The sequence below is a fragment of the Epinephelus lanceolatus genome, chromosome 5, assembly GCF_041903045.1.
Source record: "Epinephelus lanceolatus isolate andai-2023 chromosome 5, ASM4190304v1, whole genome shotgun sequence".
Lineage (NCBI taxonomy): Eukaryota > Metazoa > Chordata > Actinopteri > Perciformes > Serranidae > Epinephelus > Epinephelus lanceolatus.
The window spans coordinates 35901779-36027305 of NC_135738.1; the positions used below are offsets into that span (position 1 = coordinate 35901779).

General features: G+C 40.9%; 4 protein-coding genes across 5 annotated transcripts; 1 reads left to right on the top strand and 3 right to left on the bottom strand.

Moving 5' to 3' along the window:
- Positions 1-2998: 2998 nt before the first annotated feature.
- Positions 2999-12434, bottom strand: tmem231 (transmembrane protein 231). Its single transcript, XM_033634680.2, has 7 exons — positions 12000-12434; positions 11659-11825; positions 11434-11562; positions 9749-9892; positions 6991-7072; positions 6699-6804; positions 2999-3600 (listed from the first exon to the last, which is right to left on the bottom strand). The coding sequence occupies exons 1-7, from the start codon at positions 12136-12138 to the stop codon at positions 3438-3440; spliced, it is 930 nt and encodes a 309-aa protein (XP_033490571.1). The 5' UTR covers positions 12139-12434; the 3' UTR covers positions 2999-3437.
- A 4676-nt stretch (positions 12435-17110) lies between these two features.
- Positions 17111-30559, top strand: gabarapl2 (GABA(A) receptor-associated protein like 2). The gene is made up of 4 exons (XM_033635614.2): positions 17111-17326; positions 18605-18660; positions 22284-22456; positions 27260-30559. The coding sequence occupies exons 1-4, from the start codon at positions 17293-17295 to the stop codon at positions 27372-27374; spliced, it is 378 nt and encodes a 125-aa protein (XP_033491505.1). The 5' UTR covers positions 17111-17292; the 3' UTR covers positions 27375-30559.
- Positions 30560-31099: 540 nt separating this feature from the next.
- Positions 31100-41537, bottom strand: adat1 (adenosine deaminase tRNA specific 1). The gene is made up of 9 exons (XM_033634454.2): positions 41240-41537; positions 40589-40657; positions 40112-40166; positions 39823-39953; positions 38805-39450; positions 37468-37613; positions 36577-36676; positions 36361-36447; positions 31100-32596 (listed from the first exon to the last, which is right to left on the bottom strand). The coding sequence occupies exons 1-9, from the start codon at positions 41421-41423 to the stop codon at positions 32464-32466; spliced, it is 1551 nt and encodes a 516-aa protein (XP_033490345.1). The 5' UTR covers positions 41424-41537; the 3' UTR covers positions 31100-32463.
- Positions 41538-49699: 8162 nt separating this feature from the next.
- Positions 49700-121126, bottom strand: wwp2 (WW domain containing E3 ubiquitin protein ligase 2). Of its 2 annotated transcripts, XM_078168169.1 has the most exons (24): positions 121040-121126; positions 119720-119801; positions 110692-110848; positions 110213-110334; positions 107358-107495; positions 95209-95287; positions 93086-93249; positions 91841-92081; positions 90675-90764; positions 80767-80941; positions 72196-72250; positions 70331-70412; positions 68759-68887; positions 67157-67235; positions 66648-66719; positions 65439-65527; positions 61257-61416; positions 56886-57019; positions 55638-55778; positions 55382-55502; positions 53685-53789; positions 53442-53538; positions 52712-52784; positions 49700-50535 (listed from the first exon to the last, which is right to left on the bottom strand). In XM_078168169.1, the coding sequence occupies exons 2-24, from the start codon at positions 119787-119789 to the stop codon at positions 50436-50438; spliced, it is 2673 nt and encodes an 890-aa protein (XP_078024295.1). In that variant the 5' UTR covers positions 119790-119801; positions 121040-121126; the 3' UTR covers positions 49700-50435. The 2 variants fall into 2 exon arrangements, with proteins under 2 accessions (XP_078024295.1, XP_078024296.1); XM_078168170.1 differs by lacking the exon at positions 68759-68887.
- Between the last annotated feature and the right edge of the window lie 4401 nt (positions 121127-125527).

Consider the following 125527-nt stretch of genomic DNA (forward strand, 5'->3'; position numbering starts at 1 on the left):
ACACACACGACTGTGTAGCCATGACACCAACACAATCAAGATTGCCGACGACACAGCTGTGGTGGGCCTGATCACAGATAACAATGAAAAAGCCTACCTAAAGAGGTAGAGAACCTGACCCGCTGTTGTCAGGACAACAACCTACTCCTGAACGTCAAAGCCTAAGGATAGTGGATTTTGGTAAGAAGCAGCAAAGAAACTATTCACCCCTCAATACCAACAGGTCTTCGTTGGAGGGGGTTCAACAGCTTCAAGTACCTTGGTGTCCATATCACAAAGGGCCTGACCTGGGTGCTACGTACTGACTGAGTGGCAAGAGAGAGACTGTATCATCTCAGACACATGAGGAAGTTCAGGATATCCCATCAATTACTAAGGAATTCCTACTCCTGCACGATCTAGAGTGTCTTGACAGGTAACATCACTGTCTGAACAGGACCACAAGGCCCTGCAAAGAGTGGGTCATTCAGCTGAACCGAGATAACTGTCCTTTTCTCCCAGTTGAGTTCTGGAAGAAGGTTCTAAAAAAGACTGTGTGATACTATAAGGTTGAAAGGTCAGGAAAAGGGATGGCAAGTAGTGTTCTTTTTTTTTTTTAAATCAAAACACTGATGTGATTTGGGGTCATTTAAAACATATTCTTTAGCAGCATGTCTAGGCTGTAGGTGAAACACATTATATGGCCTAATATGCAGTTATAAGACTTGCATGGAATGGACCTGAGTTTAGCTCACCTGGGTTTTGGTGAGTAAAGTGGAAGGGAGAGATACTGATCACAAGTTTCATCTAAACAGAAAGTAACACAACACTGAAAGAAGGATGCAGCTGGTTCCTGTATAAACCAGACTCATATCCTGTCTTTCTGCTCTCTGCAGCCGAGGCCAAAGCTCTCTGGTCACCAGTAAATGCCTGCTGGATGAGGAGTGGAGAGGGTAGAGAGGTGACTGTGCCTCGAGGCGCTGGTGTGAAATCAGTTTGAAACAGCCACAGCAAAGTGTAAAAAACTGAATACAGTACTCTGTCACTCACAGCCTCTGTAATAGTGTTTGATGGCGCTATCATTGATTCTAAGAAACTGATCAAAATGCTATTTATTTTGTTGTGGCACAAACACAGATACCTTAATGATATAAAAAAAATTATTTGTCCAATATTAAGTTGATGACCACATACCTGTAAAACTAATGACATTGCCTGAGTTGTGGTTTGTGTTTAGTGCTAAAAAGAAAATGTTAACATGCTGATATGCCTAACAAAGATAGTGAGCATGACACGCATTATACCTGCTTAGAATCAGCATGTTAGCATTGTCATGGGGGTGTGGTAGTTTGCCAATGTTAGCATTTAGCTCAAAGCACTGCTGTGGCTTAGTTTAGCCTCACAGAACAGGAGCGTATCTATGTTTCCAGGGTTCTATGTTTCCCAGGTTCTATGTTCCCCACGTAACTCTGCAAAATAGGTTCTATGTTCCCCGCTTACACAAAAAAGGTTCTATGTTTTCCGGGTTCCATGTTGCCCGCTCAACCAAGTGGGAAACCCTTTTTGTGTAAGCGGGGAACATAGAACCTTTTTTGCAGGGTTAATTGGGGAACATATAGAACCCGGGAAACATAGGGATGAGCCCCACAGAACCATCAGCATGACTATAGTCTCTCAGTCTTGTTTGTATTCATCATTTGAAAGCACATCACACTTCTGCTTCACCTAAGATGTTTACACAGCACCACTGACATATACTGTATACAGTACTGTATATTAGCTGATTAAGTAGAAAACAAGGCAATTTATACAGCCTTTGTGAAAAATATGAATCACTGATATATTTAAAGTTTGTAATTAATACAAGACTACGATATCAGTACCAGATATTCCATGACTTCCTTCTGCTTTTTTCCTTCCTTGTTTTAAATACTCCTAACTAGTACAACCTCTCTCTATAGCTGCACTTTTGGCAGCATCAATCTACAGGAGGGTGACTGCTAAGTGGCTAGAAAGTAAATGTTTAAGGGCAGATGAAAAGTTTGGGTACTGTAGTTGTGCAAACAGGGTGTGACTCTTACTAAACTGTTTGGTCCACCCAGAACTGGCTGACTGAGTGGCTTAAATGACCTAATACAGTGGTGCAGGTCCAGAACTACACATTCACAGACACACAGACACAGACACAGACACACACACACGCACAGAGAGAGAAAGAGAGAGAGAGAGAGAGAGAGAGAGAGAGAGAGAGAGAGAGAGAGAGACAACAAACTGATTGTGGACATGCACAAATACTAACAAGCATCTTTTGAGACATTGAGCCAGAAAACAAATTAAAACCTTAACTCTTGCCTCTGAAGTACTGCAGATTATCCTCCCACAATGTAAAATCTTGTTATTTCATAGGCCATCATTTAACAGACATAAAGCAGACTGCAGGAGAGGCAGTTGTGTATCGTGTTGTTTTTCTGTTGCGATCAATGAAGTGCTTGCATGTTACGTCAGGTTGGTCTTGTGAGGTTGCGAGGACGCAATCCCCATACATACGTGGTACCAACCTTAATCCTTTATATATATATAAAAAAAACAACATAAAAACATCTTCTCAGTGTCCCAGTTACAGTCAGTCTCTAGTCAGGTGCAGGGCCACCCATAAAGGGGGAAAGAGGAAAAGGGTGAGGGTAGTAAAATGTGGCCTGTTTCATAATGAAAACCCCTCTTCAGGAAACAGTATGGGCCTGCTCAGGTGTATTCTACTGATGGTATGTGGTAAAGTGGAAACTTAATCAGTCACACATTAACATGCCTTTAGGATTAAGAAAGGACTGAAGACAGAAAAATTCCAATGTCTGTTCTCCCACCCTTGCTATTACTGTGCCATAATAACCATCATTTGCATAATTAAAAGCACTAATATTTTCATTGCTGTTGCTTACAAATTAATTTTTCCACTCCAAGGAATTATTCAAAAATAAATAGTAAATAAAAGCATTACAGTTGAGGAAGATACAAAATGTTATAAAGTACAAAATGTTTATTATCCATTACCTGAAGCTATGTACAATACAAAAATGAATGAGCTTATCAACAAATAATTTCTTTAATGACTGTCACAAACTGTCATAAACATACAAATAGGAAAAATATGAGAAATCTATTAATATTTTCTATAAATTTCCATTGTTTAAAACAGCAGTAAGACAAGAAATGCAATGGTGAAATGCAACAAGTAGTGTACTTCCTGTGGAGGAGGGCCTGCATAGAATCCTGTCTGGGAAAGTTTAATTACAAAAGTGACCTAATGGCTAATCCCTAAAACTCAAACAGTCTTTTATTTGGTATTACAATTCAGTCACAGATTATCAGTCTTGGCGAGTCATTGCAAGACATGTGACACTGTTTGAAAAAAGCAGCCTGGTGGTTTATGCACACCTGAAGGTCCAAGCACCACCACTGCATCATGACAGGTGAGGTTTTCCCACTGGTATGGGTACGGTGGTGAGGACCTGGTTCTGGAAAACAAATCTCTGGATGCGTTCAAAGACCCAGAGGAAGATGAGGAGGACACTGACATACTGAATCCAGGCAAATTTGATGGTTTCCCAGAAGCCAGGACGATAGGTGGAAGGAGACGGTTAAGGCAGAAACAGCAAGAAAAAGTTCACAGTACAGGCAAGTGGATGTAGTCCAACTTGTTTTGAACAAAAACTCAAATATGGACAGCTTGGAAAGTGTGTGGCGTACAGGGTCTGCTAACCCATCTGCCATGCAGATCATTTTAATATTATTTACAAAAGTCCAAGATATCCGCTGCTTCCATCCCAATACAATGGAGGTGAAAGGAATTTAATTTTGCACTCTGAGCTGTAGTGTTGTTGTCAAATTACTGCAATACTATTATCTAGCCACACTCAAAGCATCCTATATTTTCCCCCAACTGCTGTTTACTTGTTTATCTATTAATTTATCAAAGTTGGTCACTTTTCTTTGCTTGATTTAAGATAATGTTGTGTATCAACAGATGTGACGAGCTCAGACACATTTCAATAAAGCGAGGATTCTTGAGGCTTTCAGTGTTATTTTGCTTCAAAAATAACTGTAATGGAAAAATGCCCCAACTACAAGTTCAACTACTTTCAGTGTTTTAGTGCATACATACCCACTGACGATTCAACTGCTTACAGGGAATAAACTTGAAATTACATGTTTTATAAGCTTTCAGCAATTGCACGATTGATTCTAACTGCTTTTGACTCTTAATCTTCAGAAGGGGACACTTTCAGTGGTGAAACCTGCTGTGTCACTGCTGAGCCTGACCCACACTTGTTTCTTACCTAACGGTCAACAGAAATACAAAAAGGAACATACCTTTAAAATATCACCAGGTTAATTTAAATTTTGTACATAAATATATATATACATATATATATATATGTGTGTATATATATATACAGTACAGGCCAAAAGTTTGGACACACCTTCTCATTCAATGCGTTTTCTTTATTTTCATGACTATTTACATTGTAGATTCTCACTGAAGGCATCAAAACTATGAATGAACACATGTGGAGTTATGTACTTAACAAATAAAGGTGAAATAACTGAAAACATGTTTTATATTCTAGTTTCTTCAAAATAGCCACCCTTTGCTCTGATTACTGCTTTGCACACTCTTGGCATTCTCTCCATGAGCTTCAAGAGGTAGTCACCTGAAATGGCTTTCCAACAGTCTTGAAGGAGTTCCCAGAGGTGTTTAGCACTTGTTGGCCCCTTTGCCTTCACTCTGCGGTCCAGCTCACCCCAAACCATCTCGATTGGGTTCAGGTCCGGTGACTGTGGAGGCCAGGTCATCTGCCGCAGCACTCCATCACTCTCCTTCTTGGTCAAATAGCCCTTACACAGCCTGGAGGTGTGTTTGGGGTCATTGTCCTGTTGAAAAATAAATGATTGTCCAACTAAACGCAAACCGGATGGGATGGCATGTCGCTGCAGGATGCTGTGGTAGCCATGCTGGTTCAGTGTGCCTTCAATTTTGAATAAATCCCCAACAGTGTCACCAGCAAAACACCCCCACACCATCACACCTCCTCCTCCATGCTTCACAGTGGGAACCAGGCATGTGGAATCCATCCGTTCACCTTTTCTGCGTCTCACAAAGACACGGCGGTTGGAACCAAAGATCTCAAATTTGGACTCATCAGACCAAAGCACAGATTTCCACTGGTCTAATGTCCATTCCTTGTGTTTCTTGGCCCAAACAAATCTCTTCTGCTTGTTGCCTCTCCTTAGCAGTGGTTTCCTAGCAGCTATTTGACCATGAAGGCCTGATTGGCGCAGTCTCCTCTTAACAGTTGTTCTAGAGATGGGTCTGCTGCTAGAACTCTGTGTGGCATTCATCTGGTCTCTGATCTGAGCTGCTGTTAACTTGCGATTTCTGAGGCTGGTGACTCGGATGAACTTATCCTCAGAAGCAGAGGTGACTCTTGGTCTTCCTTTCCTGGGTCGGTCCTCATGTGTGCCAGTTTCGTTGTAGCGCTTGATGGTTTTTGCGACTCCACTTGGGGACACATTTAAAGTTTTTGCAATTTTCCGGACTGACTGACCTTCATTTCTTAAAGTAATGATGGCCACTGGTTTTTCTTTAGTTAGCTGATTGGTTCTTGCCATAATATGAATTTTAACAGTTGTCCAATAGGGCTGTCGGCTGTGTATTAACCTGACTTCTGCACAACACAACTGATGGTCCCAACCCCATTGATAAAGCAAGAAATTCCACTAATTAACCCTGATAAGGCACACCTGTGAAGTGGAAACCATTTCAGGTGACTACCTCTTGAAGCTCATGGAGAGAATGCCAAGAGTGTGCAAAGCAGTAATCAGAGCAAAGGGTGGCTATTTTGAAGAAACTAGAATATAAAACATGTTTTCAGTTATTTCACCTTTTTTTGTTAAGTACATAACTCCACATGTGTTCATTCATAGTTTTGATGCCTTCAGTGAGAATCTACAATGTAAATAGTCATGAAAATAAAGAAAACGCATTGAATGAGAAGGTGTGTCCAAACTTTTGGCCTGTACTGTATATATATATATATATATATATATATATATATACATAAAAGAATATAAAAGAAATATAGCTAAAATTATAGACTGCCCGACACTGTTACTTCCCTTATTTAAGCCTATATTTAGCTTTATAAGCAGTTTAAATAGAACAGTATAAATAGTATATAAACATTTAATAAATGGTTTATAACACACTACAATTGGAGACAGATCTAAGTCTTTAGTTATGTATTTATCAACACCTATAACTCCTCCTGTGGGCACCCAGAAGTGGAGGCTGGTGTATTAACAGGTGATTAATAATTGTTTTATTGGAAGTGCATTGCCAGGCAACATTTTGGGTCCATGTTTACTTTCTGTCAGCTGAAGTCATTCACATACACTGCAAAACATTCCAACAGGAAATACAAAGGGACCCTTTTAGAGGGATAAATGTGTTAAGTTTGAAACGATCTATGGTAAAACATGGAGACGTTGGACAAATATTGTACATTAATAAACACTTCAGATCTTAGTTAAAACATTTATAAGGACATTTTATATTTAGTGTTTACATTACTCATAGTAAGTGCTACATTGGGGGTTTAAAGTGAACTGTTTCCATAGAATGTGTATAAAAAGAACACCTTCCTGCATTTATTAAAGGATATCTAATGACCTCCATGGGGTATCGAATCTCAGCATTAAGCTGAAAGGGAGAGCCAGCAGCTCGTCCCACGGTCCAGACGGGCATGGGACAGGACAGCACTGTGGTCACTATGGTAGAAAAACAGGACAAAAAGACATTTTACAAAATGCATGTAATGCAGTGGATGCAATATGCAAGGTTTAAATCCTGCTCAAAGGTGGTGGTTCAGCTCGAGTCCATTCTGGGTTTAGTCACACGGTCTATTCAGCAGTAATAAAGCCAAGCAAACAAAATAAGAGCCTTTGTCAACTTACAGTTTCTATCCTGGTAGCTCTTAATTATGTTGTCAAGGTTGTATGCACTTGCAAAGGGGCTGGAGCCATCGATGACTGACACCTAGGCATCAATAGAGAGAAAACAAACAAACAGATGAAGAGCCACTGTTCCAGTCACGTCTCCCTCAGCATGTGGTAGCACATGTTGAGTATGTTGCAATGAAATGTTTATACTGTGAATATTATGAGGACTAGAATGTAGATGTCACAGAGTGCAGGGGTGCAGGGTGCAAGATTGTCAGCTCCTTTTAATACTGTACATTAATTCTATTCGGGATTATACAATATTTGTTTACATTTCTGCAACTTTGCAGATATAAAGTCTTCTGAATTAGGGGTGTATTTTTTCTATGATTTCTAAATGGATGAATATTTGGGATGGACATCAGTCACACTGAATCTACAAGTATGTGTATTGTGTGTTCTTTAGTGACCTCAACACATCTGCAGAATCACACACTGCAGCTTGTGTTCAGTAAAACTGTTCCCTGGCCACCCAAAACATCTGCTGCTTGGCTTGGCTTGACCTGTTGCTCTACCATTAGTGTTGCATTCAGTAACATTCTGTCTCTGTCAGTAAAACAAGAACCACTGACAATCCTCATGTTCACGCTGTGCACCCATACCTGTAATTTACTTTTGTAAAGTTTGCGGATGACACCGGCATCATCGGTCAGATTACAAACAACAGTAAGAATTCATGTCTGAAGGGAAATCAACAGTCTTGCATAATGGTGAACAACCTACTGCTCAGTGCCAGCAAAACCAATGTGCTGATTGTTGATTACAGAAAAAAAGAGGTGAGGACACACTACCCAATCAGTGGAGCTGAGGTAGAACAAGTGAACTGTTTAAGTTCCTAGAAATCAGCATTATAAACAACCTGACTTCACCATCAGACATTTCCATCCTGGTGAAAAAAGCTCAGAAATGACTGTATTTCTGAAGGAAACTTAAGAAGGCAAAATCCCCCTGCCAAGTTCTTGGTAACTTTTACAAGCAATAGATAATTTCCTGACTGGAAACATTAAAACTAGCATGGTTTGTGCACAGCCAAAGATCGGAGGGCTCTGCAGCGGGTGATTAAAACCGCCCAGAACATCCCTGGTACCCCTCTACTGAGCATCAGCGATATTGGTCAGGAGAGGTGCCTGCACAAAGCCCAAAGGATACTAAAAGACTATACCCACCCAGGCAACAGTCTGCTCACCCTGCTGCTGTCTGGCAAGTAATACACAAGTATCTGCTGCTGCACCACCAAACGGCTTCTTTCCTCAGGCTGTAAACTCCTCAACTCTTCTTCATCCTCCACAGTCCACCCACAGAAATTGTTTTGTTTTGTTTTTCTAATGTACCATAAAAGGGACTACAGTTGTATTTCACTGTGAAACCCTGTGTTGTACAATAACAATAAATTACCTCGAACCACTAACTTCAGATATCATTCTTATGTTCTTGAAAGATACAGATTCAAGGACTGAATTCATCCACATTCCAGGAAGAAATAGACAAGAAGCAGCAATAAAAAGGTTGGAACAAATAAGCAGGCAGCTTACTGACATTCATAAAAAGGTTAAGTGCATGTAACAGTATCAAGTGTTGCAGATGTCATGATAACATTATTTTTAGTCAGCCATCTTGCATGGTGCTATCAGAAGGAAAAAGTATGTTCCTGTCAACGATCAACCTCTATATGTTGGCTAAAGAATATAACTGCATTATCCAACATTTTAGCTTCTCCTCTCAAACTAAACCCAGAAATGAACAGTACTTCAGGGAAAAAGCTTTGAATGATTCACTGCTCTGCAGGGGAGAGCACATGTGACGATGGTAATGCTGGCTGAGCAGCAACAACAGAGAAGGCGGGCCTAATCAAACAGTCTGGAGTTTAGAAATTATAAAACAGGACTCACTGAGGAGAGTCAGTCTGTATTAGGCAGAGCAGAGTGAAATGGACACTGTCTGTGTGTGTGTGTGTGTGTGTGTGTGTGTGTGAACAAGTACGTAAATGGTGCCTTTTCCGCAAGAACAACACCTGTATCCACGGTAACTGTGCACCACAAAGATGGTGACAGCTGTAGCGTCAAAATGCTGAGGACATAAAAATTTAAAATGCATCACAAAAATGAGACTAAAAGGTCACAGACCACAACGAGACTGAAGAGTCTTTAGTTTTTGTTAACTAAAAGTAACACAAATCAAATGTCTAATATTTGACAAAAACTTGGATATTTTTGTCAAAAGACTAAGACAAAAAAAACAACTACAATATGTGCCTCTGACCTCTGCACCAACTGACATGTAGCAGAAAACACAGAGGAACAACAAGAAACCTTCACAGAGGACCTTCTGGTTGTGTGAACCCATTGTTTCACCCATTCACACATCCGCTGTACCTCTTTGTATGTGATACTGTCTCTTTTACATGTAGCTCCAGTTTCATCTCATCCATCCTATCACTGCCTTTGTTCCTGGTTCACTATCACACCATAAAATTGCCCTTTCACTAATTTTTTCTGCTGAATGTTTTCAGCTTCACCTTCCTGCAGAGCGCTCTGCCAGGCTCTGCTCAAACCTGTTACAATGTAACCCTTTAAAGTCTCACAGTGTGTCAAAATATATTTCCATGTCATTCATGGGTGGCAAAGTCTGCTCTACTTGAATTTGTCTTGGTGCATAAGGGAAAAGGAAAAAACTGGTGGACAGAGAGAAAGACAGTGTGCCAGTGTCCTCTCACATTGTAAATGTTGTACAGTCCCCTGTGAGGCAGCGGCGTCCTCTGCTGCAGCCTCAGGTCTCCGCTGATGAACAGCTTCGCTCCCGGGACAGAAGAAGAGTGCTGCACATAAGCCAGGCTCTGCATCACCACTGTGGACATCCGCTGGGAGGACACAGATAATTAATGTGCTTTACTTAAGTTGGGACATTGACTGAGGCTGGTCTGGATAGGTCCGACGTCATACTGCAGTTAGCAGGCTGTACTGCCAGGGTGGCATACACACACAGAAAGGGATCTGTGGCTTGCTGAGTGTAACAGCTAATTAATTAGTGTGCTATTTGTAAAGCCATCATTTACTTAATAGTAAATTGACTATTAATATGACCATAAACATGAAGTAATTCCCTTTGCAGCAGGCAGAATGAAAGAGATAATGGCTCTTACTCCATGCGTCTATGAATGAAGTTCACACTAATATACTGTGTATTGGCTAGTGGCCAAGGGTACCTCTGTTACAATGCATATGACGATAATATACATTCATCCCCAAACGTATTATTACACTAACTGTGTATGAAAATACACAAATGAGGGGAAATCAGGGGACAAAAATAAACAACTAAGACTAATCCTAAAATCTGTTTTTGGTAGCAAAAAATGTTACGTTAACATGAATAAATGTTAATGTAATGTAACTTGAAATTGTGATATTAGCTACATAAAGATCTGAATTGGTCTGAGATATGACTAACTCATTATTTCCGAGCATCACGTTGAGTACAGCTCCCTTTAAGGAGAACTACGCCCATTTTTAAAATTCAAACCTGTTTCTGCTATGGTCTAAGACAGTCTAAAAATATAAGTTAACCTGAACAGCTCTCTCCCATATCCAAAATACTGAGTGCTGAAACTCAAATTTGTGATGTCGTAGGGTATAAAGCCTCATTGTGCTGTGTATGAGGTATGATCATGGAAAGGGAGAACAGCGTTGTCTTGCCCTGAAGCTCGCAGCAGAGGTAGTAACGGTGTTCAAACGACGTCTGTATAAAAGGGACAGCCAGCAGGATGGGACCATGGGTGGCATGGGTGTGACGTTTTGACAACGTGTTATGCGTGCTACCCACTGTGGGAGATTTAAAAAGTAGGTGATACCAGTTAGCAGCTAACTCAACGAAGAAGAACAGTGGCCAAGCATGTCCACAAATTGGGAAAACAACACCATATAACATGGACAGTATATGATTGTTATTGTTATACCATTGTTGTTGTTTATAAAGTGCTGCTGTTGCGTATGTTACATATCACACAAGAGGCCAATGCTGTTTTGTTACATGACACGCCCATTTCAGATCTTTTGACTCAGCAAGGCACATTTTCTGTTTCCGAACTGAGAACATTACAACAGAATAAAGCTCATTCGGGTATTAAAAAAAACATTCTGTTGGTCCACAAAATCAGTCCCCCATTTATTGTCTACGGAGCGGCTCCAGGCTTTATACCCTATCGTCTCATAAGTTTGAAACTTCCTTCTTTGGTTTCTGGCTTTGTGAGAGAGTAGCTCATGTTCATTGATACTGAGCGAACTTTCTTAGCCCATATAAATAACATACTGGAATTCTTAAATTAGGTGGTGTTCCCCTTTAATATTCAGACAGCTGAATCATCTACAGTAAGTCTTATATGCACTGCAGAGGAATACGTACAAAGAGCTTGTAGCTGAAGGTGAGCAGCAGCTGGACACTGTACACCTGCTCCTCAGGTTTTAGAGGTAGCTGCAGTTGAAAAACCAGCAGGTCCAACTTCCCATCCTGGTTCTGGTCCTCCTCTCTCACCTGTAAAGTGTGTTCACCCACACAGTTAACAAAATAAACATACTGCTTAGAGGTTTGCTAGTGATTATGATGTGAACAGAGGAACTCTCTTCTTACAGACACAGCAGGGATGCGGAGGTTGGCCCCGAGCATGTTGTTTAGATGGGGGAAGGTGCTCCAGGCGACGTAGTCTCCCTGAGTACTGGTAGCTGCCACCAGCAGAGTCTCGTACTGGTACCTCACAACCGGCTGCTCCTCATACGTGCTTCTCTTTATCCAGAAACCTAAGACAACACCAAGCAAGCATTTCTACTTCTTAAACAAAAGCATTGAAATGTAGGCGTATCTACACTTAACGGGACATTCATAAAGTTTATCATTTAACTATGACGACAGACGCAATGGTTGTAATAGTTAAGCTAATGTAAGTGTTTGACATCACAGTATTGTAACGTTACCTTGGCTCCTGTAGGCAACGAGCAGAGGTGGGATGTAGGTAAGGCACAAAACAACAACCAGAAACAGAGTGGCTTTCGTGCAAACACTCGTTTTGTACCGAATCAAAGCCGGGTGAGAGTAGACTTCATAGAAAGCCATAGGTAACGATATAAAAGGAGTTCGCCAGTATCAAATCAGCCTGCTAGCTAGCTAACGTTTGTTAATGTTCAAGCTAGCATAGATGGTAAATGAGTGGATGCGCCCGTAGGACTGACGTGAGTAAACGCTCATAGACGGCAGACTTCCAAACAAACAAAGACTGACCCTCGCTAAGTAACACAGAGAGTGTTTTCGGTAAAAACGTAGCGTATAAACATGCTATTTACGTTAGCACCCTGGCTAATGAAGGACCATGTACCGCGCCATGTTAGCTTAGCGTCTCACGGTTACCATGGCTGCAGTGTTAGCACTCATGCTGCATTCACGCAATGCCAGTACAATAGGACAAAAGACAACACCTATTCCGATTTGGGATTGTTCATGCAGGGTTATCCCCACAGCCTGTCAGCCTGAAGATACTTTTGCGGTGTTCGGTATTTAAAGTCATTCATGAAACCAACGGATACAGAATTAACGTCGTATATCTCATTTTAAATGAGCTGGAGTGATTGTATTAGTGTGGGCTAATTATTGGATTTTATTTCAATCAAATTGTCAGCAATGTTGGCTCTGCAGCCATTTCACCAACAGTTTGTTGACACTTTTGTAGTTCTTATCATACAGTGGGAGCAGTGGCGTGGCACAGTTATCTGGGCCCTGTAGTCCCAGTGGGCCCCCTTCCCCTTTTAATACATCCATTATCACACCTGTAAAAACAGTAAAATGGAAATATCCTTTTAATGTAATCTGCTGCGAACGGCTGCTTTAGATGGCATTTAGTATCCACTTTATAATCTCACTGTTTCTGACATCCTCGGTAATTTGAGAAGATGGTGATGATGTATCTGCAACTGATCCACTCTGTGGCTGTCAAAATGAACACAATACAGCATCCTTTAACAGCAATCTGTAATATGTAAGGGATAATGTATAATGAGCCGGTGAATACTGGGAAAATAACTCCAGACAGGGGAATAGAACCCCGACGTGCAGCCGGTATTCACCGGCTCATTATACATCATTCCGCTTATTACACGGCTAATTATCAGTTAAATAAATAATTTGAGACAGAATATTGATTAATTATATGATTTTTATTGATTTATAAATCATCTTATAAATCGGGAGGAAAGAAAAAAAATTGGGAGGAGAGGAAAAAAAAAAACTGCCGGCAATGGCTGAATCTGCGCTACAATAGCTACAGGGAATCAAGAGAAAATGAAAATCATGAAATATCATGAAAATACTCCATCTTTGTATCTTGTAAATTATTATTTTGAAGCGGTAACGGCTACGTTAGCCCAATAAAAAAGTAACTGTTGTCAGGGCAGCGTCCCTAGCAACGCTGGACAACATAGCAATGGTCATTACACAGTAATATCAGACCTCTGAATGCCGCGACTGACCAATCAGAATACAGCATTTAATAGAGCCGTGTAATAATACAATATAAGCTAGCTTGCCACATTACATACCAATAATCATTCTGAGAAACTTCTTGCAAGTTTGCCAGTAGCTGCTTTCCCTCTGATTGTTTCCTTTCATGCTCTGTCTTTAGTCTTTATTTTGGTAGCCTGATTTGACATTTTATGGCATGATTGCTTCAAAGTTCACTAAAAAGAGATATCTGTATATGTATGCAGAATACATACACACACCATGAAACAAAGGAGAGAAAAGACCATGGGGCTGCAATGAAAAAGAAGTGAGAAGAAGCAGGGGCAAAATTACTCAATATTGTGTCACTGTGAAAGTAGGATTCCCATCCAAGCTGCCATAGGCAAGAGACCATGCTATTTTGATTTATCACTGAGGTCTTTCCCCAAGACCACTGGATATAACAAGAGGCCTTGCAGATGACATGTTTCAGAACCTTTGTTAGGACCCTTGATCCACGCTACAAGTAGGAAAAGTTAAATGGAAAAATCTATAGATGATACAATGTGGTGCTTACAACAGACAGGTGCACATCAAGAGTCTTTTAAGCCCAAAAGGGAGGGTGGGGAAGAAGAATCACAAAAGGGGAAATAACTGGCAGTTGATCAGGTGTAAGTTACAGATAACAGTCACAACATGGTAGCTATGGTGTAAAAAGCGGTTTTGGTTGCACTGTCTAGTATGTTGTGCACACACTTTAGTTTTGAATGACTACATAAAGGCTTTTCATTATCTACTTTGCATCCAGGGGAAATGCAGTGTTATAGTGGCTTTAAGAAAGTCTGCTGAAGATCCCAGAACACAACCTGACATAATCAGTTGAAACATGGTGGAAGGCAGTATTCTTCATGTTGGAAAGGTTATGTAAGCAGAAAGAAGCCCCTCCGTTGTCTCACTGTGCTGAGAATAAGGGACTGGTCCTTGATCAGCCTCTCGATTGACACCCAAGAGAAATGTCATGGAAGAAATCGTTACAAAAGTGATTCCTCTTGTGTCTCTACTTCTAAGAGCAGCTGCATGAGTGAAAGGTTGCGTGGTAGCACAATGAAATGATAAAACACTGACAGCATGCTTGTGATTTGAAGAAAAATCTCTAACTGGAGGAGAGAACAATGGTGGAGGACAGATGGTGCATCCGTGTGAGACAGGAGGACATATTTCAGACTTTTGGTAAATAAATCTAATTAAATCATATCCTTTAATGTTGCTAAGAGCCAGCAAAAAAAGTTTGTAGTACTCAGAGACAGGATTATACAACTCTGACAAGCAAGTTCAACTTTTTAGCTGGACGACCCTGTTGATCCCCAAGTGCTCCAACAGATTGGCTTGATTTTAAATGAATGAGAGCCATTTTTCACACTGTGCTGAAGTCAGACGGTCAAGTCGACAGCCAGACAACAGCCTGCTACACAACACAAGAGCCAACAACAACCTACTCTCGGTTCCATGCTACAATCTCCTTAATTAACTCTCAAAAATGAGCACGTCTTGTGATGCACCTTAGCTTGTTGAACTAGAAGAGACAATGAGAAAAGTACACTATAATGTCATTTCACAGGCTAGTTAACAGCTAACTAGTTGGTCAGCTGCTGAAATTCAACAGCATGTGAACCTGCAAATGTCACTTCAAAATGTTCTTAAATGCACCTGCTAAAAACACACTACCCGTCTGCCCACGGCTTGTAATACCCTTTATCCTCCAAAATGAGTGCACTTTTTAACCGCTGGAAAACCCGCTAAAATTGAGGGGTGTCCATTAGCTCACCTGGTAGAGCGGGCACCCCATTTACAAAGGTCAGGTCCTTGCTGCAGTGGCAAGATTCCAACCCCAGCTCTTTGATGCATGTCATGCCATCTCGCCCCCCCTTTCATGCTACAGCTTTCCTATCTAATAAAGACAAAATGACAAAAAATAATCCAAAAAAAAAGAGGCTACTATTTACTGCCAGTTAGTCTGACTCACAGGATGTAGACTGTGGGTATAAGCCTGTCGCTGGTCAGCTATTTCAGCCGGCATTTCCTCCACTTCCACCTCCACAGTATTTTTTTTTTCTCTATACCAGTATGATAATGGGTGCCTCCAGACTTTTCTCTAGCGCTGACACACACTGTGAAGATGGATCTGGCTACATGAGACTAGCTCCCAGTAGATGAGTATGCCTTACTGTTTTCATCTGGTGTGTCAAGTTCAACATCTCGAACATGCCCTAAAACAGAGTTGGTAAACAGACAGCAAAATGGTAGGCAGTGAAAATGCTACGAAGCGTTCCACAACCAGAAACCATGGATTACCACACATTCAGAAACATCAACAGTTATAAAGCAGTATGATGTTTGTCACATGATGTCTGTAAATCAGTGGATACATTTTTTTGAATGTCACAACCCCCACGAAATTTGTTGTGTCACTATCAGAATTTGATCCATTTGATCCTATAACGTCAGAGCCACAAGATTAATGTATTTTTATCTCCATTCATGTTAGGGAAGCGCTAAACCGCGGTTTAGCCACTCAGCTTGTAGAAATTAGCTGCTTGCCCGTGCTCAGCCTCCGTATGTCTCTAGTGTATTTGCTCTATGGGCTCCACAGTGCAAAAAATGTGGATAATTTCACATCGCAGAAATCGAGCTTTATTGGCTTCATGTGCCACTTAACAACTTTCATAGGAATGAACGGGGCCCCTCATCTGACACTGTATGCAGTTCTCTTTATACATCCATGGCAGGGTGGTCATGGAGCTGGAGGATGCCATGTTCAGCAACAGTCGACGCACGCAATGCGAGCAAGCAACGCAAGTGACACGAGCAACGCACTTCCTTTCATAGTCAACACATTGAACGCAAGCGCACTTACAATAATACAATACAATAATACATCGCTCGCGCAATAGGGGGTAGCAGAGTGACCTGTACATTCTGGCTAGCTAGTACTGCTATTTTATTAGAGTGCAGGGCACTAGAACTGTGATAAATGGGGGTGTGCCCGTACGAGTTCGCAAAGTTTTTCCTCCTTGCCCGCCACATTTCATACCTGCTTCATCTGTGAATAACAAAAAGTGGTTTAAGTACGTAGCTTGCATTATCACTCCTGCTGGCAACGCATGGTATTACACACGTTGCTGCGATGCATATCAAAAAAATGGACATTTTGAGAGGCAAGCACGCATCATGGCGGCCAATGCGTCTCGATGCGTTCCAATGCGTTTGCGTCTGCGTGCCTTTGCGTCGACTATGAAATGGCCATAACTGCTCATTAGAAAGGATGGTCTTATGCTGAAGACAAAAATGTTGAGAAACTATGAAAAACTGCATTTTTTTTGCATATGTTGCCTTTATGAAAAAATTTAAATGCAGAACTTTTACATGTAACAGGGTATTTCTGCACTGCGGCACTGCTACTTTTATTTAAGCAAAATATCAAAGTGCTTCTTCCACTACTGCCTGGAAATACCCTGCACATACCAGTCAGTATTGTGTGTGAGGGACTGATTCTTTCCGAGAGCACCTGAAGGCAGCATCATCATCACCACCCCTCTGTCAGACAGTGACGTAACCTCACAGCTAACGTTAGACGGACGGTGTGAAGCTCCGGACACAGAGACATTGTTGACGTTTTTGTTTTGATAGCTTTTGTCTGGATTTTTGGACATTACGCCGACATTTTGAAGCCCGCCTTTCGACTCTACCATCACGCCTCAGTGCGGGGATCCAGCAAAGATGAAATGGATGTTTAAAGAGGACCATTCCCTCGGTAAAGGGGTCTGGGTTGTTATGAAACAAGAGATGCTCTTGTCATGTCATGCGCCCTCCTTTCTGTGCTGCTCTCTTCGCGATTTTGCCGTATCATTCCACACAGGTGCAGAGATGCATGATGGTCACAGCACCCCGCGGATGACTGATCCATAATGGCTAACGGTGCATGACTAGCAACAAAAGCTAACATGTTGTTCCTGCACGGCAAATGACCGCTGTCATTCACCTTTAACTGCTGATACATCATAGGAGTCAGCTGTTTGTTTCCCTCAAACGTGTCTTTCCTTTGCATGAAGGCATTTCATCGCCAAATCCCATTTAGGCATCTGACAATTTAATGTCGCCTTGCATTTAAAAAACCTTTAGAAGAAACTGGCTAAATGTGGTAGTTAATGAGGCAGAAATACTCCACTAATGAGCATTGGTAACTTTTTGCATTGCTTCACACCGCCCTCCTAAAAAGAAAGCGAAAATTAAAAAAAAGGACGTTTGATTTGAAAATGAGGAGTAACTGTGTGCTTCATCAATGCCGAATTAAAGATCATGTTCTCAATATTTGTTCCACAGCTTGCAACTTGCGTCACTAACATGAACATTTAAGTGTCAGGTGGAATATTAATTTACCATAATTTTGAATTGAGTTTGGTGTAGAGTTCTCTCCATACTCTGATGGCTGGGGTTTGTGTTTTTGCAGCTCCACAAGTGACATTTCTCAGCTGCTCAGCTCCTTCAGGCTTCTGTCTCCATATTCTCTCCAGATAATCTCGACTCTTCTTTTTAAAGAAACGCCGCTGCCGCTTTTGTAGAGATGTTTCCAAAAGTAGGCCTCTTATCTGGGCTAATGAAAACGTGCAAAGTGTTAAACCTAAATGGATCACCCATCACCTCACCCTCCCCTCTCTGGCCTCTGCTCAGTGTCTGCATGCTGCATCTGCTCACAAAGCATCCTGGAAATAGATGCACTATCACTCTGATAATGATAAGTACTAACACGTTGTGTATCACTATCAGCATTACAGACTGTTGATTGGATTCATTACACAAACTAAACAGTCACGATTGTTGGATTAGGATCACTGCTAACATGACTAAAGATAATCACAGGCTGTTCACGTCGCCCTTTCAGCCCTTTATGCTGTGCTTGATCTTGCATATGGAGCACTTTATCAGACTGGTCTCAGCTGTATTTGGCAGTAAGGCATGAGAGGAGGCTCCCAAGAGGCCTCACTCATCCCTTTAATCCTGACTTCCTGTTTGTTTCCTGTCTCTCCCTCAGAGCACCGATGTGTGGAGTCAGCCAAAATACGCAACAAATATCCTGACAGAGTACCGGTGAGTAAGGGGGTGGCTGTGTTTTTGGTGGTGGGATGGGGGTTAAGGGTACAGATAGAGTAAGTGACAGACAGTCGAGAGATAAGGAGTGAGTGACTGGGTGAGTGAATGACAGTTACGGACGGGAAAGGAGAGAATGAGTGAGTGGATTAGGAGAGCAGCACAGAGAACCAAGGTTACAACTGTGACCCCAGTGAAAACTCGTGTACATGTTTTCAGTGCTCTTCCATTTTCCCATCAGGTAGCTTCAAGCTTTATGTACGGATACGGAAGATGACTACATCATCACACACACACACAGACACCACAAACTAATCAACCATGCCCACCAGTTTAATGTCAACCACTGAGTTCAGATCAGTTTAAAATGGATGAAGATCCCAGAGTGGGTCTATCCTAAAGAGGTGTTTCAGTTTCAGGGAGGCAGATGTGGGACAGACTACTATCCTCTGCAAAATATGCCACAAAATGATTGCTGCTGAAGGTAGCAGTGCCATGGTTCGGTTCCAACACTGTAGACAAGCCAGCCTGCACTTCGAAAAAGATGGTCAGACTTGCCCCTACATTGTTTTGTGCTGCAGAGCATTAGGGAAAGCCTCCAAGGCTGAAAAATGAAGCCAGTGCAGAAGTGTCAAAAACTGCAGTTAATCGAATGGCCACTTGAGGCTGGCTCCAGAGCAGAGTCAGTCTCCATAGACCTCCATGTTAAAATGCCCATGTTTACAGCCTGGTACAGTTTTGGTCTCTATGGTTAATTTCACGCTTCATGACAACTGCACAGATTTTTAATTATTTACATAACTCACCTGTTTACATTTTATTAAGGCCCAAAGTTACACATATTTAAGGGTGGGGCTGCTTGAGTCAGATCCACCCCTCGCTCCTCCACAGCTCCAGCCTCTCATCCAAATATGGTCACTTCTGGCTCCAGAAGAAAACCAAGATGGCAATGGCTGAAATGCAGAATTCGAGGCTTTAAAACGGGAGTCCACAATTCATGGTAAAATCTGACTTCAAAATAGAAAGAACATGAGAAGCTATTTCACACCCATTCAATAAATCAGTCAGTCAATAATGCATTAAGAAATAAACATAAATAAACAAAATGAATAAATGTTTTATACGTAGAAGGAAACTATTTCAGAGAAAAAATCTATTTCAATGTGAATAATTAGTCAAACTTAATAATAAAGAATACATTTCCAAAGCAAAATCTGACTTCAAAATGACAGTACACCACCTCAGAGTGTCTCTCAGAAAATATCAGGACATTCTGATTTCAAAATAAAAAAATAAAAGCCCTCTAAAATGGCATTAGAGCTGTGTTCCCTCTAAATTTAGATTAGTTACTAGAATAATCACTGGTTTGATCATATGCATTGAAGGGTTAAATCAAACACTTAGGGTATTTAAGAGAAAATAGCAAAAAAAAAAAAAAAAATATGGACATACAGTACACACACACACACACATATATATATGTGTATATATATATATGTATATATATATGTGTGTGTGTGTGTGTGTGTATACTATATTTTTATTTATTTTTGCTATTTTCTCTTAAGTACCCTAAGTGTTTGATTATATACACATATATACACATATTATATTATTATTCTATGGATATACATTGATAAGCCATACGGCCCAGTCTTACACACAAGTTTGAATTTAAGATGAGGCAACACATGCATAAACAGCAGAACAGATGTATGGTATATTGTACAGATCTGTAGCTTTTAAAAACTAGTATACTATATATATATATATATATATATATATAGTATTAGTAGTCACAAATAAACTAAAGGAACAAAAGATTCTGCAGCAAGAGGAAGTGTATTGTGTCCACAAAAACATACTGTATAAATGACAAATATATAAATACAGAATATACAGATTTATGGATAGCACTAATGCTCTCCATCAGCAACTACGGTTAGTCTCTAATAAAGAAAATATTGGCCATGTTCAAATCAAATGGAAACCCCACATCTGCTCATTTCATGCACATAATAAAATACTCGATATATCAAATATATTTACTAAATTGTGGCTCTAACCCTCCTCCAAATGCTGTTATGCAGTTTTTTTCATGCTATAAAAAAATACAGGTCTGTGGAGAAACAAACAATTTACATTTTGGGGAATAAAAGAACAAAGTGTAAATCAAATATCAGCTTTAGTATAAAATCCAAAAAATGGCGTTTGAGAACTCACAGTTCGTTGTTACTGTTGATGTGTAACTGATATGACACTATATGTAGACTTGAATTTATCTCACACTTGCTACCTAAATCACAACCACCTCTGAAAAACCCTTTAAGGCATTTTCCCCTTATATTGGGCTATATAAATAGAATTGACCTGACTTGAAAAGCCTGTGAGATAACCTGTGCCACGCTGGCAGGAAGGGAATATAGCAGCTCTGCAGAATGACACCTCAGATCAGAGAGCATACAGAGGGACGCTGGTGTAAGGTGTTTAACTGGCTGCTCTGAGGAAATACATACCAGGAGCCTATTGTGTGGATGATAATGCCTGTTAAACTCAATCCCTTTAACTAATTCTTGCATTCTGCATCTGTTGATTGGGAAGACTGCTGGGAGGAGCACGACACAGACTGAAAGCTCCTCCTATTGTGTAGGCTCAATGCATTGTTAGAGCTTATACAAGACGCTGGGTTCAACACTGTTTTCAGCACAAATGCTCTTACAAACCATACAAATGTGTGTGTGATGTTCAGCTTGTCACCACATGGCCAAACGTACTGTACAATTACGGTAGCTGTAGGCTCTGTCTACATGTACCAGATATTTTTGAAAATGAATATTTTTCCCCTTTGTTAAAGAAAAAAAAAAAAAATTCTGACCGCGTGACCTTAATTTGACCTTAAACACTTGACCTTAAAAACAACCTAAAACTCTCACCAGTGTTATCTGTTTTTGGCATTCTCCCCTAGTCACAAAGGTAGTAAAGTGTACAGGCTAACATTACCTTTTTCAAAACACCAACCAGAGATCACATCTGCATTAATTTTCTATAAGGATGAAGGAGCTCACTCAAATATATATATATATATATATATATATATATATATATATATATATATATATATATATATATAAGTGATGCTCTCAACATGCGTATGTTTTCATTCCATTCTTCATTGGCAGCAATAACAAACTGGAACTCGTCCCAACACCTGCTGTTTCAACCGGGTCTGATCCAAAACTATCATTTCTGGCAGACTTTAAACAGCAGACGCTGAGTTGGAGCGATAACACTGGGTGCAGCAGGAGCCTCCGTTCATCTTTGGAGTGGGGCAGCAATACAGAGTTTAAATGTGAAGTCATCATTAGACTGAAAAATATCTGTATTCATGTGGACAGGGCCTTACACATTCCTGACATTTTATAATGTCTGCACATAAACAAGGTCCCTGCTTGTCTCAGTACTAACGCTTACTGGTGAAATATGTAACTGAAATTTTATTGGCTACCAGAACAACTAATATGAGACATGTTTGATGAGGTCAGGACTCACTGCAGACACAGATTGCAGCCCATGCTGTATCACACAGTATTGAAGCCTTTCTCTTGTTAATGTGTGTGCTCCAGGTGATAGTGGAGAAGGTTTCTGGCTCTCAGATAGTGGACATTGATAAGAGGAAGTACCTGGTGCCGTCTGACATCACAGTGGCCCAGTTCATGTGGATCATCAGGAAACGCATCCAGCTGCCTTCAGAGAAAGCCATCTTCCTCTTTGTCGACAAAACTGTCCCTCAGTCCAGGTGAGAGCAACACGACAGTCTGAGGTTGTATGGTTGTGTGTAGTGGAAGTACGACAATGAAATCTTGTAGGCAGAACTGTTTCCTGTTGTGTATCATCAATCTACAGTGTGACATTTGTGGCATGAAGCACTGAAGCAACTTTCTCCCTCAAAGTATCCAGGTGGTACACAGTGTAAAATGCAGTGAAAAACAGGGCAGTGAAAAAGGTTTGCATAACTCTGTTAAGTAACTAAAGTAACTAATCATCTAAAGTAACTGTTTGCCAAGAAATCAGTACATACATCACTAATGCTTGTTTTGACACAAGTAGTTATTTGATTGAAATTGTAATTTAAACAAAAGAAGTCAGTTTTATTTGTTTTCCCCCTTCTGGCTATAACATGTCATGAACACAGCACTGATTGTGCGGGAGCTGCAGATGACTCAGCCAGTGTGTTGAATCAGTGCTAACATTAGGAAGCTAGGCTAACTAGCGTCCACTTTCTAAATGGAATACAAACTTATCAGCACAATGAGTCCTCCTTAATTAATGTTTTGAATCTTCAAAGGAGCAGATATCTATTGGCTCTATGTGTTTATGTTGTAGAAAAGGAAAAACCTCTTATGTCATTGTTTAGGGGCTATACAGGGTTATGACATGCTGACGTGTTAGTAGGGTGCCCTAAAGTTGATAGTGCGTCTCCTTATGGAAAGCCAAAGATGTCATTTTTAGTCTCCTTTGCCGTACCAAATATTGTTTGATATCACCAGTTGGCATTTATGAATCAATTGCAAACGGCAGTCAGTATTTGTAATTGCCACTCAATTAACCTGCACAACATGACTGCCAGTGCCTGTTCTCCAAACGGCACTTACAAATGCTGTTGCAAACACTGCATGTGAACACTGCTCTATGCACATGTGCCTGTAAGGCAACAGTTTTTTCCCACCTTATTGAATACAAAAGTTCAAACGGACATCTGTAGACCATGATGTTATTTCATTACAGTACAACTGAGGACATGACTGCCGAGACAGAGGTCTGAAGCCTAATTTCACAAATATATCCAAAAAATATCTTAAGTATTTAGTTTATATTTTCTCACAAAAAGTGAGCAAAAGTCAGTGTGACTTAAAAAAGTTGCCTTCTGAGGGCCAAGAGTGTTAATATATGACACACCGCTGCTGTGAATTTTTGTAGTCACATAACCACATCGTAGCTAGACTGACACATATATATCTGTACTGACATTCACTCAGTTGCAGGTTTATTAGGTATGCCTAGCTAAAACTAATGCAGCCTAGTACACCAGTTCTACAATTGATACTCTGTTCATGAAGGTTATATTGTTTAGGTTTTGTGTTGTTTTTAATATTTCGTCTATTACATTTATACCACTAAGGAATGAGAAACTATTAGGGACACCTCTCAGTATGACAGAATGCAGATCAACAGCACCACAAATTAAATCCTCCCCCTAAAAAAATCCAAAATTGGTCAGACGGTAAACCACAAATGTATTGATTTTATAAATCATGTATTGTGTTGACCTGGCCTGGATATGCAGCTGAAAGTTAGTCTGACTTTCCCATTCATGTGTTTACTATGTGCTGTGTGTTTATCTGTCCATCTGTGTTACTTAAGAGCAGAATGATATGAGCTCTTGGTGTGTGTGAAATCCATCTCCCTGTGAAAGCGGATGAGGCCACACCTGCTCTCTCAATTTACACCAAACTCCTCCATTTTACTGTTGACCCTCATTAGCTATTGACATGCTGATGTGATGCATATACATGCAGTATCTCTGAGGAATCTGACCTGCTTCCCAGACCTTTGTATTGTATTGATAATGCTCTTGTGGAAAATGGCTTACATTTAGTGTAATACAGTGAACCTACAGCTCCTAAAGAGTAACTACACCCACTCTAATAATCTGGCTTTCTTGTAGCATGACACTCTAGTATCATGCTAAGTGACAGCTGGGTGTGGTCACAAGCAGAACAGACCAAACGTAACCACATCCAGCTGTGAAGTTTTGTGTGTGGTGGTCCAAAACACTTTGACCTGAGGGTATTGATGTTGAAATAAGAAGAAATGTTTGCAAACCCATATTGCATTGATTCAGTGATCTGCACAGATCGTAATCAGTGATGGAGGTTAAGCATGTGATTTTGAGTTTTGAATTGTAATGTAATAAATGTAAAGGATCAATGCCACAGTCAGGAGCGGCCACAGTGAGCTTTCAGATGAAGACACACGCTGCCCACCTCCCACTCCTCAGCAAGGCTAACAAACAGTGACCTAGTTTTGACTGACTTCTTTTTTTAAAACAATGTGACTTTGTTTGACTGTGCTGTAAACACATATTGTAGTATTAAACTGTACTTGGTATAATCACATCATAACCATGTGTCAACAAATAAAATCCAAACGGGACTAAAATTGTAAGGGTTACAACTTAAAGGGACAGTTCACCCCAAATAAAAAATACACATCATATTGGAGAAGGCAGAAAGCTCTACGGTTGATATCTCCATCACTCAGCAACTCGCACCAAAACATCCTACACTGATAAACGGCACTACAGGTAAGATACAAAAAAAAAGAAAAAAGTATTTTATATTTTTGGGCAAACTGTTCCTTTAAAGTCATTTAATTATAACAATTTTTTTGAAAGTTACATTACATTTTTCTAATCTTACAGTCACCCCATAAGTTACACAAAATGACACATTTAGCAGCCTGATATGATGTGAATGCCACTCAGCTGACACTTACCCCCAGCACCAAACAGCTGTGACCATGAGTTTATATCTTTGCTTGAGATATAAGCATCTTGACACATTCTCCTAAAAGGCATCCTAACAGATGCCCTGTTTGACCATTGTGTTGAGGAAGGATACACCTGGACTTATCAGGGCACAGACACTCCCAGCAGATGAGTCAACAGAGGAGTCTGGATGAATAGGAGCTTAGAGGAAATATTACAGACACCACTTCCTTATTCTACTTACTTAAATCCGTTTGATGATAACACAAGAAGAGGTTATTATGTCTCACACATGTCTAAGTTATATCTGACTCTAGCCAGACAGCAACAAGGTTTGATTCCCAAAATGCTCTTTAAATGTCAGAATGGATCAGAAAGCACAAATATGAAGGCAGATGGACTCCAAATAGCTTAAAACCTGAAACATCCTCAAATCTGGAACATGGACTAATATAAAAGAAGACTTGGGAATATGTCTTTCCTGCGGCAGACATTTCATGAATTCTTTATTGTATGTATGTGTTATTCTTCAATAATGAGGACACTAAAAACTTTTCACAACGTCTTTTACACCTAAAGGGAGTGAGTGTTCGAAATTTGAAAGACTTTGGTAGACTAGGCCTTTTGTTTTTGTATCTACAGCTTTTCAATGCGTCCACACTGGCGACACCTGTGGCTCGAGGCATTATGTTTTCAAGTTGTCCATCCATTCAGACGTATGTTTATGCATCTGTCTGTCCCACTCTTGTGAACATGATAATCTCAAGAATGCCTGTGGACTTGACACAAACGTCCACTGGAACTCAAAGATGAAATGCTTAGAATTTGGTGGTCAAAGGTCAAGGTCACTTTGACCTCGCAAAAATTTTTTGGCCATATCTCAGGAATTCACACGCTAACTATAGCAAAATTTCACACAAATATCTAATATGATAAAATAATGAAGTGATGACATTTAATATCCAAAAGGTCAAAGGCTAACTTCACTGTAACATCACAGTCACTTTTCTGGCCATTACTGAACGTCCTATCTCAGGAACAAAAGAGAGACATTTGGTCTGATACTGAGTTGGTTACACTGATCTTGGGCAATGAAACTGTGCTGATTGTACAGATCGTCTCTACGGCCGAGTTGAAGATGTGTGTGACGCGCCCATGTTTTGCCAAAAAACACACTTCATAACTTTTATTAAAGGTCCCATATTATGCTCATATTCAGGTTCATACTTATATTTTGGGACTCTACTCGAACATGTTGACATGCTTTAATGTAAAACAAAAAACATTCTTTTTCTCATAGTGTGCCTGAATATACCTGTAATCACCCTCTGTCTGTAACGCTCAGTTTCTTAATCTTTATACTGTAGAAGGTTTTACTGGATTGCTTGACAACAGCTTGGGTCCATGTTTACATCTTGTCAGCTGATGTCATTCACAAACACTGGAAAACATTCCAACAAAAAATTCAAAAGGTCCCATTGAGAATGTAAATGTTTCAAATGGTCTATATAACGTACTTGTGACATCACAAATTCACAGAAATGCTGACAGCTCTTTTAAAGGCACTGTCTCTGAATATGAACTGTCTGCATTTCTCTGTGGATTGAGCATTTTGATAGTTTCACAGTGTTTATGTTGCACCTATACCTGCTTTATTTTTAAAAGACATGGAAATCTGACTTTTCACAATATGGGACCTTTAAATTCCTTCAACATCTTCACCACAGTTACTATGAGTCTGGACAGACATGCATATAAACTGAAATTTGACTGGTTGGCATAGGCATACGTCTGTTAGGTGGTAATTCTAGTTTGAATGAGAAAGCATTTTCCTAAATATTTGTGCATTTGCTTTCTCTCTGTGATTTGTTCAGAGGGACTGCTGTAGGGTTTAGCACAGTGGACGGATTTAAAATTCTGTGGATCAGCACAAAATAACCACTATAGGAGGCGTTTGTCTTCACAAACTCATACAGAAGATGTAAATATAATCAATGCTGCTCACTTGTGTGTGTGATCTAATAAGAGTCTGGTTTCTGCTGTGTGTTGCAGTCTGACTATGGGGCAGCTGTACGACAAAGAGAAGGACGAGGACGGTTTTCTGTACGTGGCCTACAGCGGAGAAAACACCTTTGGTTACAAGGCCTTTTATACAACACGGGGTTAACGCTTCAGCAACTACCAGTCTCTCTCTAACACATACACACACACACACACACATACAGTGACACAGTAGAGCCGACATAAACGGGTGCACAGTGTTTCAGATATTGGCCTTTTCATGTGTTAATGCACCTAAACACTTGGCACAGTTATTTATGGTCGATTTTTGATACTAGAAAGAACACATTTATGGTGAAAATTAACTACACCACCCAGTAAACTTGCTCTGATTTTTTCTGACAGGCTCGGATGATCATTATTGTCAAGAGATACTTGACTTTAATGGTGTGTCTTTTGTTGTGGTTACTGTTTAAAGGTCAGCTGTGGAAAGAATATCTTTAACACTGCCGAAAAATAAGAATAACAATGCACATTACAGGCATGTCAGATATCATTAATTTCCCAAGTATCGACATTAGTATTAAATTAAAAAAATATAATAATGTAGGCTCTGACAGACACACAAACACACACACACACATGCCAATCATCACTCATCATTTAATCACGCTACCCTTTCTTTCTTTGTTGTCACAGATATTTGTGTTCAGCTGAGGTGAGAAAGAAACCCTATAACCATGTGACTAGAATCATTAACCATGTTATGGATGTATTTGTATGGCTCATCATATCATGTATAAAACGTCAATATTTAATGCCACAGGTACACTCAGCACTATGATAGGCTATGAGAACAACTATAAGCATGTGACAGAAAGCAGCTCATGATGGTGGATAACTGTCAGCTGCCAGTAAGGAGTGTGTCCAGCTCAGGGACAGGGACCAGCACCAGTCCCCAGGATGTTGCTGAGTGCTTCCCAGTCTGGCTGTTACGTATTTACACATTATGTTGGCTGAATAGATGTCAGCACCACCCAGGTTTCAGACTCATGATACCAACAGCAAGCCATGAACCTCAGTGACCTGTTTCAGAAACCCAACACTTTACTTGAAGTTTATTGTGTTGAACTGTGATGTTTTTATGTTGTGATCACAGCTCAACTATCTGGAAATGATAAACACTTGACAGGGAAACTCACTCAGATGCTGAAACAGGGTGAGTGAATAGGTTAAGTTCAATTATTCTAAGAATATGTTCATGAATTGTCACATATACTCCATAGATAATATATTAAACATTTGCCAACAAAGCAAAATAGTGGAATTCAGGGTTGGGCTGGTGCAAAAATCTTCAAACCTGTTTGGACCAGACCGGTATCCCGAATTTTACCAGCTGTCCCACTTGATTTAGCAGCCGCTCCAAAGCTCCTGAGTCCTACATTTGTAACATTTTATGTTGTGATATTGACTGGAAGTACCATTCTACATAGCCAACTGCAAGTAGGTTGTTATTAGCGATGGTTATTTAGCCTAACGGAAACTTTCAGCTCCCTGACAATCTCCATCCAGCCAGCTGCCACCTTATTTAGGTTTTTGTAGTGAAATGAGCAGGTATCATGCGGCTAATTCTTTATTTCAACTACATGAATCAGCAGTTCCTCGTCGACTGCAGCACTTTCAAACTAAGTAACAGGTATAAATAAAAACACAGTGTCTGGTGCCAGTTTTCACACCTCTTCCATTGGCCTCAAATCCAAAATGTTGTCTTATTGGTGCGGTTTTCTTGAGAGACTAGGTTTGGTTTGCTATGTTTCCTCTCGTCACCCCAAAAAATATATTAAGATTTAAGTAAACAAACACAGCACTGGCTGCTCATCCCCTTTACTGAAATTTGATCTCTTTCATGTTGCCAACACTGACCTGGACAAGAGGCCAGACACTACTCAGTTTAAGAGCATAATATTATATTAATCACATTGTCATATTGCTTATTACTATTGCTATATATGCTGCGTTTACTGCTGTGACGCTGTTTGCACAGGTTACTGTTACTGATGGAGGCTATATGTTATTTGCCAGAACATGTATTGACAAATGTCGATTCAGCCACTTTGCAAAAAATCAAACTGGTTTAAGGTTGACGCTGGACCAGACTGGAAAAAAAAGGACATTGACCCAACTCTAGTGGACTTATTAAATCTCAACTAACTGGCTGTTATAATGTTACAAATACTTTTTAATCTGTCTGTAAGTGGACTACCCAAATAAAGTGTCACCACGCCTTCTGTAATGGTATTATCTTTAGAACATGTTATAAGCCATGTTGTGTTTTGTGTAAAAGGCTTGGGCCACACACTACTGATCATAAACTGGATGGCTAACAAGCTACAAGTAAGACGTTTTTTCTCTCTCTGGAGTTCCTTTTTTCAAGGCATTCAGGAAAATGTAAAAACTCACATCCTGCAGCAGAGACAGAGGAAGCAGGCCATACAATAACTCAGTATGTAGCAGTGGATCAACTGTTTACATCCCACTGTGAACACAAACAGGGGCTCCTGCACTGCCTTTACACATAGCTATTGTAATAATTTGTGCTGCTTGTAAAATTGATTCAAGTTTAATTTCAGTTTGTCTTTAGAAGGACAACTGCTAATACACTGTGAGCCATCAGCACACTAACAAGTACATGACATCAGGAAGATTTTTATTTTGTAATATTTGTCCTTCTGTTCCTGGTATGAGACACAGTGTTTGATCCTGTCCCTGCCCATTATATTTTAATGATTAATACACACAAAGCTCTCAGAGGAAATGTTGGTTAATAAAATCACTGAAAGCTCATTTTTAGTGTGCAGAGTGCTTCCACACTTGTTAATGATTAAATACCCATATTTAATGAACCTTGTGTCCATAAGGAGCACTGTAATTCAAGTTTCAAATACTTCAAGTGAAGTGTTGCTCAGGTCTTTGGCTGCACGGGCGACAGAGGTATAAAATCAGAACCACTCGTGATCTTTCTTCTCTTCAGTCAGATGACTCTGAAGCTGACATTTTGGCTGCATCTGTAGTTTTTGGTGCTGAATCAGAGTAAGACATCTGGCGTATTTCCACTCTTTACTCGACCCATCAAAGTATTCATATTTGTGCACCACAAAGCTGATTCAAGCTTTTAAACATGGTATGTAGATGTGTAATATATTGATGGAATGCTATCATATTCAGTATTGTTTTAATTCATCCGTGTTGTATGTTTGTTAAATATATCTTAAAGACATAAAGGAATTTTAGATATTTGAAAAAGGTAAGGTAGCTGGAAGACCTGACCAATAAAAATGAATGTAAAATGAATCACGAGGTGTTTCTGTCTTATTAAATAGGAATTCATATGTCACTACACTTTCACTTCATACTGTATGTGCTCAAAATGAAAGAACCCTTGTGCAGTGTTTACACTAGTGCATTGGCCCTTCCACAATTAAGCAGCTTAATTGGAGGCCAACATTGGGATCTAGAAATGCTGTGATGCACACATTTTTTAAGCTAGCACAACGGTAGTGGTATCTTGTGAAACTACACAACTTAAGGTATTCATTGGTACTAACCATGTCAGCATTGCATATCAGGAAGGGGGATAAATAATGCTCCAATGTTAGGCTAAATTTTGGTGAGGGTACAACTGGCATGGTCATTTTCAAAGAGGTCCCTTGAGCTCTCACCTCAAGATATCTGAATGAAAATTGGTTGAATGGGTACCCACAAGTCTCCCTTGGTTTGTTGGTTGGTTTGTTTCCAGTGAATGTTTTATTTTTTATAATCAATGTACTCCTTCAAATTAAAGCTGTATATTTGTCTTTTTAAAGAAAAGAACAACAAGCCTATTTAAAGATCAGTTAATTGCCTAACATGTATTAATAGATTTACAACACATTAAAACAGGATTATATCAGAATGTGATGCCTCAACTCTCCATATTGACATTGTTTTCAACCTGTGTATACCTGTGTAGCAATATTTTACAACTGGGTCCCTTTTTGTGTCATGCATGTGCACAAGGACATGCACCACTGAATAGAAACAGCACTGAATACAAAGTGAGAGCGTGTTGAGTGTCAGTAACATGAAATGGAATATGTAGTTGAGCTTTAGTCACTAGAGGAATTTGGATTAAATCCTTAAGATGTGATTGGATCACAGGCCAATACGATGCCTTGATACAGAGGGAGATAGAAGACAAAAACATGGAGCTTGGGAGCTGCAGAGGACTGCTGGCTTTCCTCACCTGTTCTGTTAGGCCAGGGAAGAGAAGGAGGAGGAGGAATAAGGGTTAAATGAACAAATTAGATCTTAAACAAAGGGTTAAAAACATTCAAATTAATAGAGACACTTGAGTGATTTTTCTGAGCATCACCATATATTTACAGTACATGTATGCTTCAGTGCAAAGAACATTTAAAAGATCAAGTTAACAAGAGCTCTGAATCTCTGCTGCAGAGGAATGAGAATGACATTGAATACACAGTGTACAGCTTCCTGGTCATAACTCGCAACATGCTGTTCAGTGTTAGCTGAGCTGAAGTGGGTTGTTACTTGTCAGTGGAATCTGCTGAGCAAAAGCAATAACACAACTGATCCTCAGTCCTGACATTGATTTGGTGTCTGCCTGGTCTGCATAAAGGACCTGACTGTTGTGCAGAAATATGCAAGTTTAACTTCTTCTTTGTCTTTATGAGTGAGTTAAGTGTCCTGGAGAACTGGAATCTATTCTAACATGCACTGGAAACACCCTGATCAGGTTTACAGGTCATCACAAGCTGAATAGACACATGTACTTTCATTACCATGCTCAGTTTGTCTTCAGTCCACCTGAGCAGAACACGTACACTGGGAGGAAACCACAGTGGGAGAGCATTTAAACGAGGACTGGGAGTCCACTTGCAGACAGGTACGTCCAGCTGTGTTTTCAGAACATGAACACTGGCCAGCTGGAGTCACAACACGTTACACACTGTGGAAAATAAAACCAGCATCTGAGGACACTGAGCAGCGGTCATCAACCTCTATGAACAGCATGACAGAGCTGGGTGTCCCGCTGGTGTGAGCGGTGACATCCTGGGCTACGCAGAGTCAAATATAGCCAAACAATATTTATCCAGACCTCTAACGTCGCTGACCAGCTGACCCAACAGGCAAGCTGGATCTTGATGAGGACTGTTCAGCTCAGCTGCAGAGTGGGGTTTAAGGAGAGTGGGCCTTCAGTGGAAGAGCAGGAGATTTCTGTCATTGCGTGGCCACAGAGGAAAGGCCTGGCAGTGAAGCTGCTGCCAGGCCTGCTGGTACAACTGGGATGCCTGCTTGTAGTCCCAGTAGGTCTGCAGCTCTGCTCCCCTGAACACATACACATAAAACAAGCATTAGGGGAGGAACCCAGTTACAATATTGCTTGTAGTTTAATTCTTATGTTTGCATGATCATTTAAATAAATCTCCCTGCTGTAGTTAATGTGTCCCCTATTCTCACATACAATTAATTGACAATAATAAGTATTGTCTGTGTATCAAAGCCTGGTATTTTATGTCTTGATACCACAGAGCTCCACTGTTGTGCAGAAACTATTGAAATCACATCAGTGAGCTGTTTTATGAAATTACAGAGCCTTTCTGAAAGCATTAAACTTTACTCCTGAGCTGTTATTAAAGATTTATGTCTCCAGTAAGAACAAAAGGGCTTGGAATTGAAAGCCACTGACAACGTAGAGAAATCACAAAGTACTGAGAGACGATTAACCCAATGCTGGTTTTGGTCTTTTCATGGGATTTGCTGATATTGAAATATAAGGGTAATATTGTGCCTTTTAAGGGAGGCAGTGTTGTAGATGGCAGTAGTCTTTGAAGCCATTAAATACATTGTGACGTGGGTGGAGAACTATGTTACACATTCATTCCATTCTGCTTAGGAAGTTTAAATGTCTCTGTCATGTCCCACGGTCATATCTCACTTAAAGAAGCAACAGACAGCATTTTTGCCTATATATATCGTTATGAAAATACTGTGGATTGCACAGGGTAGTATACACAGTAAAATCAGACTATCAGCGTTTACATAGGTTACTTAGTGACTTTGCAATAAGCTTCTGCCACCGGGGACGAATTTTCGCGGAAAAAAAAATCTGCTTTACGGCAGGAAATGCGTCATGTATTGCCAAACTGGTCGGTCAGCCAATCAGGGACTGGAGCTGGTCCTTATGAGGAACTGGCCGGGGCATGAAATAGTTGAGTCACGAGCACAATGGCAGACGGACAAAGTTTGGAGATAGTGAAAAACGGCCTCCCAAAAGAAAACGAGCTAATCTGTCTGAGGAGGCGAGGATGCACAAAAAGGAGAGTGATAAAAGAAGAGGAAAAACAAGAATAAACCTCAGTCGGGTGTTCAAGAGATGGGGGGAGCTCCGTGACCAAAGAGGCTTCAACACCGGTGTCCAGCTAGCTTTCTTTCTAATGGATCAGTAAGTAACACGGCTAAATGTTAGCTAGCTGAGAGAGGACTGCACTGTACTGGCTGCTAGTTCATTCCTAGCTGGCCAGCATCGCAAATTGCCGCAACCAGGGACCAGGTAGCGAGTGTTGGTCGGCTGACATCCTCGTTATTCTACGGCAGCCCTCGGACAGTGATTCAGACAGTCGGACAGTCACCGGCTCACTATACATTATCCCTTACGTGTCTACTGTTGTTTGAACTGATACTGTGCATATTGGTATCATTTACTGTGAGCTGTTTGTACTGGTGCTGTGCATTCTGGTATAATTATTTGCACTACTATTTGTTTTTTTCTTCAGATAAATCTGATAATTGTTGCTCGGTCTCTTGACTCATTTATTTAGTAGAATGTCCACACACCTTCTCATTCTACATAAACATAGAGGTATACTGGTGGCTTTACAGCCTACATTTTATTGATTATCTCTGATCCCCACGGTCAATTTGGTCTTTGCGACAGTGCGAGCAACACTGCTGACGCTAGGTGGTGCCAAGCTAAAAAAAACCCCGAATCCTATCTGTTGCCTCTTTAAAATACGCTACACTGCCCCCACAATCTCCGGTGGTACTGCTCCGTTTCGTCCATAAGCTTTAAAAAATGTGAACAAATACAGACAAAATTACTGCAGAGTACAGACAGGAGGCTCCAACAGCATCCGTATATGTCGATGTCGATATCGATGAACATAAATGAGCCCTTACTGGGACACTTAAATACAACGGAACCATCAATAATGTTAAAAGTAACACCTGTGAAGTCAAAGAGCCTGTTAACGCCTGGTGTTACCTTGCATCTTGGGTGATCCAATCACAAGTGGACAGCACTGAATACAAATGTACACGACCACGAAGATGTATTGTGATCTGATCACTCAAACCATTTGCCGAACACATTTGACCACATATCTTTTTTTTTTTTTTTTTTTTTAAAGATATTTTTTGGGCCATTTAATGGACAGGACAGGTAAGTGTGAAGGGGTGAGAGAGAGAGGGGATGACATGCAGCAAAGGGCCACAGGCTGGATTCGAACCCGGGCCGCTGCGGCAACAGCCTTGTACATGGGGCGCCTGCTCTACCACTAAGCCACCGACGCCCCAACCACATATCTTTTTAGCGTGAACGCTAAAGCATCCTGACATGGACTACGTCATCAATGCAGGACTTGGTGGCTGTTTTGGTGACAGCACACTAATGGTCTATAACGTGCCCATTCTACATCAAGTTGGACAGTGTTGCGTGACAGTCCCTTATTTCTCCCTAAGGAAGGAAGGAGACGTGTTGAATTCTGCAGACAAACGATTTTTCTGGCTGTACCGACACAACCACTAACATGGCTAGTGAGCATGCTAGTGAGAGAGGACGAGATAAATGTGCACAAGGCCCTTTGATCTTCTAGCGTAAGTGACTTAGGCAGTAATAAAATCTGAACACACATGGTCAGCTGGAGATGTATGATAGACACATGGCACATGTGAAAAGCAATGTGTCTCAGCTGTCCATTTGTTTCATATTACCAAAACACATTTTACAACCAAGTGTAAACAGGCTCAAAATGTCTGCTGTAAAAAGACCAACTGTTAAAAGTGTATTAGCACAATCAGGTTACTTGAGTCCCTGCATTCCGAACAAAATATTGTGCAGATAAAGTGGACAGTTTGGATCGCAAGTGTCCGACTGCTAAATTTAATAATTAATGTCCCGTCCAAAGCAAAACACTATAAATGCAGACAAATGGCCACTCCCTGACCTCAGCTGTCTCTCCCAAGACATACCATTGCTGTTGTAGAAAATGTTGTCATTGCTGGGGCTGGGTGAATGAGTGTGTATGAGTGTGTGTGCATCCATGTGTAGGCCCGGCTGGACTGGGCCAGGATCAGGTTATCTGCTAAAATGCTGATAAACAGAGAGACCACTGTTCTCCCTTTAGAGAGGATTCTCAGCTATCAGTGCACGCACACACATACACACGAAGCATGTGAACAAGCCCAGATGCACACGCTGGGACTAACAGATAAAATGTGAGTGCTTAATGTCACATACAAAGACACACACAGTGAGAGCCACACCACACACAAATATGCACACACACACACACACACACACACACAGACACAATTTGTTGTGTAATTTCAAGCAAGCTATGTGACACCATTTGGAAAGAAATACCAAGGACAATATGAGCCCAACTACAAAAAAATAAATACTAATAAATCATGAGCTGTAAACAAAAGCACAAGAAAGTCACACACAGTAACAGCAGCACTGACTCACTGGTCTCAGTGTTCATTATGAAATAAAGCATCACTCAGTGTTCACTTATCTGTTATCCAGATTGTACTGTGACTTGCTGTGATTGTACAACTCCTTCAAACCCTGCTGCTGTTACTTGTGATGACTGTGACACATAAACATTTTCTTATTGCTGTTGGTAGTTTGCCTCCCTATCGATTCGACATGCTTCAGCAGCAGATGAGATGAGAGTTTCCCAAACAGACAAACTGATGAAAGCCAGACCATCGTTTGGAGATCTTCATTAGTGATTCGTGTTGCTCAGATTTAGTTTAAGGCTGTTTAAAACCACAGTCAGATTATGAAAGAGCCTATTGTTTGTTACCTGAGGGAGTCGGGAAGTGCTGAGGGGTCAGTGGCTGCTACCAGAGACAGGAATGAATGAAAAAGCTCCACTTTACACAGAAGAGACCTGAAGACACAAACGTGAATTAATATAACTGACATTTGGTCTAAATAAAAAGTCTATAGTGATAAAAATCAGAGGCTTCTCATTTACGTCATAATAACATATGATAGTGTGAGAGAGTGTTGGATCTACCTGACTTTAGCTGTGCCGAAGGCCTTCTTGGTGACTCCGTGTTTGTAGCCGTTGGCAGTGACATCTAGTGGCTGTTCAGCCACATTACACCAACTGATGGCTGAAATATATGGAGATTGTTTTAAGTGAGACTCAACAAAACTTCAAACAGTGAGTGAACTCCTAAAAATCTCAATCTGAATATTTTTTCTCCCTTGATGGTCTTATGACTGATGTGGTAGGAATTTGCCCCTTGTTGACTCTACTGGGAGCGTTCTGGGACCAGTCATTGTTGACCAACTGAAGCTCTGTAATGATCATCTACATATACCATAGCTACATAGCTATATAGCTTTACCATGCATATCAAACAAATGTTTGGCCCTCAATCAAATTTGTCTGGAAGCCAAAGATCTTTTTTATGATTATTTATGTGCAGTTTTGCCTTTATTAATAGGACAGCTGCAGATTGACACAGTGGGAGATAGAGAGAGGGGATGACATGGAGCAAAGGGCCACAGGTCGAAATTAAACCATGGCTGCTGCAAAGGACTGAGCCGATATGGGGCAAACACTGTACCAGATGAAGTAGGGTTCACATAGAAGGCAAAAATCTTTAGTTGCACAGCTGAGAGCATCTGCTCTTTCTCTGGTCACTGAGGAAGGCTGATTCAAAAATATAATCCTAAATATTTTTGTACTGTATATATAATAATGATTTAATAATGTCAATTTTTACATGAAATGTGTCGACACAACCCTTAAAATGATGTGTTTATATGCCTGTCTGTAGAGGGATTTTGTTGACAAGTTGGAATCTAGAAATAACTGTAACTAACTGTAATGACATGAATGTGACATTAAGGCTTCCTTTTGATCATTTAGACCAAAATGTGTGAGTGACGCCCCCACCTGCTCCACAGGGGGAGATTCGTCCCTGTCCAGCCTGGTGTCGGAGCTCGGTCTGGGCCTGGCTGAAGGGGAACTCCAGGCCAGACTGGAGCAGGAGAGGTGGACACACAGAGAAACCAGCGGGGAGGTCCAATACACGGGAGCACCTGAGGAAGAACAGGGGACTGCTTATTACATGGTGAGGTTTTAAAGCTGGTAACAGCGTGAATATCCAGCATCTGTAAATCTGACTAATTTGATTTAAAAACATGATAAACCCTGAATGACAACAGGTACATTTTTATCCTCCTTTTAACTAAAGAAGAGGAGAAGAGCTCATTAACATTGATTTTTAACAAATTCGTGACCAGAGAGATGAGTCTTGTGTGTGCACAAAAATCCTTAAATCTTCAATGTAAACTCATGAAAATGAGAGAAAAAACAAAAGTGTTGCGTTTAAATTTTTGTTAAGTGTGTTATGAATAATGGGTCAGATGTGTAATGTGAAAGCCAACAGAGAACCATCTCCTGACGCTGAAGCTCCCCTCGGCTACAGGTCTTTTTTTTATCACCACCATTTAGCACATTGTTTTGTTTCTGCTCAGCAAATTCTTTTCTCATTTACTTTGTTTCCAGCCACAAAAAGTAGCTGTTTCGAACAAAAAACACTACACATCCATCCAGCACCAAACAGCAAAGTTAGCAACTAACTAATGAAGGAAGTGAACCATTTAGCAGTAGGGAGACAGATATTCTTCCCAGGAGTTGGTGGAGACTAAAACAGAGATTAAAAGGACAGTGGATGTTGGATTTATATTCAATAATTGAATAAATATTAATGTTGCTTCATGTCTGCTGGATTAGCAACTGTTTGCCCACAGATTCAATTTAATAAGGGATGTAAAATGCTGCAGCTTTTACTACTGCTCACCAGTGGTAAAAAAAAAAATAAAAATAATCCATGCAACTTCAAAAATGGGGTCATGAGAGAATATTCTTTTTCATGAGCTTAGAACTTGTCGCTCTGCTCCTCGTGATGATGTTGATCTCAACAAGACTTTTACCTGGTAAATTTAAAAAAAAAAAACAACAACTCTTGACTGTTGTTTCTGATATTTTAGATGTTATTTACAAAGCTAACAAGATGAGCTAAAAAAGGCTCTTTCTGTGAATTCTCACAAGTATCCAATTAAAAGTTAAACTTTGACAGTGATTAATCGTTTGTCTACGTCAGATAATAAAGACAAACAATCATGATAATTTCTCCAAGCCCGAAATGACTTGATTTATTTGATGTTTATTAATAACAAACTAATGATGTATATTGATTGGCTTATTGTGTCAGCATTGCTTCTTACCTTGTGACCAAAGCTCTCTGCATAACTTCTTGGTTGTATGGACACTTCCCCACCACCACCGTGCTGAAGTAGAGCGCCTCCTGAAGGTAGTGGGACAGCAGTGCACCCTGGAAGCCCAGCACTCCCCAGCGGGCCAGCTTGTCACTGCAGGAGAGGGACAGAGTCGGCTCTCCTCGTCCAGGCTTCACCCGGAGAACCCCTGTGCTATGGTATCCCACCCCAGGGTGCAGAGGGTCGGCTGGGGCACCCGAGACACACTTGGCTCCAGTTCTGTGAATGTCTGAGACCTGTGGATGCAGTCCAGCCCTGTCAGAGTCAGGGTCTCTGGTTTTTGTTGTCAGCTGGGCTGAATCTTGTGAGACAGTTTCCACAGGTGTGTCTGCAGAGTTACTCTGTGATGGATCTTCACTTTGAGATGAATTTGAAAGGAAGGGTTGTTTTGTGTCTCCTCTGTCCTCTAGCTTTGTCTCCACTGTCTCCTGTTCCTCCAGACGGGGCCGTTTAATGTTTTTCCCTTCACTTGGTTCCTCATCTTTCCTTTTCAGGTTTCCTCTTCCGTCGGTCCCTTCATGGTTTTTTACAGATGTGACAGGAGGGCAGGGCTGAGACTGGCTGTCAGCCATAGGGATGATGGCGGCATCACCACCTGAAAATACACAAGAAGTTTTGGACTGATTTGGGTTTCCTGGACAAATCACTGGCATGAGTTCAGTTATTGTTTTGTGAAGGTTGATATTTTGAAGTAAAGCTGTCTGACAAAGTTAAAGGCCCTGACACAGCATTTTTACCAACACGGGGAGACTCTTTTTTTAGCTCAATAAATCATGGAAAGAACGCACATTACTTCAGAGCCTTACAAAAATATATCTAAATTGCAACAGATTAAAAAATATATGACAAAATATATAGCTCGATTTGAATCCTGTGGATCATCTAACATAACTTTTTGGTGGCCATGTTACATGAATTCTGTTACACAGCCACCCAGTTAGATATTCTGGGAGCATACTGGACTCACAGGGAGTGTGACTGGTAAAGAAGAGAAAGGAAACTCCTGGCTGAAGCCTCCACTTCCCCCACTGATCTGCCTTACATAACACAGAGCTGTCCCCACCACTCACAGCCCTGTGCAGCTCCTGGATCAGGTACCTACAAATACACACACACACACACACACACACACACACACACACACACACACAACATGGTAACAGCTTATGTATATATTTCGTGTACACTCAAGTGTCAGCGTGGAGCACCAGAGCCAACAAGATATTAGGATCGGAAAATTTACAACAAATACACACCTGATGCATCCCCTTCTAGCAATGACTTCTGCATGGCTGTCATTAAGAACATCACCTGAATGGATGAGAGGATAAAAAAAAAGTTGATCTAAAGGCTGTTTTTTAAAAATGAAGACAAATATTTTAACGATTATTATGTATATTGCACTTTTACAAGCTAACATGAATGTCAGTGTGTTCCACAAGCTGAGAAGGATTTGTTTATTTGTAATCTTAAGTCCAAAAACAGGACTGCAAAACATCATTGTATTCAAAGACAAACATTGGTCTAGGGAGGATATTTTTTCAATATGACATAAATGCGCCATTTCTGTGGACGTTTAAATCAGTTTTTACTGTGAACTATACACAGACTAATGGAACGATAAGTATTTTGTGTGGTTGCAAATCTATTTGGATGGGCTGGCAATTAAAACCTGTGTGGAAGACAGAGACCCATTCAGAAGACCTAAAACACCAGTTATCAAAACCACAAACCATTGGGACTCATCGCTGTCCGTCCAATACATTTAGTCCCAGTTCCCAGAGAAACAACCTCCCTCTTAACTGTGAAAGAAAAAAAAAATGATTAGAGAATAATTTATCACATATCTTGTCTTAGTACTTTTACATTTTTCTTATTCTACACAATATCATGCCCTATTTTATGTTTCTTTAATTTGTTTTGCTGTTGAGCTACTACTTTGCATTGCCTACATATACTCATAAAATTCATTTTCTTCTTTAAAAAAAAATTGTGGCAAGGCAGCTTTAACTGTAGCACATTTCACACACCTGGGCATTTCACAGTGCTTTATTTAATAACTTTTAAAGTTTGCCCTGTGCAGAGTGATTTGGACTGTGTTCTCTTCACTCTTGAAGTTTAAACAGACACTGCTGCTGCTCCATTTACTGTAATCAAGTGTAACATTAGCTCACTGTCACCCATCTTACGTGCAGATTTTTACCAGTAACGTTAAACATTAACGTTAGCTAACAGTATGATAACGATACGGTGAACGAAAGACGATATCAAACAGCGTAACGTTTAGAAAACAGCTGGTCTCTGTGCAGTTACTGAGCATTGTTGACATAAAGAGAAGGTGAAATGTGTTGAAACACATGTTGTAGGTCATTCGGCTGTCCAACCTGTGTCAGAGTTAGCACACCGGGTGACTTTGACCACAGCGGCCAGCAGGGTCCACTCTCTGCCCGGCTCAGGCTTCCCTCTCCGGGGCAGCTGGTTGAAACGCTCGTAGCACAACTTGGCGATTTCATCCGCGTTCACCATGTTAAACCGGACAGGGACGTTTAAATGAAGGCAGTCGGGCATTACAGATGTGAACTTAGTAAATGGTAAAGGTAATTTATCATTCACAATATCATATGAACAGTATATGAACAGTATTTCGACCAGGTTCCGCCAAAAATGCTGCTGCTTGGAGGAACCTCGAGATAACGAACACGTTACTTCCGGGCCGAGCCAAGATGGCTGTCCTTTCACAATAAAAGTCTTTACTTTATGAAGAACCGAAAATCTTCTAGACAATCTAATCTCGAAATTAATAATTAATATTATAACTACCAGGAGCACATTAGTTGTGTCCTCGCAGTATAGGAACGTATAGCAGGTATTATATTAGTTCATTAAACCATTAAAAGGTACAAACATAAAGACACAAAGCACATAAAAACAATGACTGTATGAGTATTTTAAATAATAGAATACATTAAAATGTAAGAAAACACCTTAAAGAAAGAAAGAAAGAAGAAGAAGAAGAAGAATAGCAATACCACAGTACATGTGTATGATAATAGCCTAATACTGTAAACTGTATTCACACTTTTATACTTAACAGAGTTTGGACCAAGTCATTGTTTAGCAAGTCACAAGTAAGTCTCAAGTCTTTGTGATTCAAGTCCTAATTCAAGTCCCAAGTCAAGTCCTAAGTCAGCACTGACAAATCCCAAGACAAGTCCCAAGTCCTAAACTTTGTCCCTAAACAAGTCATTATGTGCTCTTCACCAAATTCTATGCCATTTTAAGAACACTGTAATAATGTATTAAATTCAGGTACTTATTTTTTAAAAAGAAAGTTTGTTGGAAGTTGTCGCAACTCCATCTGTAAGTTTCCCACACGTTTTGCATATTTTTTGTTGACCACTGTGTTGTTGTTTTTTGTTTGTTTGTTTGTTTCTAAATTATCTTTAGGATATTTTATTTTTCCCAACGGGTGCTCCATAACACAATGGTAGTTCTACCTGATTTGCTCTTGCAACTTGACTGGATGTTGTCAGACTGGTTCAAACAAAGTGAGTCTGGAAGGTATCAGGTATTTTCAAGTCAAAAGGCTCAAGTCTGAGTGAAGTCACGAGTCACTGGTGTTAAAGGTCAAGTCCACTTGCAAGTCTACTTTGATTTTGTCAAGTCAATTCTAAAGTCATCAAATTTGTGTCTGACTCGAGTACCGGTCAGGTGACTGGAGTTCACACCTCTGATAATTAAATTGGTCATTAGGCAGAAAAATACTGTCCTCAAAGGGATATTTATGTTGTATTAGTATTGTATTGATTTTATATTACATAGACCTAATTGTAACCACTTTATATACCGTTGGTTGCTGTAGTCCATGATAGTGCATCATGTTTTAAACACTTACCTCATGTTTTGTATCTAAAACCTTAATAAGCATAGTAGCTGCCTAAGAAATGGAGTGCAGCAGAAACTAAGACATTTTCACCTGAAATATTGCCGCAGAATAAAATGGGAACACAAGCAGTAGAGTCTCAACTCAAAATTGTTCTTAGGTACAGTATTTGAGTTAACTGAGATATTCTACACAATCAGTATAAGTAATACAATTGATGGTGGTAGCAGTTTGTTATTAATATTAAGAGGAGTAATAGTAGCTGTAGCAGCAGTGTTTACTTCTACATATACTCAGCCACAGACTCTGTCACCTGTGAAATGTTACCTGACTTGTGGATTTCTTCTGACATGTTATATTTAGCTCTACAGACACACACGCATCTGTTCATTTGTCCGAAATGTTTGTACTTTCTTCTACCCTGCGCGTCTTTTCATGAAAACAAATAGAAATACTTTTTATACTTTAGTTACTGTCCTGACAGATTCAGACTTCATTATGTAAGAGGTTTTTCATTCATTTTAACTACAATGTCCCACCAGAAATGAATGTGTATATTTGAATATTCCTTTAAGGTCCACACTAAGTAAAAATCAATAGAGAACATTTTTCTTTGCATTTTTTTATTTCCTTGGGCCAAAAATAACTAACAGACCCCATAGATTTTTTAAATATAGGCCTCTTTCAAACAGCTGAGGAGTCACTTCATGGTATTCTTACAGAAAGAAAAAAAAATCAAAATTGCAAACCATATATTGTTATAATGCTAGTAATTTGTTAATATACCATCATACATCAGTGTGTTACCATGGAATTAGTATTATTACTAGTACTAGCACTATTTCCACATATTTATTCTGGATATTTATCATTACAGTGCTTTGAAAACATCTCAGAAATGGTAAAAAAAAAATCCTATTGATTTTTTTCATCAAATATATAATGGAACCACATTAAATTTATGGCATTAACAACAGGGAATATTCATCTTTTTTATTTTATGAAATATGTATATTCATTATCTTAGCATCACTACATAAACGGCAAATTCAACCATTTTCTTAAGCATGGCTTTAGACATTAAAAAATCATACTTATGAAACTGTTTCAGCATATACATAATGGGTAACATTAAATATAGTACCATTTAGCAACAATGAATGATCAGAATAATTTTTTCATAGCAAATAGGCAGTTTTAATTACACTACCTTAGCTTCACTACCTTTGCCATAAAAGGACAAATGAACTGTTTTAGAACATGCTTTAAAAAAATTATTTGACCTTTATTAGACTTTTATTTTGTCTAAAGTTACATAAATGTGTTCAGTTAGACCTCTGAAATTATAACATGTTGAAAAAACACGCCCACCTTTGAAAATCCCACCACACAGAGCCCTCATGTCTGGAAGGATTTTATTTGTTATTAACTTCCTGCAGCAGATGAACTGAAAAGGCAGACTATTTAAAGACACAGTGACATCTAGTGGATCTTTTTTAGCGAAATACACCTAAACCGAATGGTAGAGATAGCTCAATCAGGTTGAGTCAAGTTCAGCACATTTTTCATTAAGATATAGTGACTGATGTGCTCTACCAAATGGGGGAGCAGAATGATTACTGAGTGTCTGTTTTTGTTGTGTTTGTTCAACAAATCAAATAGCAGCATTGTAGCAGATGAAGAAAAGCTAACAGATGTGTGGGTATCACTAAGGGTTCACCTCAGGTCATGTGATGCTTGCTCTAACCTGACCATCTCTCCTTGATATGCAGTCCCAAACATGCAGGTCAAACACTGACTGGCACACACTGATTCCCTTTGGTCAAATTTGTCACAGCGTTTTGCAAACACAGCAGTGCTGCTGTTTGGCTGCAGCCTCTGCTGTAACGGCCAGCACGAGAACACTGAGCCTCTTTGTGTTCATTCAATTCACTTGCATCTCTTACGCAAAAGGAAAACGTGGAAACAGATTTTGCTCCAGTCGTCATTTCTTCTACACTGAGCCAACGCTGGCCAAAGAGGCAGATCCCAACGCGGTCCCCATCTGTCAGAGGTTCATGTGGAGGGACCTCTTTGCTTCTCTGTATTCCCCACACTTCAGGATCCCCCTGTGCTCTGCTTACACTCTGTATGGCGATGGAGGAGACTGCCTTATTAGAGAGCTGCTGGTGAGGGAGAACACCATCTGGTTCATGGAGCCACAGGTATACACTTTCAGACGCTTATCTGCACCTCACTGTGTGTGCATTCTCACAGTTAGAAAATATTCACCTTGTGGCATTAAAGTAATAATAAAAATGTGATAGACACTAAATATTCCATAGGTTGTTCCATCTTTTTTTACGGCAGATTTAAAGAAGAGAGAATAATGATTCCACTTCACAGAGTTAGTGACTAGGCACATCTGTCGTCTTTGCTCAAAGTCACTGAACCTCCCAGATGCATTCAAGTTCAGAGACTGTAATCTGTGACTCCACCGTTATGCCTGAAGCTGTAAACTGGACAGCCAATGGGAGACTAACAGTGGAGATACACGAAAAGTTTGTTTGTATGGTCACATCCAAATCTACATTTTCAATTACTGCGATCCTGCCGGCCAAACCACAAAACCTGCCCAGATGTGTGGAAAAAGCTGCTGGTTTTGGCACAGCTTTATCCATGTTACGATCATTCCCCTTCTATCAGTGCTTACCAGTGTGACCGATTCGACTACGAACCCATTATTAGCTTGTCGTTCCAAAGGCAGCGGAAAAACACACGTCAACATTCCTCAGATCAGCTTTATAATTCTTTTAAGATCAAGATTTAAAACTCTATTGTCTGTAAACAATTGTCTATAAATGAGGCAGAAAGATGCAGATCATGTACAACTGCAACAGAAAGGCTGTGAAAGAAGTCAGTTATTTAAGTAATGTACAACAGTAGCACACGGAAGAACTTGTTTTTTTTTTTACTCCATGCAATTATGTAGTCATGAGTTGAGCAAATCTCCTCTATTTCACACTGTGTCATTGCTTCTCAACTTTTTTGATCTGACCCTCAAAATAAATCAGTGTGTACTTGAGACCCCTCATCACAGGTTATAGCCACAGTGTGGACATGAGTTGTGAGCAGCTCAAACAAAGATTGACTTTTCTTTCTTGGATTGTTTTAATTAAAGCATTTTTAGAAACCCAGATAATTTTGAATAGAAGATTTCTTGTGATCCCTCAGATTAATCCTGGGACCCCCTGCATGGGGCCAAACCCCCAGGCTGGGAGCCACCGCTATTTATACTCAGCATATGATAAGTTAAGTAGACATTATTTATTAAGGAATGTTTTAACATTTTCAACCATCCATCCTGCATTTCTGTTCAGTTCAACTGTATCTGACACACAAATGCTCAGCTAGATCTGGGTCTTTAGATTCAGATTATTCCAGTTAAAGGAACAGTTCACCCCAAAATAAAAAACATAAATTTTTCCTCTAACCTGTCGCGCTATTTATTAAGTTAGATTGTTTTGGTGTGAGTTGCCGAGTGTTGGAGATATCAGCCGTAGAGATGTCTGCCTTCTCTCAAATATAATGGAACGATAGCACTCAGCTTGTGGTGCTCAAAGGCAGGTTAAATGTGTGGCAACTATGAAAGTCTCTCCAAAATGATGCTCAAATACAATACATAGTTGCTTAAATTCTAAATAAATAAAACCTAATGTTTAATTCTCCAGACTTTATTTGATGCATGTTTAATAGTGAATATTCCATGTTAAGGGAAATGCTTGAGCTTTGAAACCAAATTTTCAGGGGCTAAAAAAAATCTATTTATGGATCAATAACAATGCAGCATGAATGCAAAGATAGCTTCACTGAAACCAAATCTATCCTATAATCTACTCTACAACTCTATGTCTCAATTCCACACTGAACCTATTCACTCTTAACAGATTTGGAATACAGTGTGCTGTTCACGTCATGTTTAAGATAAGATAAGATAAGATAAGATAAGATAGACCTTTATTGATCCCATAATTGAGAAATTCCAGTGTTACAGCAGTCAAGGGGAAAGAGTCAGATTAAAGATTTCAAAATTAAACTTAAAAAACTTAAATAACTAGGCATGCAAATAAGTACAGAAATACAAGAGATGGCAATAAATAACAATAACAATAATAATAATGATAATAATAATAATAATAATAATAATAATAATAATGAAAATAATAGGAAGTGGATAATAATGAGCAGCAGTGAATGAAAATTAGCAAAAAATGAGCAGTGGATAAAGGGAGCACATCTAGTGCAAGTGACTGTATGTGCAAAACAGCAGACAGCTGTGGTGTCCATAAAGTGTCCCTAAAGTGTCCATGGTGCAGCTGATTATCAGCAGTGCTGGTTAGTAGTCTGACAGCAGCAGGCAGGAAGGACCTGCGATAGCGTTCCTTCACACACTTTGGGTGAATCAGTCTATCGCTGAAGAAGCTCTCCAGAGTTTTTATCTCCTCCTGCAGAGGATGGGAGTTATTAGTCCTCAGAGATGACGGCTTGGCTGTCATCCTCCTTTCTCCCACTACCTGCACAGAGTCCAGAGAGCATCCCAGGACAGAGCTGGCCTTCTTGATCAGCTTGTCCAGTCTCTTCCTTTCTGTAGCCGAGATGCTGCTGCCCCAGCAGACCACTCCGTAAAAGATGGCTGATGCCACCACAGTGTCAAAGAAGGTCTTCAGGAGCGCCCCCTGCACTCCAAAAGACCTGAGCCGCCTCAGCAGGTAGAGTCTGCTTTGGCCTTTCCTGTACAGTGCTGTTATGTGATCTGTCCAGTCCAGTTTATTGTTAAGATGAACACCCAGGTACTTATAACATGTCACCATCTCAATGTCCTTTCCCTGGATGTTCACCGGTGTTGGGGGGAGGAGTCTGCGCCTGCGGAAATCCACCATCAGCTCTTTGGTTTTCCCAGCGTTGATCTGAAGGTGGTTCCTCAGGCACCAGTCAACAAAGTCCTGGTTCAGTTCTCTGTACTCCCTGTCATCCCCATCTGTGATGAGGCCGACGATGGCAGAGTCGTCAGAGAACTTCTGCAGATGACAGGTGGGGGTGTGGTATGAAAAGTCTGCAGTGTAGAGGGTGAAGAGGAACGGTGCCAGCACTGTCCCCTGCGGGGCCCCCGTCCTGCAGACAACCAAGTCCGATACACAATCCTGGGTCCTGCCATACTGCGGCCGGTCCGTGAAGTAGTCCAGGATCCAGGATGTGAGGTGATTAGCCACCCCTATGTGCTCCAGTTTGTCCCTCAGAAGCGCAGGCTGTATGGTGTTGAAAGCGCTGGAGAAATCAAAGAACGTGATTCTCACAGAGCTTCCAGGCTTCTCCAGGAGAGAAAGAGCTCTATGCAGGAGGAAGATGACGGCGTCGTCCACCCCAATGCCAGGCTGGTAGGCAAACTGTAGCGGGTCCATTGAAGGGCCTACTGCAGGGCGGAGATGAGACAGGACCAGGCGCTCCAGAGTCTTCATGAGGTGTGATGTTAATGCCACCAGTCTGAAGCTGCTGAAGTCCTTGGGATGCAGAGTCTTGGGCACAGGTACCACGCAGGATGTCTTCCACAGCTGTGCTACTCTCCCCAGCCTCAGGCTCAGGCTGAAGATGGTTTCAACTATCCCGCACAGTTGGTCTGCGCAGGACTTCAGGAGCCTGGAGCTGATGCCATCTGGACCCGCAGCCTTCCTCGTCTTTATCCTCCTCAGCTGATCTCTCACCTGACAGGTAGTGAAGGACAAGCAGCTCAATGTCCCTGCAGCAATGCTGTTCCTTGATAATGATGTGCCCAGAGTTACACCATCTGTCATTCACAAACACAGCCAGCCCCCCTCCTTTCCTCTTACCGCTGTCCTGTCGTTACATTGTCATTGTGAGAATTTTAGTATGCTTACATTAGCATTTAGCTCAAAGTTCAACTGTACCTTAGTCTCAGAGCTGCCTTTCAAAATGACACTGAGTTATGAGAACTTTGAGAACCCCTTAACTTCGATTAAGATGTTTTAAAATGCTCTTAAAAGGTCAGTTTAGTGAAGTTTCTAAAAATACACTTATTTATATTTATTGAAAAGTTACTGAAAATTTTCTGGTATAGGATATAAATCCTCCAAACCAGACTCTCAATCTATCATATTCAAATTCTACAAATTATCCTTTGTTGACCAGAATTCATCCAATGTAACTGTGTATGCTGAGGGGGGAGGGGGTTGGGGATTTCACTCAGATCCCCCTTCACAGTTGGGTTGCAGAGGGTGTAAATTGAAAATGTAATGGGAATGAATGGGGTTGTGATTACTGCTCATTGCACTCACACCAACTACATATTCATTCTGTTGAGCCTGGCTTAACTGTGCAATAACTGATGCAATAATTAAACTACAGCAATATTCTGTGCAATGATTCAACTGTGCAACATCCTTCCTTTTCTTACTACTCCTGAATGCATATTTTACATGTTGCACATTTTATTCTTATTCCGTGTGTATATACTGTGTTGTACATTGTCGCATTATACACATATTTTATATTTCTAACTTTACATACTAGTTTTATACATTGTATTGTGGCATAAGTTGCATATTTTTTTACACACTTTACATCCTCAGCACATTAAACATATTTTATATTTTACATACAAATGTTAACTTTGTAGAATATTGCACAATGTCCTATTTCTACTTCTATAATTCTCTGTACTTGTTATCAGAGCAACTGTAACGAACCACAATGTCCCCACAGGGATCAATAAAGTATTTCTGATTCTGATGATAGTATGACATTAACAATAAACATTTTGTGAGGTCATTCTTTTGCCTATGCTTTGTTTTTCGCTCTTTTGGTGGATGAACTCCATCAGAGTTCAGACGGCACACCTTATTCTGTTTTATACAAACCCTGTATATATCATATCAAACTGTCTCTTTAAAGAAAGCATCAGTACAGCTCAAGATTGAAATCTCATTTATTTTAGTTATGTACAGAAGAAAAATGCTGAATTTCACAAGTAACAGAAAAATAAAAAATAAGATCACATCTCATCTCTCTAGCCTCTGTAACAGAGGCGCACTAGGTCATGATAACAGCTCTCTGTCTCTCGTATATGGACACACACATGCACTCACACGCTGCCTCTATGTCTCTCACACTCTCCAGCTCTCTCTCTCTCTTTCATCACCTTAAAATGTTAAAAAATGTATTTCTCTCTGGTAGATATGTTATACTGCATTTTGCGGGTAGCTGTGCTGTTGTGAGTCGCTGCTGACATTAAAACTATCCTGTTGTCTGGGTTCGGTGCGTTTCTAAGCAGTGAGTAGGTGTATATGTGGGGGTGAGACTCTAGTCAAATATAATTCTCTGTATGTGCCATCCTGTCCAACCCACGTAGACATACACACCATTTATATGCATATACACAATGGCATTAATGTGAGCAACCACACACATACACACAAGAAAGCATTCACACTTTTCCTCTATGTTCTTGTGTCTCCATCTCCCAGCTCCGCCTTTATGCCATGATTCAGTTCACAAACATGATCCCCTCCAGGTGAGGGGCTAAAGATGACAGGTGATTTCTCAGCCCTGTGATTAACAAATGCAAAATTATATATATTAATAACAAAAAACTATCCCATTGAATTAAGTGTTCTCTTTTAGCTGTCTCGCATCCGTTTCCTGCATCACTCCTGTCCAAATCCCTCCGTCTCCTCAATGGCGAACAGGAGTTTCTCTCGGAGCTGCTCCAGGCTTCTGTAGGGCGGCAGGTCCAGACGGTTGAAGCTGTGAGGAAGAGACAAACAGGAGGAGACAGGCAGGTCACTATTAGTCATTCCTCTTTGTGGATTCACAGAGTGGAATAACCACAGGTCTGTCTGGCAACAGGCCTGACTCAGACACAGCACAGCAGTGTTGGGGATACTGGGTTGTTCAGGATATTGGTTTGACATTAGCAGGTATGTTCCTGTCAGGGTTCACTTTTCATGACTGATACCAAGCACTTTGATTCTGTCTGAACTCTGGACGTCTCTGCTGTCTCACAATCCTACACAAAAAGTGACCTGATACCAGAGATGGGGACTCGAGTCGCTGTTTTGATGACTTGTGACTTGACCTGACAAAAAATAAAAGACTTGAGACTTGACTCGGACTTGGAAGTCAAAGACTCGAGACTTGACTTGACTTGAGACACGATGACTTGAATGACTTGAGTGTTATTCACATCATGTTTTTGGTTAGAATATAAAATGAATAAATTAATTTAAAAAATAATGTCGATTACCCGATAGGAGCGCAGGCTGAGAATGGCGTTGTCATGATTGGATCACTACCCTGTCAATCAGTCATTCCCTCTCTACGTACCTTACGTGTTTATTGGAGAAACAGGCCCTCTTATATCAGATAGGCATCAACATGTCAGCGGGAGGGGTACCGAGAGTCATTGTCTTCGGCTTTCGGAATTACCATTATTACGGCAAAAGACGAACAGCACAGTGCAAGACATGCGGCATAAACATCTCGGACAGCCAGGCGACAACTTCAAACTTTGTTCGTCATTTGAAGAGCCATTCTGTCCAGTAAGTGCTTGTCAATTTGCTAATATTATCTGGATAGTCGGTAGTTAGCTAACGTTAGCTTGATACGATACGGGGGTGGGGTGGGGTGGGGGGGTCGGTTTGGTGGAACTTGTTTTTTAAACAACCCCAGAAAACGTGAGCGAACATTCCGACCGGTTCATCACAAGACCGGCTGTACGTTTTATGAACGAGCAACACAGGGTTAAATGAGCTAAATGGGTGATTTTGGCCGCTGCCTTGGTTAGTGTGTGTGTGTGTGTGTGTGTGTGTGTGTGTGTGTGCGCGCGTGCGCGCACGCATGGGGGTCGTCCCTGCAAAGTAAACACTGCAGCGATGAAGTCAATGTTTACTGACAGTTACTTATATCTTGTCTTTTCACTTTATTAAGATCAGATGCTGCAGGTAAAATTGCAATAATAAGGTGACTTGACTTGGACTTGACTTGACATGACCTGTGACTTGACTTGACTTGCCCAAGAAAAAATGACTTGGGACTTACTTGAGACTTGAAGGTTAAGACTTGAGACTTACTTGAGACTTGCACGTGTGACTTGGTCCCATCTCTGCCTGATACGAAGGGAGCTCCCAAACACTCCCTCACTGTGATCAGACTCCACACAAGTGTAGTGAATAAATGCATTTTAATCTTTACTTCTTTAATCACCATGGGTTTAAAGTTATAATCCTCAAGATTTAATTAAATTAAACCAGTTTTTCAAACATTGGCCTGTCACTGTATTTACAATAATTACCTCCCCATGTAGTAGCTTCATTTTTAGTGGCGGAGTCCGCCATTCCAGCTCTGGTTTGAAGGTCCAGTGTGTAGGATTTAGTGGCTTCTAGTGGTGAAGCTACAGATTGCAACCAAATGAAACTTCTCCCGTATTCCATGGGTGTAGAGGAAGTACTTTGGTTGGTGCAAAAATGCAAATGGCCCTATCTAGAGCCAGTGTTTGGTTTGTCTGTTCTGGGCTTCCGTAGAAACAACCTGGCAGACTCCATGGAGGAGGACCTGCTCTGTATGTCGATAAAAAAGGCTCATTCTAAGGTAATCAAAACACAATGATTCTTATTTTCAGGTGATTATACACTAGTAAAAACATAGTTATGAATTTTGTATTCTATTTCTGCCAATATGTCCTGCTAATACTGCACATTGGACCATTAAATGGCCTACCTATACAAGAGGGATTCACTAGAAACAATGCAGCTGCATGTAATCCAGTACAAAATGATCTAAGCTTAAAGATGCACTTGCTATCTTTTTGGAGCTTTTAATCGCATCATCTTCCCTTCCCACTGCAGTCTTCGGTCAGTAAACCTCTGAGCTTAGATTATCTTGCTACATGTTTCCCATGTTAACAGATAAGGCATCAGCTCACCATGTGTGGCTTCTTGGAAGCCAAGTCTCCTTCCCCACCTTGTCTATGCAGAACTTCTGGGGACCGTTACTTCCTGCATGGGAAGAAAGAATAACTTCATCAAATATTAGGGCTGCAACTACGATTATTTTCACGGTTAAATATTTTCTTGATTGATTGTTTGGCCAAGAAAAGTTACAAAACCGTGAAAAATGTATATCAGTGTTTCCCAAAGCCCAATATGACGTCCTCAAATGTCTTGTTTTGTCCACAACCCCAAGACATTCAGTTTAGTGTCATAGAGGAGGAAAGAAACCACAAAATATTCACAGTTAAGAAGCTGGAATCAGAAAGCTGCTGTTAATGAAATGTCCAGTAGGTTTTTCCACAATAAAAGCCTGTAGGAAAGGCTGGGATACCATTAATGTAAAAAAAATCTGCCGGAGGTGGTGAACTGCACTCACAGTAGCTCAACACTGATGATTTCTGTTAGAGAAGAGAAAGTGAGAGCAGCAGAGTGGTTTCACACTCACCAGTGTGCCATAAAGACCAATGCCATCCTGTGGAAAAACTACCTAAAATGATGTATACGATTTCTCCATAGAATCCCCGGAAAAATGGAATCTCAACAAATACACAGTGGATAGACATCATCACTTACACCAAATATCCTTATGTCACAACCCTTTCTAAAGGAAAATGACACTTAGCCATTCATGGTTGTGACACTGTGTGAATCAGTGTTGTGTACCTATGAGCTCAGCGAAGCCTCCGACAGGCAGCCGACAGGTTCCCGTTACAAACTGAAGCAGACGGATTCTCTTCTCGTTGTCCATCTCTTTCACCACCTGCAGGAACACAACTCCGTTACTCACTGGACACACTCACATCAGCGCCAAAATATGTTGTAATGCATATACTTTATCACAGGAGACGTGTATGTGTTTAGATCCAGGCTTCTGTAACGTCTAACTGAACCACAGTGTGTCCGCACCTGCCAGAACCAGTGGATCTGCTTGCTGTTCTTGGTGTAGTGTCTATAGATGGTGTTCTTCTGCCAGTCGGCCAAGTCGATCTCCTGCATCCCACACAGCATCAGCTGCAACAAAGAAAATGATGTTTAAAGTCCACTCCAACAGAATCAGAAATACTTAATTGATGCCTGAGGGGAAACTGTGTGCAGTGTTGTGTCCTTTATTCTTAGTGTTTGTCTGACTCAGTAGGAAGAGGACAACACAGGACATTCACAGTATGTCCTATCTCTGCTTCAGGCTAATTTAATTCCCTGTGTATATTAGACTGACTTTCTGCTGGGACAGAGCTCAATCGCAGCAGGAGTCAAACTGTTCATCAGTCAGGATCAGGAACTATTCATAAACTAAACCAGCATCACTAACAAAAAAACAAGAAAAGGATTCTCAGTACACGCAGTAGAAAATTAGTGTTAACATCCTTTATTCTTGCTCTCACTCTTTCTCACCTCCTCAGTGTTTTATAAATATACACCAGTCAGCCACAACATTAAAACGACTGACAGATGAAGTTATTAACTCTGATCATCTCATTCCAATACAATGTTCAATACTGTTACAGACCAAGTACAACCCCTCATGGCAGTGACCCCCCAGCAGGACAATGCACCATGCCACACTGCCCACAAATGGCCCGAGCAACTTGACAAAGAACTCAAGGCGTCAACTTGCCTTCCTAATTTCCCAGATCCTAATCTGATCCAGCATCTGTGGGAAGTGCCAGTACCCTACCTCACAACCCACAGGACTCAAAGGATGCACTGCCAAGGCCCTGGTGCCAGACACCACAGGCCCCACTGTGGGTCAGACTTCGCTGTGACCCATCGAGGCATGGACACAGGACGTCTGGGGTATTGGCACGTCCCATGGCTGCTCAATCAGATTGGGATGTGGGGAATTTGGAAGCCAGATTGATGCCTTGAGCTCTTTGTCACATTCCTGGGGTTCATTCCTGAGCAGTTTTTGTGGTGTGGTGTGGCATGGCGCACTGTCCTGCTGGGGGGGCACTGCCATTAGACAGTGCCTTTGCCATGAGGGGATTTAAATGGTCTGTAACAGTGTTTGGGTGGTTGGTGTGTGTCCAGTGACATCCACATGAATGCCAGGTTCTAAGGTTTCCCAGCACAACATAACATTGTAATGAGACGATCAGTGTTATTCACTTTGCCTGACAGTGGTTTAAATGTTGTGGCTGATCAGTGTATGATGCTGCACGTAGTTCAAGCACCCTCAACTAAGACTTTTTAAGAGTTAAAGCTCATCTTTCAAATCTTTTTTCCTAACATACATTGTACTGCGGCTTTTTGTATCATATAAAATATAAATATAAATTAAGGAATACTGCTATCATTTCTCCCATACACAAAGAGATGTTTGAAGTACCACCACACCACAATAGGTGCTTTATTTTTCATCTATGTTTAAGACCAATTTAACCTGTGAAATAAGGAAACAAAAATAACAAAATGGCTTCTTTCTCACTGAACACAGCAAGCATTTCTGACAATATACAGTCTATGACCTATCACTGCTTTGTATGAAATATGACGGAAACTTTGGTTCATTACAATTCTTCTGACTTTTAAAGGATGTTGTTTTATTACTTTTGAATACTGATGAACCTGCTACCTCTTCCTACAGCCCTCCTGCTCCTCCTCACCTCCAGCTCCTTCTCGTCAAAGTAGCGAAGCCACTCCAGAGGGACCACTTCGTTGAAGCCGTCCAGGAAGGCTTTGGTCTGCTCCTCCACTCCACGAGTGAATCTCCAGTCTGTCAGCAGGCTGAAGGAAGGAAGAGCGGTTGGTTGGTTTTTATGGTTGCATCTCCAGCGCGGACATCACTTGGACTTTTTATTGATGAAGTTTGGATTTTTGTCTCTGGAGCTGTGGTATCTATTACTGCTGATGTTAACATACCTGATGTACTCTTCCTTGTTTTCCTCTGTGACCAGCTCGTTCTCTCCGTCGTCTTTCAGCTGGTGAGTGGAAACCTTCCCGAGGATCTCCATGTCCTGTGCAAAATACAGCTCTACGCCACACTCCTCCAGGTTGTTCTCTCTGGACAAACACAAAAAACAACCTACATTTAAGGCCTTTGCTACAGATACACTTTTTGCAAGAAGGATGATTCTTTTAAACTGAAAACCACCTGCTACTCTGCCTTTAGGGATAGAGTATGTTAAATCCCCTGGGACTGAGAACAGGGTTCCTGTGGATCCTTAAGAAGTCTTAAAAAAAAAAAAAAAAAAGGCCTTAAGTAGTATCAAAATGTCTTAAAGTAGTCTTAAAGTAGTCTTAAAAATGATCAGACATGGGATGTAGGATTTTATGAATCAGTTTTTTTTTTGTGACGTTGCATTGGATAATCTCAAAACAATTTGTAACCCCTATTTTTCTTACGCAATTTACTGAATGCCTCTCACATTGCCGTCACAAAAGTTCAGGATAGTGGTCCCAAAAATGGTTGCATTTTGTTTCCGGTTGGGATGCTCAGATGAGCAGAGGATCCACTGTCTATTAGGTAGCTGTCACTTTGCCTTGGATGACATAGGGAGGTGCAAATTCAGCGTAAATTGGCTATTTAACCAAGATTTCATGGCAAGGCTGAAGCCGGTACATGGCAAAGCATACAAGGCTCAGTTTACTTAATGTAATACGTTTTTAAAACTCTGCACAATGAGATTCAAGGCTGTGGAATCCACCATGCAGAGTGAGAAACCCAAAACCGCCAGGAAAACTCGTCAGCCAATGCCAGGTATTTCACAGTTCTTAAATTTCATTTGCAGTGGCATTAATAATTAAGCTGCAGGAACCCTGGAGAAAATCAGGCTATCATTTAAAACTCAACCTATTATGTTTTCCATGGTTAGTAATCCTTAGAAATCATATTTTGGAGAGACCTAAATTTAAACAACGTTTCGATTTTATGTGGTGATTAATAAAAAGTTTTTTTCTTCTTCTGTTTTCAACATGACTGATTTCACACCTGGGTTGTTCTTGTTCAGTTCTTTCTTTCAATTACAAAACAAATAAAAAGTTATAAAAAAGAAGGAGAAGGAAAGGCCTGGAAAAATGCTATTACTAATAATTTCCCTCCACTTTCTACCCTTGTGAGCATAAAATAATAACAACACACAAACAGGTAACCCACCCTGCATTACTTACTTGACCCACATGATGGAGTTATAAAACTCAGGGTCTATGGACTCCAGGTCTTTCAGCGTGGGTTTCTTGTCGAGCATTCGCTTGTAGAATGGCAGCGTGAAGCCGGTGTCGATGAACTTTCCATGATACAAAGCCTGCGAGGAGGATTTGTTACATTAGAAACAACTCACTGCTCAAATCCAAAAAGATACACATAAAAACACAGCATCAGTTCACAAAACGTTATGATCTGGCAGCTTTAATCTTTGAAGTAGAGAAGTGGGGGGAGTATTTTTCCACTGCTGTAACTGCTGTGATATTATACCGTTATTGTATGGCTATTGGTGACATGTGGTTCAAATTTGTTCTTGACAAATTATAAATATTTTTATCTCAGTCGCTCAGTGTTTGCAGTCATGATTCACTGGGGATTGTTCCATGCCCATTCAGGTGTTAGAAATGTTTTAACAGCCAGTCACTTTTACAGGAAACATGAATGGGGCTTTTATTCTGGAATCACGACAGCCTGATTTAATCCTGCCCACTTCATCTGCTGAAATCATTTAGCATCGAACACTCCACACCTGCTTATATATATATATATATATATATATATATATATATATATACACACACATATATACACATATATATATACATACATATATATATATATATATATATATGACAAAACCACACAAAGGCTCAATTTGTGCATGTTTCTATAACCACAGCTGCAGAGAGTGACGCATATATGTGACGCATATATTTGTTTCTGATTGGTCCAGAGGGGACTGACATTGGAGCTGCTGCCATGTGAACATTTGACTGTAACATTATTCTGGTGACACATTCTGTACCCTTTATCCTTATTTTCATGGTGAGAGCTATGAGGAGTCACTTAAATTAAGATTCAGAAACAAAACACTAAGCTAACTGAAATCCTCGTGTGCACTTAACACAAATACATTCAAACTGCTTCAAACCGAGTCATAATCTTTGCTTTTGTTGTGTGTTCACAGAGAGTGAGCAGACTCTAGCCAGATGGAGCTGTTTAATGTTAAAAAACCACAGAGGGCTCAGGGCTATGATGAGCCAAGAACAACACAGACGCCCACTGACTGACTCAGTCAGTCTGCTCTGTCCTACTGTATCCTGACTGACCATGTGTCTGTCTCACAGCCAGCGACACACACACAGTTAGACAGGAAGATTTATAGACAGAGGAGAGTGTCAGTGGAAAGTGAAGAGTAAAGACGGAAAGTAAAAAAGGTAAAGAAGAGAGAAAGAAAATGAGGCAGTACAAGGGTTTGGTAGTTGAGACTTGGTACAGACAAGCATCTTTATAAGGGAAGTTAGAAAAGCGCATTTTAGGACTAAATATAGGCAGCTGCTGGCGGGTGTGGGCTGGGTGCGGCAGTGAGGTCATGGTGTGGGTGAGGGGTGGGGTGGCAGACGGAAGGAGGGGTGGGGGTGTCGGTTTTGGGACCTACAGCTTTTTGGAGTTGATCCCAGAGAGAGAAAGACATTATAGTACATACTGTAGATCATTTATATACAGTGAAGATACTGAATGTTAAAAAATATTCAACTGTGTGCATCCTCATAACAAAAAAATTAGTCAGTTGTAATTGTCACATGAAATCATATAGGGAATAATTTCAGCCAGGGACCTCTGTTACATGTTGCACCCCTTTCTGTATCTCTACTGTCACTGTCAAATAAAGGCAAAATGTCCAAAAAAAAGCACACGTGTGGACAAAATGTTTCTGTCTGTGATGATCGTTAAAAGGAAAAAAATCTCTGGATCCAGCTGTCCTACAACTTGTTTACATGCACATAAAATTAATAAAAACATGAATCTCTAATCACATTTCTGTTTCCACTAAATGGAGTGTGAATATGCCTCCTGCACATTATCAGAGTTTCTGTGCAGAATTCAACCTCAAACCTGAAATGACTGGTTTCATGGTTTTGTCAGTACAGATTTAACATAGCACTGCCATCACACTGTCGGACTCACAATAGGCAGTTTAGGAAAAAGGATCAAAATCAATGTATTAGAACCACAGACACCAACTATTTTATTCCATGCGTTGTTCTTGTCAAAGAAACCCACGATGCACAGTCCACAGTACAACTTAACTGCTGACAGATCAGTCAGCAAGTCGGTTGTGTTTGGCTATAAGAGGCTGGCGTAGCACTGCTGTTTGCCTGCAGCAGAGATGAGGAGCTACAGAGGTCTCACTTCTTCCTCCAATTCTTTTTTCATTTTCTACCTTGTATTCATCAGAACTAACTGACGCTGACTCAAGTGACATCACTTGAGGACATTTATCTGATTCCGTGCAGCTCCTTCAATTATCTAGCAACTATTTTGATATTCAATCAACTGATTTAGTCATTTTATGTCAAGTAATTTGTAGTTTCAGCTTTTCCTATGTGAGATTTGGTTGTTGCTCTGTTTTAATGACGCAAAGTTAATATCTTGCAGTTTTGGACTCTGACAGAACAAGAGCTGAACAGAGTTTAACAACAGTTAAATTTGTGATGGGACTCTTTCAGTACTTTCTGACATTTTAAAAATAAAACAACTGATTGAGAAAACAATTAGTCGACACGTCAACCATGGGAATAACTGTTAGTTGCAGCTGTAGCATCCTGTAAGCTGCAGTGTCTGAAGAGTCTCACCAGTTACACAGTCCAATATGAATGATGAAGCACTGCAGGTAGTGTGTCACAAAATGCAGACAAGTCTCTGATAGACAATGTTGGTTTAAACCAAGCGGAAACCTCTGGATCTAAAAAATGAAGCCAATGTAGAGGAGCCAAATACTGCACTTCACTGAATGGCCACTAGAGGCTGGCTCAAAAACAGAGTCAATCCCCACAGACTTCCATGTTAAAATGCCCAACTTCACAGCAGAAATAAACGTGTTACAGCTGTTACAGCCTGGAACAAAAAAAGAAAACAGTTTTGGTCTCTAAAGCCAACTTCAACATTCATGACAATTCATGACATTTGAGTGCCATCTATTAGAAAGTTGCTACCAAGGTTGGTCAATGTTGATCATGTAAAATAACCATGGCGTAACCCCCAACTAATGGTGTGGACATAGCTGTCGCTATTTCAGTGTGTTCAGTGTTTCAGTTCATGAAAATTATTTGTAACATTTTGGTCTACTAAAAAAGTCCCGTTCAGCATTTGTTTGAACTAAAAGACGCTACAAGGAATGGGATATTAGGTTTTTCTGGTAAGTAAATGTTTCTTTATAATGCTTCGAAGCCTGCTTTTGCTAGCAAAAATTAGCATTAGCATTAGTATTATAAAAGTTAACCATAGCTGTAAATGGACTATGCTAACCAAGCTAGCAGCTAGTGTTAGGGTCATCACCACCCTGTCATCCAAATATGGTCACTTGTGGCTCCAAAAAACCAAGATGGTGATGGCCAAAATGCCAAACTTGAGGCTTCAGAATGGGAGTCCACAAAACAATGGATGACATCACAGTGGTAACATTAACACTGATAATACATGAAAGAAAATTCTATAGTGTGACTAAAATATGTTACATGTTACAATATGTTGGACTGAGCAAAATCAGTTATATATGATGAGAATATGCTGTTTAAATGGGCTCCACATGACTTGGATTAGTGCTGTCATCACATTATGCTTCAAATTTTGCTGTGCATGTAAATGGCATCAAAATGAAAGGTCAGACACATTTAACTTTTGAGATCCAATAAATCTTGTCAAAATGTCAAACTGTACTGAATGAGCATTCAGATTAAAATGACTAAAAACGGTTCATATTACGTCCCCTTTAACAAAACCCTTTGACAGACACACAACAGCTCTGTGACTCAGGCAGCTCTCTCATATGTTAAATCCTCCTCCATCATAACTCAATATTTGGTTTTATTGTGTATTGTGTTATTTAAACTGCTATCATATTCTTAACACGGACGTTGGTGGAGAGTGGCTGAAAGGTGCACAGTAAACAGCTGCTCTGATAAAAAAGTGCTACAGTTGGCACCTCTGCAGGCAGTAACACTTCCCAAATTGATGTTTTTGGAGGAGTCCACTTGACTAAATGTTGAAATAAAGACATGGATTTTGAGTTGTGTAGGCTGCTCAGGTGTAATAACCACCAGCGAAAATGAAACATGTTGTTGAAAGCTAGATTTTACAATACATGTCAGCAGAAATGTGTTTGAAGCAGCATTTTCTGTTACAAAAGCACAAAAAAAAACTACACTGGCAAGCAAGCACAACAGCGTCAAAGTAAAAACAGCAAAACACAGGTGTTGCCAATTGTAGTTCAGTTTTAAAGAGCTTGCCAAATCCCGAGTATGATTTTACTAAAACTATTCTAAAGTGAAGCTCACCATGGCGATGAAGCGTCCAATGAAGCGGAAGTATGTGAGGTGGTCGGGGTTGATGGAGGAGGCTGGGTTGATCTGCAGACAGTAGTTGTTCTTGCCAGCGTATTCAAACAAACAGTACATGGGGTTCAGCACCTCGTGAGACAGCAGGAAGAACCACTCCCTGCAGAGTGAGAGGACATGAGACATTAATGCAGGAGAAGAAGACACGATACTTTGAGGCCTGAGAGATGACAGCAGGGATGCACTACTATAAATGCACACACTTGTTCTTTTTCCTTTTAAAAATGTAAATGTAAGGGCATAATGTTGGATGATTCTGTAATTTAACATGTCAGAACTACACTGAACAAAAATATAAACGCAACACTTTTGTTTTTGCTCCCATTTTTCATGAACTGAACTCAAAGATCTAAAACATTTTCTATACACACAAAAGACCATTTCTCACAAATACTGTTCACAAATCTGTCTAAATCTGTGTTAGTGAGCACTTCTCCTTTGCCGAGATAATCCATCCCACCTCACAGGTGTGGCATATCAAGATGCTGATTAGACAGCATGAATATTGCACAGGTGTGCCTTAGGCTGGCCACAATAAAAGGCCACTCTGAAATGTGCAGTTTTGCTTTACTGGGGGGGTCTGGGGGGGTCAGAAAACCAGTCAGTATCTGGTGGGACCACCATTTGCCTTATATATATATATACCATGTTAGTCCACTCCTCTTCAATGGCTGTGCGAAGTTGCTGAATATTGGCAGGAACTGGAACACGCTGTCGTATACGCCGATCCAGAGCATCCCAAACATGCTCAATGGGTGACATGTCCGGTGAGTATGCTGGCCATGCAAGAACTGGGATGTTTTCAGCTTCCAGGAATTGTGTACAGATCCTTGCAACATGGGGCCGTGCATTATCATGCTGCAACATGAGGTGATGGTCGTGGATGAATGGCACAACAATGGGCCTCAGGATCTCGCCACAGTATCTCTGTGCATTCAAAATGCCATCAATAAAATGCACCTGTGTTCATTGTCCATAACATACGCCTGCCCATACATAACCCCACCGCCACCATGGGCCACTTGATCCACAACGTTGACATCAGCAAACCGCTCACCCACATGACGCCACACACGCTGTCTGCCATCTGCCCTGAACAGTGAAAACCGGGATTCATCCGTGAAGAGAACACCTCTCCAACGTGCCAGACGCCATCGAATGTGAGCATTAGCCCACTCAAGTCGGTTAGGACGACGAACTGCAGTCAGGTCGAGACCCCGATGAGGACGACGAGCATGCAGATGAGCTTCCCTGAGACGGTTTCTGACAGTTTGTGCAGAAATTCTTTGGTTATGCAAACCGATTGTTGCAGCAGCTGTCCGAGTGGCTGGTCTCAGACGATCTTGGAGGTGAACATGCTGGATGTGGAGGTCCTGGGCTGGTGTGGTTACATGTGGTCTGCGGTTGTGAGGCCGGTTGGATGTACTGCCAAATTGTCTGAAACGCCTTTGGAGACGGCTTATGGTAGAGAAATGAACATTCAGTTCAGCTCTGGTGGACATTCCTGCAGTCAGCATGCCAATTGCACACTCCCTCAAAACTTGCGACATCTGTGGCATTGTGCTGTGTGATAAAACTGAACATTTTAGAGTGGCCTTTTATTGTGGCCAGCCTAAGGCACACCTGTGCAATATTCATGCTGTCTAATCAGCATCTTGATATGCCACACCTGTGAGGTGGGATGGATTATCTCGGCAAAGGAGAAGTACTCACTAACACAGATTTAGACAGATTTGTGAACAATATTTGTGAGAAATGGTCTTTTGTGTATACAGAAAATGTTTTAGATCTTTGAGTTCAGCTCATGAAAAATGGGAGCAAAAACAAAAGTGTTGCGTTTATATATTTTGTTCAGTGTATTAATTTTCATTAAAAAACTGATTCAGAGGAGGACGTGATAAAACACACTTTGAGCTCAGGAACAAGGACAGATAAAAGTAAGTGACAAGCACATGATGGAGGAAAGACAAAAACAGTTACAACAGTACATTTAATCCAAAAACAGAACATTATCAACAAGCACAGTTTATAGAAAATAATAAAAAAACACAGTAACAAAACTCACAATACAACACAACAACACAGTAATTTAAACTCTTCACAGGAATCACACATTGTATGTTTGAATTATAGCCTACGTGTAGCTGAGAATTGAAGTCGACTGACCAACAGGCCTCATTCTTCTCGATATTTCCAGGTTTTTTTTTTACCAGGATTTATAATCACTGTGGTGTCAGGTCTCACCCCAGCGCAGAGGTCTGAGCTGAAGAATTATCCAGTTATCCTTGAATTAGTCCCAGGTTGATTTGACATGTGATTTTAGGATGCATGAAAGGAGCATCATTTATAAGAAAGACTACAAGATTTGGGGGAGGAGTTGCTGCCTCTCTGTTTTATTACATCACAGTACTATAGTAAGTCTTTTAGTCTGAGGAAGGTCTAACTTTAAGTGAAACTCCAGTGAGCTTGGAGTTTATTTTCTGAATTCCCCTCATTGTTTAAACACCACTTACGATTTTTTCCCTAGTGCTGCCATCATAGACCGGATAAAATAATTAGTGTACCCACTGTGACGTCATCATGACGGTTTCAAGATTTTTTGGCTGTCACCATCTTGGATTTTTGGAGTCCGAAATGACCACATTTGGACAAGAGGGTGGAGCTGTGAAACAGCGAGGGGTGGATCTGACTCACAGACTGTGGTGACGCCTCACAGACAGCCTGTCACTGAAAATGACCACGCCCTTAATTATGTGCAACTTTAAGCCTTAAAAAAAGGTAAACGGGTGATTTCAGATTGATGCTGTGTCTAACTCTGTGTAACTCATACATTTTTGTTTTTACACTTAAATTTTTGTTCAGATTAAATGAACCAGATATTATGTGTTAATGAGTGAGCTTTAGGGATCCTGGTGGGCGGATTTTGCTACCTTTGGACAGAGACAGACATGAGAGAGGTAATGATCTTCATAACTGCTTCTTTGAAAAAGAAGCAAAATGTAGAATTTCAACTTAATGAGACTATCTTCTCTTCATCTAGTGTGCCATCTTGAGTGTAAACCAGCTGTCAAATATAGGAATTTTATCAGCCTACTCTGGATAGTTGTATAAATTAGAATAAATAATACATCACCAACTTTTCACTCATCCTACAATCCAAATTTAACACATAAAATTACATGGAGACAAAACATGTAACATGAAGGATAAATACAACAGGGCAGGATAAAATAGACACATACAGACTGTGGAAGGATGCATGTTAGAGAGAATGAGGGCCCCACTAGCAGCAGCACCACCACCAGCTGTAGCACCAGCACCTAGCGCTCCCAAGGCCCCTGCCCTCCCCCTTGGGGTTTATGGGAGGGGGGAGGATATGGACTGACGGACGGACGGACGGACGCAGACACCTCACAACATCCCGTCCGTGGTTCTACCCTGTGGTAGAACAGCATGATGTCACCTACCATAGGGTAAAACCACTGACGTGACACCGGAGACAGAGACAAAATGCAAAACCAAACAGAAAAAAATGAGAACACCGCCAACAGAAAAATAACAACATATACAGAGAGGAAGACCCGGAACAAAGCGGACGCAGGGGGCAGGATGGATACATGTGATGGGTGGATGGAGCGGTGGGGTAAGGGAAGGAGGACAGAAATGTTGCAAGAGGGTAGGAGGTGTTGTGCGATTGCTGGCAACCTGTGAGAACTTCATCGTCACACGCACGCAACTCTCTGACACACCAATCTACCCTCAGAGAACAAAATAAGTTGCATAAAAACAAGTTTTTACAGCGAAGAGAAAGGCAGCAACCTTGAGTCAAAACCCCCATAATGCCCTCTGCCTCCTTATGGTCTTTTAAAAATAGTTTCAATCCTGCCTGAAGCTGCTGTTAGCACCAACATAAAAGCTGATTCCAGTGGAGGAGGAAGCTGGTGCAAAGCTCAAGGAGAGGCACAAAAAGGAAAAACACACCATCACTGTCACCAACATTTAAAAACAAATTATCAAAAAAAATCAGAGGGATAAATAACAAAAAACCCTGTAGCACCACACACAAAATGACAGAACATCAGGAGAAGAAGAAGAGTGTGTTTGTTGTGTTGTTGCTCTCACCTGGCAATGCCTCCGTAGTCCAGCCCCTCCTCTCCTCTCATAATGATGTAGAGTCTGCGGCGTAGGTCGTATGGCTTCACATTCATGATCTGATCACAAAACACATTAATATACTATTAATAAATATATAAATTACTTTTTAACACGCAATATTTGAGATTTATAGAAAACCAGAGCCAAGTACAAAGTGGATCAGACATTTATTTTCACCTTTAATTTCCCAACAGCCAACATGAGCAATGATGTAGTCATTTTTTCATTGTCATGTCAGTGATACTGCACTTAGAACCCATGGGCCAAATCTGGCCCACAGTAGGGTGCCAGGTTGGCCAACCGACTATTCTGTAATTCATAATAAAAATAACTTATTTTCCTGTTTTACTTTGAATGTAAAGACGTTGCCAGAATGCATACAAAGTTTCTTGTTTTGTTATTTTTGTTTATTTATCTAAAAAAAAAAAAAAAAAAAAAAAAAAGTGCCAAGGGAGAATCCCCCAAAGCCCCCCCCCCCCACTGATGTCTGACCTAAACCCCGAAAGTCCTCAAATCCTAGCGACACCCCTGCATACACCGTACCTGTGCACGGCTGCTGTGACTGGATTTGCCTTGTTTATTCGTTTTATCTGCTAACTATTATTAATGTTTGTTTATTAACTGGCTCCTGGCCTCTGGTCATTTTCCAAAAGTGGCCCCTGGGCAAAGCAAGTTGAGTATCCTGACTCCATGTTGACCTTAAATGTGTCAGATGCTTACGAGATGTATCCATATTTATTTTTCTAATGTATGTGTGGACCCATCTGAGCCTGGTTTACATAGACTTCAGTCAAAACAGACTGGGAGAATTTAAAATTGCATTCAGGTAAAAAAGAAAAAAAAAGGTCACATATTATTTAATTTTAGTCAATTATACTTTTGTCTAACCACAGACTGTAACATATATATGTGTTATACAATATTGTATGTGTATGGTGATATCTTTTAATCTCATGTCATGATCATCAATAATCAGGACTTCATTCATCATTAACTAAATAAGCTTTTTTTCAGGCTTAAACCTTTATTTGTTTTGTCCTGTGACTGCCTGTACTCTTTTTTTCTGGTAACATTTTTTGGTCATCTGGTGAAATTTTAAGTTTTTGGCGAACTAAACCCAAAATGATGTCATTATCTTCAAGTGCAGAACAGATGTGCGTTTGGTTGGTCTCTGACCTGCTGAAATGAATCCTCAAACAGCGTCTGTCTGGACACCGAGATCTTTACGTGGCTGGGCAAGGCATTGGACTGGGCAGAGAGACAAAATGAAAAATAAATCAATCAACTGAAGAGCTAAAAAACAACTGCATTTTGAAAAATAAATTGTTTTAACAGGTTTGAGTCAGTATGACCTTCTGCAAAGCCTTTAAAGACACTGACAGCTGCTGATTACCACAAATCTCTGGACTCTCATCTCTATCTTTAACCCTTATCCAGTGTGATCCTTTAGTAGTACTTGTGTTACAGTGATATATTCAGTGCTGATCCTGGCATGTAGCCAGCAGTATCTGGTCCTTTCAGTTTAGTCAACCACTGGTGATGAATATAATGCAGTTCATTATTACTATGAAAATATTAACCTACTGTATATACAGCCTTAAGCTAAAACAGTCACACACACATCAAGGTGAGATGTGCGGACAGGGAGAGTTTTGTCGTGGCTTCAGCCTCCAGTTAACACTTACATGACACAGGAAACGGAACTGGTGGTACTTCCACCTGAAGCTGCGGTCGTAAGCACCAGGTGAACCGCCCTGCCGTGACCTGCGCACAAACACACACACAAAGAGAGAGAGAAGAGAGGAACTTGATCAATGTGAAACTATTTAATCCACAGAGAATCCTGATTAAATAATTCCAGCGAGACAAAATGAGACGGCCTTGGTGTCAAAAGTTTTCGGCTCTTCAGTGGACGGTTGATCAACAGACACATGACGGTCTCCTTTAAGAAGCCCTCATGTTCTAGGTTGTAGGCCAGAGACTCAAAGTAAATATTAAATTCACACCAGCAGCCATTCTGTTCTAAATAACGGCTCGGTGCGTCTGGGTCTCAAAGGCAGAGGTGAGTCTGGTCCTGCAGCTGTGTTAGTATAAGCTCCACCAACCCACTGCACACACACGCTGGATATGTGCCTTGTCAGCACTGGAGAGGCCGAGACACAGAGAGAAAGAAAGAGAGAGTGAGTTAGGAAGATAATGGGAGGAAGGGAGGAGAGAGAGTGAAATTGGGGGGGGGGGGGGGGGGGGCCTCTAATGCGTCGGGTTTGTGCTCGCCGAGCTGCCGGGCACATCTCGGTTTGGGTTAGGAAATGGAGACCGCAGAGGCAGAGCGCTGGCCACGGACACACACACACACACACACACACACACACACACACACACACACACACACACTCCTGCAGGATCCAGTGTAAAAACAGTAAAGACTCTTTCAAAAGCCCTCCATAACCAGCGGCCTAAAAATACGCTCAAATATCAGCATGAAAAGCAGTTTGCAGATGCACGCGCATACACACACACACACAGACACGCACAAGCAGGCCATAAGCAAATATATATGTTTATATGTTGAACATGAACACAGAAAAGCACAAACACCAGAGTGCACACACACCCACACACATGCCAGTGCAGTCTGCAGTGGATCTGTTGTCGCACATCTGCACATTCTCCTGACTTTTGCGGTGAGATTTGAGACTGCTTCAAGGCAAGGCAAACATCCACAGGCTGAGGGGAAGAGGTGTGTGCGTGTGTGTGTGTGTGTGTGTGTGTGTGTGTGTGTGTGTGTGTGTGTGTGTGTGTGTGTGCGTGTGTGCTAGCATGAACATGTTGCTGTGATAAAATATCACTTCTTGTTAAAATATCTGTGAGGCTTAAATTAATTCAATCTGGCCCAAACAGGTATTTAAAAATAGAAATGAAAGGCGAGGCGATGGATAAAACATGGGCTCAATACAGATGCAGACAAAAAATAAAAAAGATGATGTAGTTTAGATACAGCTTTGACCTTTTTCATGATTTTTAAGCTTCTCACAAAACGAGGGGATTGTTTAAATTGATATTTGCAATGTAGTTATGTCAGACCAAGGCAAAATCATTGTGCAATAATTAATCAAATTGATAAAAAAGCTGATTTAGTTCACTTCATCAGGTTTTTTTCTCCATGAAATTCGTGACAGGGATCATTTACTCAGAATGTCTTTGCCTCAGCCTGTGACATACTTTGAATTTAAAAAAAAAAAAAAAAAAAAAGCAGATTTGGGAGGAAGGGCTAAGAGAATATTTACCCTGACTCAAACCCAGGTCGGGGGTCTTTAAAGGTGGTGGTGCGCGAGTTGTGGTCCACAAAATATCGGACTCCCTCGGCGGTGTACTTCATCTCCCAGCCCGGGGGCAGGGGGTGCTCCTTGATCATCCTGCAACAGGGAGAGGGGCAGTGAGCACGGTCCCAGCCGAAGGGGGCCCCGTCCTGGGGATGAAACTAACACACCTCCCCACCAACCTGTGGATCTAAAGCCCTAGACGCTGAAACAAAAACCCTGCACTGGTACAAAAATTCACAGCTGTGCTCAGGTGGAGTTTATCTCCTCTGAGGATCCCAAAGGCATTTAGACTGCTTCCAACCAGAATAAAGTCTAGAGAGCCTGCATCAGTGGGGCCCACAGCAGCAGAGGCCCGTAAAAAAAGTTATCTTATTATAAAGACTAGTGACTCGGAGCAATATTTTTAGTGTGGCCAAAAATTCCTCGTTCCACTCTCGCCGCAGTTTGTGCTTCTCATGTATTACATCTGAATCACGGAGCTAACCATCAGTTTCTCAGAACAAGAAATGCCCAGCGATTTCTGAATCACTTACTGCTGTTCCGACAGTATTTCCAAAGTCCTCAAAAACTCTTCCACATCATCTTGATAAAAAATATTCAGTCTGCTAAGCATTTAAAAGATTTTTAACCCGCTTCACAAGTTGTGACTCAAATTGTGTTTTCTATCTTATATGTCACAGGGAAACAAAGGTGTTTTTTCAATGCAGTGGAATATATGCAAGAACCATTTTTTAGGCTACCATCTTTTTTGGAAACTGCTTAAAAATCTTTTTTTCCCCTGTTCAGATGGCTAGCAGAGTTTTGGGGGGTTGTGGAAATACCTTCATAACAGCAGTAAGTGTTGTATGACAAGCTTCTGGGTTAGTCAAAGGCTGCTATACTTAGCTCTGTGACCTGAATGTAACGTTAACAGATGAGAGGCACAAACCGAGGCAAGTGACCACATCTCCAGCTCGCCCTTATGAAGTCATATACAGCAGAAGATGTTCTGCACCTCTAAGAGCCTGACCACTGAAAAGGACTGAAAATTCAAATCTGTAATGTGTGAAATTTACTTCATCCAACCAAGAGTTAGAGGTTCAATTAGAATGAGTGATGTGAGAGGAAAACAATTCAGCTCAGGAAGTGTTTAAAACGTCAAAGAAATAGAGTGATGCCAGAAAAATGATCAAATAAACAGCAGAGAGATCGAAGAATATCAGCCTAGAGCCCAAAAGGTTTCCACGGTTTCCTGATTTCTTTTACTGATGCTGTTTTTCAGCACTGAACCGTTCTGCTATGTTCCTGCAAATTTGGCAAATTTCTATAGTCCCTAAATTCCAGAATATTCCAGGAGTCACCCTGATCAGTGGGAAACATGTACACATTGTAATGTAGATCACTCCCTCTGTTGTCACACTAAACTGTGTGTGATGATTAAATCGTCTTCAGTATGAGCAAACACCCAAAGCGACATTCCATCTAACGAGCAGGCAAACACATGCACACACACTAACACACACAGGTATTAGTACTTGTTCCAGTTCATAGTCTCACCCTTGGGTCCGAGGATCGTCCCATTGTGTTGTCCGTGTGTTGTGGTTGACAAAGTAAATTCTGCCATTGTCCTGACGCTTCTCTGTGGACACAAACACAACACAACAGCACGCTGAAAAAAAAAAAAAAAAAAATCACTTCTCTAGGGTTTGTGATGTTTAAACTTGGAGGGTTTTAAAAGCGAATAAATTCCACAATAAATCGATGGAGATCAGAGGGATCACCTGAGAGTCTCTGACAGCAACAACTGGGCTCACTCCCTCTTTCAGCATGGACAGGAAAAAAAAATCTCACCACCGTGATAGAAAACCAGCAAGTCTATGTGATATTTCACTGAGGCTTGATTCGAATACCTCACCGGGGTAAACCCAAGTGTGTGTGAGTGTGTGTGGCATCAGGGTCGTGGTGGGGGTGTCTCAAAGTCAAAGTGACCATGCTGTTGGGAGCAAATATTAAGCCCAGATTCATTTCTTTAAAAAAGTATGAAATACCTGAAGGACTACATAGGAAGCACCTTGAACATAGAATAACATTTTATGGAAGTGTGTAAAGTGTGTGTCTGTGTGTGTACGGTAAGCCACTAGTCTCATGAGAAAGTAGCTGGTGCCCCATCCTCCTCCCTCCATCGCTCTGACATCTTTTTCTCATTAACAGGAGTGTGTGGAGGGCCCAGAAACAGTAGTGCTCACATTGCAACTGTTACTAGCTTTCTCCTTGACTCACTCCACCCCCTCTTTACTATCCAGTTTGAACCCCCCACCCCCACCCCCTCCGCTTTTTTAGTTTCTTTCATTCCAGTGTCTCTTGTGCTTCTCCTCCATCTTTCCCTCTTTTCTCCCATCTTTCTCTTTATGAATCTGAGCCTTGAAAAAAAAAGGCGAGGGGAGCGACCACAGATGAAAAAGAGCGCGCCAGAGAAGCGAATCTGAGCCAGTGATATAATTGAGGTTTTGGTCTTGAGGTACCGCAACATGTTGAAAAGGCATCATGGGCAAGGGAGTGAGGGTTTTTGGAGCGAACATGGCTGTGTGATGAAGTCTGTGAAAATGTTGGTGCGGAGCTGCCAGCGGCGTTCCTTTATGAATGAATGTGTGTGACATGATTCTGCGTGGATCCGATTACATTACTCATTTGGGAAAATGTTGGATGATGAAGAGTCCCATCAATAATGCGGCCTCTGTAATTTGCGGACTTAAGAGTAAAGGGAGTGCGTACAGTGATGAATTGGTATAACATGAGCAGGGGATGAAAAAGAAACCAAGAGACATTTTATCCAGATTTTCAACGCCGGAATGAAAATCAAAATCAGGAGCTGAGACATAAATCAATCAATTAACAACTGTCCTCACTGGGGGGGGCTACAAGGAAGACGCTCAAGCAAATAATTGAAGCCACCGAACCAGCATTGTTTCTGGTGTTGCTAAGAGGCTTAAAATGATCGCCCAGAGTTCTGTGGAGAAGAGAAAATGCTGCAATGCTGCAAACATTTTGCAACACTTCACCCAAACCTCACTCCATTGCAGCTGTCTGCAGAAATAAAAACCACATTTTGAAAAACTTTAAGTGACCAAATCAAGAGCCCACCGTTTATATCTTGACAAATTGCATTGCTTTGCCGTTAACTACTTACAAGAGTCATTAAAAAATACCTACACAAAACTGGTGAGGATTTCACGTTGTGATTGGAAACAGCTCAGACTGAAGAATCCTATCCTGACTGATCAACACCTTCAGCAGGTAAAGAGGACTTTCAAACTGACCAAAATCTGACACAAACTAAAATTCAAGACCATTTTGCCCCCCCCCCCCACTGAGAGTAACTTTGTCTGGAGTGTATGCACGAGGAGTGTGTTAGGCAAACTTACCCCATCCAGGAGGCAGTGGGCCCAGAGGATCATTTTCCACCGGAGCACCAGACGGCTGAGAGAGAAACAGAGAGAGACAAAACAAATCCGGTTAGGACACCTTTCTGTCTCTGTCCTCTCTTCCTCCATCTCTCTGCATGCCTTTTTTCCTGCTTTCAGCGTTTGTTGTCCTCAATGTACATCACGGTGTGAAATTCTTCAGTCTGTCCATTTGGTTTCTCACTGCCGCGTGAGGATGAGAAGGAGGAAAAGATTGGGAAAAAACAACCCAAAAAATACAGAAAGAAGGGAAAACCAACAAGAGTTTGGATGAGAAAGAAAAAAATTAGAAAATTAAAAAAATCCAGAAAAACTTACTTAGCAAAGCTGCCCTGAACTTAGACAATCAAGTCTTCGCTTGACCTCGCTAACTCACACAACAGGGATGATACCTGTGGGTGAGTGAGGCTGGCTGTGTGTGTGTGTGTGTGTGTGTGTGCATGTGTGTGTGTGTTAAGGGGTGGGGGTGGCTCCTCTCTGCTGCGGCGGTAAGGGGCAACTGAGGGAGCTGGCCGGCCGGCGGCTCGTATGCCTTCCAACAACTACACGCTCGGTAGGAGGATAAAACAACAACGCTGTTCCAATGAGCTCACTGGCTGGATGCAAGCCCCACCCCCCGGCTTCCCGCTCACCTCCTCAAATACACCCCACCTCCTCCTCCTCCTCACCTCCTCCTCCACCCTGGCACCCCTCCCTACCCCACCTCTTTTCTCTTGCTCTCTTCTAGTGCTGCTGTGAAAGTAGGCAGGGAAGTGCGATGTCTGAGGGAACTGAGGGAACATTCATGCTTGTTCCAGACTGGACACCCCCCTCCCGCCTCCTCACCGGCCGCCCCAACCTACCCCAGGCCTGACAAAAGGCACCTTTATTCACCCTGGGTCTGGAAACCACTGTGGGGTTTACTCAGCCTACACTCATATACACACACACTGAAAAAAAAGTGTGTGTGTGTGTGTGCCATGGTGTGGAAAGTTTGTCCGTGGCAAACAGTCAGTCAATGTGTACGTTCTTATGTTGGAATACACACACACAAGCTCACATGAATATATTAGCTCGAGTGGAAAAGTAGCTGAAAAGACGCTTGTTAGGAATTAGTGGCTGCTGATGGGTTTTCATGCTAAAGATGTTTATCAAAGAGGTTGATGTAGGTGTGTTGCAAACTGCTGCAGAATCATTTACTGCACCACCAAGCAGTTCCTCTAATGACAACATGTTACGCTGGATAATATGTCAGTGGTGCTGCAAATAAAAAAGGCGGGTGCACTGTGAGTTGTATTTGGGGATTGTAGAAGCCAAACAACCCTCAATGTGGACCAAAAAAAACAAAAAAAACCCACAGTTATTCATTTAGAAAATCATACAAAAATGCATGAAAAAATTGGTTTCTGTGGATTCACCTTCTGTTTAATAGCAGGTTTTGGCAGCACAGGTAGCGCTTGTTGTCCTTTATTAGCTACCCTGAAGTGAAAAAACCCAAAGCCACTATTTTCCAAATGAAAGCTGGTGGACCTTCAAAGGGTTTTTTTTTCACTGAGACATGTTGCACCACAAAAGTGATGATTATTTCCTGAGAAGCCATAAAGTAGAGTATTATCCACCAAATGTCAACGTCACTTTACGCAGCATTTCCCAAAAAGAAATGTGACTGTGCCCATTTAAAGTAGCTCTGTCATGGAAACTCTGAGGGAGTCAGGATGGAAAGGACGGGGCCTGCTGAAGGAACGAGAGTGGGCACATAACAGGGTTAAAGGTGTGTGTGTGTGTGTGTATATGTGTGTGTCGCTCCCATCAACAGCCAATCTATGCCCCGGCGCCCCACCCTTATGGGTTTTCTGTGACTAAAAAAGGTAAAAGGAGAATATAATGATATAAAGACATGATGACTTCATCCTGGCTCTGACCATTCAGCTCCTCAGCAGCTTCCAGACAGAGCGAGGCTGGAGGGAGGAAAAGAAAGAGAGACTGAGAAAACAAGGGAGGGAGAAGAAGAGAGGGAAAAGCAGCATGTTGGCAGAAACGTGTGAAATAATGGCTGGGTGTTATGGATCTGAATGGATACCATTTCATGGCCAGACACCACAGGTGAAAATGATGATTTCAGCCAGTTGTTTTTAACATGTTCAAACACTTTTACCACCAATGCGGCTACAGAAAATATGCAAACCTATTAAAAAAACTTTAACTATTAATTTATACATCTATAAAAACTTTAGGCACATTGCTGTTGCAATGACGACTTGCCACTTGTTTTGCACATCTGCAGAGAGCAGAGGCAAATCTGTGCCCATGAGGAGAAAAAACGAATAACAGGAATCCAGTAAACTTGAGGTCAATGGGTTCATCAGCCATTCAAACACTCTGAAAACATGGACGCTCATCTGTGTTTCAGACTGATTTAGCCAAGCAGTTTTTGTTATGTTGTTTCTCATCTTATATTAACTGATGGTTACTTGCCCAGTGTTCATAAAAAAAAAAAATCAGAAAGAAACTATTTTTGCTGGTGAATATTTGCATCTTTCTAATTTGCTTATAGGTTTATATTCTCAACAGATCGGTTTTAATTTGACCCGGTTCAGACAGAGATGTTTGAGGACAATTTAACAAATGTGCAACAAAATATCTCAACTCAAAGTTTTTTCCACAGCGTTTAACTGAAATCCATGGTCTTAGGTCTTCTAATGACCCTGTGAGATGTGGTTGGGCTGCAACTAACAATTTTTTTCATTATTGGGTCATCTGCCAATTCTTTTCTTGCCTGATTAATTGTTTGCTCTATAAATGTACAAATGCTTTCTTCAAAGTTTTTTTTGCATTTTTGTTCTTTTTTGAGAGAGGAAAGTAAAGAGTCAGACTGGGAATTTGTTCCCAATATTAAGAATTGAGTTAAATGTTCAACTTTAACAAACCCCATGGCAAATGACCAATTATCTTAACATTCATCGGGACAATTTAAACATTATCCACTGTGAACCTTTGCCTCAACAAAACAAATCAACATTATACCATTGATCTGACATTAAAAATTTTGAGGTTACTGTAGTTTGGCCTGCTTATCCACACAGTCAGCAACTGGAGCTGTAGCAGCTGTGACACACAGCTAATGGAGGACATTACTTGTACTCCCTTGCTTATACTTTAAAAACCTTAGCACCTGATTGCCAAATTTGCTTCATGAGTCATACTCCTTCTCTGAGTCATATGTCAGTCAAACCTGAACACACAGACATGATACACATTCTGTTTTGCTAGATTAAGTGTAACTTTGCAAGGATAGCATTATCTTCAATGTCCACTGCAAATAAACATCCATAAAATTGCTTGAAAATCATGCCAAAGACGTAGCTCCAGAACAAGCCTGACAATCATCATGTTTTTAAGTTCACACATGGGTACACAGCAAACAGGAACTGCTCAACACTAATTAGGCTTACTTGTAACGGTGGCATAGATGCCAAAATGTCAACATATATAGGCTATTCCACATATATAGGCAATTCCAAAATGGCACTGTACTATAACAATTTATGATAATAACTAGATACTGGATGCCAAGATGGCACCTATTCATACCAATGGAGTTGCTCACCTAGCACATATGCCAAAAAAGTTTCTAGCTTCCAGGTTTACTTTTGCAGCATGCAGCCCACTGAATATGTGAAATAGTGTTTCTCCTACTGGCCCCGTCCGCGAGTTCATGCTCGGCTCATTGACTTTACACTGTGATGACATCACAGATTTCGAAATTGCTTTTCTCTGCTAGAGGAAAGGGTCACTAACATAAAACCTCCATGGATCAAAATACACAATGAAGAGTCATAATTGAACTTGTTTGCAGTTTGAGGTGTCCTGTCAACAGTTTTACAGGCTTTACTTTTACAATGGTGGCCTGTGGGGAAAATGCTTTTTGGGCTGCGGGGAATTTCTTCGCTGCAATACTGAGAGTGTCCACTGGGAAAAACTGGCTGCAAGGCTGAGTTGTGTTTCTAGGGGCCTGCTTGCTAGGTGCTGATGCTGTTACTTTTTGTGGAACTGTTTCCTTTCTTCTGTTGTTGTTGTCTAGGGATGTGGGCCCTTTGCGTGTGAAGAGAGTGCCACTGAGCACAAACATTTTATTGTAACTTTTTTGCATAGGAAAATTACTGTGAACTCTGACTAAATATTTGTCCACAGTGCAGCGTACTGTAACACGTAAACAAATTACTGCTCTTTGGCCCATTGGTGTAGTTTGGAAAATGTCTGAATGCAGCTGGAATATATGTGAATACAAATGTAGGTATTTAAATCATAGGATTATATGTGTGAAGAGGAAACTTATCTGCCCATGCAGACTAGTAGGTTCTGTCCACTGATGTTTAATTTTAACGCAAGATAAACATTTTTAATGTATAGTAAAACCAACATACCGTAAATCACACTCATAGGATCAATCTTTAATTCACAACATACTGTTAACAAAACCAGCATCAGTGCAGTTTAAATAACGTCTGTTCATTGTCCTTTCATAGTATTAACCACTCACAAATGTGCTTTATGGAAACATGAGCAGTGACGGGTTGTGTGTAAACATCAGCGAATGTGACTTACAGCCATGTGTAAGTTTTCTGTTCAGTGGTGCAAGTGATAAAACACAGGGCTGATTCAGGTGCTGCTGTTAAGGGTCCCTGTTCCAGCGAGAATGGACAGAGAGTCGGAGATGGGGGGGTGGAGGGAGGGGGAGCGAGGGAGGTTGGGAGGGGCGAGGGAGGTTGGGAGGGGGACGAATTCTGAGGCCAGAGGAAGAAGAGTGGTAAAAACAGAGATAAAGAAAGAGAAAGAAGGAGACGTGATCGCAAGCGAATCAAGATAAAAATGATGCAGAAAAGGGGAATTTTGAGAGGGAAATGGAGATTGGGGGGGATTTTGGAGAGATGACAGAATGATGGGCGGGGCTAAAGAAACGGATAGAGGTCAAGGAAAGGAAGACTGGTAAAGGTGAAAAGAAGAGGGGAGAGAGAGAGGGGAGAGCCGGAAACAGCAGTTAATGACTCTGAGGCAGCTCTCTCTGGGGTTCCTAACGAGCTGCAATTACTCTGAACACACACACACACACACACACACACACATACACACACAGGACCAGCTAAAAAAGGGTATATGTGCAAGTATTCGTGTGGCTAATGCATAAAAACTTTGAATGCTTGCACGCTTTGGTGCTTGATTTTAAGAGTTTGCTCAGACACAACTTTACACAGTGTGTGTATCTGTGTGTGTCTGTGTGTGTCTGTGTATGTGAGTCTGCATGCATGCATGGAGACACCAGTTACAGTGCCATGGTCCATTTAAGAGGACAACCGGCCCCTTGACCCTCTCTGGTTGTCATGTGCTACAGAAAAGAAATGTGGCACCTGACCTCGACATTGCAAGCCTGTGAACACACACACACACACACACACACACACACACAAACTCAGAGAGGAGGAGCACGTGATTTAACAGTGGGGACCTACATACACACATGAGCATCACAAACACAAACACACACTAACAAAGAATCCTAAACAGCCGCAGAAAATAAAACCTTATGACCATGACCTTATTAATAATGGTAAGAGAGGATGATATATTATCTAACTAATTTTCGAATAATTATTTTCTATAGTGCATCTGCACACAGTGAGAGTGTTAGTCGGGCAGTAGAACATGTGGCTGTGCTCACAGTTAAACTATGAGCTCTTTTGTGTGTTTCCTTGTTCACACACACTGGGGCCATAAATAGTAGCTGCTATCAGCAATGTGGGCATTCCAAGACGGAGCAGTGTACTATCAACACGGAGGGCAGACCTGCCTATTGGCTTTTCTCACACACACACACACTGAGGGAGTGCAAGGAGGGAGGGAACCAGGGCGGAGGAGGAAGGAAGGAGGCAAGTTTCCAGCCAACACTGAACCTAAATGTCTCTGTCACAAGGAGGACTCAAGGTGTGTAGTGTCCCCTTTGGTGACATGAAAACCTGAATTAATCCTGACACTGCTCAGTATCCTGAATGTACCCAGAACTTTCTATCTTTTCCTAAGCATTGCCAAATTTTTGATCCAGTTACTCCTCCCTAAAAAAAAGGCAGAGAACAGTGGAAAAAAAGTATCTGGAACAACAGCTACACTACAGTGTTTAATTTTGTCTAACACAAGCAACTGTACAAGTTAACAGTACTGTACGAGAAAGGTTTAAAAATATCTGATCAAAGAATAAGGAAACATGACTAAGAATCCAAAAAAGCATTAATGTCAGCTTTTGGTGCTTTCAAGACTTGCTATGTACACATTTTTTCTTGTACCCAAAAAGTACTGAGGTTTGATACCCAGCCTTGGAACAGAAATAATAACAACTTTAGTGTAAACAGAAACACAAAATGATAACCAGCCAAGAGCCACTGTAACTGCAAGTGAACAATAAATCAATAATAAGTTAGCAGCTACACCACCTGCTCACATTTTGTGTTTAACTTTTCATAAAGGAGCTTTGTTTCTCTCCTGCTTGTATGTTAACTGCCCAGATGTTTGATGGGGGTTAATGCCCGAAGTTTAACTACTCCTGCTTCAGTAGTCTGAAGACCAAAAAATGAATCTGAGTGTTCTGGTTAAATTGAGTAATAAAACATTTCAACACTGACCACAGCAGCCACATGCAGACAGGGATGCTGTGAGATGATGGGATCCAAAGTGTAAAGGGAGAAATCTTTGGGTGTGAAAATGTCAATGAGTTTAAAAAAGGGAGGGATGGGATGATGGTGTATGAATAACAGGACAGACAGATGATGGGAGGGTTCGAAGAATGGATGGAGTAAAACATTTTCAAAAAAACTGAAACGCTAGCACACACACACACACACAGTGCTGGGTGAGGTGTTTTTATAGAAGCCTATAAGAGTTTTAAGGCTGGTTTTACTAATGGTCCATTGAGAAAGCTCTGTTGATTTAGTCCCATAAGTCTGTACTGTCTGGCTGCAGTCTGACCTTGGCTGCTTCACTGAGAGGAAGGCGACTGTCAGAGACACAACCGAAACTCTAACTTACTCCACTGGAAAAATACTATAAACAAGTCTCAAATAACATCTTTGATCCCCCCCTATAGGCGACGTCTCCAACAAGTAAACCACACTGTGTCATATATAGTGCTGATGTTACTCAAAACATGTACTGATTGTGTTCAGTCATGAGGTGCATTGTGCGACAAATTTAAACAAAGATCTACTATGTGACATTTCATGAAAAGTATTTCACAGTGTTTTCATTCTCAACAATGTGAGCTGAAGCAGATCAACTCTAGCCCAACTTTAAACCCTACAGTAATGCGTGACACCGCAGGGTTTTACCTCCAAAAACAGTGGCTGAACAAACGGATTTGTGCTGCTTTAAAGTAACTATGTGTCAAATTTTAAAAAAGTCTGTCTTTAAACATGTTTTGTGAAGGCACCTTTGACCACCAAAATTCTAATGAATTAATTATTGAGTCTGAGTGGACGTTTGAGCCAAACTTGAAAAAATTCCCTCAAAGTGTCCTTCAGATATTGCATTCACAAGAATGAGACAGATAAGGTCACAATAACCTTGACCTTTGGCCACCAAAATACAGTTTATCTGTAAGTCCAAGGGGACATTTGTGCCAAATTGGGAGAAATTCCCTCAAAGCGCTCTTATGACAGGAGGCATACACACACCAGGCATGAAAGACAAATAACAAGAACAAGGTAAATGACCTCCAAAACCATCACTGAGATTATGGGATTGCATTCTCAAGTAATACAACACTGGTTGTGGGTTCTTTCTTTCAAACTGAGCTGACTTCACTCAGACTTTAAATGGCAGTGGTGCTAACTCTTTACTGTGGAAGTAACACATCTATACATACAGTGTAATGTCTACACACAATAAAAGTCATGAGTGACCGAAGAAGATTCTGCGTATTTGTGAAATTGTAGTGATTGTGGTTTTGCCTGTCGGTTGACACGCTGCTATTGATGGGAATTTCTGTCCTCCATGTAACACATCACAGGCTGATAAATCACGTCACATCTTTCTGGTAAACATGGCATTACTTTCAGGCCTACTCCACATGTACATGGCAACGTTTGAAAACGTAGCTTTTTTTAATGTGTTTTGGCTTTTCGTCCACACCTAATCTGTGTTTTAGATCACTGTAAATGGACCATTTGCAAAACCCCATCCAGGACGAAGATTTTCACAAACTCTGTTTTCAGTGTTGACAGGGTGATGGAGAAAACAGTTTTTTTGGTCAGAGTGCACCATTATTTTCTGTGTGAGGTGCCACAAATGAGGCGACATTTTGTGCAAGAGCGAACATGACAAAAATAGTGTTGGCTCTACCTTTGCTAAGAGGACTTTTTATATATAAATATACAGTTATTCTTTCACTATGTTGAGGAACAGAGGCGGCAGAATGAGCTATAGAGGTCACTGCTACAGGTGGCCTTCTTTCTCCTGTGTACTAGAATACTGTGTGCATGAAAACTTGGCCAGTTAAGGTTTGAATACCTGGTAGAGGAAGCGCTGACTGAACTGGTGCATGGCGCCCTGCAGTTGGCTGCGCTGACTCTGCCACTGCTGGTAGTTGCGCACAGACTCCGCTGTGGGCCTCTGCCATGTGGTGGTTCTGGTGTTGTGGTCCACGTAGTAGAACCTGCCCCGCTGGTCCACTCGCTTCTCCCAGCTGGAGTGGGGACAGAGAGAGAAGGGGGGAAATGTGAGGGGCTGCAGCTTTCAACAACATCTTTATTAAGCACAAGTCAAGAGTGGGTGGTTGTATCAAAACGCTACACTGCTGATAGTAACAGTGTTGATTTATAGAGACGAGAAAAAACAAAGGCAAGAAAAGGAAAGAAAACAGTGAGAGGAGGGAGACAGAGTGGGAGGGAGGAAGAAGAAAAGAGGAAAGGGGATAGAAGCGTAAAGATGTACAGAAGCAGGAAAGAAATGGATGAAGAAAAGAAGTGGAGGGGAAGGAAAGGATAGATTATGCTGCTAAAATAGTTAAACCAAAATATCCCTGACAGAACACGTTAGATTAAAGTTGTGGATTACTGAGCTTAGAAAAATAAAACAGATACCAACATATTTTTTCCACAAATTTGGCTTAAAATGTAACTAGTTTTCTACTTCTCATAGTGTCTAAGGGCCTGTGCATGTAAAAAAAAATATCCCAAACTTACATATGGTCAGCGGCAAACTTTAAAACTTGGTCAATATCTCCAGAAAATCCGCTTTCCAGGGACAGAATAAGGCTGCTGGATATTCACACGGCAGGGCCCAAACTTTGGTTTGGCTCGGCCTCAGACGTCATCAAACAGTTTATTCACTTTAAGACAATGCCAGCCCTCAATTACAATGATGAGGGAAAACAATAGGAGACGCCAGGTTTCTGAGTGACAATAACCATGTGCTGCGGCGTGTGTTTGTGTGTCAGTGCCTGCCAATGGCATTACTCAGATGTCTATGTATACCCTGTTCCTCCCCTGAGATGGGGAGTCTGGACACAGACTGAGATATAGACGTTCCACAGAAATACACACACACTCACAGGAAACATTGGTCACATATGCCACACACACACAGGAACATGGCTTCACTCACTCACTCACTCACTCTCTCCCACACACACATATACACACACGCACGCACGCACGCGCACACACTGACCAGTTTCCTTGGTTCAGCAGGACAAGCTGCTGTTATGCTGCTCTGCTTCTATTCTCATATCTCTGACTCAAGCGCTACAGAATTTGGAAGAGAAAACAACATCAACTTCCGCATGCTAACAAAAACACACTGCAGATACCAACAGGCTTGAGAAATACGCACACACACACTTACACACACATAAAGGAATAAAAGCAGACCAGGAAAGCGCTTTCATTGTTGCCCCGATGTTAAAACTCCATGACATTTTTTAGACTAGCTGGAGCACTATATCTCTGTGATCCTCTTCATTTCTAGTTTGTTCAATGTTTTTCTAAAGTGGGCTTCAGGTCTGGTTTCCACCACAGTCAGGATAAAACTAGAATTTCCTTGCCTTGTGGTTGTATCCCACCGCCACCATGTCAAGTTACAGTTTACATCCATGTCTGTCCAGACTCATATGAAGCCATGACAGCAGACAATGTTTTTAAATGTGGATGATGCTACAAATAAGCTACATATTTTAAAATGTGGATGCTTTACACACATCTGACCCCCCGCAGCACATAAGATCTATTTAATCAGCACAGTTTCAAGGTGGACTCCCAAGATTAGTGTCACCAATTCAGTATCTGACCAAATGTCTCCTCTTCTGTTCCTGAGTTATGATGCCAAGTAACAACCAGAAAAGTGTTTCTGCAGAACATCATGATGTCACAGTGAAGCTGACCTTTGATCTTTTGGATATAAAATGTCATCACTTCATTATTTTATCCTATTTGATATCTGTGTGAAATTTTGTCATGAATTAAGATAAGATAAGATAAGATAAACTTTATTGTCCCGCAAGGGAAATTCGTCTTGGGCAGTATAGTGCAAACAGCTGCAATATTCACATACATACATACATACATACATACATACATACAATCAACACAGACAAGTTGTCAACATAGTGCACTGACTGTGTTACAGTTGCAGACTACTGTTGCAAGAGTAGTGCAACCGTTTCCCTTGTTTGTAGGGTTACAAACAAGGGAACTCTTGAGTTATGGGCCAAAACCATGCTTAGTGAGGTCACAGTGACCTTGGACCTTTGGCCACCAAAATCTAATCGATTCAACCTGTACGTTTGTGTTAAATTTGAAGAAATTCCCCCAAGGTGTTCTGGAGATATTGCATTCACGAGAATAGGGTGGACGGACAACCCAAAAACATAACGCCTCCAGCCATGGCTGTTGTCGGTGTGGAGGCATAAAAAAAACACCAGCTACTGCAATGGATGTGTGAGACAAGCTGTAAGATAAACTCTGCTCTAGTTCCCTACAATGAACTTTAATTTGTCAAAATCTTATCTATTCTATTCTACATTTTAACAGTTTGAGACACACTTTTTAAAGCTCTCTGGTATTGTATTACATGGAAAAACATAACATTTCATTACTGGTGGGAATCTGAACAACACACAAGGTTTCCAAGGTTTTCATTTGCTGAATCCTTCCAAGGGTTCAAGTCCTCTAAATAGACTCACTTCTGTTGCACCAAAGCTATTACTGCAAACTCACACACACACATTCACTGTGTATTCAGTGCACAGGAGGAGAGCTGCATGAAAGATTTACTCAAGTTAACATTCTCAGTCAACTTTCCCTGAATGAGTACGCATTTATTAAATGTTATAATCCCTGAGATTTTTATTAAGTCAAGTCTCTATTCATGGAGGGTTTTGGGGCATTTTATGTCTCTGTTACCAAGTTGATAGTAAAAGGTGATGAAAAAATGACATGCAGGATTCAAACAAGTGATGTAACTGTTCTATGTCGGCAGCTTATCCGCTGTGCCACCAGGGCGTCCCACCTCACTTTCTAAAGGCTATACATGGCTGGCATTTTTTCAGCAACAGCAATTCAATATATTTACATCTTGCATTTGCCCCTTATGTTGTAGTTTTCATTGTTAATGGTGCAGTCCGTCTTTCCTGTGTGGGTTCAAAACAGAACACAACACACAAGGGATTCACAGGAAACAATGCATGTGAGTACTCTACTGTTAGTGTTTATTTCTCTGTTTAATGACATCTCTGCTTCAGCCATGTCTCGCTAATGCAAACCAAACATTTCCTTCTGTTTCAGATTAAAAGAGTTCAACCGGCAGTACAATTTATTGTGAAGCAGCAACAGGTAACACAAAGTATTTGTCAGGGAAATTTTTGTACACTAAAATCAGTAATCATAAGATATAGGACAATATGATACAGTGATTCCTCTCAGTTCACATTTTTGGCTGTTCTATATAAAGATACATGCTAATGTTTTAAAAAACAAGTCACAAATATAAAATGTATTTATAGACATTAAACAAAGCTCTACATTACTGAAACTGCTGGGCTCTGTGGTTTTTATTCACTCAACAGAAGGAAGAAGTGCATTTGTTGAGAACTATTTTCAGCAGTGGATTAATGCACATTCAGTGCCCTAGAGAGTATTGGGGCAGCAGGAAGGTGTATGTGGGACTGAGTCAAAATAAATGACAGTGTGTGTGTTCATGGTAACGAAGGCGCAACAGTGTGGCTCACTTATGTTGTTTTTAATGGTTTCATAGTAGAATGAATATATTGGTGGTTTGGGTCCATTCATATTATTTGTTGACAATATGAAAAATAGAAACTTTATCCCCTGACTTATCCTTTAAAACACACTTGTTATTACCACCAGCAACCACAGGTGTCTCCAAATCAAAAAGAAGTAAAATCTTAAAGATGATGGGCCCTATCTTACATCCAAAGTGATGCACAGTGCAGCGCAACTGTCATTGCCCATTTAAGACTGACGCAGTTGTCATATTCATGGCTAGTGGCCACATTGTGTAAGCTGCAAATGTACTTGCGCTTACCGTTGCGCCCCTGGGTGTGGATGTCTTAAAATGAGGTTTGATCAGGTAAACTGTTGGTGTATTGCTATTTTGAGGCAGCAGAAGGTGATTGTGCCATTGACCAACAAAAATCTGGTCTGAAGTCAGACAGCTGCAGTAATTTCCTGCCATTTAAAGGGTGCATTATTCAGACAGTAAGATGGGCTGACATAGGCGAGTTCACAACATGCATACTCTCAGCCTGTTACACACACAGGGATGCACGGATGGGTTGTGGTTGGGTGAAATAAATCATTAAGGAAAATATTAATTACATTCTCTAAAACTTGCAAACATAGCAGAGAGCAGAGCAGAGCTACTGTCCGACTCCCCATTAATAATGGTGCTGTGCACATTTACGCATGAGGAGCAGCGTAACTTCATTGATTATTTCAGAGGCTAAATGTTTAGTTCTATTTTCATTGTCAAGTTCATAAAACAGATCTTAGTTCTACATATAAACAGAAGTTGTGCACCAGTATTAGGCAAAATAAGTGATCTAACTTGAACATCATCCAACATGCAAAGTGAGTCTTCTGGCACTACTAATGTTTATTGTATTTAGCCTGGTACTTGAGTGAGATGGCAGCTGATACTCAACAAGCAACTGAGAAGTCTCAAAAATATGAGACACCAAAAACAACAACTAACAGCTCTTTTAGTGGCCATGACAAAACTGTATGACCCTGACAGACAACTTCACTTTTCCCTAAAACAGAGAAGTTTGAGCAACACTATAAACCGTCGACACTGTCATGTTCTTGATAAGTGTATGTGCACATACAGTACGTACTGTAAATGGTACTTCTCAGGTCTTAAACTGCTCCTTGCTGAGGCCTTACACATATCTAGCAATAGTGTCTCGAAGCCCACATGGTCTACATTATCACCCTGAAGATTTCAGTTCAGAAACAACACTACTAAATTAGCTAATGTGAGGATTTGAATAAATTGTCTTCTGAGGGGAAAATCTTTTTTCTCTTGTGGTCACAAGTCAGACTCAGCAACACAACAGCACCCGCAAGCTGGCAGGTTTCAATATCTTGCTCAAGGACACTTCAGCAGCGTGGATGATTGCAAACACAGGGAGTTATTTTGTTGAGGGATAGTCTCTCTGACCACTATGCCTCCGAGCCTCCTTTAAAAGGCAAGAAAAATACTGTTCCCTCTCTGATATTAGCACTAGCTAGTTATTTACTGGAGCCAGGGAAAATCCCAGAGCCCGCAATGGCCTGTCTGAGAGTCTCTACTTAGTTCTGCTATCTGACTTCAACTCTTTGTACCAGTCATGTCATTAACTATCTACTGCATGTATATCTTGGAACTAGAAATGTAAAGTCTCCTCACTATGAACTGTCCAGATTAAGACTATACAGTACATCCTTTATCTTCTTTTGGACAGTCCATTCATTGTTTATCACCATGTTGGCTGACAGCAATTGCTATGAGTTCCTATCTTCTTCATTCTCTGTTGGGATGCAGTTTGATATGTGTTTATTGAATGAAATGGGGTAGTCTGCTTTGAGACTCTGCTTTATCTTTGGTTCACATGTCTATACTATACATGTATTTACTGCTTACTCTGTTGATATTCCACTGCTCATGTCAATTACGACTCATGAACTGCGGTCAAACTGTCAAACTAGGCAGCGCTGATCAAATATGAATCAAGATTCAGTTACTACATTGCCTATTTCTCATCTTCATTGTTTTGAAATGTATTTTCATGTGCTGTCTGGCTGTTAAATTAAAAAGTTTGTGACCCAAGCACCATGCACTGGCCAGAGCAAACATTCTCATTTTAAAGCTAAACAGTACACTAAAATATGTTTCTGAAAACATTTCAGGCGAGAAATGCAGTAACAGAATCTTGTTTCATATTTGATCAGCTCTGCCTAGTTTGACAGTTTGACTGCAGTTCATGAGCAGTGACTGCTGTGATTGACCGCTGCTTTAGAGACTCCTCTGCTCTGATTGGCTGTTTTCATTCAGCCACGCTGGATTCTTGCAAATGCCATTAAGAGCACTTTGAGGAGACAAGAGAGCATGATTTTTTTTGACAGATCATTTGCCTGATGTAACAACTGTCAGGATATAGTGATACTTAAAAAAATACTTTTTGCGATATATGCTGAAAAGGAGAGACTCTAATAAGACTCTAAATACCACCCTGTCAACTATTAAATTAATCGCCAAAAAATTTAATAATCGATCAGTTGGTACAAGTAACTTTTTAAGAAAAAAATCCAAATTCATTGATTGCAGCTTTGTTATGTAGATAGTTTCTGTTTTTTTTGGGTGGTGAACAAAACAAGATATATGAGGACGTCATCTTGGGCTTTGGGGACATTTCTCACCATTTTCTGCCATTTTATAGACCAAAAAACTAATTGATTAACTGAGAATCAACAGATTAATCAGAAACACAATGTTCAAAACACTTATAGGAAACTTTTTGTGCTGCTTCTTTCTTGCTGTCTGCTGGCTCAGTCTGTGATGACATATCACTAGTGCTCACTTTACTGATGAAAGTGCCTCTTCATCAGCATACACTCTTTCAAGACAGAAATAATATTCTCAGGAAGTTGCGTGCACGGGACAGGCAGAAATTAAACCGTATTAAAGTATCTCAGGAGATCCATCATCCCTCTGGAGGTTTGATCCTGTGCTGATTCATGATAGAACTAACTGGCAAAACTGGGGGTTTGTTAAGCATCCAAGCATCAGTATTGCTCAGTAACACAGCCACATTAACGTACTCTGCCACTTCTAGAAAGCCACCAGCAAACAGACAGGATGGGAGACACTGCAGTCCCGGTTGTCAAGTATTGCTCACAGCTTTAATTAAGTTGTTCATAAGAAAGAGTTCTTTTCCTTAGACTGTCCATTTGGCCTCAGAAACTGGTTTTTGGGAAGATGTTACTGCTACATTTAGGCTTGGTACAGCTGTTGCCATTCAATGGTGGGAATTCTCTCTAACCATTTAAAAAGCATTAGTCGAGTTAAAATGTAACCATTTGATCTTTTCAAATGCAATATTTCATATCACCACAAAATGCTTTACAGTCTAGTTTCTATTGTTTAACTTTGTCTGAATAACACTGTCAAAAATCATGAAAAGGAACTGTAAAAATGTGGTTGACACACATCGTGCCATGCTGACAAGTACGGCTTGGTGTAAACACAGCATCAGTTTTAATTTAAGAGGCCCTACTACAGCTAGACTAAAACAAAGTGTGTTATGACATCCTGCAGCTTACAAGAGTGGTTAAGCCTGTGATGTATCACTAGTTACAAACTCTAGAGTATATTTGATAAAGAGCAGTGTGACTCAGAAGCTCTCCTCAGCCTGGCTTCGGATGGCTTTCATTATTTCAGCTTCCAAACCTCGATTGCCTAACCCTCCCCACCCTGCCCCCCCAGCCTCTAAACAGTTCCTGGTGTGTACATCTGGAGCACTAGCCCAGCATTAGCTTGCTAATTGATCCTCTGAAGGGCCACGGCGGCCAGCAGCCAACACAGTGGTGGATGGAAGTACATGTGGCTCTAAGAAAGGACTTTTGTTCTCTAGGCCCCCGTGCTCTTGTTCCTTGTATGGAAAAACTGAGATTGGGGGGGCGGGGGGGTTCGGGGAGAAGGAGGGGGTGACCTTTTCCTAAAAACAGTCTCTCTTTCCCTCTGTCACCCAGTCACACACTCAGTGAAAATCAATAAATAATGGATGCAAGTAAAAATGTCATAAAAGGGCTGGACTCTGGCAGGGGTGCTCTGCTCTCGTAATGCTGTCCACAAAGTGAGGCAGAAAGCTGTGTTCTCATTATGATGGCTTAGTACACAAACACTAAAATCACACTGGGTAATTTGGGACCAATTACAGTGTATGTAGTTTTAACTGAGAGCAAACATTCTTGATACATTCTTAAATCAAACAAGAAACAAGGAGGCTCGGTCTGGCAGCTGACAGGAGTGGAGCTCAACATGAAATCCTCTGAATACATTTCTGTACTTGATCTGCACATGGCCAATGATGTGAGCTCCTAAAGGCCTGGTCGTACCACCAATTAACATGGCTAAATGTGGAGGAAAATTTAATTCATTTCAGTGGAACTGCTGCGGTCAGAGGATTGGCTGGTAAGGGTGAAATAAATCTGCAAAATTTTTTGGCATTGAGTTCAACTTTGATGACACAGGAATTTGTAGCTCATCAGCTGTGTTGCACCATCCGCTTTTATTTAAAGGTGGACCGTATTTTGTGTCATAGTGTAACAATAAAGGATGTTCATAATAAACGTAGCCAAAGTTTCAAATAATGAGGTAAACGTATACTGAAGTGATTCCTGTGAGCAAGCTACATGCTGATGTGCTAACATGTAAACTTTGTTGCCGTAAATGTAAATTTCTCCCTGATTTCAGATCATATTCCTGCTGGAACATGTCTGGTTGTGTTCAGAAGCTTTTATTGGTGATTTTTCATAGTAAAAAGTGCAGCTATTTTCTGTTACAGTCATTCTCCACTTCACTGACTGCAGAGACGCTATGGTATGGAAGACCATGAAACACAGAGCAGCTTGAAGAGACAGGCGCTAATGGGGCATCTCAGACAGAGGGTGAATACAGGTGATCCAGAACAGACAGAATGAATAAAATGAAGTGTTTTTTTTTTGTTTTTTTACAATAAAGCATGTGAACCTTGAAAACAAGTATGAACTTGACAATAAGCATAAAAGGTCCTCTTTAACCTCCTCTGTCTTAATAAAAACTCAGCAAAAGAGAAATGGTTTGCAGACAATTATAAGATAGTGGTACAACAAATACATCTTTTGAATGAACTGTGTGAACTACTTGTATTGAGAGTTTTTTATCTCTTCAATAATGGAGAGCTATTATGACTGACTAGTGCTTGCATATTCCTGGCTGGGTCAAAGAGCCCTGCAAGTCTCCTAACAACCAAGTGCGTGTGAATGTATTTATGTATTTCTGTACAAACTGTACAGTCTGGACAGCAAGAAACCACATAAAATGCGTTTTCTGCAAATCTGATCCAAACCATATCTGATTCTAATTCGTTTTTTACAGATGCATCTCAGTCTTGAAGCTTTGGCCACTCAAATTATTTCAACATGTCAATGAAACGTCAAATCCCGAGTGACTGAAGTGCTGAGCAGAATCCATGCTTTTAGTAGCAGAGCGCTTTGGAGGACGACATGGAGAATAACAGTCCATGGATAGACACTGGAATAAATTGTTTGCTGGCACCTTGACAGTGGCTTCACAGCTTGATTGTTTGGAGGGAAAAATGGTGGACCAAATTCTCACGCTTCCATGTTGGTAAGCCGCAGTTCCAGTGTAGCTACATAGTAACTGACACCTGCTGTACATCATCACCACAGCGACCAATAAAGATATGTTGATGTCTGGACACACAAATCTGATGTGATCACTTCCAAATAACACTGTGGACAGCCGGTCTTACAGATCTGACGTGAGAAACAAATCTGATTTGCCAGCAGTCTGAGTGTAGCCATCATGCCCTACTGAAGCGTGTTTATAATCGACCCTTTCCTCTTCTACAGACATGTTCTGAGACAAGAGAACCATTTTGTTTTTGTAAATACAATTAAAACATAGTCTCAAAGCAAATTAAGACTATAAGGCTTATAATATGAATGCTACTGTTTACAAATGAAACTAAGTGCAGTCTTTCTGCTGCTGACATGACTGCTCTTAAGGAAGACATGACTGACTGATATCTGATTTTTAAACCGAATTGTCAACCCAGCATGTTGGTGAGTCTAACCAGTGCTCAAAAAAACACTGCATCAAAAGAGAAAAAACATATAAAAATGAAACAGGCATACCCTGGTGGCAGTGGTCTCTCCCAGGTTGTCGTTTTAGTGTTGTGGTCAACATAGTACACTCTTCCATGAGGCAACACCCTCTGCTCCCAGCTACACACAGAGACAGAGAGAGGGAGAAGAATTACGTTGCAATTCACACTTAATATTAGAAGCACCTATTTTTAAGCATTTCATAATTAATGTAATTACAGCAATGAAACTACTCCTCAGTACACAACTTAGGGAGTGTCCCTCACTAATACTCAGTGGGTAACAGTGTGTGACCAACAAAGACAGAGAGGAGCATTGATATCATGAGCCCAGAGGAAACATCAGCTCTCTAAATATGTCTCAATCACCTGCAATCATTTACTAACATGAGCTCTGAGTGCCACTGACTCCCTTGCAATTATTTACCAAATATATCACATTTATCTTTGTAACTATTTATTCTTGTCATTTGCTTTGCCACCAAACACTGGTGTATTTAATTTCGATACAGCTCATTTGACTTAAACAGAGTGTGAAAGACATTAAAAAACAGTTAAAGGAAAGCAACAACAAATCAGTGGAGGAATTTAAATCTACAGCTGTTTACAGCAACGTTTCTCCCATTAATCAATAAGCACATTCATAACTGCCACTGTAAATGCATAATTCAGTATTGCATTGTATCACAGTATTGTAATTACATTCTACAAAGTCTGCTGTCAGCAGTCAAATAGTTCACCACCTCCAGGAGAAAATATTTACACCACTGTGATTGAAACTGGATGTTAACACTTCTTAATATCTTACTCATTGGTTGATTTGTTCTGATGTTCAGAGTTAAATATGATGCTGGCCGCTATTTTGGAAATGCATCATTAAAAATCGATATAGAAGCACTATTAAGTGATTTACAGCTGCAAGCAGAAATATAGCAAGTAGGCTCGATCTTTGTTACTGTATGGAGTCGTGAGGAATACAAAGGAAACTGAAAGTTTAGTGAATTCTCATATTTCAGTGTCTTGTGTGGTTGATGTGTGTTTACAGTTACAGTGGTGAGAGAATCTCTTTACACTTTACATTTGTATAGCTAATGTACTTTTGGGAAGTAAATATGAAATATAACCGCACTGCTTTAACTAATAGACAAGATGTAAGATGTTCTTATGCACTTTATCTCTACATGCACTGATTCTCACCCTGCCGGGAGTGAGTCTGTGTTGGACTCTGTGGTGCTGTTGCTGGCCTGCTCGGTGCTGGAGGTGGCGTTGGGAGTGGGCTCCGCCGGCGTGGCCGGACCCAGGGCATCCTGACCTGGAGAAGGGCTACTGCTGCTGCTACTGGCAGCTGGGGATCGACCTGATGGAGAGGATGGAGGAGGTGTGTGACGGGCCACGCCCCCGCGACTCTCCAGCCCGTTAGACGTCAACTCAACTTTGTCTGTGAGAAGACATAGAGGGAAAGAAGGATGGGAGAGCAGAGATGGATAAAAAAATGACTTACTGTTGCAGTGTAAGAGAGATAGCTCATATCAAACCGGGACCTAAGAACCAGCTGATGTGGTGATTATTAATTTTTAATACTGCATTCATGAAGAGGCTCTGACATGTGGGGCGTCTAGCTGGCTGCTACACATTGTTACATTCTAGTCAGCTATAAAAAGGACAAACAGTAAGCAAACAATTTGTTACAGAGGCCTCAGCTTTATAGGCTTAAAATGGATAGAAAATATATATAACTTTGCTTAAAAAGGTTGCCTGGATAAGCGTTAGACTGATTTCAATTTGTTCAGATAGGAGAGTGGGATATTATGCAGTATAACACAGATATAATAGATGGTTACGGCTATTCTGTAATTGATCTCTGTTATTATATTATGAGTTCTGGCTTCCGTTAGTAGTCTGAGTAGAACTGACTAATCACATTTGAACAGCAGGTAAACCGTCCATGTGAGGAGGCAGAACGCACTGGCTGAAATGCAATCCCTGAACTGACTGGCTATCGTCTGACATAGATTCAGGTTTACACTCGCTTTTTTTAAAATCTATCTGTGTGCAGTCCAGAGTATACTTTATGTTGTGAATGTCCGCCAGTCTGTGTGGATGCAGGCTATATAAGAGGGAGAGGGAGGACAGGTGACAGATTTTAACTTAAGTCTCAATGAGGACAGCATAAAGAGAGAACTCAGCTTTTTGAGAAGTTATCATTTAGGCAAAACTATTGTAGACTCTGACGTCACGTAATGTGGTTATTTTTTACTAAGCAGCGGTCAGAACATCTTTTTGTGCCCCTTTAAAGACACACAGAACATCTTGATAAATTACAACCAGCAGCCCCTATCCATTTTTACATCAGAAATCAGCTCTGACAAAAAGATCTGAGTCTAACATTAAAGTCTAAATCCTGTTGAAGTCGACACACACAGTGCGTCGACTTTCCTATACCTGCACTGCTTCCAGGGCTGACGTGACTCTTGGAGGACCGATGGCGAGCAGACGAGCCCGCCCCAGAGATCTGCTCCTCATTCAGGTCCCCGTTTGTCAGTGAGCCCCCTCTGGAGCACCCTGGGGAGCTGCCCTGGGAACCTCCCACTGAGTGCCTGTTACTCCTGCCAAAAGAAATAGAAACAGAGAGAGACAGAGAGAAAATGGCAGATGAGGGGAAGAAGTTAAAGAAAAGGAGATGATGAGGAAAGGCAGAAGGGAGGAGGTGAGAAGAGACATCAACATTTGCACTTACTGCATGGGAAAAAAAATGTGTGTATGTTTTACTTGTTCTTTGACTGTCTTTCATATGCTCCTCCTGGAGATCGCCCCACAGCTTTGTTTTGACAACTTATGATTAGACCTATTGTTGTTCCTGACTCAGGGGAGCAGACCTGGCGCATGTGTGAGTGTGCACACGGACAAAACCAGCACACAAAAAACACACACAGAGGTGTTGGTGTCGGCTACTTTTGTTCTCTGAACAACCTCATATTTTCCTAACACTAAATATAACTTTGCTTTTCCGACAAGAACTTTTATACAGGGAAAGACATGTTGGCTTTCCCTCCCCAGGACTGAGGAATGCTGAGGCCAAGTTTGGATGGCCATCAACAGCAAACCGGATTAAGGGTTGCGCTCTGTTTATTCGCTACAATAAGGAGAAGCAGCAGCAGCAGCGGAAGGAAGCAACCATTTGACATTGACACTTGGCATGTGTGTGTGCGTATATCCTTCTGAATGCGTTCTTACGTGGGCACCGAGCTCTTCGTCATGGGAGAATGACAGAATTCACTTCTCCTCTACGTCTGTTCGTACACAACTGGATGGAGATGTTGACTGCTTCTCCATGACAGCGGCGGTTTGGGCTCTTGGCTGAACTGTGTTTAATGCCCCCTACAATGTTTAGAGGGAAATACCATCCGACCCCATGCACCCCCACCGCAAAGCTTTGAAATAAATGCAGACTGCTCCACTATTTATTATCCCACTACCATTCTAGCCGGTGAGAGCAGCGTCTGAAACCACATTCAGGGGGGAATAACATGCTGGCAATCTGCATAAGTGCTTCAGTCGACCATACTGGCAGAGGCCTCCTTCACTCGAACCTTTTCTTTTCTTTCATTTATTTTGATTACAATTATGCCTAGGGTTTATGTTTTCCACATAAGCACTCTGCAAACAGTGCTTTAGAAAGAGGTCATGCAAGTTTATTATTGTGCTATTATTCTTATTATTATACCACAACATCTGCAGAGATTCAAAACCAGCAGTGTAGTGAACACTGCTCAGATGCCCAACAACAACAACAAAGTTGATTTTCAGTGTGAGTGTGTGTGTGTGTGTGTGTGTGTGTGTGCGTGCGTGCGTGCGTGCGTGCGTGCGTGCGTCAGTGGTGGATGAAGTACCTGAAAGCCACATTTAAGTTAAAGTACAGATATCTTGCCAGAAAATGACTTTGGCAGAAGTTAATGTCACCTACTAGAATATTACTTCAGTAAAAGGCTTCATGTATTGACATATGATGTAATGAAGAAAAACGAGGTCTTCTTCACGACTTATAGGATTTAAAGAAAACCTCTGACTATTCAGGGCTGACACACTGCAGTGGAGCAGTTACCTGTCACAAATCTTTATTTCCTTGAATCATTACTCGCCCTTTCTACTGTGGGACGCCATTTTCTAATTCCATCATGAAGTCGGTCTCATCGTCGAGTGGAATGAAGTTGCTAGCATGTAGGCTCTGATCTGACACGCAGCCTGGGCTTGACTGGAAATCTATACTTAACTGTGGCTTTGAGAAACTTGTCCTTATGTGTTTAACCTATGATGTAACTTGCAAGCTAGGACCTCTGATTTGCCTTCTGATTTTATTTTGTAGTAACTAAGTAACAAAAATGCTCAGGACATAGAAATGTAATGGAGTAAAGGTGACAGAAATATTAAAACTCAAGTTAAGTACAGATTACCAAAAATACTAAAGTATTGCAATAAAGAATTATTACTTCATTATATTACACCACTGGTGTGTGTGTGTGTGTGTGTGTGTGTGTGTGTGTGTGTGTGTGTGTGTGTGCCCTGACCTGCTATGAGATTCAGCTGTACTGGGAGTTTCCTCACTCTGTGTCCTCCTCAGGTTGGGTCTGTCTGCCTGAAGTATCTCTGTAAAGACACATAACATCATCATTGCACAGACATGGATAACCAGCTTCAATCACAGCACACAGTACGTCAATCAAGGAGGAGAGAAAGAGAGCGAGGGATAGATTAAGAAAAAGCTACAAAGTGTTTGTTTGATCAAGATTGAGTCCAGTCCAACTTTCAAACATCCACACTCACATCAGCAAGCCCAGTTAACAGGATTTGCTCTCATATTTTTGTATGTAAAATAAGGCCTTTGGGGCCTAACCTATTACTGTTTATCTGTTTATTCTGAATAGGATATATAGTCATACACATGAGCCCACCACTGAACATACTAGTCAACAGAGATCCCAGTGTTTTCAAATATACCAAAGATGTCAGATTGAATTTTAGAGATATGTGCTTAAAAGAATTGAGAACACATCTACAAACCCCTATCAATATATAACATAAAAACATGAAGTATGTGACCCAAGTAGCATCACTTGGCAAAGGAAATGGACCAGTTTTTGTGCAGCTCCCTCTGGAGCCACAAAGGGCTCTATGCTACAAATGGTGGACTTCCCATTTTAAGTATTAACAGTTTGTTTTCTGATCACTGTTTAAAAGTAGCTGTTTTCCAGGAACCACCATCATTAAGAAAAGCTTTCATAGTGTGGGGCCCTTTGGTGCCAACCATGAACCACAACGTCCCTGGCTGTAGACCTCTGCAGCATGTCATTCCCCACCTCTCCCTACTCTCATTTCATGTCATCTCTCTACTGTAAACGTGGTAATAAAAAACATAATACAACAAAAACATAGACTTTTATGGCATGACAGAACAACAGCAGCTTGCCAATATCACTACTCAAATTAGCATTAAGTGTTTCATATATATATAAAAAAACAACTCCCGTCAGTGGATTCTAAAATTGTCGCAAAAGACTTGGTGTCTCTAGCTGCTACACTGGCTGAAACTTGAAAAGAATTTAACACTAAAGCTCACTCAGCAACAATTACTGTCACACTTTGAACATTATACTGGTCCTCTGCAAATGAGAAAGTTCTTATAGTGAGGCTCAGGCCACTTTGTGAAAAAAAATCCTGAATAATCAAATCCATACAGACCTGAAACATGTGGCATATGTACAGTTGGTGGTTTAATAGAGACCATTCAGCCTTGTATGGACTGTGTAGTCTGTGCTGGTGTGAGCGCTGGTGTGTGTGTGTGTGTGTGTGTGTGTGTGTGTGTGTGTGTGTGTGTGTGTAGTGGCATGCGGTCTTGGTGGTGTGAGGGAATGTGTGACTATATGCTCAGTCTCAACTGTGACTGAAAACCACAGCCTTATAACATGCTTTTCATTAACGCTCACTTTCTCCTTTACACACACAAACACAGCACCTTCCTATAAGACACTCACGCCGGAGGCATGACAGCCTCAAACAGTATCCATATTTACACACATATAAATCTTGCTATCTTAAGTAAAGCAAACAGGTAATCTCTCTCTCTTTCTCACTCTCACACTCTCTCTCTCACACACACACACACACACACACACACACAAAGAGTACCGTTTTATTGCTATGAAAGGGTTTCTTGTGAGCAGACCCAATGGACATACAGAAAAATAAACAGTGGTCTTGAGGAGAAACGATTGTGTCATAGCCTGCTCACTGAGTTCATCACCCCCTCCCTCTTAATGGCAAAGGTCTAATTACTGGTCTGGTGTGTGTCTGTGCACGTGTGTAAAATAGAATTTCCAGTTTGTAACCACCTTAGGACACAAAAACATCTCAACAACTAAACTTCACAAAAGATAACAGTAGGCACATTTCAGTTCAGCAGCTGCTATGGAAACTTTAGGTTACACGTGTAACCCTAGTTCTCCGAGTAGCATGAGTGAAACATCTGTAAATGAATGTTATAAAAGGGAACACCTGACATTTATACCGCAAGTAATCATTATTTTCGGTAGTTTTGGTTGATTAACTATTTGATGAATCAAGTCATCATTTTGCCATTAAGATGTTGAAAATGTAAGTGTCCAAACTATTTTGTTTGTCTGACTAACGGTCCAAAACCCAAAGATATTCAATTATATAAAAGAAGCAAACACTCACATTTGAGAAGCCAGAACCACAGAATGTTTAACCTGTTCTTTCTTAATGGACCAACTGTAGAAAATCCTCACATCATGTACATAAAATCAATCGATGCCTTAATTAATTAATTTTAGCCACCTAAAAAAGGCCCATCAGGGAAAAAAAAACAATATCAGATTCAGTGTATGCTATATTTAGAATATTTTCACAGTTTGAACTTGCTGCCATACAGCCATTTTCGACAAAGAAGTCAAGCTGTTATATCAAAGCCACCAGACTCTATTAACAAAAAACAGCCATTTATGGTGCATTCCATTTGCAATGGGAAGTCAGAATTTCAAAGTTCCCAGTCAGAAATCTCAAATGGAGCGCCCCCCTGATGTCGGATATCCAATTCAGAAAGTCGGGGGAACCTCACCAACCCCGACCTCGAAATCCAATATGGCTGCGTTGCGCATCAACAGTTGTGACAGCAGTAGTAATATTCTGTTTATTAGCACGTCTGTCTTAAATGTGTCTAATTAAAACAGTTATCCCCACAGTCCTGTCCATCTTTTATCTGTAGACATGGTGCTATAGTGTTTGTATGTGCAAAGGACAGCATAATACATTGTTATCAACTGGTAATGCTAACAATGGCTAACCTGGCTTGAACTGGTATGGCTAACAACATATTGGTTTTCCGATTTGTTGAACTGGAACATAATCAACTTGGGGAAGGTAGATTCCTGACTAATCTTAACTCTATGCTTTGTTGTGACCAATTTGTATGGCACAAGTATGATACAGCATAACTCGCATACTACTTTCAAACTAAGCTACATTAAAACTCACATAATTGGTGCAACAGCCTGAATATGTGTTGCTGAGCACCTCCAGAGAGAAATCAGATTAGCAGAGCCTCAATAAACTTTGGTGTGGATTTTGACCTGAATTAGACATGTTTTTATACCATTAGACAATAACTACCGCCAAGTGGTTGTATGCCTCCAAGAACCAGGCGAGTTGCAGTCGCAGTTTTCATCCATGTTTGTCCAGACTTATATGGAGCCATGGAGCCATGACAGCAGACAATGCTTTAAATTTGGGTAATGCTCCAAAAAAGCGAAAAATTCTAAAACATGGATATTTCACACATCTTTAACCCAGCAGCAGAAAAGATCTATACAATCAGCACAGTTTCAATGTAGACATCCAAGATTAGTGTCACCAATTTAGTATTAGACCAAATGTCTCTCCCTCTGTTCCTGAGTTAGGACATTGAGCAATGGCCAGGAAAGTGTTTTTGCAGAACATTGTGATGTCACAATGAAGTTGACCTTTGACCTGTTGAATATAAAATGTTATCACTTCATCATTTATCCTATTAGATATGCATGTCGTCATAATTAGCTTATGAATTCTTGAAGACATGTTTTGTGAGGTCAGAGTGACTTTTGAACACCAAATTCTAATCAGTTCATCTTTCAGTCCATGTGGACGTTTGTGCCAAATTTGAAGAAATTACCTCAAGGTGTTCTTGAGTTAGCAGGAGAGCTTTATGGCCATAATGGATTATTTTAGGACTTTTGCATCAATGTGGTGAAATTACTTTTATTTTCTGGGTTAAAAATCTGTTATATTGGTCTCGGTATTGTAACCATAAACCATTTCTCAGTTGATTTTGTGGACATATACTATATCACAATATTTACATTTTGTGATATAAAATTACCTATACCATGATAGAGGACTGTATCAATTTCTCCCACCCGTAGTTTACAGCCAGTATGCTGCCGGTTTAAATAATGTTTAACAAGAAAATGAAAACGATGTTTTACCTTTTTCATTCAGCAGTATCACTGTCCTTGACAGTATTTCTGTGTTACAGTCAGCAAGTTACAACTCTTTGTACATTAACAGGCCTTATGTGCCAAAGTCTAGCACGATGTGTCCGCGATGATGAGGATTAGACTATCAACACAGACACACCAATGAATGAGTGTGTCTGTGCTGCAGTGTACATTTGGCCTCTGCTTCTGCGTGATGGGAAGTTGTGTGTAAGCATCTAACATTTACAAAGTGTTCCAATAGTCCCAGAGTTGAAATCTTTCTGCTCTGGCTTCTGTTTCTCCCCATCTTTCAATACAAGGGTTTGTTTATGAAGCCCGCTAGGAGTATGTGTGCGTGCATGTGTCAGAAAAGCTGCCAGGGGAAATGAGCAAAACTCCAAACTAACAGAGGTGCGTTCAGAGCGAGAACACAGAGCTCCTTAACACCACCAGAAGGCAACACACTTCCACCTTTATACATTTTATATATTCAGGCAGCCCACATATGCCTGCACACACACTGCAGAATGCAAAACACATGTACATACACACCCACAAACACACAATGAACACACAAGCTCAGAAACACACGCCTGCATCTGTACTCCTGAGACCATTAAACACACATGTACAGAGACAAGTGCCTCAACTTGAAACCCTGGTTGTAGAGGGCACACACTTCAGCCCTCTGTTCACCAACCTCTCCTCCCCCAAAAAACACACACGTAAACACACACACATGACCTCTGTCATCCCTGCCCTTGCAAACCAGGAGAGTAAACCCCCCCAGCTACCATGCACACCGCTTCGGGATCACAGGAGGCGATTGTACTACTGAGCTGCAAGCAATGAGGCTCAATTATGCAATTCTCAGAAACAAATTAGACAAAAGCACTCCTGATGTCTGTGATTATGTGTGTGTGTGTGTGTGTGTGTGTGTGTAGAATTTTTGTGCAGAGTTTTTTAACCATTGACCTGCACACATGTTTGCTTAGCTGCATTTTGGGTACATCCCATTTACTTTATTCATTCTCTTCTGTCACAGCCTTTTATTTACTCTTAAAGAAATAGTTCCTCTTTATTTTCTTTGCTGAAATTATCCATCAAGTGATAATCGTGCTACAATACTAATTTGCAGCAATGGGCAAAAAAAGTTAGTCACCAAAATCCTTGGAGTGTCTGTGGTGGGGACTGACCAATGTTTTTTCCAGGCTGATTTCGATAACGATTATTAGTAAGCTCGGAGGCCAATAACTGATATTTGGAATCAATGCATATTTGCAGTGAAAATTAAAATTAAAATTTAGAATCACACAAAGTCCACAACTCAAATACAAAGCTTGGCTAAAATGCCTTTAAGCATATGTTTGATTAAAACTTAATTTAAAAAAATTACTTTAACTGGAATTATGGCCTTGTGGTTGAATGCTTCCACAAATAAGTCAAACTGACATTTGCATCCATTTTGGTGAAATCATGGACAATTCTAACACGTCTCCCCCCAGCAGCATAGAAGATCAGTTTCAAGGTCGGTGCCCAAGATTAGTGTCACCAGTTCAGTATCAGACCAAATGTTTCCCCTTCTGTTCCAGAGATGTGACATTAAGTAATGGCCACATGGCTAAAGTAATGATGTCACATTTAAGTTGACCTTTGAAATTTTAGATATAAAATGTTGTCACTTTGTCATCTTATCCTATTAGGCATTTCTGTGACATTCAGTCATAATTAGCGTATTTTTAAGTTATGGCCAAAAACATGTTTTGTGAGGTCACAGTGACCTCCAATCACCAATTCTAATCAGGTCATCCTTTCGTCTATGTGGATGTTTGTGCCAAATTTGAAGACATTTCCTCAAGGCGTTCTTGAGACATTGCATTTATGAGAATGGGATGGACGTACATACGTCCGGACAACCTGAAAACATATTGCCTCTTGCCACAGCTATCGTTGGCACGGAGGCACAAAAATAATGATTCCAATATCGTAAAGGATTGTGAAGGTGAATCCCTCATCTGTGTGTTCTCAGCACTTAAATACATTTGTATTTTACCAGCAGACACATCAATAAAAAACTCTGTATCTTTGCTAACCTTAATCTAAATCCAAACCACAGCCTCCTGTGAGGACCTGCAGAGAGTCCCCCCTTAACAGGAATTTTTTCATCTTGCTGTCCTTGTGGTAGCCTACATGCAAACACACACATCCACACACACACACCACCTATAATACACCTCCTCTTAACCTTTTCTCACATCTAAACAGTCATAAAGAGACACATTTATAGAGTCCATGCTGCGGCAGGCCTTGGCCCTTACTGCTTACCCTGTGTTCATTCAGCAGAATACACTGTGGGCTCTGTGTGGCGCTCTATGAAAAGCCTTGTGTGTGTGTGTGTGTATGTGTGTGTGTGTGTGTGTGCGTGCGTGCGTGCGTGCATGCGTGCGCGTGTGTGCGCGTGTGTGTGTGTGTATATTACACAGGGAGGAGATAGATGCGTGGACCTGGCTATGGTTTCAAGAGCAGCTTAATCAGAGTCAGTATCTGGTTTATTGCCAAATAGGTTTTCACATATGAGGACCTACTTGGCAATAAACTGGGATTCTGATTCTGATTAAGCTGCTCTTAAAACCACAGCCAGATCCATGCATCCATGTCATCTCTGTGTAACACACACGCACACACAGCTGTGTAACTGTTTTTATTAAAAAGACACCTAGTCTTTGCTTCCAAACCATAAAGGAAAGTAAAATGTTAGCATAGTGCCTGGAAGCGGAAAGTACTGTTGACCCAGAGTCAATAAGTCTGGAGGGTTTGAAATCCTTCCTCTAAGAACTATGAGATGATTTTATATTGGTCTGGGAATAGAAACGCATGCATATGGATATTCAGCGTTGTTTTATCTCTGTGTTAGAGTTCAGTGAACACAGGTTGGTGAAGCCTGACAGTAGTGCAGCTGTATATTGTCAATATTTTGTGCTGGGATCACATGTCTACTGTGTAGGATTTAGTGGCATCTAGCTGTGAGGTGACAGATTGCAACCCACTGGAACTTCTTCCACGTGCAAAGCAGGGACGATTGCTCTGAGACAACAAGAGAGGCCGAACTTCCTCTAAAATTTCATAGAAGAAATGGTCAAATATGCACTATTGAATTTACATTAAAATAAGAATTTACATTGCATTAAAGGTGCGCTAGGAGGCGTTTAACATCATGACTATGATGTTCAAACGTCAGCTGTTTATCACCAGTTTTCAAATGCGACCTCCTTGTCATACATTCTCATGTCAGCACGGTGGACGCGGAGCCTCCAAGCATTCCTATGAGACAGCACTGAGCAGGTTTTTTCATGCAGCAAAGCAAGACAGTCATTGGATAAATGCGACAAAATTGTCATTTCCAGGGAGGCTCAGCTTCCCTGGGACCTAAAGGAGCGGTAGGCGGGAGAGGACGCTCGGTGTATGCATGACGATTGGAGGAATTGTCTAAAAGGCTGAGCCCCTTTGTGATTGACAGCGATTTGGAAATACAGACCGGCATCATTGCATTTCAAGCTCAGTCCCACGTGGGGATATTTGCGAGTAGTCTTCTGACAGTGTGCCGTCCAGAGTTCCTTATTTCCATAAGTGATATAGCTCATCTGAAAATCTTTGAGGTGTGTTTTGCTGTGGTTCTATGGCATGAGTGTGGTTGAAAAACAGCTTAAATGAAATGTTCCTTTTATAAGTTACTGCCTTGCTACAATATGACAAATTTTATGATGTAAACTTAAAGTGAGCTCCCCCTGTTTGAAAGACCAGCAGCTGCCACTGGCGCAAAGCATGTAAGAGAACAACAGCTGTTGACGTGAAACCAAGACAACACCAATGGCCCTATCAGGAGCCAGTGTTTGGTTTGTCCATTTGAAACATCACTTCCTGGACAAGCTCTGTATGCAGATATTAACGGCTTATTCTTAGGTAACAAAAACACAACAATTCTAAGTTTTAGGTGACTACACACTAATGCTTACATAGTTATGTATATTATGTTATATTGGCAGAAATGTAACATAATATACATAACTATGTATATTATGTAACATAATATACATAGTTATGTATATTATGTTACATTTCTGCCAATATGCCCCTAAATCCTACACACGTACCCTTAAGTTACATGTACAATATTCTTGGCAGGACAGAAAAGCTTCCGACCCACTATGAAACATACTCAAAACTCTCCACTGACACCCAGACTTTGCTGAAAAAAAATACACATATAGGCTTACCCTAAGCAAACTGAACTCTACTGCTGTAAGGTTTCACACAGTGCAGCAGAGAGACTGAAGCTACAGTTTAAATAGCTGCAGGCATGTAGGCTGAATAATTCAAACACTTGAGGACAGTTATCTTTAGCTATTCCACTCTACTGTTTTACAATTAAGGCAGGTAAAAGCAGTTTGCAAAGTTAATGATGAATGTAACAGAAATATATCACAGATCCATAGAGAAACCCTGGAGTAAAAGTGGGACTATTTTAGAAGTAACTGCGTTCTGCTGACTCAAAATTTAAAGGAACTGTGTTGCACTGTCTCGGGGTTAAAATAGCAAAAGTGCAATCAGACTTTAATTTGAGTCTGCTCCATGACACATCTCATTTTTCCTGGTGACAACAGCCCACAGGCAGAGGTGTGTCACAGCAGAGACCAGACATATTCTGTGGAGGGAGAGCATGCAGAGCTGTTGCCAGGCTTGAGTTGAAATGGGGCCACTAAAAGGAAATTTATTGAGACTGACAGGAACCCAGCTGATGCTTTCTGGATCAATTACAGGTCTGAGAGGGCTTTACAGCTGATGCCACAACACAAGCAGGTACAGTGGTTCTGTCTAGACAAAAACATATGAATGACTTTTGCTGAAGTATTTAAATGAGGATATTAATATAATCTGAGTTCTCCAATGGTCACTCTGTATTTCAGCCTTATTTCTGAGACTGATAACAATATCATTATTAAAGGTATACCATGCAGAACTTGTTAGTGACTGTTTGTGAACAGTTTCGCCACCAAAAGCAAAAGGCAATCCCAGATTCAAACTTGTTTTGAAACAAGCTTTGTCCGCTTTGCCTTTTGCTTTGCTAGATTTGAGTTTTGTCTTTTCTTGACACTGTGTCCACAATCTCTGTAGCTTTCTCTTGGATGCGTGCTGCATATAGTCTGGCACCTGGTCACTACCAATTTATTAAAACCCAACCTCACCTATGTGCTGTGCCTAGAAGCATCCAGAACACAGCAAAAAAAGAAGAAAATAAGAAAATACAGGCAGAGGACTTACATCTGTATTAGTCTGTACATTGCTTTTTACAAAACTGTGTAATGTATCTTTAGAATAAAAATGTAATGACCATATCTTGGCCGATATAAGCTTTTAATATCAACACCTTCAAAAATTATTACCTCAGACATATCTTGGGCATTTCTGTACTGTAATTACCTATTAGCCAAAATGTGTGTTGATATCCAGATACCTGTATCAGCTGAAACCGACAAAAAACTTCTCCATGTCGATGTATTAATCAGGCTCTCCTCTGTAACTCACTGAGTAAAAAGATGCCCTCGGGGATCGACTGACAAAAATGCCACACGTCTTTGTCTGACAGACCTGAAAGATCGACCCAACTTGCTCTTTCCTAGAGCTGTCCCTGTTACCTGGAAATCAAAGTGGACAAGCTAAAAGCATTGGTCAGTGATGACGCTAAGCTCATCCCACAGCTCACCACAGGGGCAGGAGGTGTATGTAAGCTATGGCAAAGCCTTTGGAGTAGCTACACTGTAACCCTTTAACGCACAAGTAATAATCCACCTATAAGACCACCTAGTTGCTGGGTTTCAGTGGTGGACTGTGCATCCTCAACAATAACAGAAGAACTGCACATTAGGTTTTTAGATCACAGCATATATATATATATATATATATATATATATATATATATATATATATATATATATATATATATATATATGAAGAATTAATTAGAGTGCTAGTCCAGGGTTGAACCTTGTTGAGGCAGGGGATGTGCACAATTAGTCAACTAGTCAAGTAAATGTTGTAACCCTTGCTGGTCGTAACCAAAATACAATGTGATACCCAGAGGAAAGCAGGAGGAGTTTGTATCTGCCTGTGAAATTAACAGCTCTGATCATTAACGTCTCTCTTTCTTTCTCTTTCTCTCCCTCTCTGGAATGGAACCGCCTGCGCATCGCGTGACTGGTATGAGTCCTCAGCTAGCAGCTGACATTCAACATGGAAAGTATGTCCGCATCTCACAAACACTCGCACTGGCTGGATGTCTTATCACTGGGCTGAACAGGAGAGGTGCTCTTGGAGGCACATGTGTCCGTCTACATATATGTGTGTGTGTGTTTTAAAATGGAGTCAGGACATAAAATACTTGGTAAATAAATGTTATTTGTTAACGTTTATTTTGTGAGTTGCAGTCATGTTTCGTAAATGTGCAGTGTTCTGAACACATGGTGCAAAGTGCCACATATGTCAGCGACATTCAAGGTACAATTTTGTCACTGAAAAATGCCACAAACAGTTTTCAAGTGGATTTTTTAAGATATGTAGTATTTTTTCGGACAATGTCTAACCTTACAGACTGAATTCCTCTTAATTTTGTGCCTGTCTTCCTACTTTCAGTAAGAAAGTTTAAACTTCTAAACGTCAGGGAGATTAGTAGTTAGGAACATCCCTTCTTGTGACATGAGAAACATTCATCAGCAAGATGTATATGAGGAACGTGCATGGCCAGGGATACTGTATGAGGGCTAACAATGTTTAAAACACTTCCAGTGTTTTCACTTATATTTTATTAAAAACATAAAGGAACTTTTCAAGATAATAATGCAAAAAGTTAAGTATCACCTCAAATGTTGTAATGGGTATTGTAAAATGGTGAATGGATTGTACTTGTATTGCGTCTTTCTAATCTTTCAACCACTCAAAACGCTTTTACACTTGATGTCACATTCACCCATTCACACACGCATTCACCCACTGGTGGCCACCTGCTACTTAGTTTAAACATTCACACACACTCACACATTTGCAATTTGGGGTTCAGTATCTTGCCCAAGGATACTTCAACATGCAGACTGGAGGAGGAGCGGTTTGGGAAATCCTTAGTTTACTTTAATAAATAATAATGTTATAAACAATCCAACTTCAAGTGATCATATAATAACAATATTCTGCCATGCAACTGTACAATTGCACAACTCTGTGACCACTTACACAACACACTAACAAGACTCAAAACCCAGATTTCACCACTACAAAGACCAAAATGTGTGTATTGGCGCAGACACCATTAATTCAAAGCCATGTGGGCACGAGTAGATTTGGAAAGTTGTGATTTACACAATGTAAAGCCTCTGGCTTTTTCCAAGACGGGAAAACACCCATTACAAGGGTGGAGACACACGAACATCCTACTGTACAAACAAATCGATGTTTGTGTGTATGTTGTATGTGTGTGTGTGTGTGTGTGTGTGTGTCTGTGTGTGTGTGCATGTGCGTATGTTGGCAATATTTGAGAGAGCCAGGGAGGGAAAGAGTGAGAGGAGGAGAAGCTGCTTAATATTGAGGTGTATTCTGTACTAATAAGCTGTCTGGATTTCTGTGGTAACACGGTGTGTGTGTGTTCTCTTCAATATATCTTCACTGACAAGTAAAAACCTCGTATTTCCAAAATGCCAAGAACCGTTCCTGGTGTCAACTTCACCCTGCATTTTAATGTTTAAAGGTTGTAGAGGTTTGTATGTTTTATGGATTAAATTTTATTTGATACAAGTTTATTAGAGTGCTGTTTATGGCACTCTCGTGTGTTTTTACATTGAAATGGGGGTTAAATCTTATTGTGTGCTCTATAACCTCTTCCTAAACTCCCCACAGTATAAACTGACCATTATCTTTTATCACTTCTTTAAAAAGGTTTATTTTCCATCAAACATGAATATCGCACTCTGGAGTTTTTCACATGACAGCAGTGATATGTGTGTATGAACATGGCCTCAGTGTGATCACCTCTCTTGGTGCTTCTCTGTGAATTTCTGTGTTATTACCTTCATTTCTGTGTGAGAGTGTGTGTGTGTGTGTGTGTGTGTGTGTGTGTGTGTGTGTGTGGTAAAGGCGGGACTCACTGTCTGCTGCCGTGCTGCCATTCGGCAGCGTGCCCAGATCAACAACCATGCCGTCGAGACAGACGTTGAGCTCGCCTCCCGCTACAACCGAGCCTTTGTTCTCCGTCTGCAGCACCAGACTCAGCTGGACATTCTCCACTAGAGGGGGGAGGAAGAACGACAGAGAAAGGGGATGAGTGGTTGAGAAGGTAGAGGACAAAGGTGGAGGAGAGAGGGAGAAGCTGGAGCTGGAGGGAGGGGGAGTGAGGAGAGATGAAAGCGAGGAAATCTGACATCCTCTGCTATTGCTCTAAAATGAGGAAACTGTGTGAACCCATAGTGTATTATCTTCCCTGGCAATAACAGTGGAAGGCCACCCTGCTGAGACTTTTGTGACCAGACGAGGTATTAAATGAGCAAAGACTAGCCAACAGAGCTGAGTAACATTCGATCTTTATGAATAATGGTGTCGTGCTTTTCTTCATAGTGGTTTCAGAAGCAGAAGTGCCACTTCAGTGTCAAGAAGTTAAAACTGTCTCACTGACTGCTGTCTAAATTGTTCCACAGCAACAACAAGAGGAAGGTGCTAAAAGATAGCACTGAATGCTCATCTAGACTTAAATTATTCTATGATCAGAATAATACGAATATTACAAATATTGTAACAGTATTTGATTCACGTAAAATATAGATCAGTATAAGAAGTGCAACTCAAATGTGGCAGTATATAGTATCAAAACTTTTACAATTTCAAAAAAAAAACACCCAGTAATGCACATCTTTTAAGGTGGGTGGTACATGATGGGAAATGCAATCATGGCAATGTGTCACACTGTTCAATCTCCTCCGACACAGGATTAGACAGCTTCCAGCAAGTCACCAATGGCAGTTACTTTGAAAAGCACTATTTGTTTCAATATCTCCAAGTTAGTCAGCAGAGGAAATCTGGATGAGTCAGGTGAATGTTCTGAATCTCCTGAAGGATATGATCAGGCATTTCATTACTCCAAAGATAAAACCAGACCAGAATATGGTCACTGCTGGACATTGTGTAATACATTTAGTGGTGCATAACTTTTGCGTCTGTCCTAGAGTTCAACCTTACTGGTTATAAGCATAATGGAGAAAGTTAATTCTGTCTCATTTTAGACAATGCATTTAGATTTGTGAAACAAATTCTCAAGCTTGACTTTAACATTACAGGGCTTAATGCTCAATTCTGAGTCTTTCCCCAGATCCATCTAGCCTGTCTACACTGATCACATTCAGGTTTGCATATAATTAGCCATGTGTTTCTGTTTGGGGAAGTGTGCAGCTATATCTTTAGAGCAATGTGCATTTGTTTTATTGACTATTGAGGCTTCAGGTTTATAAACTGTCAGGACAATGGCATAAGGGTGAAAAGACGAAGGAACACAAAAAGTAAATCTCTATTAGCAGTTATTGCTGGTAGTTCTGTGAAAAGACAGGTGTGGGAGAAGTCGGGAGTGGTGGGGCTGCAATGTGGAGGGTTCCTCCAAAACCTTAGTATGACCAAGGCTACATTTCAATATCTCTATTGGCAACTCATGACAATGCTGTCATGGCATGTAGGCAAGCTGTGCCTGTCAGAGAGCCTGGCAGTCAGGTTCTATTGGCTGGCTACTGGGGCAGCTTACAGCAGCAGCGATGTGGCTCCAACAGCCTTCTGTAGGTACGATGGACCACTCTCACACTGTACGGTGAGTGATCTGCACCTGCCCAGTTAAGTGTGAAGTGGAAAGACCATGGATGTATGGGAAAAACACACATGAAGTCTGATCTGACCGTTCTCACATGGCCAGTGATTGGATATGCATCAGATTTAGGACCACATATCAAAGTGGCCCAAATCTGATTGGGAGAAATCAGATTTCTGTGTCCACACTACTCTCAAATATCAGATCTGTGTCCTGTGACATGTGTCATCAAAAATAAGATTCATACCACATTTGCTTATAATGTCAACATAGCCTTTAGAACTAAAACTGTGTCCAAATTCAGAGGCGGACAACTGAAACAGAAAGGACCTAATCAGCTTCAACCAGCAGTAAGGAATTACTGTATCACACGTCATATTTACAAGCTATTTGCCTTCAAGTGGTCATCATACATAGGTAAATATGTCCACGGCAAATGTCCGTAATGTGTTTAAAGAAAAATTCTTACAATTTGTTAAGTTAACTTTAGTATTTGCGTGCAACTTCTTGGCGCTAAACTTAGGAGAGAAGCAGGTTCAGTGTGGCCTTTAAAGCCTCAGAAGAAAAGACTTTCATAAGTGACATGGAGGGACACTTTGTCTGTTTTTTCTCCTTTTCCTTACTTCCCTCACTTTTCTAATTCTGTGTGTGCGTTAAGCTCTCTTTTCCATTTGTTAATACACTACTTTTAAGTCGGTTGTACCATGTTAAAGGCTGAGTTCAGTATTTTCCAACCTGGACCCTATTTTCCCATATTTTTCAGTCTAAATGATTAATGGGAACAACAGTGTTTGAAATCAGTCCAGTATTGAGCGAGAGTGCTGCAGTCAGCAGTGGTGAAACAAGCTGCAGTGTAACCATTCAGGGCATGATCACATCGTCAATTTACGTCCGCTACAAGTGCCTGTTGTTGCCACTAACAGGCTCAGACTATTCTAAGGGTTCGACAATTGTGAAAAGGATCCCTACAGATTATTCCGTTTGCAGTGCTCTCGCTCAATACTGGACCCATTTACAAAAACTGTTGTTCCTAATAGTCACTTAGACACAAAAACATGGGGGAAAGGGTCCAGGTTGAAAAATACCAACTGTACCCTTCAAACACTGGAGAAATCTATCACCTTTTCTAATTATCTGTCTCTGTGCGTGTGTCCTTACTCTTGCCATCGTGTGTGCGCAGTGTGTCCAGCAGGTCTATAGTGGCGCTGCCCAGTAGCTCCTTCCTCAGGGTGTGGCAGCTCCACAGCTTCAGATCCAGACGACTCTGAGGTGTCACATTACTGTGAAAAATATGAAACACATTATCAAGACATTATGAACACATTATCAAGACATTATCTACTGAGACTTGTTACCACACTAACGCACATCATTAAAAATACCACAAATACTGAACATCAGTAGATAATGTAATCTGTTTTATCTCAGGAATTGTATGAAATTATTTGAGTTTCACTTTTAATAAACTACAATTTTTTTTTACAGTGGAACCAGCTGAACATTCCAGCATAACGACAGAGCAGGATGAAACTGATTTTTTATGTTCTATAAAATGGTTCAAACATGTTTAGCAACAATAAACTACAGGATGGTATAAAGGTCAGTGTGTGTATTTGTCTGTGTGTTGGTGATCTTACAGGGTGAGGTCTTCATTCCACTGCAGCTCGAGGTGTCCGCTGCGTTTGCCTGTTTTTTTGGTTTCACTGGTGAGGCCGTCTGCAGTCACCTCGACAAAGGAGCTGAGTCGAGAGTGACGGTTTGGCAGCTTGGGAGACTGGGGCTTCGCTGAAACCACTGAGCGCGCGCACACACACACACATACACACAAACACAAATTAAGGAAAAAGTTACAGTGCAATATAGTTGAATTTTAAGGGGGTGAAAATGTGTAATGTTTGTAAACCTGGTTCATCTATAGGAAAGAACAAAAACACAGAGTTAGAGTGTCACATGGAAGAGAGCATAACTGAGCAGACTAAGATACACTCCGCGGAACTGTGGCCAAAGCACAACCACAATATAAAAAAATATTTGTGTTTCATGTGGGTTACAGGTCAAAGGTTTAGCTTTCATGTCAACAACACCACATCCACAGTTTCTTTTAAATAAGATACTGTCCACCAGTGAGATGGGGCTCCCTAATTAGGTCATCTAGACAGAAAAGGCCTTCAATTTAAGCATCTAACAGAGGAAACACAAAGCAGCTCATTAAACACACATCAGCCGGCATCCTCACGTGTACACACAAAGACACCAATATTACTGCTCTACTTAAATAAGAGTTGTCATCATACTGGAATTTCTAATTTTGATACCTTGAAAAATATCAATATTAGGGGTGGGGGAAAAACTGATACAGCATGGTATCGCGGTATTTTGTGTGACAATATTGTATCAATACACACACCAAGTATTGATTTTTTGTTTTGTAAATCATTAATATTGCAAATACAAATTCAACTTTTAGCAGCCTTCTAGAAGTTTAAAATAAACCGCTTTTCCGGATACATCTTGCTGCAATAAAAATGACTAAAGTGAGATGAACAGACTGACAACTTTATCCTATTAAATAAGACAGATTGTTGACAGTTTTTCTTTTGAAAATAGGTAAGAAATTGCAATATGTTATCTCAATACTCATATCAATACGCATATCGCAAAACATTTAAAGCCACAATAATGTTTTAACATGACTTAAGAATCATGATACTATCGTGTCGTGGGGCCACTGATGATTCCCACCCCTAATCAATACTCAATACCTTTTTTGATACCACAGGAAAAATTAACAGAGGGCATAAAATTTTACTTTGTTGATAAATAACAGGACAACATCATCTTTTTGTTTTTTTTTTGGTTAGTCGCAGAGAGAAGCAGAATGACTGTGGTAGTGTTGTCAGAAATATCCATTTATAAATGTAATCACAAATATTTGACTTGATTTCAATACTCTTTTTCTGCAGTAGAGATGCACCGCCGCAGCTGTGCTTTCTTGCTCTCTCTTGTTTACTGTAGCCATGTTACATAAAAAATGAAATTGTGTGTCCTCAATGTCAATTTTCCCTGTGGTATCAAAAACAGTATTTATTATCTATATTCGTCATGGTACTGTACTGAAGTTGGAAATTCAAGTATCATGACAACAGGCTGTAGTAAACATTAACAATAAGAGAGATCAAGAAAGTGCAGCTGTTACCTGTGTATTAACAGTATGGGAAATAGGTATTGAAACTGTTTCAAATATTCAGATTGATATGTGTCAATAAATCAGTATTTGATAACTCTAGCTCAGCATAAAATACAGGTTCATTTTTCATACACGTTGTCCTTCAACCACTTCTGGCCTGCTCATCGACTACAACCTCCCTCTCCGTTGTTATGATTGTTATTAGCTGGTCATCATCTAACCGCACCAGAAATAAAGATCTAGATCTGGTGAAGGTGCACTGCGAGTTAGTCTTGTACTCTGTCACAACTGTATCTTCATTCAACAGCAAACTGAAACGTTTCTAGTTTTTATCAGTCTTATGATCAGTTACTGTGTTTGTGTGTCTGACTGACTGGCTTTGTGTATGTATGCATATGTGGGGTTTATGTCCTTCGGGTGGCTGTGGGCTCCTAATTATCTTTGGGTGGGGGTTTGCACATCAGTTTTTAACATTAAGCACACTAAGTTTACATGTTACGTCATGTGCTATATACATGAAATTAGATTACCTGTATAAATGTTCCACTTTTGCCAGTTCATTGTTAATATAACAGGGTCAATCAATCAATCAATCAATTTCATTTATAAAGCCCAATATCACAAATCACAATTTGCCTCACAGGGCTTTACAGCATACGATATCCCTCTGTCCTTTGGACTAATACAGCAACCTGGTTTCACACCTTTATTTTGGAAGGAAGTAGTCTGTTTCCATGGTACCCATTTATACAGAACATTTTATGGTTTTATTCACAGTTTTAATTAGGTCCTACATATCACCCACCAACTATTTTCAAACAATAACAGGCCATTATAGCAAAGTAAACAAAAAGTTTCAAATCTGCAGAGCAGAAAAAAAACAAAACAAAAAAGAAAAAAGGTTATTTTGCTGGTGTGTGCCAATCATCTATCTCTGACATTTCAGAGCTCAAGTGGTTGCTGTGTTTGATGCTCAAGGACAGCTCTGTGACATACTATAACTTATCACAGCCTATGGCAGTTCAGTAAAAGCACAAAGCTCTCTGGGATCAAAGGATGAAAATTGTTTTATTCTTTTTATGGGCATACTTTAAGACATGTTAATGTTATGTTCAGATAACTATCAACCAGACTGTTTACCACTTCTTCTAATAGGCTTGTTATTTACATGTTATTAATTAAATGTATTTTATCAGCCTCGCCGAGTCCTTAACTATTCTTACATGTATGGAGAAAATGCCACACAACTGTAATCTGTTCTCTGTCAGAAATGAAGATACTGATTTTGGTTCTGTCCGCATCACTGTCAGTATACCGTTTCTGCAGTTTGTATAAAAAAAAAGAAAAAAAAGTAAAGTGTTATGTAATTATAAATTATATAATACCACCTTCAGATATATATATATATAATCAAACTTCAATTTGAACATGCCCTTGCCAATTCAGCTAAACAAACAGACAGCTTAAAACATCAGCATTAGCTTTGTTTTCTGAGGTGTTCCTGGACCCGTTTTACTACCATTCACAATGAGCTTTACTTTTCCTCCAGCTGTGTGTCATATTCCTTTATGAATTGCCTTGTGGGAAAATATTATGTCCTTCAACTGTTTTTTTATGCAGGCATACTGACTGTTTTGAGTACACTTTTTTTGTCATTCCTCATACTACATACTCAGAACCTGCTTATAATTAGTCGCCTAAGTTGTATGGATTTGGGTCGTAACTTGTGTGTTGGTGGAAGTGCAAACCAACAGACAAATATAAACATCACCCTCTAGTGGAAGAAAGAAAAACATCTGCCATACCACTTTCTTTCACTTTCATGAGACTGAGGTTTAGGGAAATAATTAAATGGTTACAATGAGGCCTCAACCGAGAAACAATTGTGTGGACACTGGAGGGGAGTGTGGAGTGTGAATGAAAGAAGTTGTATAACTGCTGTATTGTGTTAAAGTAAATAGCTTCTTACAGAGAATTGAAACTCTGACCCTTTCTGAATACATCTCTCTATATTACGTGATATTTCAGTAAATCCCAACACTCTGCAACTCTGGTAAAAACCTACAGCTGAGCTTAGACAGGCTTAGTGGCCTTGAATTCTTGTAGGTCTGCTGAGAATCTTGTTACAGCATGCATCAGTCATAAGAGAGCCGATTTGTTTGTCCTGAATCACTTCTGGATTGCAAACTGAAGACCACACAGGCCTGGCAGTGTTCCTCAGGATGCGTCTGATCAGGACGACGGTTGGATGAATAAATGATGACAGAGATAAAGGCTTCTGTACGCCTTCCTATCACAAACGAGACATTAGCAGACCTCTGAAGATAAAAAGGAAGTGACACAGAGAGGTGGTAGAGCGCCAGCAATGGAAGAATAAAAAGTAGGTCTCACCAAAGTGAGAGGAAGTTGGGGGGAGGTAAACAGCGGGTGAGGGAAGATCAATAGTGAGGTAAAAGGGGAGGTGAGTCAGAGCTCAAACAATCACAGTGACTGAACTGTGATTGAGTGAAATAATTCCGGTAGAGTAGAAAGGAGGAAAAAGAAAGGCGTAGGTCACATTGTACTTTTTTGGCCTGTTTATATGAAAATAAGGCTTTGAGGAAACACACACAAAAAACATCAATGTAACTCTAGTGCTTCATGCCAAGACTTAAGTATAGCCTCCATAAACTTGAATGATATTACACCATTAATGGATAATTTGGTTTATTACATTATCTTTTCATTTCTAGATGTTGTGCCAACACTGTAACCAACAAAGTAGCTGGTGAGAGAGGAGGGTACCTACAACATGCACTGTGCAATGTCCTATATCAAAAATGCCCAAGAGTGCATGTTACATGATAAATCACAACTTGTAGTCATGACCTAAATTATGCCCTGAGCTTTACAGAGCTTTATTGTAAACTTCAGCTAATTTTTTTAACTGTCCGGCCCATAACATTACTGTTTTGGTTCACTCTCAGCACTCTCATAATGTTTTAGTGAAAAGCTTCAATTACCTACTGTAACCAGTTCAGCACCAAACAGCAGACAGAAATAGGCCCTGTTTACACGTGATATTAATATACGTCTTGAGTTAATGGATCACAAGTGGACAGCTTAAAGTACAGGTGTGAATTAGGGCTGGCTGTACCCGACTCAGAATTATGTCAGTCAAATCAGATTTGGCCATTTAACATAAATATTCAGCAATTTGGTTTATTTTCCATGTGAAGTTTTTAAAGTTTAACCAGGGCTCAGCAGCACCTTCAGAGTGACAGGGCATTCATGTATTATAGTAAACAAGCTAACGGCACTGACAACAGATTGCAAATGTGCAACATGGCTCTTTGCCAGCACTATCTTGCGGCTTTAAGGTGGAAAATTTGTCCTCCTCTGTGCTGCTGCATTGTGTCTGCAGCTGTCTGTTCCAAATTATAGCGTCACAGTGAAGAGCGCTCACTCCGCGGCAAAGTCTGGGGACCAAAACATCCCCAGAAGTACAATGCACAGCACACTGATTAGCAAAAAATAAAAAAAGACTGCAAGCGATCTCAGTTGACTGAGGGGTCTCTGACAGGGGCAGTATGGATGTGGTCTTGGCCACATACAGTCACATTCTTTCTGCAGTGTGTATGCTAATGTGTCCTCGGCCACACTGAAGGACTGCCTACTCAGCTGATGTCCTCTGCGTAGGCAGTAGCACTAACTCATTCAGCGTTGCAAAACAACAAAAAGAAGCCACACCAATAAAAGAAGAAGAAAACTGTTTTTGCCTGCATAAACTTCCTTCTTCATGGGAATTGCACTTCTTATTCTTAATTTAACTTCTGGCAGCCTAGTCATGAGACTAGGTGCATTGCTGTGTCTTGCCAATTAAAAACGCCAATGCATGTGGTCTTTGCAAATAAATCTCCAATAAAAAATGTACTAAGGCAGCTTGAATCAATACTTCAAATGCAACAATGAATCACACTTGTATATGACCTGGGTCTTGTGATGAACCCACAGAAAAGCAGGCCTGTAGCTTCTAGTCAGGGGTCTCAAGAGTTGGTGGAGACCAAAACAGAGCTAAAAGAAGTGAATATTAGACTTATACTTGTCAGATGGCCAAACCATGGCTTGAAGCTGACAATGGTCCATATGTGATGGATGTGTAAAAATCTGCTAACATGTTGGATAACTTAAAGGAATACTTTGCCGATTTTTAACTTGATCTCTGTCACTGCAGCGTGGGAAATGTGTGCAGATGAACAGTGTTAAAGAGTCCCCCATGCTGCCATCTCTGGGAACTCATTCACATCATCAAAGATGCAAAACCAGTCATCCAACAGATTTTGGCACACGGAAAGACAGGGAGTTCCCGCAGCTGGCAGCATGGGGGGGGCGCCTTAATACTGTTAGTATCCCTTTAAAGGGTGATAGAACAAAGTTCCCAAGGTGAAATTAGAAAAACTGTTTTCCAGGCTTGGAAATGATTTGTAATGAACAGAATGTTTTGGAAAAGTTTTGAATATACATTATTTTGCTATTGTTTAAAATATGTTCACAAAAATCTGCAAACGTGTCTAAAGTCATGCGAAATATGTTCCTTGTATTATGAATTTAAAATCTAGTGCTGCGCTGCTTGACCGAATGTCTTTAACATGACAAGGTATACATAAACCACATTGGCATTGCATCATTGGCAAGACGTAGCCCCCTTTTGGGGCAAAGAAACGCTTTTTCTCTGTCGCGTTCATTTGGTGCCCTTGTATTCATTTTAGGATTGACTAGAAAGGTTTGAACATAACTTTTTTTCCTTTCAGCCTTGTACATGGGGCGCCTGCTCTACCACTAAGCCACCGACGCCCCTGAACATAACATTTATGTTAAACATTTCAGTTGGAAAGGAGGCTCCGACCGATTGTCGAACCTCAGATTCCCTGGTCGTGGAACAGTGGACCAGCTCTTTACCCTTGCAAGGCTGCTGGAGGGGGCGTGGGAGTTTGCCTATCCAGTCTACATGTGCTTTGTGGACCTGGAGAGGGCTTACAACAGCGTCCCTTGAGGGGTCTTGTGGGGGGTACTACGGAAGTATGGGGTTCCTGGCTCGCTGCTACGAGCCATTCTGTCTCTGTATGACCAAAGTGAGAGCTGTGTCCGCATACTCGGCGTGAAGTCGACCACGTTCTCGGTGGCTGTTGGCCTCCGCCAAGGTTGTCCCTTGTCACCAATCCTGTTTGTTATCTTCATGGACAGGATCTCAAGGCGCAGCTGGGGGAGGAAGGGGTCCAGTTTGGGGACCTCAGAATTGCATCCCTGCTTTTTGCAGATGATCTGGTTCTGTTGGCTCCATTACACCATGACCTCCAGCATGCACTGGAGCGTTTTGCAGCCGAGCATGAAGCAGTTGGGATGAGAGTCAGCACCTCCAAGTCTGAGGCCATGGTCTTGTGTCGGAAACCAGTAGTTTGCCCTCTCCGATTTGGGGGAGAGTTACTGCCTCAAGTGAGGGAGTTCAAGGAGGCATCGTGCGTCCGTCGTGGTGAAGAGGGAGCTGAGTCAGAAAGCAAAGCTTTCAATTTACTGGTCCATCTACGTCCCAACCCTAACCTATGGTCATGAACTCTGGGTAGTGACCCAAAGAATGAGATCGCGGATACAAGCGGTGGAAATGAGTTTCCTCCGTGGGGTGGCTGGGCTTAGCCTTAGAGATAGGCTGAGGAGATCGGACATCCGGAGGGAGCTCGGAGTAGAGCCGCTGCCTCCTGGGTGCCTCCTGCTGGAGGTATTCCGGGCACGTCCCACTGGTAGGAGGCCCTGGGGCAGACCCAGAACACGCTGGAGGGATTACATATCTCCCTGCTTGGCACTCAGCATCAGGGGTTGGAATTGGGGGGTTAGATCACCACATGATTCCCAAGCGCGGCACCGCTGCTGCTCACCGCTCCCTCAGGGGATGGGTCAAATGCAAAGAACAAATTTCACACACTCAGGTGTGTGACAATCAGTGGAACTTTAATCTTAATCTTAATATCTCGTCTGGCCTGGGAACGCCTTGGGGTACCCCAGGAGGAGCTGGAAAGTGTTGCCGGGGAGAGGGCTGTCTGGGGTGCTTTGCTTGGCCTGCTGCCCCCGCGACCCGGCCCCGGATAAGCGGATGAAAATGGATGGATGGATGGATGGATTTATGTTAAAACACAAAACTACAATGTGCGTAACGGGAAATACAGGGTGACATATTATATGCAAAATACTATCATCAGCCTATATATAATGTATGCAAAGGTGTTAGCATGAAGCACAAGAGACAGTAATCACCAGACCAGCATGGTTGATTTTCATTATCACTCTACATTCATACTTAATAATTTCACCCTGCAGATAAGAGTGGAATAAATCTGCATTTCGCCCCTCATACTGTAAGTGACTCTGACTTGTTCTTTTTTAAAGATGCTGTGAGAAAACAAAAAAAAACCCCGAACTGGATATTTTCCATTCTTACTTTGATCTTTGGTGTGTTTCCTAAACCTGAAAATTCATCAGAAATTCATGCAAATTTTGCAGTAATCTGATTTGTCCTTTGTACAGGCAACAGCTGTGATGGAGGTGTACAGCTGTTGGACAAACATGTGTGAGGCCACAAAACTGTTTGGGATGTTGTTTTAATACGAACAAAAACTCAAGCAACGAAACTGAAAGCCTGGATGTTACACCTTTACCAGTGGTACTTTGCACATGCAGGTCAGTTCAAAGTGGTGACTTGTTTGTGCTGTATTGTAACGGAAACACTAAATCATTCTAAACACACCCAGAAAAAAAGAGAAAGAAATCTGATCTGAGCAGTTAATCAACCTCAATCACCAGGGATTCACGTCTGACTGAGTAACAACTGGCCACACTTTACTGTACAAGCAATGATAGGTGGTGTTCACAACACCTCACGGTGGTTGCAAAAAGTCAGGCAAGTATAATCGACAGTCAAAATACAATATACACAAATAAAATGTATTTGACACAATCTGATTTGTCCTGATAACCTCCCCATTTTATAATTGCTGTGAAACTGCTGCACACCCTGTCTGAACAGCATGTTTGCTGGGTGAACAATGAGAGAGAGGTTATGGCCTTCTGACCATCAGTAATAAGTGCAAAATTGGCAGGAGGAACATAGTCTGAGGGGTGTCAGGCTGACTCATTATTTTTAAAAAGGAAGTTCCTATAACTGAGAAAAGGGTTTGACAAGTTTGTGCGCCATACAGAGAGGATATTTTCATGTTATGATGGAAAGACAGGACAGAGGATAACATGCTGCCTTATGTGCAGAGCCACCATGGCTGAAGTTTTTATTCCATTGGTGGGAATTTCTGAGATAGAACACACACATTGTGGGTGCAACACTGCAGTATGGGGATCTCTCCTGTTTCATCCTCACTTAGGAAGGAAATGCCATGCCATTATTTGTATTAGTGTGTCCCAGTTAGTCAATGAGATGACAAAAAACACATCATTACCTTTTAAGATCAACTGAGACTTTTCAGTGGTCTGGGCACCGCCAGGTCTGCTCACGCTGGCAGCTGCCATGACCTCACAGCTCTGAAACACAACCACACACACGCAATATTACAACATATTGTCACTTCATTGCAACAATCGAACATCCCCTTAAAAAAACAGCAACATATATTATAAGTATAATTAGCAGCCTGGCCAAATAAATTTCTAAAAAAGGTAAAAATGTATTCCAAGTGCCAAGACTTTCATCAGAGCCTATCAACATCACCTTGAGCAAAGTCAGAGATGTAGCCTGCTGGACTGAATGCAAAAGGGACTGCATATGCAAGGACAGTGCGCAGCACAACTCTGCATCTCTAGTCTGGGGCTGTTGTTAATACTGATCTTCATTTTGTATACTAAGTAAATGCCCTAACCCTAAAACTGGTTTGTGGAGGGGATGTCATCCTATTATCGTTACTTGCTGCCCAACCAAGGTGACTGCTGTTGGCATCTCAGTGTGAGACCAGACAAAACCCAGTGATGCATGGTCAGATGTGACCAAGCCATAAACAAAGCGACCTATTACTGTACGAGCTGTATTAACCAAATGACTACCTGAGGTCTGTCTCCGGGCTGTAGACAATCAGATCGGAGCAATCACAACAAAAGCGCACAGCATCTTCCATCAACCTTGTGGAACAAGCTGACCGGCTGCGCAGCCTTAACGAAATTCGCTACTCAGGGGATGCTGGCTAAACTTCATACAGACTAACACAAATGTAACTGTCCTTGTTGAACACATTTCATTGTCCCCGTATTTAAATACCCTTGGCTGCTGCGCACGAAACACAAATACGGAAGATGATCAAGGTATTTGTATGCATCACTGTCAAGCACGGCAAAGAAAATACTAACTTCCGGTCATTTTTTCCACCTACAACTTAGCTGGCAAATACTATTATTTTGCAACATGGTACATCTACTACAATGCACACAGGAAACAAAACACTACATTTTGAAGCGATTTTTTTACTGTTAAAAGGGCATTACGTAGCTCTACAAAATGTTGTATATCACAACTGTGACCATTATTTTGAAGGGCAAGTCGCAACATTTCCGGTCTGATGTGGCTAATTGTAGCTAACTTCACCCAGAAGAAGCTAACTGTTAGCGAGCAAGCTTCGTAGGGGGATTTTGTAAAAGGACATGTCGATAAAACCTGTTCTAATCGCCTGACAACAAGTAAAACAGCGTTGGTAGTTACGTGGTTCCTATCAGAACACGATACATTCACTGAAACACTGATGAATAGGGCTTTAATGTAATCTTTCCCGTACCTTTTTTAGCTGTGCTCCGCTGCTGTCGCTAGTGAACTTTCATTTCCGCTTCAGTGACAATATCACGTGACCCTGGGTATGTCTTTTTCATTGCACAAAGGATTCTGGGTCATAAATAATGGTAAACATCATCACTCATTATCCCTTAATTTAAATTAAATTAAAGTTACGTTTCACTTTACATGAAGATAAACTAGAATATACAGCAAAAGTATATAAAATATAATATAATATAGAATAAATTTAAATATAGAAAATATAATATAATCCCAAAGATATCAACACACTATAGATAATCTATACAAGTGAGTGGAGTTTTTTTTTTTTAATTTAAAATAGAAGAAAATACAGAAAATGGAAAAAACAAAGTGGCCAGAGATGCCAGGTGGCCTGTTAAAGATGCAGTGGGCAAATTTACTCACTACAAAATGATATATAGGTAGACTGTTATTATACACCAGTTAAACTTAAGAGAATGGGACCATGCATGACAGTTAGTGTTTGAAGTTCTGGTCAGAAGCAGGCACTTTTGTTCATTTAATGAAGAATTGTTCTTTTGTTCCCCTTTCTAGAAACAGTTAGTCAAAATACTGGTTGTCTGAAACATTGCCAAAATCTCAAATTAGGAGACAGGTCTCTCACACCACCAGGTATCCATACAAAATTTGGACTTGCATTGGCAGGATTTATTGGTGCTTCAAGGATTGTTCTTTCACCATTGGATGAGTCAGACAAGGCCTTGAATAATTAAAATTAATGATGGACATTGCAAGTGACAATCCCCGGTTCAAGCCCTTTCTCAGCCACGAGAAGAAGGCAGTTGTGTTGCCCAAAACCAAAGCCACACTGGGCAATGATCTGGCTTCACAAAGCTGAACAAAGTCACTTCAGCTGGTTTAATTTTGTTTAAAGAAGGAGTGAGACCAATCACAAACTTGTTTTATCATTACAGTGTATGAAGTCAAAGTCACGCCATCTGCTCCCCCCTTTATCAAATGTGAACAGAACTTGCCGCACATGTTCAGGACTTAATGCCGGAAGTCTCCACTAAGATTAATCAGAATTGCCCCAAGACAACTTGAGTAATGGCCTATTTCCTGCTAAGCCTCACCCTTTGTGAGTTTTTTTCATTGATGGTGGCCATGTTTTTTGACCAATCTTGCTCATTTATGGTGAAATTTGTACTTCTGTCCTATAAGGCTGTGTACCAAATTCATGCTGATACAGTCAAAATCAGCTCTTGACTGAAACACTTTGCAGAGCTGAGGGGAACTGAACATACAGTCAACTTTCCTTTGATTATAGATATAGTTTATAGAAAAATATGTCATACAGCACCTTTAAATTAACTGTATAATGGGGAGAGTTTCGTAGTTTCATGTATTTTTTCCATGTGATATAATCAGTGGGAGACACTGACTGACTGTCTTCTACTTCAGGAGACCTCAGAAGACCTACATACCTTCTACCACAGTAGGAGTACTAGCTGATTTGTACAGTATGACTTTATGCAAATTATGATTATCATGTGCATGCATAAGAAATATATTGATGAGTGCCTGAAAGCAACCACATACATACACTTACATACATACATACACTGAACAAAAATATAAACGCAACACTTTTGTTTTTGCTCCCATTTTTCATGAGCTGAACTCAAAGATCTAAAACATTTTCTATATACACAAAAGACAATTTCTCACAAATATTGTTCTCAAATCTGTCTAAATCTGTGTTAGTGAGCACTTCTCCTTTGCCGAGATAATCCATCCCACCTTACAGGTGTGGCATATCAAGATGCTGATTAGACAGCATGAATATTGCACAGGTGTGCCTTAGGCTGGCCACAATAAAAGGCCACTCTGAAATGTGCAGTTTTGCTTTATTGGGGGGGTCTGGGGGGGTCAGAAAACCAGTCAGTATCTGGTGTGACCACCATTTGCCTCACGCAGTGCAACATATCTCCTTTGCATAGAGTTGATCAGGTTGTTGATTGTGGCCTGTGGAATGTTGGTCCACTCCTGTTCAATGGCTGTGCGAAGTTGCTGGATATTGGCAGGAACTGGAACACGCTGTTGTATACGCCAATCCAGAGCATCCCAAACATGCTCAATGGGTGACATGTCCGGTGAGTATGCTGGCCAGGCAAGAACTGGGATGTTTTCAGCTTCCAGGAATTGTGTACAGATCCTTGCAACATGGGGCCATGCATTATCATGCTGCAACATGAGGTGATGGTCGTGGATGAATGGCACAACAATGAGCCTCAGGATCTCGTCACGGTATCTCTGTGCATTCAAAATGCCATCAATAAAATGCACCTGTGTTTGTTGTCCATAACATACGCCTGCCCATACATAACCCCACCGCCACCATGGGCCACTCGATCCACAATGTTGACATCAGCAAACCGCTCACCCCACATGACGCCACACACGCTGTCTGCCATCTGCCCTGAACAGTAAAAACCGGGATTCATCCGTGAAGATAACACCTCTCCAACGTGCCAGACGCCATCGAATGTGAGCATTTGCCCACTTAAGTCAGTTAGGATGACGAACTGCAGTCAGGTCGAGACCCCGATGAGGACGACGAGCATGCAGATGAGCTTCCCTGAGACGGTTTCTGACAGTTTGTGCAGAAATTCTTTGGTTATGCAAACCGAGTGTTGCAGCAGCTGTCCGGGTGGCTGGTCTCAGACGATCTTGGAGGTGAACATGCTGGATGTGGAGGTCCTGGGCTGGTGTGGTAACACGTGGTCTGCGGTTGTGAGGCCGGTTGGATGTACTGCCAAATTGTCTGAAACACCTTTGGAGACGGCTTATGGTAGAGAAATGAACATTCAATTCACGGGCAACAGCTCTAGTGGACATTTCTGCAGTCAGCATGCCAATTGCACGCTCCCTCAAAACTTGCGACATCTGTGGCATTGTGCTGTGTGATAAAACTGAACATTTTAGAGTGGCCTTTTATCGTGGCCAACCTAAGGCACACCTGTGCAATATTCATGCTGTCTAATCAGCATCTTGATATGCCACACCTATGAGGTGGGATGGATTATCTCAGCAAAGGAGAAGTGCTCACTAACACAGATTCAGACAGATTTGTGAACAATATTTGAGGGAAATGGTCTTTTGTGTATATAGAAAATGTTTTAGATCTTTGAGTTCAGCTCATGAAAAATGGGAGCAAAAACAAAAGTGTTGCATTTATATTTTTGTTCAGTGTACATACATGACTTAGAGGGTTAATCTGGCCATGGATATACAAACAATCTTGGGTCCTGTTATTTAGCAGTCTGATGGAGAGCACTCACTGACTACGCTACATGTATTGATCATCACCTTTACCATTACAGACACCTGAAAGATCCACATTCCCATAAAAACACCCACAAAACAAAACAAATGAAGATTCCTCTTCATTCATCTCTTTTTTTTTGCCATACTGTATATGTGTATTTATGTATGTATGTATGTATGTATGATGTCTTGATAGAATAATCAAAAGGCATTGCAGAGGACAATTTTATGTGAGGGGTATTTTCCAAACAGAAACAAACACTAAGGAACTGAAATCAACTAAACAAGCTTTATTTTTTATTTTGCACAGGCAATTTAATGATATTCCTACAGCAGTGGTCTTGATACAAAATTCAGAATCCTATTTGTCTGAGAAAGAATGCAGTTGAGTCCAGGACAAGACTTTGAGAAGACCTATTTTTAGTGCTGCAGCACTAACAGACACTGAGATGACACTTTGCATTAAAGGCCTGATGTATTCTGCAACGAAGAGGTTCAATTACAGAATTAAAAGAACTTACAAAACATTACAAAGAAAAGTGTGACGTGGAACCAAAACAAACAAACAAAAAACCCAATAAACAAAAAAAATGAATTAATCATGGTAAACTCCTGGCACACTCCTGTAGCCGAGCAGATCAGAGCTCCCTGTGGTTGCAAGGTGATATGACACTGTGCCAAGAAAGATCCCCAGATTCTCTCAAATCTATTCTGTTAATGGGATTTATGCAGGCTCAGTCCTTCCATTTATATCATAGACAACATTTCCTTGAGTCAATGCACAGACAGGGTGGAGTGGTAGACTTGTAGGTGAGGAGAATAAGTTCCTTAGCAACCACCATACGTAAGTGCAGAGCAATCTGTATGTTGTATGGCAGCTCAAAAGTCTGCAGAGCAATCTATGATGGCCACGTTATAGTTGGACTGAATGTCCCTGGAAAAGGCTTTTGAGAGACACTCAAAAAGTGCAGTCCAACAGTTGTATAATGTCGGCCAATACCAGAAAATATGTGCAACTGATCCTAGCAGAGCAACATTTGAGACAGACACTTTTGATTTTGAGTAATGCAATCTATGCATCACCTTATATTGAATTAACCTGTATTGTGAGCACTCGTCCTTAACATAATGTCTAACTTGAAGATATCTGGAAAAACATGATTTGGAAGATTGAAATTGAATA

What these genes read in the sequence shown, in the direction of transcription:
- wwp2 (XM_078168169.1), bottom strand. Translation starts at nt 119,789, where the DNA reads ATGGCAGCTGCCAGCGTGAGCAGACCTGGCGGTGCCCAGACCACTGAA. An exon ending in CAGCCCTGGAAGCAGTGCAG is followed by an intron (nt 92,082 to 93,085) that starts GTATAGGAAAGT and finishes GTCTTCTCACAG; the next exon opens with ACAAAGTTGAGTTGACGTCT. An exon ending in TTGGACGCTTCATCGCCATG is followed by an intron (nt 57,020 to 61,256) that starts GTGAGCTTCACT and finishes TCCTCCTCGCAG; the next exon opens with GCTTTGTATCATGGAAAGTT.
- adat1 (XM_033634454.2), bottom strand. Translation starts at nt 41,423, where the DNA reads ATGCCCGACTGCCTTCATTTAAACGTCCCTGTCCGGTTTAACATGGTG. An exon ending in GCTAGAAGGGGATGCATCAG is followed by an intron (nt 39,954 to 40,111) that starts GTGTGTATTTGT and finishes GTGTATTTGTAG; the next exon opens with GTACCTGATCCAGGAGCTGC. An exon ending in CAGAGAGCTTTGGTCACAAG is followed by an intron (nt 37,614 to 38,804) that starts GTAAGAAGCAAT and finishes GTTCTTCCTCAG; the next exon opens with GTGCTCCCGTGTATTGGACC.
- tmem231 (XM_033634680.2), bottom strand. Translation starts at nt 12,138, where the DNA reads ATGGCTTTCTATGAAGTCTACTCTCACCCGGCTTTGATTCGGTACAAA. An exon ending in GAGCTACCAGGATAGAAACT is followed by an intron (nt 6,805 to 6,990) that starts GTAAGTTGACAA and finishes TTTCTACCATAG; the next exon opens with TGACCACAGTGCTGTCCTGT. An exon ending in TACCCCATGGAGGTCATTAG is followed by an intron (nt 3,601 to 6,698) that starts ATATCCTTTAAT and finishes GTCTCCTTCCAC; the next exon opens with CTATCGTCCTGGCTTCTGGG.
- gabarapl2 (XM_033635614.2), top strand. Translation starts at nt 17,293, where the DNA reads ATGAAATGGATGTTTAAAGAGGACCATTCCCTCG. An exon ending in TAAAGAGGACCATTCCCTCG is followed by an intron (nt 17,327 to 18,604) that starts GTAAAGGGGTCT and finishes TCTCTCCCTCAG; the next exon opens with AGCACCGATGTGTGGAGTCA. An exon ending in AAAACTGTCCCTCAGTCCAG is followed by an intron (nt 22,457 to 27,259) that starts GTGAGAGCAACA and finishes TGTGTGTTGCAG; the next exon opens with TCTGACTATGGGGCAGCTGT.